The following is a 129,535-nucleotide window of genomic DNA, read 5'->3' as shown; positions in this document are numbered from 1 at the left end:
ATATGTTCCCTGCGACTGGTTGGCACATCCACTATCTCGCCCAAAGATAGCAGGGATAGGGTCCAGCACACTCGTGACCATAGTGAGGATAAACAGTATAGATGATGAATGAAAGAACCACAAATATTGGGTACATTCAACAAATTGGACTACTTTTGGTATAGAAGTAATTATACAACCCAAAACCCGTTGACTGCTGTCAATTCTTTGCTTATGGAATGATGTGAAACTTGGAGTCGAAAGAAAGCAGCAATTGCATATTTTCAACATTACTGTAGCACAGCGAAGATTAAGACAAGGTGTGCTCAAGATCCCCACACACATTCCTGATCATTCTTCACCTCTTGTATTGCCTGGTTTTATCATCACCAACAGTCGTTCAGCGTTTTGAAAGACAAATGTGCAACACACATTCACTCTATAGGAATATAGTTTCCCTTCAGGCACTTGGAAAGTCAAATTTAGGACGAGACAATTATCAGTTAATTTCAAGAAAAACAAAGTTTCCATTTAATTCACAGTAAAGTTCTGCACAACCTGATTAGTGCTTGCGAGTCAAAAGAAATCCGACTGGAACAAGAAGGCAGGCAGCTAAGAATTGCCACTTTGTCCGGGGCATATCTAAAAAAAATTTAATCCATAGCAATCAGGCTCCAATGGAACTCCCAAAACTTGCACGGCTGACATAAAGCTGGACACAGAGGGGGAGACTGACAAGCACTGCGGACATACTGCGACCACCAGTGGAGAAGTCATGAGTGCTGGTATTCTGTGGCTGCTTCTTCAGGGCCTGATGGAGTCCCACGGTCGCGAAAGCCAGGAGCTTGAGCAGCAGTGGGTCTTCAAACTGGCTCCATATGACATTCGGGTCAACCACATCCGGGGAAGGCAAAATTCAGATGGTCCAAGCAGAAACGCATTTTTGACACCTTTACGTGAGCTGCTGCTGTGCGAGCCTTACTCTGAGCTGCTGGACCGGCTCATAGATGAATGTAGGACGGCTTCCACTTCACCTGCCAACTGGCGTCAATTAAGTGTTCCTCCCACTCTGCTGCCATTGAGAAGAATGAAATTGCTACACACAGTAACCTTCAAATCCAGGTCAACTTCCTGGCGCTGGAGGATCTTTGGATGTTGAGGTGTACTCCCATGCTTCTGCCTGCAATTTCTTGCTTGTTCTCTCCTTAGTGTTGATAGCTCGGACCATGACCTTACTGCCTCGTTGATCCGCGAGCAGTCAGTCTTCTACTACTGTGAGAAGCCAACAGGTGGCCAACTTATCTCATGGTTTGGCATATCCACCTCTTTGTTTGTGTTTGTTACCCCCGTTTAGTCGTTTCTTAATGACATTTAGTCATTATTGTTTTACACTCTGATTATTTGCGATTTGTACTTTTCATTTGTGTGCATCTTTGGATAAATAGATCTATTTAGATTGCTCCTAATTTGTGGTGTCTGCTCTATGATCATCCATTTGTCAACAATTACAGAAGTAGCAGAAATAATTAGTTTTATAGATGCTTTATTAATCCCATGAGGGAAATTAAGATGTGCATGTGTATGGATAAAATCTTTGGTTTAGACTTGGACAATGGACTTAATAATGTTAAAGGTTTCCATTTCTTGTGCGTGGTTTTCATCACTTTCGCGCGGCTCCATCATAGGCACACACTGACGCTCTGTACATGTTGTGCTCTAAAAAGGGGGAAAAAATTGTTTAGAAAAATTAGTTTGGGGCCCCATGAAACATAACACTTTTAGCACCCACTTCAAAACCATGAATTGACTATGACAATTAGTATTATTTTCTAGACCCAGTCAGTCAGGGTCAGGCATGGACAGAGAAGGTTAGAGTAGCCAAAAACTGTATTCGTGTGAGAACCCTATTACTTGTACTTTAATATAATATGACTCAAATCAGTAAAAGTAGTTCTTCACACAATATTTTGAATAAGATTAAATAAGTATTCAGCGAAACACTACTTAAGTAATGAGTAGTTGTTGAGTGACGTCTGATTAATAATTTATTTAACCAGAGCATGAATGTCAAACAAGCCACATAATAAAATAGAACTATTCAAATTCAGTATTTGTCGATTATTTTAACTGAAATTATTATACAGCTAATATTTATATGGAATGTATAATAAATCTCTAGGCAGACTAAGCCACAATATATTATTATTACTAAAATCATATCAATGTGCCCAGAGAAAATAAAATACAAGACCAAAAAATATCAACTTTTTTTTCTTTTTTTAAGAACAAAATGTGACATCATTACCTCGCCTTGTGATTGGATGATTGCTGGCTTCTTACCCAAGTCCCACCATAATAAACCGTCGTTAAGATCAGTTCTTTTCATTGGTCCTGCGTGTTGGGAGAAATGTGCTCACTTCCCTAATAACGTGACATATAAATTCAGCATAAAATTTGAACATAGCCTAGCTGAAACAAGCTCCATATTTACATAGGTGGACACTTTGCCAAACCGAGAACCGACACACGAAACATGAGCAAGAAAGGTCAAATGTGTGTGTGAAAAACGATCAGATCCATCCATCCATTTTCTTGGCCACTTATCCTCACAGGGGTTGTGGGGTGTGCTGGATTCTACCTCAGGTGTCAACGGGCATGAGGCGGGGTACACCCTAAACTGGTTGCCAGCCAATCGCAGAGGACATCGAGACAAACAGCCGCACTCACAATCATGCCAAGGGGCAATTTAGAGTGTCCAATTAATGTTGCACGTTTTTGTGATGTGGGAGGAAACCACAGTGCTGGGTGAAAGCCCACGCAGGCACGCGGAGAACATGCAAACTCCACACAGGCAGGTCCGGGATCGAACCCAGAACCTCAGAACTGTGAGGCCAACACTTTCCAGCTGAGTCATCGTGCCGCCTCCAATCACATTACATACTCTATTCATTAATGTGCCCCGAGTGTCTTTATACCGTATGCTTACCTGTAGCATAGCTTATGAAGAGCCCAACTATGACAACTGAGCTTGTTGCGATGGCACCAATATAGAGATAGGAGATAGAGTACAAGTTATGCAGGCCCCTAGATATTGGAAGAGATAAAGACTTCCTTGATGCCTTGGATATTACTGATATTACAAGGTCCATGCACAGAAATTTGACGTGTGTATTTAATATATGTCATTACTGACAAAAATAAATAATTGCGTTTCAGTTATCACTGACCCTGGGTTGTCAGGATGAAGTGCAGTTGAGATGGAGTCTTGATGGTGAGTGCTATTCAGGGTGAGGTTTTGAAGTTCACACTTGGCTGTGTAACTTGGCAATACGCCCATGGTCCTTGAACTGGGTGGGTAAAGAGTGGAACCAACAGCCAGCCACAAAGAGATACAATAGCCCACTGCTGTTCCTGAGAATGCCCCCTGAAACGTCAAAATTCACAATCGAAGCTCTCAAGACAGATTCCCCTGAAGTCTTAAAATTTAGTCCTGATCAAAAACCTGGGGAAATACAGTGTTGTGAAAAAGAGTTGGCCCCCTCCTGATTTCAGGATTTTTTTTTTTGCATATCTATCAAAGGTTTCAAATCATCAAACCAATTTTAATATCGCTCAGAGGCAACCCAAGGAAATACAAAATGCACTTTTCAAATGACAATTTATTAAGGCACAAAAAAACCCCAAACTTTCTGACCCTCTGTGAAAAAGTAATTGAACCCAGTAACACGTTGCGCCACCCATGACACCAATAACTGAAATCAAGCATTTACGACAATTGGTGAGGAGTCTTTCACACCAATGTGGAGGAATTTTGTCCCACTTTTCTTTGCAGAATTATTTCAACTCTGCCATATTGGAGGGTTTTCTAGCATGTACTTTTTCTGGTGCACAGCAGAATTCCTTGTTCCATCAATAACTGCAAGCTGTCCTGGTCCTGAGGCAGCAAAGCAGCCCCAGACCATTACACTGCCACCACCGTGGTTCACTGCTGGCATAATTTTCTTTTTTTTTATCAAATTCTGTGCCATTTTTACGCCAGATCTAGTAGGCTGCATACCATCCCAAAAGTTACATTTTTGACTCTGCAGTTCACAGAATAAAAGTCTTGAGGATCATGATGACATTTTTTGGGAAATGGGAGACAAAGCTTTGTATTCTTTACTGGCAGCAACGTTTTTCACCTAGGAACTCTCCCATGGATGCCATTTTTGGCCAGTGTCGTTCTTATGGTAGAGTCATGAACACTAGTCTTAACTGAGGCCAGTGAAGCCTGCAGATCTTTAGATGTTGTTCCACGTTCTTTTGTGACCTCCTGGAGGAGTCGTTGTCACACTCTTTGAGTAATTTTAGTTGGTCGTTCGCTTCTGGAAAAGTTTGCACTGTTCCCAGTTGTCTCCATTTGTGGATTATGGCTCTGGCAGTTTTTTGCTGGAGCCCCAAAGTCTTGTAAATGGCTTTGTAACCTTTCCAGACTCCCCTTTCGTAAATTTGTGGATAGCCAAGGTGATTTTGTGATTTGTGATTTAACAGGGGGGATAATTACCTTTACAATGCAGCCCTATGGGGGGCACAAACCAGTGCAATCTGTAGGCCGGTCCCAAGCCCGGATAAATGCAGAGGGTTGCGTCAGGAAGGGCATCCGGCGTAAAAACTGTGCCAAACAAATATGAGCGTTCATCTAAAGAATCCCATACCGGATCGGTCGTGGCCCGGGTTAACAACGCCCGCCCCCGGCACTGCTAACCTGCAGGGCGTCGGTGGAAATTCAGCTACTGTGGGTCGAAGACAAAGAAGAGGAGGAAACTGGATCCAGCGTCAGAAGAAAAAGAGGAATGCACAGAGCCTACAACTGAGTGTAGGGACTTTGAATGTTGGGACTATGACAGGAAAAGCTCAGGAGTTGGTTGACATGATGATTAGGAGAAAGGTTGATATTCTGTGCATCCAAGAGAGCAGGTGGAAAGGTAGTAAGGCTAGAAGTTTGGGAGCAGGGTTTAAATTATTCTACCACGGAGTAGATGGGAAGAGAAATGGAGTAGGGGTTATTTTAAAGGAAGAGCTGGCTAAGAATGTCTTGGAGGTGAAAAGAGTATCAGATCGAGTGATGAGACTAAAATTTGAAATGATTTGGTGTTATGTATAATGTGGTTAGTGGCTATGCACCACAGGTAGGATGTGACCTAGAGTTGAAAGAGAAATTCTGGAAGGAACTAGATGAAGTAGTTCTGAGCATCCCAGACAGCGAGAGAGTTGTGATTGGTGCAGATTGTAATGGACATATTGGTAAAGGAAACAGGGGCGATGAAGAAGTGATGGGTAAGTACGGCATCCAGGAAAGGAACTTTGAAGGGCAGATGGTGGTGGACTTTGCAAAAAGGATGGAGATGGCTGTAGTGAACACTTATTTCCAGAAGAGGGAGGAGCATATAGTGACCTACAAGAGCGGAGGTAGAACCACGCAGGTAGATTATATTTTGTGCAGACGATGTAATCTGAAGGAGGTTACTGACTGTAAAGTAGTGGTAGGGGAGAGTGTAGCTCGACAGCATAGGATGGTAGTATGTAGGATAATTCTGGTGGTGGGTAGGAAGATTAAGAAGACAAAGTTAGAGCAGAGAACCGTGTGGTGGAAGCTGAGAAAGGAAGAATGTTGTGCGGCCTTCCGGAAAGAGGTGAGACAGGCTCTCGATGGACAACCGAAGCTCCCGGAAGACTGGACGACGACAGCCAAGGTGATCAGAGAGACAGGCAGGAGAGTACTTGGTGTGTCATCTGGTAGGAAAGGGGAGAAGGAGACTTGGTGGTGGAACCCCAAAATACAGGGAGTCATACAAGGAAAGAGATTAGCGAAGAAGAAGTGGGATACTGAGAGGACTGAGGAGAGGCGAAAGGAGTACATCGAGATGCGACGTAGGGCAAAGGTAGAGGTGGCAAAGGCTAAACAAGAGGCATATGAAGACATGTACACCAGGTTGGACACGAAAGAAGGAGAAAAGGATCTCTACAGGTTGGCCAGACAGAGGGATAGAGATGGGAAGGATGTGCAGCAGGTCAGGGTGATTAAGGATAGAGATGGAAATGTGTTGACTGGTGCCGGTAGTGTACTAAATAGATGGAAAGAATACTTTGAGAAGTTGATGAATGAAAAAAATGAGAGAGAAGGAAGAGTTGAAGAGGCAAGAGTGAAGGACCAGGAAGTGGAAATGATTACTAAGGGGGAAGTCAGAAAGGCATTACAAAGGATGAAAAATGGAAAGGCAGTTGGTCCTGATGACATACCGGTAGAGGTATGGAAGCAATTTGGAGAGATGGCTGTGGAGTTTTTGACCAACTTATTCAACAGAATACTAGCGGGCGAAAAGATGCCTGAAGAATGGAGGAAAAGTGTTCTAGTTCCCATTTTTAAGAACAAAGGGGATGTTCACAGCTGTGGGAACTATAGAGGAATAAAGTTGATGAGCCACACAATGAAGTTATGCGAAAGAGTAGTGGAGGCTAGACTCAGGACAGAAGTAAGTATCTGCGAGCAACAGTATGGTTTCATGCCTAGAAAGAGTACCACAGATGCATTATTTGCCTTGAGGATGCTTGTGGAAAAGTACAGAGAAGGTCAGACGGAGCTACATTGTGTCTTTGTGGATCTAGAGAAAGCCTATGACAGAGTACCAAGAGAGGAACTGTGGTACTGCATGCGTAAGTCTGGTGTGGCAGAGAAGTATGTTAAAATAGTACAGGACATGTATGATGGCAGCAGAACAATGGTGAGGTGTGCCTTAGGTGTGACAGAGGAATTTAAGGTGGAGGTGGGACTGCATCAGGGATCAGCTCTGAGCCCCTTCCTGTTTGCAGTGGTAATGGATAGGCTGACAGATGAGGTTAGACTGGAATCCCCTTGGACCATGATGTTCGCAGATAATATTGTCATATGCAGTGAAAGCAGGGAGCATGCAGAGGAACAATTGGAAAGATGGAGACATGCACTGGAAAGGAGAGGAATGAAGATTAGCAGAAGTAAAACAGAATATATGTGCGTGAATGAGAAAAGTAGAGGGGGAAGAGTGAGGCTACAGGGAGAAGAGATAGCGAGGGTGGACGACTTCAAATACTTGGGGTCAACAATACAGAGCAATGGAGAGTGTGGTCAGGAAGTGAAGAAACGGGTCCAAGCAGGTTGGAACAGCTGGCGAAAGGTGTCTGGTGTGTTATGTGACAGAAGAGTCTCTGCTAGGATGAAGGGCAAAGTTTACAAAACAGTGGTGAGGCCGGCCATGATGTACGGATTAGAGACGGTGGTGCTGAAGAGACAACAGGAAGCTGAACTGGAGGTGGCAGAAATGAAGATGTTGAGGTTCTCGCTCGGAGTGACCAGGTTGGATAGGATTAGAAATGAGCTCATTAGAGGGACAGCCAAAGCTGGATGTTTTGGAGACAAGATTCGAGAGAGCAGACTTCGATGGTTTGGACATGTTCAGAGGCGAGAGAGTGAGTATATTGGTAGAAGGATGCTGAGGATGGAGCTCCCAGGCAAAAGAGCGAGAGGAAGACCAAAGAGAAGGTTTATGGATGTGGTGAGGGAAGACATGAGGGCAGTTGGGGTTAGAGAGGAAGATGCAGGAGATAGGCTAAGATGGCAAAAGATGACACGCTGTGGCGACCCCTAACGGGACAAGCCGAAAGGAAAAGAAGAAGAAGAAGAAGAAGATAATTACCTTTACACATAGTGACAGAAAGGTTTGTATTTTTTTTTGCGCCTTAATAAATTGAATTGTCTTTTGAAAACTGCATTCTGTACTTCCTTGGTATGTCAGTGAGTGATGTTAAAATTTGTGTGATGATTGGAAACCTTCATGTGTGATAGCCATGCAAAAAAAAAAAAAAATCACAAAAAAAAAACAGAAGTCAGGTGGGGGGCAAATACTTTTAACTGCTATTGAGTCTGAAACGTCATCAGACGTCATGTAAGATGGTGGCATATGATATGAGACTTCAGCTCAGGATCATCAAAGATTTAACTTTGAAGCAATCACTTTTTCTTTTTGTGACTTTTTTGGAGTACTTGGTCAAAAAAGAAGGCCCAACCTCATCAAGTGTTAAAAAAAAAAAAAAAGAAAAAGAAAAAAGAAAGCCATTTATCATTTTTTCCCCCACATTTTATTGCTGCTACTGAAACTGAAGCGGCATAGGAAAAACAAAAAAATTGTTTTAGTCGTATGCCTACTCCAGTTTTGAAAGAAGTCGCAAAATGTTGTCAGGTTTGTGCTAATATTTTCTGAAGCTCCTTCACATTTGATAAAAATAAAACCTCACCAGTTTATTTGAGGCTGGAATAAACATCCCTAAGATGAATACACCGAGCAATGGACCACTGACCACAGCCATGACGGTAAAAGACCCCTGAGGAGAGAACACAATGACTCTGGAAAAATAGTTGAACTGAAGATGTGAAACTTGCGGCAAGAGGCATTGGGTTTTAGCTTTACGCCTCTAACAACACACATTTAGAGCTTTCAACATGATAAAAAGAAGAATGAATTTCAGCCTATCCCAGGTATCATCGGGCAGGAGGCAGGGTACACTCCCTGAACTGGTTGACAGCTAATCGCAGGGCACATGGAGACACAATAATCACACTCACAATTACACTTGGTGGCAATTTCGTGTCTCCAATTAATACTTTTTTTTATATAAGGGAGGTGGGAGGAAACCTGAGTGCCTGGAGAAACCCATGCAGGCATGGCGAGAACATGCAAACTCCACACAGGTGGCGCTGGGATTTGAATCCCGGTCCTCAGAACTGTGAAGCCAACGCTCTTCACAGTTGCTCCACCGTGCCCGAGTGGTGTTATTTTATTTAAATCTTATTGTAAAGTGGCAAAATATAAAGGGATAGCATGGTAGACGACTGGTTAGCATGACTGCCTCACAGTCTTGAGGACCTGGTTCAAATCTGGCCTTTCCTGTGTGGTTTTCTCCGGGTACTCTGGTTTTCTCTCACACCCCAAAAGTATGCATGGTAGGTTAAAGCGAAGACTATAAATTACCTGTGGGTGCGAAAGTGAATGTGAATACTGTAGTTGTTTGTTTCTATGTTACCTGTGACTGGCTGGCGATAGTTCTGGGTGTACACTGCCTCTTTGGCTGGCGACAGCTCAGGGTGTACACCACCTCTTGCCTGAAGAAAGCTGGGATAGGCTCGAGCATGCCTGCGATTCTAGTGAGGATGAGCAGTACGAAAGATGAAGAAAATGTAATGGTGACATTAAATATTGCCTGTACATTTGAACAAAGTTTATTATGAAAGTAAAATTATATTTTGAAATTACTGTAGAACAACTTGGAAGGCAACCAGCAACACAGAATAGATTGTTTAACTTTTGAGGTTTCACTTGATAAAGAAGATGCCATGCACAAAATTGGTTACCTAGTTGTTTACCTGAAGAACTCCCCAGTCCAGAAAGGAGGCGAGAACAGCTATGATTATACATGCAACTCCATAGAGGAAGGCTTGAAAGAAAATAGAAACAAAGAGGAGTCAATAGTGTGGCATCATTGTATGTGACAGCAACAGCATGCTGCTGTTCTCCTTTGCATTGAACAACAGCCGCAACCTTGTACATTTTAAATGAATGTGCGACAAAAAAAAATGTACATGAATGAATATGAATCAATCTTACTCAGCCCCTTAGAAATAAGGATCTGTTTCTTTTGACTCATATGGTGCAGATATTGTTGAAAAAGGTCCTCCATTGTTACTGCAGCCATTGCATTAATACTTGTTGAAACTGTGCTGCAAAAAAAAATGCAAGCAAAAGTCTTTCATCATTTCATTCTTTTTGGTCACTGAACAGGATTTATTAGTCGAATTACTCTGAATTGGTGGAGGTGGACTGTATGAACCAGACCAGTAATTTTCAACCCAGGTGCCTTGGCACATAAGTGTGCTGTGAGGGATCATCAGAGGTGCAGTTGAAAATGTTTACATTTTCACTTAATTAATGTGAAATGTATTTATTAATTACAAATATGTATCTTTGAAAAAACAAAGTAAAATAAACTTGTGTAACTGTTGCCATTCATACAAAGGTCAAGTCATGGTTTCCTGCAAGTATATCAACTTCATGTTTTATTAAAAAGGCCCAGATTTCTCACATCACAATTTACTCACAATTTATGAGTATTTTGAGACCAATATTCTCTCCAGTCCCCTCCCTGAGCTATCATTCACTTTGTTGTGGTGGAGGAGTTCGTGTGTCACAATGATCCTAGGAGCTGATCTTGGAGTTAGTCTTGGGCTTTATTCCCCTGGTAAGGGTCATCCATGACAAACAGGTCCTAGGTGAGGGGCCAAAGTCCAGCTCAGATGACCCTCCCTCTGACAAGTATGACTAATGATGATGATTAATTAATTTTCCCTCGCGTAGACTTGGGTCATTGAGGCCCCCCTTTGGAGCCAGACCTGGAGGTGGGGCCCGATGGTGAGCGCCTGGTGACCAGGCCTGCACCTATGAGGCCTGGCCGGACACAACCTGAAGAGGTTCATCCTCCTTCTCATGAGATCACCATCTGTGGGAGGGGCAAGGGGCTCAGGTGAAAAGTTAGCTGATTGACTGCCGAGCGCAGAGACCTTTGGGGTCTGATCCTGAGGCTAAAGAAACTGACTCTAGAAATGTGGAATACCACTTTTCAGGCAAGGATGGAGCCTAATCTGCTGTGTGTCATTGTGATGTTACAGCTAGAGATTGTTGGCCTCGCTTCCACACACAGTTTGGACTCTTTCACTCTGGAGCTTCCCACAGCCAGAGGATTAATGCAAGTGTGGGGATACTTACTTCCACCAGGCTCTATGCTGCCACACTGGGGTTCAAGCCGGTGGATGAGACGCAAGCCTCCCATCGGCTTGGGGTGGGGGCATGGGTCCTGAATGGTGTTTGTGCCTATGCAACAAACAGTAGTTCAGAGTACCCATCCTTTTTTGAGTCCTTGGAGAGGCTTCTGGGGAGAGCTCCCTTCAGAGACTTCAATGCTGTGGCATTGAAGTGGGCAATAACAGTGAGACCTGGATGGGCGTGATTGTGAGGAACCCCAACAAACGGACCTCCCCACCGGATCACAACCAGAGTTGTGCAAACGCCATTCATTTGCAGTTTGAAAGGTATTTTGATGAAAGCAAGTTAGTACAACACCTGGGAAAATTTTTACATTGTGAAAACAATTAATAATACTGTATCGCTCCTTTCATCGATGATTTTCAATAAATAATATGAAATTCTTTAAAATTGAAATACCTCAGAGTGCCACTATATGCGCAGGCCAGGAATAGACCTGGAAAGCCAGGATAGCTCTTGAATATATCAAGCACAAAGTACGGCATATACTGCATCATAAGAAAATGAGGAGAGAAAAAAGTGTTAGAGTTGACTGGCTTTTAGTATATTTTCAAAGTGGTATGTATATTGTATCAGTTTTTTATCAGTGTTATTGTTTGTATTTTTCACAAGCTTCCTAACTTAAGTAACCATTGAAGCGAACCAATTTAAAAATGTGCCACAAAATAATACATGATTGTCTTTCCATCACTCGGGACAAAAGACAGAAAGCATAAGCAATGGGACGAGCAAAGACGCAGCAACGTGCCGCACTCGACTTACAAGATCAGGAGAAGCCACTTTGCCAGACTGGAGAGGATCACACTTGATATAATAAGCAAACATAACGATGCCGCAGGTTCCTGCACTACTGACAATTAGGCACAAACCTAATTGGTTGACAAATAGTGCCCTGCAAGAAAAAAATCATAACCCCAATTTTAAAAGTGAATCGGTTTCAATATGAATACTTTGTATGGGGGAAAGAGAAAAACTTTGATTTCCTCATTGCCTGTAACTAAAGCCGGTGTCACATTAATATCACATACAGTATAGTACTTGGGTTTGCTTTTTGTGCAATGTTGCTTGAGCTAACACAGCCGTCTACCTCCACGAAAAAGTCTGCAAGAGGTAGGGATAGCAATAGGAATCCCTGTTAAAAAACAAAAATAAAAACAGCATAGGCCACAAAGTTGCTCACCAGCACAACCAGGATATGCGGTTTTGATGTGTTTTCGAGCAGGCTGCTGTTGCCCAGTTGTTCACCAATAAGACCAACACACTCACCCGAAAAACATCATAGCCTGTGCTGTTCAGTATGGGGTCCTGTTTGTAAAGCAACTCAGACTGAAAATAACGGCTACATTTTGTCACGTTCAGCTTCGAACAGTGTTTAAAAAAACTCGTGTGAGTTTTCGAGAGTCACTTTTATTCACGTTTAAAGCAGTATTTGCTTTTGTGAAGTTAAATCCAAATATTAAATTTGACACCTAAATCTAAAACCTAAACGCTAAATATATGTTTAAGGGTAAAACTTCAATATAAATGTTAAATATATATGTAACAGATAAACATTAAATTTAAATATAAGTATAACTCAATGTTAAATTTAAATACAAATTTTTTTCAGGTTGAACTAAATATTTAGCTAACATGTAAATCTAGACAGTCAAGAAAAGTAAGTTCCACAATAAAAGCTGTGTTTTCAGAGCAAAGAAGTGTATTTTTAGACCTTTTACAGGGAAATGAACAAAGATAATCACTATCTGAACAAACAAACCATTTTCAGAAACAGAGTTTAGTGTCACTTTTAAGAAAAAATCTCTACAACTCTACAATGGGTTATGGCTGAGTGAAGTTGGAACATGTTGCTTCGCCCTCGGAAATCCTCACAGGGTGTGACCTCAGCCTACTTCCTCAAGCAAGGAAGGCAGATAACATAGTGACCGCCATCTGCCTCATTGCTTCTACCATAGGCCGCTGCTTACTTTCAGCAATGGGCAACTAGAGAAGAAAGCAGCCATTCGTGTGGATGTCGTGGGAGTGCAAGGAGGAAACGGGTGGACACTGCGTGCTGAAATGGCCGGGTTGAGGAAAAAAAAAAAATAGAGCCACAGGAGCATCAGCATTGTTTTTTTCTTCCCTCACTTCCATTGCCACTTGTAAGCATGCTGAGTGGGCAGGCCAGTAAGAGGAAACGGTCTCTGCCTTGTTGTTTTATCTGTCCACTGCTCTCTTTTCCGCCCTCCGTCCCCTCGACTTTCATGTCACACTTCACAAAAGTGACCCTAAACATTAAAAATATTTGTTCGATAAAGTTGACAAAATATTTTTTGAAAGTAAAAGGTAGTCAGAAAAGGGACTAAAATTCATACCATTTTTAAAAAAACAAATTTTGAAGCTAAATGTGACAAAATGTTGCTGTTATTTTTGGTCGGAGCAGTTTTACAAACAGCCCCCTATAGGTGAGCACCTGCTGTGTTGTTGTTTTGATTTCTTTAGTGTGGACCAAGATGACTCACCACTGGGCTTGTCTCTCAGTCTTGCAGGAGATGTATCGTTGGACTTGAGCTTGGTTTACTCCATACATGGACAGCCACAAAAGTGAAGCCCCAACAGTCAAGCTCCAGAATGTGTAACGTTGTCGTGGGTCAAAGTTGAAACTGTACAAAACATCCAGAGATAGCCCCTTGAAGTACAATTATTTCACTTAGTTTGTACAAATGTATAAAATTACCGGTACTCAATTGATCTTAAGCAAAGAACCCCCACGCCCCTTTCGCTCTCCCCCCTCAACTCACCCAGAATCTAGACTAGTGTTGTTACATTCATCAAGGTTTCTTTAATAAAAATGAATCTTTTTTGTGAAGGAAGTGATGCAAATCAGTTTCTGAACTGATTGGTTCTTTTTGCTTGGTCGTTGCCGGGAAGCGAGCGAGTATGAAAGTAAGTATGTGCCACCAGGATTTGAATTAAAAATGCCACTGGATATTTTATGTTGTAAAATTCACATTGTTATTTCTAAGTGATCACATTTCCAATAGCTGTATTTCAGTTTAACTTTTCAATGTGAACAAATTCGCCATATAAAAAAATTCAACCTTTAAAATTGAAACGCAATCTTTACAGTTTCCTGAGATTCATCTGGCTACAATTCGCTGTCTGAAATTCACCGTCTAAATTCATTGTTAAGAAGGCAGAGTTACTTCAAGTCAGAACCCAACACCCAGCCATTCCAGTTTCGCTTTCTTAGTGTCGCATACTAAGAAAGCGTCACTGGATTGGCTGGGTGTTAGACGATGAATTTCAGACAGCGAATTGTAGCCAGTTGAATCTCATCCATCCATCCATCCATCCATCCATACGTTTTCTTTTCCACTTACCCTCACGAGAGTCGCGGGGAGTGCTGGAGCCTATCCCAGCTGTCAACAAGGTGGAGGCAGGGTACACCCTGAACTGGTTGCCAGCCAATCGCAGGGCACATAGAGACAAACAGCCTTACTCACAATCACACCTAGGGGCAATTAAGAGTGTCCAATTAATGTTGCATGTTTTTGGGGTGTGGGAGGAAACCGGAGTGCCCAGAGAAAACCCACGCAGGCACGGGGATAACATGCAAACTCCACACAGGCATGGCCGCCCAGTTGAAACTTAGGAGACTGAAAATATTGCTTTAGAATTTTAAAGGTTGAATTTTTTTATATGGCAAATTTGTTAACATTGAAAAGTTAAACTGAAATACAGCTATTGGAAATGTGATCACTTAGAAATAATGTGAATTTTACAACATAAAATATTCAGTGGCATTTTTAATTCAAATCCTGGTGGTGCATATTTACTTTCATAAGGGAGTCACCTGGGAACGGGAACGGAACTGTTGAACCATTTCTGAATATTTGCCGAATGACCAATGTGCAGCCAGCGTGCAGGCTGGGGTGGGACTGAGTTACGACTCGCCAGCGATGTCACACACTTCAACGAATGACCGATGAGCAGTCGGCGTCAGGCAGAGGAGGGAATTTAGTGAACTGAGTAATTCTTTCAGTGAACTGGTGTACTGAAGAACTGAAGAGTGATTCGGTCAGTGAATTTGTGTACTGGTGTACTGAAGAACAAAAGACTGAGTCATTCATTTGTGATCCGCTAAGGCGCCATTTAATAGTACGATGAACAGTGAGCGTACACTTGAGTGATTTTAACAGCAAGTCCTGACATCTTCAAAGGGGTAGTTTTCACTTGCAGCAGTTTCTTCAAGCTAATGATTAGTTTTGAGTCAGTTAAGCAGTTAAAAACAAGGTGAATTCATAAAAAATGTATATACGTACACATACATGTCATTCCCTCCGTGTCGCTAATGTGATTATCAAAGCTTGTGCGAGTAGCATGAGTTTAATTCCCGTTCAGAGATGGTGTCGATATGTGCCATGCGGCTGACTAGCGACTTAGCTCTGTAGAAAAATGGTAACAGAAGGCTTATACTCATTGCATCAAAATCAACTGGCTCTATTGTCACTGAAAGAATACTTTTGGACTAATGAAATTGTCATCACTTACTCATTAAAATTAATCCGCGATCCATTGGTAGCAATTTCCAGCACTGCTGCAGGACCACCAACCAGAACTGTGCCGTGGATGAAAATGGCCATAAAGCCTGAAAACATGACAACAATCTGGAAAACATCTGTCCAGATCACAGCTTTTATGCCCCCCTGTGACAGACCGATAATACAGGAGACACTTAGAAACAGGTATATCTTGAGATACATGACACGAGTGCACACAGTGCAGTACTTCCCAACCATTATTGAGCCAAGACGCATATTTTACATTGGAAAAAACTCATGGCCCACCACCAAGCCAAAATGTCACAGAGTGAAAACACGTTAATTTACTTGACCTTCTGCGATATAGTGGCAAAGCATTTAATTATTCAGCCTGTCACAATAGGTTGACGTCATAACTCTATTTGTGACAAATAAAACATTTTCTGACCAATTAAATTTCGCCAAACTAGATAATTTCCCCATGACACACCGGTTGGGAATTACTTCATTAGTTGGCATACTTGCAGACGTTACCAGAGTTGTGTACAGGGTGCAGATGATTCCGGAAGAGAAAAGAGACATCCACATATTGAGTCCAGTTGCTGTGAGGGAAAATAAAGAGCAGAAAGAACCTTGGGCGGAAGCCACTGACTGGCAACACACAGTGAAATGGTTAATGTCATTTTAAGTGAAGTTTTTGTGTATTGTTGTTGTTGTTTTGCATTGATGGGGACAAAATCAATTGTATGCCCAGCAACATAATACAAGTATGACATCACAGGCCAAAATTCGACAAAAATGTCTGGAGTCATGTGAGCATCAGGAAATCTCACCCACCTTGGTGGAGGATCAATGCTGGTGCATAAATGACCACCCCAGTGTATAGCAGCTGGTGAAAGAAAATAGAGAAAGAAAGCACGACAGATTGAAGTCATAGCGGTCTTATTTCAACATGCAGTATCCAATTGTATTTGTGTGAGAATGAGCATTTTCTACCCATCTACAATTAAATTTTAACCATTAGTGCTATACTCTCCCATGTGTGTTAGCAAATAAAGCTGCAGGTGCGTTCTTTTTCTGGGTCTGCACACTGTAAAAGGGAAAATTTGTCAACGCATTTTGGGTGGAGCAACCCTGAAATGTGGGCGTTCCCTGTCAAATCTTGCTGTGTGCGAATCCTTCAAAAGACAGAAACGCCTTTATTTTTTTACACACTCCAGAGGCTGTTTTGATCCAGCTAACGCATATGTCAAACTCAGGGCTGTGGGCCATATGTGGGCCCAATTATTTTTGGCCTGCAAGACCGCATCAAATGTGTATTAGAGCTGGTGAGCCAGCATGTGGCGCATCCTCCAGTAATACTACAAATCCTGCACTGATTTGGTAGTGCACTATCACGTCAGTCAAGGCCAGCAAGGGTCGCTTTCTTATAAGTTGCAGACATTAACAACCACTCTAACAGTCTTCTCGGGTAACTTTACACCTCTGTTTCCCAAAAATGGCAAAAATCAAAAATGGAAAACAGGAGCTTTGAAAACAGGTGAGAGGCAAAGTATCTCTTCATGCTTGAGGTGAGAATAGGCATGGATTTTGGATTTCAGATCTAAACATTTTATCCATTTAAATAAGAAGCCAACACCAGTGATATTTTTCATTGCACATTTCCTCATGCTTCATTCATCCATCCATTTTCCAAGCCACTTATCCTCACAAGGATCGTAGGAATGCTGGAGCCTATCCCAGCTAACTTCAGGTGAAAGGCGGACTACACCCTGAACTTGTCACTAGTCAGTCGCAGGGCACATATTGACGTATCACTGGGCAAGAATTGAACCCATGCTGCCCACACCAAAGTCAGGCGTGTGTATTACAAAGCCATCGGTGACTCCATGTGTTTCATGTGTTTATGATCTTCAAGTTTTCATATTCCAGATTCAGTTGTATATTTTCATATAAATAAGGTTTAACATCTGGAGAGAAGGGAAAAACATGCTGAATCACAGTCAATCTTATATAAATGTTGAGTTTGGCCCATGACTGTCACAATTTTCCATTCTGGCCCATTGTGAATTGCAGTTTTACACCCGAGTGAACTGCTCCGACTGCCAGTGATGTTCTGATACAGCTAGCCCATAAAGGCTCACATTTTTCCCAACAGCTGGAATGTGTCACCTATCCCATTACACATATTACTGTACTGAACATCAAATTAGTGAGTCACATTAAATATCGACACAGTTCAGGGAACTCTTTCACATACAAGGACCTTTTCTGCTTCGGCTGTTCAATTTGTTTGAAGGTGCTACTCACAACAAATGCAGTCACCGTAATGTTGAAGTAGGTTTTGAATCATTTTACAGCAGATGAAATAAGTATCTATCCATCCATCAATTTTCTTAGTCACATATCCTCACAAGGGTCACGGGGAGTGGTGGAGCCTATCCCAGCTGTCAAAGGGCAGGAGGCGGGGTACCCCCTGAACTGGTTGCCAGCCAATCTCAGGGCACAAAGAGATAGACAGCAGTCACACTCACAGTCACACTTATGACAAACTTTGAGTCTCCAATGAATGAATTCATGTTTCTGGGATGTGGGAGGAAACCAGAGTACCTGGAGAAAACCCATGCAGGCAAGGGGAAAACATGCTAACTCCACACAAACGGGGCTGGAATTTGAACCTCGGTCCTCAGAACAGTTAAAATTTTCTCTCGTCTGACTAGTCTAGCGGCTCGATTCGGTTCGAGCCGCTACTACTCCGCATTGAGAAGAGCCAGATGAGGTGGCTGGGGCATCTGATTCTGTGCCTTCTGGATGCCTCCCTGGTGAGGTGTTCCAGGCATGTCCCACCTGTAAGAGACCCCAAGGACGACCTAGGACATGCTGTAGATACTATGTCTCTCGGCTGGCTTGGGAACCCCTCGGGATCCCTCCAGAAGAGCTGGAAGAAGTGGGTGGGGAAAGGGAAGTCTGGGTATACCTGCTGAAGCTACTTCCCCCCCGCGACCCAACCTGGAAAAGCGGTAGATAATGGATGGATGAGTGGATGACTAGACTATGGATAGGTTTCCAATTACACTATCTTGTGTGTCATAGAGGTCAGAGAACACACGTGATAGGTGAAGCGTGTTATTGATTTGTTTTAAGTTTTTTTTTCTATTATTAATTTATCCGATTGGTCTACGGGTGGTGGTGACGTAATTGAAAACCAATCCATATTCTCCAGTATTTAACTGGCTTGTCCAAATGTTGTTCAACAAACCTTAAACAGGCTTTGCCATGCTTTTGTTTCAGCAATGGGTTCTGGCGATGAGCATGCATACAGACCATGGCTGTGGAGTGCATTACTTTCTGTTTTCCTTGCGACAAAGGGACCTGCTAATTTCAAGACTTTATGAAGGTCTCTACTGATGGTCTTGGGCTCTTGGACAACTCTTCTAATTATTATTTGCACTTCTTTATGAGAAACCTTGTGAGGAAGACCTGATCAAGGCAAATTTATAGTGGCATGATTGGCTTCCCACTTTCATATTATGGCCCCAACTGTGCACACTGGAACCCTCAGAAGCTTAGACACGAGAATGTGCCTGTAACCAATGCCATCATTATGTTTTCCAACAATTACTTTGCAGTGATCTTGAGACATCTCTCTGCTCTTACCCATCACGAGATGTATCTTGATGCACACCTTGGGCAATGAAACCTTTTTGTTGGCCATCAATTAGGACTCGGCCAGCAGTTACGAGGGGCTGGATTGCTGTTTGATTTTGATAGATTTTAGGTGCTCTCTTCGCTTTCCATGCCTTTTTGCACCTCTCGTCCTTCATGGGTTCCAAAACTTTTCCCTGTATCATTTCACATTCAACGTCATTTCTGAGTTTATTTTTTCTACTTTCTTTGTATCTATGGATCGCTCAGGTGATTCCAAACATCTTGTGAAATTTTCAGATCAATACCACCATTGGAAGTATATTTAGTGAGTAAAAATGGCAATATTTATTTCAGCCGTTTGTATATATCCATCCATTCATCCAGCGCTTATCCTCACGAGGGTCGCAGGTGTGACAGAGCCTAACCCAGCTCTTTTGCGGCAAGAGGTAGAGCACAGCCTGTACTGGTCCTCACCCAATCTTGGGCTCATAAACAACCATTCAAACACACATTCACACCTGCAGGCAATTCAGAGTCCATCCACCCATCTATTTTCTGAGCCGCTTATCCTCAAAACGGTTGCGGGACAACTGAAAGTCTTGAACTCTCATTTGAACTCGAGTACTAAGAATTGTGGTAGATGTGTTCACCAGTCTTCCACTGTGTTGCTGCCAATATAATTAGCCAGACCTAAACCAATATTTTTTGACATCAGTTTACACCCTTAGTTCCTTTTTGAACACGAGTTCCACCCAGTTTAATGTCGGTAATTCAACTACAAAAATATTAGTTACGCAATCATTTGTGCTGTTGAACTAATGAGTCATCATGGCTGTTGGAAATAACCTGATATTGATATTTGTCCAGGAGATGTTATGGAGATTTGAGTTGACTGAACGTTGAGAACACAATTTTTCACCAAAATAGGAATACAGCGAAGAATCGGACAAAGTGTGTGCTTGTCTTACTGTGGCCACAAGAAACTGGACACTCCCCAGCAGCTGCATCCCTCTGCCGAACCTCATCTTTAGATACTGTGACGGGTAGACAGGCCACACTTACAACATGTTTCAAGACCTCCACACACATTCCTGATCATTCGTCACCTTTTATAATCATTAGGTTTGATCATCACCAACATTCTTTCAACTTTTTTGTCAGAGAGAGCGGGGACAAATATTTACACTAGGAATAGTCTCTTTTGAAGCTTTTGGGAGTTTGAAATCTGACACAAGACAACTATAGTACATTGAATATATTTCAAGATAAGACAAAATTTTGTTTAATGATCATCCATATGTGATTTCCAATTTAAATATTTCTTGCACTGTACACTGTTTTCCTCATTTTTCAAACTTTTATTTATTTGTTTTTAAATATTTTAATCATGTAAAGCACATTCTGCATACAATGTTCTATACAGATAAATTCACTTTATGATGATCTATTTCATTCATCCCTTTTCAATATGATTATCCTATAAGAATCCAGATCCATTTCTCCTTGAAGGAAAATTATGTGAGGTGTAATCGACGTGCCTGGCCAATAGGGGCACTGGGGCGCTGCACCACTACTCACAAAGTTTGAAAATATACTCATATCTTTTGATAGATGACCAGGATATATCAACGATGCGAACATATCTTTTGTTCATCTGTGATGTCTAATTTTGTGACCTATTTCTAGTTGGGGTGCAAAGATCTTTTTTTTTACCTTTTTTTGACTTGTCAAAAGTTGTCAATGCGCAGTTGACAGAAGAATTTGGGGCACGGGACTCCTGAGATGAATGCACTCTAAGTATGCAGCACTTGTGTGTTTGCTGTCAGTGGCTCGTCTATCCTTGACTACTGGAATTACTGAATGATGTACCAAGAATCGTGTAGCTAGGCAGGAAAATTAACTGAGGTTGAAAAGGGTTTCACGCTTTATTTCTATTTTTCCATTAATTAAAGGTAAATATACTAACATTGGTTACTAGGTTACACTAATGCTAGTGGCTTACTTCCTGTCTTTTAATATTGGTATAATATAGTTAGGGGAGTTGGGTGCCCAAATTTTCAATCCCCAAGTGTTGGGTTTTCCCTTCCACTTGTGACTCTGTTGGACATCATGTGTTCATCAATGGATTTGTGTCCTTCACGGCATTTCATTAGTTATTGGGACATAGACCTCACATAGTGTTTTATGGCTATGTAAGGTTGATGACAAAACAGGTTTAGTACAGTAGAATCTGAAACAATTTTCACCATAAAATGGGTTACAGCTCATCTTTCTCGGCCAAAGGGAAGCTTTTGGAAATGAACTGCTTCTGTGACCTGTTCCAGTCATGCTGACAAATGTTTGAAAAGTGCTCATCTATATGCAAACTCATATACATCCACATGACTCCCCCAGGATGTACAGTAAATGCAAGTTAGGGACTTTACAAGTTGTAAACCAAACATAAAAATCTAAAGGATTTTTGAAGGCTGTGTTACACCAACGAGATTTATAACCAAACCACTCACTCAAACACTCAGATATGGTTCCTTGCACTTAAAAGGGCTACAGTGCATTTAGTTGTGACAGTCACGTATGACATATTTTTACCTCTGGCAAGGTTGTAAGTATGAGGAACAGACATATTGTTTTGATTATTTCATGATTTGTGTGTTCTGCAAAAACAATTCATTTTACTTTAATCATGAAAGTTTGTGGAGCAGCGGCATATGTGCCTGATCGGTAACAATAGTAATGCTGTGCCAATACAAAAACAGATTTTTAATTTACACCATTACAGTCAGTACAGATTGGAGCCAAGACGGACTACGGACAGACACTACAGACAGGTACGATATTAAAATGACGTGACTTTAAATCATGATTTAAAATCACAAAAACTCAGTAGTAATTTTTTGCCTTTGTTGTACTAAACAACTTTACTGAATTTCTGTTTAATTCAGAGGGAAGTTATTTACAACCTGATTGGTGCTTGTGATGCCAAGCCGAAAGAAAACCGGCAGGAACAAAAAGGCAGTCAGCAGAGAGTTGATGCTTTGTCCGAGGCACATGTAAAGGAATTTGAATCCATAGCGATAAGCCTCTGTCGGAACTCCCAAAACCTGCACGGCTGACATGAAGCTGGCACAGAGGGAGAGTCCCACAGGCACCGCTGACATACTGCGACCGCCAGTAAAGAAGTCATCAGTACTGGCATCCTGTGGCTGCTTCTTCAAGGCCTGATAGAGTCCTATAGCCACGGAGACTAGTAGCATCAAACCAAAGACGATATAGTCGGCCGTGACAAAGTTCTCTGTGGATGGTTGACTGGGTGAGTGTTCATCCATCATTCTATGAGGAAAAAAATAGTAATTGTAGAACTTTTAATTTCATTTGAACATCTTCCTCTTTTCCTGCAACTTTCAACCGTGCATCAGTCATAACAATTGGCAGGAGATCACAAGTGTCCATGTAAAAACAAACACATTCACTGCCATTGACGGTTTTGGAAGTCAAAGCTCACTGTTAACTGGGAAGGGTAGCAGTGAAAGAGTTTTATTTATCAGTGTTTACATAAGGTAATTGATCTAGTTACTGTATGCTTCTTTGGATTTTTTATATAAGGTCTACAATTAGTTGGGCTAAAACCTGAAAGTAAACAGATGAAGGGCCTCGTCAGTATCAGAAATCAGTACCAGTTTTAGCACTTTAAAATCATTTATCTCACAAACATTTAATCACAGAAAACAAAGATATAATTTGATTAAATGTTTGAGAGGTTATTATTGAAAAATCCAGGGAAAAATTAAATGCATCAATTGCAAATCAAATAGCCGTTTTCTTCATTGACACACTTCACAGAAAACAAATACTTTTTCCCATGTCATTGTGTAGTTAGACAGGTTGCCTTAGAACTCATAAGTGGAAGGAACTAAATAAACTGAACCAAATTAAAAAATTCTGATTTTAAAGACTCACCATTTGTGGGTGAAAGTTTATGCAGTCTTTCAGTTGGAATGTGACGATACTCTGAACAGTAGCTCTCTTGAACCATGCACAGTGAAAAAAATGTAAGAGTACTGCAGGTGTGTGCAGACTTGTCTTGACTTTTTACAAGATTTTCTATTCCACCCTCTAGCGATTGAACTTGAATGTTCAGTGCTGTCAACTTTCTGTAATCCAACAAGGAAAAAGCTGCTTAACCACTTATGAAGCCACCCTGGGGATGTTGCAACTTTATTAAATCGAATTGGTAGTATCTGGGAACATCCTGTTCCTGAGTATATCAACAAGTGTAGAAAATACAGAAATGCAATTCCATCCATCCATTTTCTGAGCTGCTTATCCTCACGAGGGTTCCGGGGAGTGCTGGAGCCTATCCCAGCTGTCAATGGGCAGGAGGCAAACTACACCCTGAACTGGTTTCCAGCCAATCAAGGGCACATGGAGAGAGACAACAGTTGCACTCACAATCACACCGACGGGCAATTTAAGGTCTCCAATAAACCCATGTTTTTGGCATGTGGGAGGAAACCGGAGTAGCCGGAGGAAACCCACGCAGGCACGGGTAGAACTTGCAAATTCCACACAGGGGGGATTGAACCTTGTACCACAGAACTGTGAGGCCCACACTTTACAGCTGTTAAACCATGCCACCCTTCTTGTATTAAATTTTTATTTTGGGGCAGAATGCACCACTGCGTATTTTATGGTCAGTAGTAGTATTTGGTGGGTTTTCTTTTTTCCATGCTAGCACAGTAAAATCTTGCTTAGCACAGCCACCTCACAGTTCTGATTCAAATTCAGACTCAAACCTTTGCATGCCTCCATTGCGTCCATGTTCACTCTTTGTCTATATTGGTTTTGTCCATGTAACGCAGTTTCCTCCCAAATCCCTAAAACATATGTTAGCTCTAAATAGTCCGTAGCTGTGAATGTCAGTGGGAATTTTGTTTGTCTATACCAAGGGTCACCAACGCGGTGCCCACGGGCGAATGGTAGCCCGCGAAGACCATATAAGGCGCCCACGAGGTATGTTCCAAAAAATACTAAATGCCACAAATTGCTACTATTATTTGTGCTTTAGATTCTGAATCTGACTTGCTTACGTGAATTCAAATTTTAAAATGAATTAAAAGAAAAGTATTTTGTGTACGTGTAATGAACTGAGTCTGAAATTTGCCGCAAACAGGTCAAGTAGCTCCTCATACGATCAGTGCTCACAAAGTAGCCCTCAGCCTCAAAAAGGTTGCTGAGCCCTGGTCTATACTGTATTTAGCTTGTTTTTCTCCAGGTACTATTCAAGGATGCATCCTTCCTCTCACCCGAATTCAGCAAGGATAGACTCCAGCACACCTGTGACCCTAGTGAAGATTAAGCTCTGTAAAAATAGATGGCCGTTTTATTGCTACTTGATGAACATGTAGTCATTTAACTTAATGTTATGGGTAATTATGAAAATTGTGAGTTTCCCCTACTAAACTTTCAACCGGTGAGGGGAAGAAAGCAAACTTGCACTTGTGGGAAAACAAAAGATACAAGGCGTTGCAGCATAAAAATAGCGGTTTCGAACAAAATGGATGAGAAATACTTGAACAGCTCAGAGGAACATTTATTATGATTTTTTTCTTGTTGTTTTTAAAGCTTGCCATTCACACCACGTGGCTTTTTTTCTGTGACAGGAAACTGCTGAGAACCTCTGCGCTGAACAGGGAAACCACAGCAGTCGGTTGCTTCTCTTTTTCTGTACATCAGCCACAATTATTTGATTTCTACATGAGTGAATTTACCTGAACTAATGCACAAATATAATCAGAATCATAGCTGGATCATAGACACTATTTCAGATGATGATAAAAATGAGCACCTAAAGGTAAGCAATGCTTTTTGTAACGACTGATCACATCACATCTGCTGATCTAAAACAGAAAAACCTGTCAAAGACTTCCTGCGCACACACATACAATAAAGAGAAGATATCCTTGAACAAATTATTAACCTGAGGACTCCTGGCATACAAACTTAAAGGTAAATCGGGCTTTAATCATATTTTTGGCAAAAACTACTCAACGTTTTCATTTTATGAACCCAGGGATGGTGTCTTTATTTCAAGCCTAGCTTTTTTTCAATTTTTTGATGCTTTTGTATTTTGTTGCACAATATTTGAAGTATGTACACACAAGTAGGTATTCTGTAAGTGTATTTATTAGGTTGTTAATAGACTTTAAGTGAAAGAAATACCATGTTTCTACAGTATAATGTATGACAGAATATGAACATGTCTATTTCTATTATTTCTTTTCCTTATAATAATCAGTGGTTGTAATTCGTCCAAATTTATTGAATTTCTTCGGACAAAATAAAACTTCTGAAACAGATCGATGTAGCGCTTCAAATTTATGCTCTCAAGCGATGACTGATTGATATTTTCTTCATCGTCATCTGTACCTCTTAGTCCTTGCCGATCGACATGGTAATGATGGCACTCGTGTTAGATCGGATCAAAGTGTGGCGTGGTTTAATTTTGAAGTGTAATGCCGTCCTTCTGTGTCCACTTCTTCATCCACAAACATCTCACTGCGTGTAGCTCTTCAGTGAGCTCTTACCATCCTTAAAGCATCCATGGATCTCAGCGAAGAGGAGTTTACTCCTCTAATGATCAGAGACCGCAGAGGCAGCCAGAGGTCCAGTTCAAGCATTGCTTCCGGTTTGCAAGTACACTTGTACTTCTTCCCTCCAAGAAAAGATGCAACGACAATACACATATCATCTGGCCAAATGTCAGCAGAAAATGTTTGCATCCAAGCAGCCAAAAGATCCGGTAAGACAAAATGAATTCATGTAAAAGCTGAGCTTGTCATGTCTTTTCATGGCCATGGTAATGCATATGAGGATGCATGTCTTTTGTTTCTCAAGGAATTTTACCAGTTTACCAAAGTCTTTTTGGTCTGGCCTCTGGTGACCTCTCATTCTGGTATCCCCCATCACACATATTCAACACAGAAGAAAACCTACAGGTCCACTTCAGAGTCAGGTTGGGATATTTAACTGTCCAATGATCTTCCCAGTGCATCGGAAATCAACAGCAATAACAAAACGTCATTGGTTGATAGACTCCCCAAAAAATGTATGGTTCATTCACAATTCAATTCACAAGCAGATCTAAGATGGGTTATAACTTACTATATACACAGTAGAATTCAGCAGGGGAAAGGTTCTTGCTGCAAATGTTATCCATCCATGTTCTGTAAGGACTTGTTTGCATCAGGAACCTACCCCAAGAGGCAGGGTGTATTCTGGTCTGGCTGTCTGCCAGATCTAGTGACTTATACTGAGGCGATATAATGATTTATACACGAACAAACAGTCTTCCCATTTAAAAAAAAACAAAACACAATGTAAGTTGTTTTTCTGCTCAATCTGTGAATAGGAATTACATGTGATTAATGTACAGGTTTTTCTTTGGAAACTGGTATGGACAAGGACCAAGAATGTCGTACCGCTACAATCTGACCAGAGACAGAATAAGTCCTGTACTTGACTACTCTGTCATTGACTATCTCTTTGCACAGGTAAAGAAAAACAATATTTACTCCATGTTTACAATGATGCTTACATTTTTTACATTCCTGCCGTTGGTAACTGGCATCATAGGTGTGGGTGGTGTTCTGTGTGAATACACCCTGCCGATGATTTCAAAGTCAAACTAATGCACCCACAATATGAGCCAGTAATCTCTTGCATATGCAAACAATAACAAGACAACCCAGATGACACCAAAAGGGAATGGAAATTCCACATACTGTAGTTTATACAACCCATTTATTTACATTTCATAATGTGAATAATAATCCAAATGACCCATTTTTTTTTTGTACTGCTGTAAGGCAAGAAATGCTGGCAAGATAACAAAAGCTGCAATTGCACGATTATTTCAAGACCCAAACAGATCTAATTTGAAATAAAACAACCCAAGCTATACAATTATTATTTTTCAAGGGAAACAAGATTGAGTATATTGAACGTTTGATCAGCCTAAAATTGTGTTGCATCTCAAGGTTTAATGTCGAAGGTGACTTGCATGTATTTTCATTGTTATGTTGCTGTTTTCTTCGGTTATGTAGGTACGAAGTGACTTTGTCTCGGGCGAAGCCGGAGTGGCTCCACCATTAAGCGTTCAAGAAGAATGCCTTGGCCTGGCAGTTCTGGACCTGTGGCGGTTGGCAAAGGAGCAGCATCAGAGCGTAAGGGACCTCTGCAAGATTGTCAGGTACATATAGGTATATATTTAGACACAGGTGTCATTTGAGGAAGTGGTCTTGCAATTGGATGGTCCAGATGCAATCACTGGTTTCTCCCACATTGTACCGTTGTGCTAAAATGTTTGGACACACAATCATGATTGTGTGACCAAGACAACGTTTTAAAAGTTTACATTTTTTTGACAGCTAAAAATGTATGATATGGATGCATCTCTGTGCAGTGGTCTTTGTATTCTAAATCGTTGACGCAATACACACAAGATCTTCTACCTTAGGGTTAATTTTCTGTGCAGCATTTTTTTACCAAATACCTCTCACTGGTTAAACTTAAAATAAGCAAGAATTGTGTGCACTATTTCCCCTCAGCTACAAATCTTGCCTTCCTGAAACACACCGCCACGACATCCAGAAGCGGAATCGCCTGGATCGCTATCGAATCAGACATACTCTCAAGCGTTTCCTAAAGAAGCTTGGAAACTGTTCTGTGGATGAGTGCTGCCTGAAACTAAAATACTTGGTCGAAATGGCTGGCATTGTTCCTACCTTGGGAAGTGAAGTCTACCACATCAGCGCTGGTTCTTCCAATTCCAATGGAATGTTCACTTATGTGAAGGTCACTGGGGAAACTGGAATTCAAACCAGCGGAAGTTGTCATCCTGATGGTTCCTTGGTGAGTTCAAGATAGATTATTTTTCTTGGGACGTGTACCTCAACCTTGCATCAATAAAGATTAGACTTTGTTGCGGCAGCATTTGTGACAAGGTGCAACCGATATCTGTTGAATAAATTCATCGGAGGCGTTTGAGTGCAAAAGTAAAAGCGCTGTAGAAAATGGTTTGATGGATGACTTGGTGAAAAGTAAAATGTGAAAATTAGCTGATTAAAAAGAGTCGTTATCTTCCCTTGTAGGAGTGGCAGACTTTCTGTGATTTCCAGGACATCATTGCCATCAGTCTGAAGAGGGTATCTCATGAGCAGGAGGACAGCAGGTTGGTGACTGTGTTTCGTCATGACGACAGATACATGGTGAGTTTTAAGTGGGTCGTCCTGAAACATGTTTAATTAAAGAATGATAACATTTTCATGCATTCCTCTTGATTTGCACCAAAGGAAGCCAATTTCAAGAGTCTCAAAAAAGCACTGTCATTTGTGTCACTTCTTGACGGCTACTTCAGACTGACCACTGACTCTACCCACTACTTCTGTCAGGACACTGTGCCTGAAAGTATTCTGGAGGGTATCAGAAACCATTTTCATGGCCCAATTACGTAAGTCCTTTTCACAAATACAGTGATTCACATTCTACAAGAACACCAGTAGAGTTTTTTTGAAATCTCCAATGAGGTCGGAGTTTGCAGTCGACAAGTTGAAAAAATCTGACGTTAAAAGTGGAACATTCCTACTCCGGCAGAGTCCCAAAGATTTTGATAACTTTTACCTCACTGTCTGTATCCAGGTAAATTTCACTTTAATGACGTACCGGACTGACTTACAAACCAACCTACCAACCACAATACTGTGGCCGTGCGGTCACGTTTATGTTCCTTCAGACTCCTCTTGGACTTGATTATAAAGACTGTCTCATCGTGAAGAATGACAACTACCGTCTTCCTGGTGTCCAGAAGTCCTTTTCCAGTTTAAGAGAGCTCACTAGCTTTTACCAACAACACAAACTTCTTTTGGATAATGTTCCTGCCAAGCTCGGCTATTGCTGTCCACCCCAGCCCAAAGGTTGCTTACTTCTCAATGCTGTATGAAGGATATCAAGAATGAAAAATCCATAAACATTAACGTCTCAAGGCTTCAAAACTATTTTCTTATGTGCAGTCCAATATCTAGCTTTTGTATTTGATATTCCTTATGTAGAGCTCACAAATCTCATCGTCATACGTAACGGCATCCCTGTTGAGGCTCAAGGGTCCCCAACACCTGAGAGGAAAAGGTTCTGTCATATTCAGTTCCACATGATCAAATATGAAGACCTAAGATGGGTATGTTCTTGAAAGTTGAGCTTTACAAAAACTGTCCTCCGATTGCATTTTCTACTTAAAATTACCTCTAGGAAAGTAGCATGAGATGCTGTCCCTGTTGTGAGTATTTTTTTAAGACTTGTTCTTCTTTTTATTTCGGCTTGTCCCATTAGGGGTCGCCACAGGGTGTCATCTTTTTCCATCTAAGCCTATCTCGTGCATCCTACTCTCTAACACCCACTGTCCTCATGTCCTCCCTCACAACATCCATCAACCTTTTCTTTGGTCTTTCTCTCACTCTTTTGCCTGACAGCTCCATCCTCACCACTCTTCTACCAATATACTCACTCTCCCGCCTCTGAACATGTCCAAACCATGGAAGTCTGCTCAATATTCTGAAAAATCTTGAATGAGCTCTAAATTTCATTACTGTGAAGCTCGGGGTTTTTAGGTTCTGTATTTCTGTACTCCAACGACTTGACTCTTCTTTTCTTTTTGACTTGTCTTGTTAGGGGCTGGGACAGCGTGTCGTCCATGTTAGCCAATTTGCTGGATCGTCCTCTCGAACGCCAACTGCCCTCATGCCTTCCCTCACTATCAACCTTTTCTTTGGTCTTCCTCTCGCTCTTTTACCTGGCAGCTCCATCTCCATCACAATTCTATTAACATACTCACACTCTCTCTCACTGGATGTGTCCAAACCATTGAAGTCTGCTCTCTCTAACTTTGTCTCCAAAACATCTAACCTCAGCCAGCCCTCTAATGATCTTATTTCTAACCTTAACCCAACCTGGTCAAGCCGAGGGCGAACTACAGCTTCTTCATTTCTGCCACCTCCAGTTCAGTTTACTATTGTCTCTTTGTACATCATGCCTGGACGTTGCCCCTCATCCTAGCATGGACTCTTCTATCACATAATGCACCTGACACTTTCCTCCACCCGTTCCAACCTGCTTTGACCTGTTTCTTTACTTCCTTACCACACTCACCATTCCTCCATCGACCCAAAGTAATTAAAGCCTCCACCTGTGCTCTCTTCCCACTGTAGCCTCACTCTTCCACATCAACCACTCTCATTCATGCATGTACATAATCTCTGTCTTCGGCTAATCTTCATTGTTCCAAACTGGGCTTGGTACCGGCCTACATTTTCCACTGCCTTCATTACGCCAGTGGCTTGACTTTAATTTTAGTCATCTTCTACTTTCTTCTTTCCTGCAACTTCCAGGGGGAGAGCCTTGGACAGGGATCTTTTACTCGAGTTTTTAAAGGCTACAAAACTGACATTCGTGATGGGGAGAAACATGTGACGGACGTTCTCCTCAAAGAACTTGATAGTGCTCACAAAAACTGCTGGGAAGTGAGTTCCCTGACGAAAATACACAATTGATTTGTTACATACATCTGGATCCAGATGCATCATTATTAAACATGTGCCATTGGCTTTGTATTTTCTGCCACTCAGTCATTTTTTGAAGCTGCCAGCATAATGAGTCAAATCTCACACAAACACCTCCTCTTGGTTTATGGCATCAGTGTCCATGGAACAAAAAGTAAGTTGAAGCCCAAATGCAACTTTTCGACCTTCGCAAGATTTTCCTCCATGTTATCCCAAATGTGACTTGTATGAGAAAGGATTGTCCAGATGTCTTCAAAAAAATGATTTTATGGGTTAACCTTGCTATTCTTTTTCTTTTACATCTTCAAAAATACAAACATGTGCTGGTGAGTCTTGTTCTCCAGGCTTCCCATTACTGCAGGCCAGTCCTGTTCCTTTGGATGAGCATTTCTGACTCCTCGCAGCTGTTCAAGCAACCTTGCCTACTCTTTCCAGACATAATGGTCCAAGAGTTTGTAAAGTATGGAGCCCTCGACCTTTATCTGAAAAGGGGGAGATCCATGTCAGTGAGCTGGAAACTTGACGTCGTCAAACAGCTTGCTTGCGCCCTCAACTTTCTGGTGAGAACACATTTTCGACATGGGCCATTAAAAACCTGACAGCTTTCATGAAAAGCGATGGTCTTGCAGGAAGAAAAGAACATTGTTCACGGAAACATTCGTGCAAAAAATCTTTTACTGGCCAGAGAAGGTGACGTGTCTCAGGCCAGCTCTCCTTTTATCAAGCTAAGCGACCCCGGCGTCAGCGTTGCAATGATAGGCAGAGATGGTAAGAAGTTGCTGGTCTCCCGCTTTTCTAAAAGTTGCAATGACAAATGACATATTTGTTGGAATACAATATATATTTTATCGAGTCCCAGAGAGGAAATTCCAAAAGTAATACATTTGTATTTCACAATACACTTGGCAACATATTGTAAATTTGTATTGATGCATACTATACGTGGCCATTTCAGTTATCTTGGACAGGATTCCGTGGGTGGCCCCTGAGGTGCTGGAGGCACCAGACAAGCTAACCTTGGCGTCTGATAAATGGAGCTTTGGAGCCACTGTGTGGGAGATCTTCAACAGTGGCAAAGCCCCACTGCATGACTGGGACCTTCAACAGGTACAGCACGTACTCTTCACATCAAAGACTTGGAAAAAAAAAAAGAAAGATTTTTATTAATAGAAATAATACATTATAATAATACCACTACTACTCATAATGATATAGCATTGTAACAATAACAATACTATGACAACGACAGCTCCCACTACTACTACTACTACTACTACGAATAATAATAATAATAATAATAACATCCTCCTAATCATAACACTAATAGAAAAAAGGTCTCATCTGTTATAAATGCATCAGTATAGTCTTATTGAAGAATATTCCTCCTGGTGGCTGTCACGACCCATCAATACGGAGGTAGGAGCCAAATGCAGGCGTTGGGAGACGCAGAGGTAATTCGGGAAAAACTTTTATTGTTCCACAGTCGGGGATCGGGCAGGCAGTCAGGTGCAGCAACGGTAGTCAGGACGTCGGGCGTAGAGAGCAGGTCCGCGAGCAGGCAAGAGTCGGTACACACGGGTTGTTGATCAGAAGATACGGGAGTGCAGGAACGGGGCATGAGTTGCAACGATTTGGCGCCAGACCAGTCGTCCCCATGGTCCTATATACACCAGGGCCAATCAGCCAGCATGAGGTGCAGGTGTGTGCCTCCCAATCAGCGCGGCTGCGCGAGAACCCGCACAAAGGGCTGGACCGGCAGGACCATGACAGTGGCACTACAGACTTGCATCCGACATTAGCTTTGTGACTTGGCCTTCAGAATATAACAGAACACACAGTACTCTACTATAAACTTACAGTTGCAATAAGTTCACATTCAAGTTGTATTTTGTTTTTATTTTGTATTGCATGCCTGTACTTATGTGTTGCATTATTATCTTTTCTCCTCATTTTGAACCGTTTTACATCTTATCTTATGTTGGTGTCCATATGGTAGGCAAAGGAAGAACTTTATTGCACATACTGCTCACACGACAATCAGCACTTAGAATCTTAAATCCTCCTGTAATGTATTATAAAACGAAGATGTGCAACTTGTATAAAGCTTTAAAATCGTCTTGCTATTTGTAGAAGCAGCAGTTTTATGAGAGTTTCCTCCAGCTGGCGCCCTCTCAATGGACGGAGCTGGCCGAGCTGATCAGCCAATGTATGAACTACAAAGCGGCCTTTCGACCTTCATGTCGCAGCCTCATCCGTGAGCTCAACAGTCTCATCACATCAGGTGCCCGTGCAATACTTCATATTATCCTACGGTTGTGGGTCTCTGCACACATCCTGACAACGTGGCTTAAATAAAGCTCTTATCAACACAAAGTATCATAAATGCTATATTGCTGCTTTCCTGACAGACTATGTGATACTTCATGCCACTGAGCCTGTAACCCTCAACCCAATGTGTCACGCATCCAGTCCCGCCCTTCAGGATCAGACACTATTTGAGTACAGACACCTACGTTACATCTCCCTACTGGGAAAGGTATACAGGACATGAACACAGACGAAATATAAGACTGCGTATAAGACTTGGTGCAGTAGACTTGCTCCTTTAACCAACAACCCCCTAAAAAAAGTCACACCATTATAATCAGGACTCTGGCTGGTACTCATTCCTACATAATGACCACCACGACGACACATCCATCTGCCGGGAAAGCGGGCACTCGGCCGTTTACAAACAGCAGTAGTAAAATCTAGAGGCGGCATTTTGCATGAAAATCAAATCTTCAACATTCTTCCAAGCAATGATAACTGTCCAAAGTTCCTCTTACCTTTTGGCATTCATGCTATCGTGAAGAATTAATGGAGCCACAATCTTGTCCGTAGTCGTCCCACACCACCCTAAACGCTCACATATGAAGGAAATGAAAAACTGAGAACAAAAATAAAGATTAAATCGTCATACATTAAAAAACAACCACAAACATTAACCCCAAAACATAAGTCGGCATTTTTTAAAACAGAGAACTCATTATTAATCACTCTGTATAGGACGGTTACTATCTGTCCTTTTTTAAAATTCATATTTCCCTTTCAATAGCAGTTTTACAAACCCTGTGAGCATAAATATTTGGTTTAAAACAAAACAAAAACAACTCCAACATAACGTAAAAATTGCTTTTTATGATCTGGCCGCTTGTCTAATAATGATCCTTCGGAATAACTTTAGGGACAACATATGTTTAATACTTTTATTTTGGGTTTTGAATGGGACCTTAAAAAAAAATCCAGAGTGTAGAGAACATCGTATCGCTTTTATACAAACACAAATGATGGCGTAAGTGTCAGTATGAGAAACCTCAGCGACTTCACAGCTGCTTCTTCCTGTCACAGATCAAGACTTTAAAATCATGCAGTGGGAGGAAGCGGGGATTTTTTCTTCTTTATAAAATTGTGCACTCCCCCCAACAATTCACCCCACTTGCTACTTCCCCTCATCTTTTATTTTTCTCAATATAGAGAGAGATTCAATTAATGTTCTACATTTCTGCTTTATTAGAATTCTCAAAATTATGCCAAAATTTAGCAGGATGCTATAGAATAGTGCAAAATATTTCTTCTCGAAATTGTCACGGTTCGGAATACTTTTCAAAATGGAAAAGATCTCCTGTATTGAATTTTTTTTAGTTCTTGAGCACAACTGCTTGCAGACTTTTGCCAATTTTTTGTTTCATTTGGAGCAAAAATACATTGTACGTATTTAACCAAACTTAAAATGCATTTCAAAAAAAATTTGAAGGTATAAATAATTCAGTTAATTAATCTTTTTTTATTAACTTTTAAAGTTACATGCATTGTAGACATAATGACAGACTATTGATAACGTTAATCAGTATTCCCCACTTCCCCCAGGGAAACTTTGGAAGTGTCGAACTGTGTCGTTACGACCCACTGGGAGACAACACAGGTGAGATGGTTGCTGTGAAGAAGTTACAGCCCAGTAAGCAATCAAGCCTGGAGGACTTCCGTAAGGAGATCAAAACCCTCAGCATGATGTCTTGCGACTACATCGTCAAGTACAAAGGGGTCTGCTATAGCATGGGTAATACAAAGGAAAAGAACATTTTATATTTGCAGGATTTGCTTCTGGACCTTATTGCCATTTAGACGATAATCTCGAATCGTGGTTTCAGGGCGGCTCAACATGAGTTTGGTGATGGAATATTTACCACATGGAAGTCTTATCGTATACACAGAAAACAACAGACACAACATCAACACCCGGCGCTTGCTGCTATTTGCGTCGCAGATCTGTAAGGTACGACATTAAGTTTACAACCAATTTTCATCAAAAGCTTTGGGATGGATGTAAAGTTGAAAATGACTGAAGTGATTGAATGAATGCTAAATCCTCACTTTGTGGGCAGTTACATTGATAAACAATATTATTTTCCGAGTCTTTTCCCAACTATTTGATGGGAAAATAGCTGTCTCAGTGCTTGAACTTCAGTCCTCGCCAGTGTTGTAGAATAATGCTTCTCCGAAGATCTTCCTCAATTTCCCGTAACGAATATTCTATCTTCTCCTTTAGATCCTACAGCTACAGTAGTTGAAACAAAGATAACGGCACATCTGCTGTTTGCAGCCAGGGAGTGGAGCCCATTTTGACTCCTTTGCTTCAGAACTTGATTCATCAAAATTCGGTTCTACTACAGAATACCTAGTGATCAATTAATCACCTATTATACCCATACATAAAACAGATGGGACAATTGCGTCTCACCGGGATGGATTAACAGAACTGAAATGTCATTTCAAATAGTTTGGGTCTGTTAAACCTCATCTTGTTTGTATTTCCGACGCAGGAAGTGTAGGCAGGATAGCGATAGGCGAGTCAGCTGTGTAAATAGTTTGACAGTGACAGTGCGACAGATGTCCTACAGATGAATTGAACAAAGAGGAGGAACCGAACCATTTCTGTAGTTAGATGCTAACAAGTGATATGAATTCCGTGGAAGTGAGTTTTACTACATCGCCAGGTAGTAAAGTAAGCACGTAGTGTGACTTAAAGGGAATTGACTGAAAGGCTGTCATTGTATGATGGACCAGGTAAAAGGTGAGTCTCGCATTCAGTCAAAACTGCAAAAACACACAATTTGACAAGTTCATAAACACTCTGACCAGAAGAAATAAAACACAGAGCACCGACTCGTGGTCTGGATGATGAAGATTACATGTCCTGTCTTCTTCCAGGGCATGGCGTACCTGCAGACGTTACGTTATGTGCACAGAGACCTAGCAGCCAGAAATATCCTCGTGGCTAGCGAATCATTGGTGAAAATTGCTGATTTTGGACTGACCAAGATTGTTCCTTTGGACAAAGAGTACTACAGAGTCAAACAGCCAGGAGAAAGCCCCATCTTCTGGTGGGACATTCTTTTTTTTTTAACAGGACATTAGGCCAATTGCTTCATTTTTGGTGAAGACTAAAAATATTTGGGATTCTCATCAAAACGTGAGATGATCTCAACATTTTAAGTTTTATTTCCAAATACTTACAGTTTCATTTGCTACATTACGTAGACGAAAGAAAGCCCATTGCTTTTTTTGTTTTTTTTTTAATCCACCCATTGTTCATGTGATCAAGAGTACTGGAATAAGTCACAGCTCCATGTGCTTCATCACGTTACATTAATTATTTAAACAATATGCAGTGCTTCAATTTCAGATTTGTAACTTGACTTGTGAAGACGACATTTATACAAGTTGTCAGCGTAACCAACGTTCAAATCAAAGAGCTGTCTATGGGTAGAAAAAAAAGATTGTGAATCTGAGAGAATGGAAAGTGGAAAATCAGCCGGTGCCACTGCACACATGTTGTCCAGAACGGACAGTACAATCGTTTGGAATGTCCTGAGAAAGAAACAATACGCTAATGTACATAATAGCGGATGTTGAATTGGTAGATTAATGATGGTTGTGACAGAAACTTTTGAGAACTGTAAAGAAGAAACTAAAACAAATGTTAGTGACATCAGGAAGAAAAAAATAACTCCAGATAGCAGAAGTGAAAGTTTTATAAGCTATTATTTGTAAATGACTTCACAAACAAAAGTACGGAGCCTAAACCGTGGAAGGATACTAACTACTTATTAGCACTTTAGAATTTGCACCAAAAAGTACATAGAGAGAGGTAACGCCTCTTGAATGTTCCGAGATTTTGTAAAACATCATAGCACCAGATAGATAAAATCAGAAGTCTACAGAAACTGTCTTTTTGTATTTAAAGGAAAACATGTTTGGCTTACGTGGTTCACCATGGAGCAAATATGATGACCTAAACACACTCGCAAAACAGCTAAGTGGAAAGTTTTAGACTGGCCACGTCATTGCACAGACACAGATTCTGTAGCGTATGCATTGTACCTGTCAACGTTGTTGTTTGGTGTTTAGATTATGTCAAACATTTTTTCAGGATACATCAAAAATGTAAAGAATCTGCAAATCTATTTCAATACCTTTGAGGAAACTGTGGTTAATTCTCCATTTGTGGTTCTGCAGGTATGCCCCAGAATCCATCAATGATTTCAGATTCTCCCAAAAGTCAGATGTGTGGAGTTTTGGAGTTGTTCTTCATGAGCTCTTTTCCTACTGCGATACGGACGCCAACCCCAAAAAAGTGAGCATTCTCGTGTGACTTTCACAATGTTTTGTACTTGATCGTGGCACACTTTTTTGCTCATTCATGCACGTTTCAGCTGTGTATTCAGAGGATCGGGACCAACGTGCATGGATTATCCATTTCAATCCATCTGCTCAATATCCTCAAGGACAATTGGAGGTTGCCCCCCCCTCCGAACTGCCCGCCCAAGGTAAGTCGTGCAATGCGTTCACATCATCCCATGAAATTCGCTGCGTCATATTAACAACCTCACATCACCATTAGCACTCGTGCTATTTGTAGCATATTTTCTACAATAACTGCCACCCCAAAAAAATACAGTGTTCAATTACATAAATTGGAATGGGTTTAATTTGGTCTGAGAACAAAGCTCGTAACTTCATTTACTTGGATGTTAAAGTCGTTTTCGCCGTTGAAACTAATTAATCTGTGCCAACCTCCAAAACACTACATTTTTAGTTTCGTGTACCATTATTTCATCAACAAAAATACCAAGGCAGTTTATAAAAACCTAGAAGTATATATAAGGAATTAACTGGTTGCATAATGTGTAACTGTTACTGTATATGTACTGTAGTATTCGTGAGAAGCATTAGCTAGCTTTGGGGTTAAAAACAAAAGACAACCAAATCCATCGCTCCAAAAACATCCTAAATTAGGGCCCTTGTCATAAAGTATGGCGCCAGTGTATTTGGTATGGGTATTTCGCAGAGTGGGCTCTATTTTCATGACCAGCGCTCTACCAGTGCCAGTGCTGTACTTGGTGTCTGCGAGGGGATGGGCTAGACCCAGTTTTGGTCATTTCGTGGACCGGCAGAGATCAGTGCATTTCAAATTGGGACGTCTCTGTTGGTGTGAGTGCGTTCACAGTAGATTTCTATCTTGTCCAATCAAAGCAGCTCCTCGACTCCATTTTAATAAGCAGTACACTCGAATAGGATACATGGAAACATATTGATACTCAGAAGAGGACTCAGCAATGTGTGTGTGATTGGAGTAATGAACATTAGCGGAGAATCTATTAAACAGACCAAGCTGGCAAAAACCGCGGGCGAATTAAATAAGTCTGTGGACCTCACGTACGGTATATACGACCCCCTCCAATGAACATTTGTTTCCAGCCCCTAACCTCTCCAACCTCCCTAGCTGAATTCTGACCAGTAAGTGGGTTGAATTAAAAAAACAAAAACATAATGATGATGATGATAATACATTCAATGATTGGAGTGCTCCGGTGATTCAAAGCGTTCCGGCACTCATGTCTGTCTGGTGTAGGTTTAGACAGACTTTCTGAGACCAAAATCACGCTGCACACCCTCGCTAGGCCAACCCGCCAATCTTGGTTCAGATGGCTCGGCCAAATTGGCAGACGTGCAATACATAAATAAAGATGCGCTCGTTTTTAATGCTGAAGCTCAGCTGTCCCTTCTAGGAAAATAAAGCCTGGTCTTTGATCAACCAAAGGAAACATTTATATTCAATCAAATGTTTGTATTTAAAAAGTTCTAATGAGAGGGAATCATCTCTGAATGTTCTGAACTCCATTTTCAATAACGCAGTTGTATTGCGTGGAATCATGCTGCCTTTGTGGAGAAATTGTGGGTGGAAAGGCAGCTCAGCTTTCCACCGATGATCTCGCGTTCTTTTTTCTGAGATCACACACTGGTCATGACTGTATCCAAAAACACTTGCAGTGTGTGTTTCTTTCGGCTTGTCCCTTTCGGGGTCGCCACAGCGTGTCATCTCAGATGAACGCATATATATGTTTGGCACAATTTTTACGCCGGATGCCCTTCCTGACGCAATTGGCCTCAATATTGGATGTATGAAAAACAATCAATTCCACGCAATCAACCCAACACTGATGAAGTCATTATGATGCCAATTTCTATGAAATGGATCCAAGTCACTGAAAAGGTTCTGCTCATTCAGGTCTACGGTTTGATGAGGCAGTGCTGGGTTTACAACTTTGAGGAGAGGCCCTGTTTCTCCAGTCTGGAGGATCAAATAGAAGTCATCATGCGCGAAGAGAGAGAGAACCTGAGAGGCTGAATGGAAGCGGCTCTTGCGGTGCTGCCAAAAATGGCAAAACGCCATGTTTGCAAGCTGCACCGAGCGAGCGTGAAGATTATCTCTCTATGCAGTTGCAGCTGGATCCAAACGTTTTGGGGGGCTAAACAACCAGGAAAATGTTTCAACTGCATAATGCTGCATTTTTTTTCCTGTTTTTTTTTTTTATTTCTCAGAATACAGGACTGTTTAGCAGTTTTTACATTTTGTCAGAGGCTTTAGTTACTGTTTCACTTTTAAGTCATTTAATAAAGAATAAACATCTCCATATGTGAATTCTCTTTAAATGTTTGCAGAACCCTTTAATAATAGTTTTAAAAGTTCAGTTTTAATCACTTGTAAGCCTTCAATGTCTTAACATGTTAATTGCGAGAAAGCAGCAGTCGGGCAGACTGATAGATGAAGCGATAAGACAGACTTCAGCATTTCTTTCAACCCTGTCAGCCCAAAAATATAATACTTAAACATTAAAAGACTGCCTCTGTCTTCAGTGGCTTAAAAGTATTTGGACATCATGACTTAAACAATCACACTTTTTTTCCACTCATAAGTTTTTTTCCCCCCAGTTTAATGAACTCACCGATGTCCTCTTTTGAACTAATTTACACATTTTTCCGAAATGTTCTGAACAGTCCTTCACGTCAGATTCCTTTTTTTTAACTCTACTGTAGATTGTGGAAATGTGAAATACACAATATAATATAAAAGCCATATATATATATATATATATAAGGCATTTAGATATTGGTTTTTAATAATGAACAGACTTAAGCACATTTACAGAGCAAAAGTAATGCCAGATGAACAGTGCAACAGTGACTTCTCCCTGCAGAATCCTAATGAAAGGCAACAGAAAATGGGAGGGGAAAAAAAGTCGACACTAATTTCACAAAAGTACAACATTGTTTCCATTGAGAATCTCAGTCAAGAACGTTATGAACCTCATCAGCATAAATCAGTAAAATCATCATATAAGCTTAGAAACCCTGAGACAACATCCAACATATTACAAAACCATTCATTACAGTTAACTTAAAATTATAAACATCAGTACCAATACATAAATATACACAGAAGTGACTTCAAATATGTTGATATATCAAAACAACTCGAGAGCTATGATGATAGATGTTCAGCGCGTGGACATTCAGTTTAGAACAATGATACACAAAGAAAACCTTGCATTGTCAGCAAAAAAATAAAATATAAAAAAAGGAACCCAAGCACTCTACCATGCTGTGCAATGAATAATAATTTGCTCTAACAATATAAAACCTTTCTAGTCCAGAGCATATTCCAAATAAAAGATTAACCCTTCTCGCAATTCCTCATATTTGCACCACACCCAATGGTAACATTTACCCTAGTTGAATATTTCTTGTATTAATGATAAACCAAAACATTTCACGAATTTTACCACTGTAATTTCAGGCAACTTTTAGTGTCGTGGTGACAATAATAATAAATGTGGAATTGGGAAATACTGATGTTGCTTTTGCATCCACTTTGATTGAACTGCAGATAAGTTAATGGTTGATTAGACAATTCAATTATAAACATGCTCACTCTGAACCTCAGCCCCCGGTGTCGGATAAAGTGCTGATGATAAGAACTGCAAACTGAAGACAAACATATTTGTTCTTCAATGAGTAGCCAATAACGACCGCCAGTCTAAAGTTTCGTGGAACAAATAAATGATGGCCCCCCACCCCAATGAGCTATTGATTATAAGATCGCACTTTCGCAATTTCTTTCTTGTGTGTGGAAGATGTTTCAGATGGAGGAGCTGAAAGAAAACTGGCTTGTCTTTTGGAGTGCAAAAAAATGTCAAAACCAGTATGGCTGAGAATGATTGGGAGCCATTAAAACGGGTGGTGGCCTGCTTCTCTCTCATCTGGGATTTTGTCCAGCTCAAGATGCCCTAATGAGGACAAGCGTCCGAGTAAATGGATGGCAGGCCGGATGGATGATGTAGAATGTAGAATGTCACCCTTATACAGCATGTTAACATTTTTTTCGTATATATTACAAAAAAAAAAATCCACAATGATGGCGGGGGTGCACATTTGTGACAAAATACAACATTTCAAGTGCATTACTTTTTTTTTTGTTTATATATGAACTTTGACTTGTACGACCTTGAGAAGAGGGGAGCAAATTATGGCCAGTGGCCCAAAACTTGCTCTATGTTTTAATCTTGGCCACCGAGCATTTATATCAGCCATGTAATATTTTTTTCACCTAATAATGGGTGGTTAAAATATATTTACTGATTTATTGAATGATTTAGTCATTATTATAAATAAGTTATTTTTTTCCAATTTAAATAAACAATTTGACATTTCACATACACATATTGTCTTTCTTGGTTTTTGACCTAAGGCTTTTCATTGAGCAGCAATTCACACTTACGCTGTTGGACAAAAACTGAATTTAAACAAGTGTTCAACTTTTCTCTTAAGAACAAGTTGACCTGATTCCTTCTCGTGAAACGACAGCTGCTCGTCCACGTAAGCCCAGGGAAGTGGCGGCGGCTGACTCCCCTGGCCATGTTGTTGACAGTCATCCTCACCAGCTGAGTGCAAAGCTCTGCCCAAACCGTCCACGTGAAGGCATGCAGGACCACACAGGCTCCCCATGTCAACGAGAGTAGCAAGTCACATCTTTTCATCAGAAATTCATTTGTGAATTACTGCAGGTGTTTTTTCCCCAGATGGACCACATTTGTGAGCATGGTCATGTATTCTGTGCCACATGAGGTACATCTGGGCCGGAAGGAATCGGTGGACCAGCAGCATTTCCTTATAGTAGCAAGGGTCGTATCCGTCGAGATTGCTGGCAGGGATGTACAGTCCCGCTGTCTTCACTCCCATATGGGAACTTGGGCCGATCCCTGCCTTAGCAAGGCACATTCCCATGTAAACATCATCTATGGGAAGAATGGTAATGGATCGGGACATCTTGTATATGACTGAAGCTGTGTAGCCTGACAGCAGGAAGCCCCCGCCCCCACAATACGGTGGATAGGAGTCCGACTCCTGCACTTGAACCGGAATGTAATACTTGCTCTCGGGTAACCTAATGGGCCCTACATTCTGGATCAGGTGACCAGTGAAGAGATGTTTGCTCCCGTCGTTGTCTTGAAGGCTCTGGAGGAATTCCACCATATTGTCAGTGTTGGCAAAAACGTCATCGTCACCATTTAACAAGAAGCGAGCGTTCGGACAGTTTCTTTCCATCCACTCCAGGAAAAGCACTTGTTTCAAGGTGAGGTTGTAGAAGGAGTCAGCGAAGTCCCACTGGAGGATGTCTTTGTACTCGTGCTGCTCTATTTGAAGGAGCTTGTTGAGCCTCATCTTCTCAAAACCGTGATTCGTCGTACCCGAAAGAAAAACTCGTCTGATCCAGACCCCGTTATGTAATCGCTCCTCAGCCCACGTCTTGCGCAGCACCTCCCGGCGATCGTAGTTTGCGGGAGAGCTTTTAATGACCAGTAGTAGGAAAACATCGCTTGATTGATCGGCTCCGCCACATTTTTGAGGAAGGTCCAGCAGCATAGGGAATTGCCGGCAGTGGCGATAGTACAGAAAGTCTTTAATACCACCAGGGAGAGCAGCAAAGCCTGAGATGTTGGCGACAGACATGTTTTGGTGACAAGCTTCCCTTGGCCAGGTGAAGGATAAGGTTTTGTTGGCGGTCTCCACTACTGTATTGTGATGCTCTCCCATGACTGCTTGGAAGTGAATGTTCTTACGGTCAATCAAATCTATAAGCAGATGGATGATAAGCACACTTAGACTTCCAAACAGCAACCATGTACGGGGTCTCAAGTGTATCATCCTTGAAACTCTGCTGAGAGAAAGATCAAGAGATGATTTAGATGATTGTGTTATACACAAATGAAATATAATACTGAGTACAATTGCACAATATTCTACATTTTAGGGGGAAATGGGGTAAAGTAAGAAATCCTCTGGATCTAGCCAATGGCAGAAACCATCGTATTTTTAAGCCCCTCCTATTTCAATTGAACCACAAAGAAAATCAAGACAGAATGAAAAAAAAAAGAGAGATCAACATAAGATTGTTAATGGCAGTCCACTGGTGTGTGTTTTAGTTAGGTTTGTAAACTATTGTTTCTTTAGGGGGGTATTTTTGTAAGTTCAACTGGTACACATCATAAAATGACCACCGATGTTCACATGTGACTTGGATTTCACTCTTAATCTCTTCATCTGAAGTACAGTCGTACCAGTGACAAAAGTATTATGAACAACTCTCCCGATGATGCAGTGAAGTTCTCCACCACAACGCAACACAATAAACATATACAGCAGTCAAATTAACCTCTCTCACTGGTTCAATCAAATTAAAACATTATCATCAAAATATTTTGTACAGAATTTGGATGGAATATAATTATTTTGTGGCATATTGTTGTGGTTTGTCTGTTGTATGGTATCAAATATCATTCCACTACCTAATCATAAACATGGGAATGTAAACGTTACTACAGGCCTCACTGAACTTCTCGCATGCACGGGTTTTTGGTTCAGCGAATAACAAAGCTGCATTCCACTTGGACAGCTGGTACCTATCAGCTGTTAAAAAGGCCCCATATAGGACCTTCATCAACTTGACGGCATCCCTCGCTATTGGTCTCCACCAATGGGTTCTAGGATTACCATCATGACAGGCGCTGACCAATTTACGGCCACAGCTCTGGTTTTCGACCTTGGCAATGAAGGCACAGAACATCGTCCCCTCGGACTCGATGACCACCGCCTCCTTTGGAACATGAACAAAGTTCTGTCAGAGGTTGCAGTTAAAACTACTTCTGATAGGGAATTCTGCCAGAGATTCCGGGCAGACCCTCACAATACGTTTGGGCGTGTCATGTCAGACCCGCATATTCCCATATTATTGGAGCCAACTCAGCACCAGGAGATCAGTTGAAAAACTCCGCCCCTCTCTTCACCCGAGTGTACAAGACATGCGGCTGTAAGTCAGCTGTCAACCACAAAGTCGATCATCGGACTGCAACCTAGGGTGTCTTGGTGGCAAGTGCATGCCTCGACACACTTGTGCTTGAACATGCTCGTTATAGAGAATCTATGGTGAGCACAGAAGTCCAACAAAAGTAAAAGGTTCAAGTTCTGATCGGGGGCCATGGAGGCAGTTCCACCTGATCATACCCTTCCAGCTCTCACTGTCATTGCGCACGTGAGCACTGAAGTCTCCCGGCAAAATGATGGAGTCCGCAGCAGGAGCACTCCCCAGCACCCTCTGTAAGCGCTCCAAAAATGGTTGGTACTCTGAGCTGCTATATCGTGGATAAGCATGAATAACAGCAAGGATCTCCCCCCGACCACCCAAAGGCGGAGGAAGGTTACTCTCTCATCATCTAAGGTGAACCCCAATGTAAGGGTGCCGAGGCAGGGGACAATAAGTATACCCAAACCTGCTCGGTCCCTCTCGTTGTGGGCAACTTCAGAGTAGATGAGAGTCCAACTGCTCTTAAAAAGACTGGTACCAGAGCCCAACCAATGTGTGGAGGAGAGTGTGACTATATCTAGTCGGAACTTCTCGACCTCACACACCAGCTCGTGCCAGAGATGTGACCCAGCTCACACTGCACCTGACCCCTAAGGCAATTCACATAGGTGGTGAGCCCATGGGAAGGTGGACCCACATTACACTTTCAAGTTGTGTCCAGCCAGGGCACCATGGGTCAAGGTCCGGGCACCTCAGCTTGAATACATAAATGCAATATTGAAGCTCACCTTGAACCCACACCTCGAAGCCCAGCTCCAGAGAGGGGCCCTTTTGACCCCCATTTGGGCAAGGGAAACATTGATCCATTTATATTTTTCATCATATCTTATAACTCTGCAATGTCTTGTCCCTCACCTCTGACCTGTTTCTCATGGGTGACCCTACTAGCGCCATAAAGCCCCCGAAAACTTAGCTCATAGGATCACTGGGACACACAAAAGCTCCACCACGATGAGGTGATGACTTCCAGGAAGGGAAGCCATCGGGATGTCAAATCTCAGATTCAGGAGGAGAAGGGGGACTGAAGCGTGTGTTCCAACTACAGAAGAATCACACTCCTCAGCCTCCTTAGTAAGGTCTACTTGGGGGGAGTAAAGAGAAGGGTCCATCAGGAAGTGTAATCTCAGATGGTAGTATGTGGTTTTTGTCCAGGTCCTTGAACAATGGACCAACTCTACACCCTCAGCAGGATTCTCAAGAGCACATGGGTGTTCACCCAACCAGTCTATATGTGTTTTGTGGACTTGGAGAAGGCATTCGACCATGGCCCTTAGGGAGTCTTGTCGGGGGTGCTTTGGGAGTATGAGGTAACGAACCCCCTGTTCAGTTGCTGTAAGACTAGTGTTAGAGCTTGGTCTACATTACTGGCAGTAAGTTTACTCTTGTTTCCAGTGAGAGTTGGACTACGCTAAGGCTGCCCTTTGTCACCAATTCTGTTCACAACTTTTATGGACAGAATATCTAGGCACAGCCGAGGCATAGAGGGGTCCAGTTTGTTGGCCTCAGTATTTCATCCCTGGTTTTTGCAGGATGACGACGTTCTGTTGGCTTCATCAAGCCGTGATCGCCAACTCTTACTAGAGCGGTTCACAGCTGAATGTGAAACGGCTGGGATGAGAATCAGCACCTCCAAATGACCATGGACCTCAGTCAGAAAAAATTGGCATGCCCTCTGCATGTCGGGGATGAGATCTTGCCCCAAAGAGGAGAAGTTCAAGTATCTTCTTGTCTTGTTCACGAGTGAGGGAAGAATGGAATAAGAGATCGAAAGGCAGATCAGTGCAGTATCTGCAGTGATTCAGACTTTGTATCGGTCTGTTGTGGTAAAGAAGGAGCTAAGCCGAAACGCAAAGCTCTCAATTTACAGGTCGATCTGTGTTCCTATACTCACCTCTGGTCACAAGCTATGACCAAAAGAACAATATCCCGGTTACAAGCAGACGAAATGAGTTTCCTCCGCAGGGTATCCGGGCTCTCCTATGGAAATACAGTGAGAAGCTCGGTCATCCAGGAGGGGCTCGGAGTAGAGTTGCTGCACATCTGTATTGAGAGGAGTCAGATGAAGTGGCTGGGACATCTAATACTGACGCCTCCACGGTGAGATGTTCTGGGCAAGTCTCACAGGGAGGAGACCCCGGGGATGACTCAGGACACGCTGGAGGGATTTCGTCTCTTGGATGGCCTGGAAACGCCTCGGGGTCCCCCCGGAAGAACTGGATGAAGTGGCTCGGGAGAGAGAAGTCTGAGCATCCCTGCTAAAGCTACTGCCTTCTTGACCCGACTTCAGATAAGCAGTAGTAAATGGATGGATGGACGTTACTACAGTAAATCTAGAAATTTTATGACTTCTAAAGTCAGTACCCCTTAACATAGGAAGTATGATTACATGAACGCATGCAACACGGCTCATTTAGACAGTTAAATGTATAGCAAAGAAATTCACATTGTATGCAAGTGAATGAGGTTTGTTGCCTCATTACAAGTACATTTAAACTAAGTTACCAGCTGAGAGGTTATTGTCTTACTTTAGTATCCTCAATGTTTGCAGAAAAATCTAACAATTTTTTTACCTTAACATTGACACTGGTGCTGCAAAAGAAAAACTTAAAGGGAGTTTTGCAATTTTCTGCTAATTACTTTTTGTCATATTTGTCGCAAAAAAATACATTTTCGAACCAATAACATTTAGGGCTCTATTTTCATTGATGCCGCGTCTTCAGTGGGGAGCCAACGTTGGCCTATCCTGCTTTTTATACAAGCACGAGGGTCAGAGGTTGTGTTTGCCATAAAGTACTGTTTATTTAAGTCCTCAGCGATTATCAGGAGCACATTCCGTATTTTATTAGGGTACCCACTTACAGTGTCACACCGGCAGAGTGCTCCCCTCTTGCATGCCTCGCAGGAGTTGCGCATCGTTCTCTTCCACATAGAGATCCTTCCATCGAGACTGCCATTTTACCACATTTAAAGGGAATGAGAGGAGTTGCTTTGATTGGCAGAGAATGAAGTTGGCTGTAAACAGTCAATTTTTGTTGTTATCATGTTGGTGTGTGCCGTTTACAACAAATCTGTCTGAGCAAAGGTACGTGTGTAACGCGGGAATGATGTTCACATGTATGGTGTGGCTCTTTGCAGTAACAGTAAAAAACGTGGCTCTTGATCTCTGATTGGTTGACCACCGCCGGTTTATATCATGGGCTACTATCAGGTCACAATGACAAAAAGTTATTTGGGAAAATTTTAAATTATATCTAATTACCCAGTGTCCTGTCTATAATAGAGATGGTTCTAATATTATGACCGATGAACATGTATTTTGAACAAACAGTATTTACTAGGATGGGGATTACAGAGTGACCAACTCACTCCTCTTTACTATTTCACAAGTTTTTTTTTTGTTTTTTTTTAAACCTGTAAGTGGACTTGAACTTGTTTTTCCGCTCTTCCTGGAGTAAAATACTGAGATTTCCACCGTACTCTTTTGTATCAACTCAACATACACCAGTTTGAGCCCACAAGAGGACTAGACTATTGCGGCTGCCTCCTCTCAGCCATACTTGTAACATTTGAGGCGCTGACGTTGGCTAAAGAGCAGACGTGAGGTGACCTAGCGAGAATGCTGGCGTGCTCCGCTGCTGTGATGGGTGTGGGGTGGAAAGTAATTACAAAAATTCATGTCACCTTCACGTGGATGGAATATGTTGCATATGTGGTAGAATGTATTTTGTCATTAGAATAAACCTGCCAACGCCACTTCCAATGACATTTGGGACATTGTGTACAACATTAATAAAAACCGAACAACCTATGGGCCATAGGCCTAAATCCACAACAAAGATAAGACGAAATATTTGATGTCCAAACTGGTAAACTGCTTGTTTGTTTGCTGAATTTGGCCCCCAGCCCAAGTCTTTAATCAACCCAAGATACATGTTTTAGGACTGCGAGAGGAAATGTGAGAGGAAGCCAGAAGGCCACACAGGGAGGCTGAAAGACAGAAGAACAAAAAAAAAAAAAAAAAAAAAACACCCAACAACAGATATTATCAACGTGAACATTAACTTGTACAGTGATGTGAATCATTGTTTTAAATTTTTGCTAATTCATGGTTTTACACAATTTCCCAACTTCATTCAACTTTGGGTTTTCAGTACTCATCCTACAAAACGGAGGCTTGAGAAACGTCTGGAAAATAACATGCCTCGGCATGATATTGACCCCACCCTGTTCCTCAACATAACCAAATCCTGTGCTCCACTGGCAACAACCAATAAAAACACATATGAGCAAATGTACATCTTGAAGGATGACACACTCCTTCTCTACATCACAATTACACATAAGAAGCGATTACACCTACAGCAGTACACAGAAACGCCTATAATTATGCTTTAGTTAAAAAAAAAAGTACCGTGTCCGTGTGTGTGTGTGTGCGCACGTGTGAAATAAGTAAAGATGTATTTAGTGCACTGGATGTGTAAAGCAAAGAGTTTTATCATACAGTACATAATGCCCTAAATATGCGAGGAAGTAATGAAACAATAAATAATGTGGAGGCGGCAGCTACAGTAGCGTGAGTCCAGAGGAAGTTTTTGCCCGCTCAAAATTGAAGGGGGCAGTTTAATGCCCACCCTGACTTGGATGTCCTGCGTCACTGCTTCCTTGTGGCAAATGCAACCACCCTGGGACTTTTTTTGCACTGAAGGTGTGCTCATATTAATAAGGGAACTTTGTGGCTAGTGCAATTCAAAAGTTAGAGCGGAAAGTTGCGTCCGTGTCCACTAGTGTTGAAGCAGACACAAAAGTAGGATGGCACAAAACTGCAAGAAACATTCTCACAGGTAAAACCTGTTAGATACATCTTTCTTCGCAGATCAAATCTTTGGAAACATTGAGGAAAAACAGCTTGAGCTGTCGCCACCACACTATTTTTATTTTTCATCACATTCAACCGTCTACAAATTTTTCAAAGGAGTAAAAGAATCACAACCTTAATATCCCATAGTGAATTCTGTCCAAAAAGCCTGATTAGACTCGTTTATATTCAGTTTTAATGCCTCATACTGTTTCATGGTTTCACAAAACAAACTGACCCCCAATTCTTGGTTGTGCAAATGTTTCATGCACATGATAATTTCCTTCTCTATTCTATTTTTAAGGTAGATGTAGATTGTACTCTTTGATATGTTACACTGTTAACAAATCCGTAATAAGCATAGCATTCAATAAATGCCTCTTTGAAATGTGTCAATTTAAACTGTACATTTGTTTAAAAAAAAGTCTTTTGAAATGACTTCATTTGAAAATGTACAAAAATTGCACGTGACTCAAATGTGTCAAAATGGCACGCACGCAAGCAGCCAGACCAGTTTCTGAATAGCGATGCGTCAAAAAAAATGGACGATGTGGAAATATAATTGTAGTCATCAAGTATTGTACAGTACTGTATTGTCTCGTGAAATTGAATTGTTGCATCTTCATAAAAGAGCGTCTTTAGGACAAAACAGAGACAAGGAGAGACTTTTCAAAGGACAAAATTCAGACGATAATTAAGTTGTAAAACCGTTGAAGTCGTTCAACTTTAGTTTTTGCTAACATAAAAAAAAGCTTGATGAGATAAAGCGTGAGCCTAATTGTAGACAACCTTTTGACTGGACAAATCTTGGGGAAACGCTCAGATGCTCATGCAAATACTTTCAAAGTGATTACAGGAATTATTAAACGGGTTTGTAAAACTGCACTGCATCATACTGACTTACTCACGTAACTTATAATTAATTGAAACGTAAAAAGTGAATTATCAGCGTGTTCTGGGAGGTAATGCACCTTGAAGGACTCCATACGTAAAATTATCCCTCATAATGACCAATAATTATCTTACTGAAAGTTGCTGGGGAAAAAAACGGTCTTGCGAAGATTCAAAAAAAAAAAAGTAATTATAATAATGACAAAGTGTGAATCCAAGCGAGGGCAATTGGTTGCATAACCACCGTTAATAACAGACATGGAACGCTTGTTTTACCTGTTACTCAAGCTACGTCAATATTTTTATGTCATTTTTATATTTTGAACAAGTTTCTTTGAAAGCGACGCAACTTGCATTTTGTTATTGCCATCTACGTGGTAGCAAAGTCAACGCGTCGGGGATCAGAAGCTGCCGTTATTCGACAATATTGAACGGGGGGGGGGGGGGAAGATATCCATACTCCGTGGAAATATTAAATATTCGAGAGAATTGTATGCGTGTACTTACTTTGTCCGGACGCTTGTCGTCCAGCCTGCAGGGTTCGATAGTGCTTGTGCGTCGATGGACGCCCGGCCGGCTGAAGCTGTCACCCACCCGACGGGCGGGGCCACCCCAACCACCCAGCCACTCATCTAGTCAGCCACTTTCTTTCGATTTTGCTGATACAAAAGTAAACTTTTCAGTATACATGTTTGCTATGCCAACAAGTCACTATTGGCAAAATTACAAAATGGGGAAGCACTGCGTGTATTTTTAGTGTCGTCGACATGATGACAGATATAACCTAACAGGCTCGATATTTAAAAAATTCCGCCTTTTCTGGGGAAAATGGGAAAAGAACACATTCACATGACATTTTCTGAATCTTTCATCTTCAAAATACGAAGGGGGAGGGGGGGGGTGTTGAGTCCAGGCAGAAATTTGGAAGCTTCAGGGATGCATCATGGAATATTTCTGTGACTTCCTTATATTGGACACTTCTGAGATTTTGCGGGTGTAAAATGGTGAAATGTTTGCCTTGCATTGAGAGCCAACATACAACGTCAACATGACTGACTCCATTGTTAATGAGGCCACGCCCCTTAAAGACACACGCAACACACACATTACAGTATGTACTGTGATGATCCTTTTATTTCTTTACATTCTCTTTCAATGTCTGTATATAATACAGTGCTATTTTTCTTTGTGAGTGATGAATAAATGCAGTTTGAAATTATTTGTGGTCGCGTTTTGAGCTCGGTCACAGAACGGCTAAAACTCACGAGCTACCAATTTTACAAATGATGACTCGAGCCAGGAAAAGGAAAGGCGGGCACATCTGCACACAACTCTGGAAAACAAAAACTGTACAACTTTAGTTTCTGTACTGAAGAACCGAAAATGATTTCTGCAGACAGCAGACAAAATGCCGTGTTTGAGTTAAGGTCACATGAAGTAAAAGCTTGAGTCACTGTGGGGAAACTGCAACGGGGAAGTGACACAAAAAAGAAGTAAACAGCCTGACTCCATTTCTCAGTTGACCTGACCACTTCCTATGATTGTGCTCCGGCCCGCCGGGCCACAATATTGATACAGAAGAGATTTTACGCCGTGTGTTGAACAGCGATCGTGACGTTTTTGGGTTGCTTTGCTTTTTAGATGCCATCGGGCAATAATTGCGTGGGAGGGGGTTAAAGTCATTGAAATTAAATATACAGTGCAGTTTCTCGCTGCAGGTTGACAAACTGTTTAAAAAAAAAAAAAAAAAAAAAAAATCAACACTTGTGTGACAGGTGACAAAATAAATAATCTCTTTCCAACTCCCAAAAAAAGTCCATATTCAGAACAGAACATCCATCCTTTTTCTTTATAACTTGTCCTCACAAGGGTCATGGGCAAACAACCAAGCATTCTCACCTACAAGCAATTTAGAGGCTTCAATTAACTTACCGTGCATCTTTTTGGAGGAAACGGAGAAAACCCGTGCATGCACTGGAAGAACATGCAAACTCCACACAGGCGAGGCCGGGATTTGAACCCCGGTCCTCGGAACTGTAAAGCAGACGCTCTAATCAATTTCATCACTGTACCGCATGAACAAAACAGGTCCACCCAAAAATATATATGCATTAAAAAGACGAACACCTGCGTCCCAAGTAACTTCGGAGTCATTCTTAATTGCATATTTGTACATGAAATTGACAACATTACAATTATGGTTTGCAAAATTTCTTATTGCATACATTGATTCCCCCCCAGCCACCAGTCCCAACACTTTTGGTCCTTCAGTACTTCCATTAAAATATAATCACGAGTTTTGGAATCTTCATGTGAATTAACAAAAACTTGGCTTCCAGGGAAAGGTTCGAATTTAAACTACTATAAGAATTTTGATCTTAACAGTTTTACTCTTCTGTGTATACTGTGAATGTCGCACAAAGGGAAATTTGATATACACTCCTAGGAACGATCAGATGTGTATTATTTTAATAATTATTTTGTCAGTCTATTCTGAACACAAAGATTTATCGCTCCCTGAAAAGTACTTTATTCCCTTTCATGCAGTATTTTCAGGCACTGATTTATCAAAACAGATTTGAACTTTACTTCTCAACCACTAGGTTAGTCGAGGAATGTCATTGATTGCCAGGGAACCACTGTCCACTTCCTGTGCGGGATGAAAACACGCGCCCATCCTGTGACGAAGGCGCCTCCTGAGCTGCAAGCGGCGTTGGACTGAGATTATGTTGTACTCTTGGGCCTTTAGCTTGCCGTAGTAGTCTGAGAACTTGTTAAAAAGGAAGGAGATGGGCATTCCGTTCATGATGATTCCGAAGGAGATGCAGCCAAAGGCCACGATGCGACCCAGGATCGTCACAGGGACCACATCACCGTAGCCCACAGTGGAGATGCTGACCTAAAAAAAAAAAAAAAAAAAAAAAAAAAAAAAAACACAAAATTAAAAAAAAAAAAAAAAAAAGGCAACAGGCGGGTTATGATTCCCTTCTCTGCTCAAGAATCCATCCATCCAACCATTTTCCTTACCGTTTGTCATCACGTGCGTTGTGGGCGTGCTGGAGCCCATCCCAGCTGACTTTGGGCAAGACGCGGAAATCGACACAGACACCCTGAACTGGTCGCCAGCCAGTCACAGGGAAGATAGGAACAAACAACCTTATGTATTCACATTAACACTTATGGGTAATTTAAAGTCTTCAAAAGACCTACCTTGCATGTTTTGAGGATGTGGGAGGAAACCGGAGTGCCCAGAGAAAACCCACGCAGGCATGGGGAGAACATGCAAACTCCACACAGGCGGGGCCGGGATCGAACCCGGGTCCGCAGAACTGTGAGGCAGCAGTGCCCACAGGTTGACACCTCCTGAAGAATCTATCCATCCTTTTTTTTTTTTTTTTTTTTTTAAATAGCACTTTCACTTATTTGGGTTGTGGCTGAGCTGGAGGCCGTCTCAGCTGACTTTGTGAGGGAAGGTTAACAGTATGGACAACTTGGTCTTTAATCAAGCTAACTTTCAGATTCAAATTCAGAAAACTTTATCCCCATGAGCTATTTTGGGAGCGTATATGCAGGAGTACCTGAAGAAAAAAAAATAAAATGAGCACAGGGAGATGTGCCAACCAGTAGGTCACCATCTATCTTGCACGCCACTTAAGCTAGAACCACAGTGGGCAGGATCCTTTCAATCCTCTACATCGTGGCCACCGGCTCTTCCATGTCCTTCCGTCGGGTAAGCGCTACCCATCAATCCAAATCAAAACTAGCAGGCATTCAAACCCCCCCCCCCCCCACCCCACAAATCAACGAACCTACTATTTTCTGCCTTGTGCTGTTATTGGGACACAACCTCACATCCTGCTGGTCCAATCAGTATTATTATAGTGAAGAAAATAAGTATTTCAACACCCTGCTATATTGCAAGTTCTCACACTTAGAAATCATGAAGGGGTGTGAAATTTTCAGCGTAGGTGCATGTCCACTGTGGGAAAGATAATCTAAAAAGAAAAATCCAGAAATCACAACGTATGATTTTTTTAACGATTTATTTTTGTGATACAGCTGGAAAAAAGTGTTTGAACACTAGAGAAAAATAATGTTAATATTTGGTACAGTAGCCTTTTTTTGCAATTTTAGAGGTCAAATGTTTCCTGCAGTTGTTCACCAGGTTTGCACATACTACAGGAGGGATTTTGGCCCACTCCTCACACACATCTTCTCTAGATCAGACGGGTTTCTGGGCTCTGACTGAGAAACATTTCTATTTGTATTGGGTTTAGGTCTGGGGACTGGACATGCCACATCAGAACCTTGATATGCTTCTTACGGAGCCACTGCTTGATTTTCGTGGCTGTGTGCTTCGGGTCATCGTCATGTTGAAAGACCCAGCCACGACCCATTTTCAATGCTCTGACAGAGGGAAAGAGGTTGTTCCCCAAAATCTCACAATACATGGCCGCGGTCATCCTCTCCTTAATACAGTGCAGTCGTCCTGTCCCATGAGCAGAAAAACACACCCGAAGCATGATGCTACCACCCCCATGGTTCACAGTAGGGATGGTGTTCTTGGGATGGAACTCATCATTCTTCTTCCTCCAAACACAGTTAGTGTAATTGTGACTAAAAAGTTTCAATTTGGTTTCATCTGACCACAAAACATTCTTCCAGGACTCCTCTGTATCATCCAAATGGTCATTGGCAAACTTAAAACGGGCCTTGACCATGTGCTGGTATAAGCATGGGAAACTTCCATGCCCTGCATGATTTCAAACCATGACGTCTTAGTGTATTACAAAGAGTCACCTTGGAAACGGTGGTCCCAGCTCTTTTCAGGTCATTGGCCAAGTCCTATTGTGTAGTCCTGGGCTGATTCCTCACCTTTCTAAGGATCATTGAGACCCCAAGAGGTGATATCCTGCATGGGGCTCCACTCCGATTGAGATTGACCGTCATTTTTAGCTTCTTCCATTTTCTAATGATTGGTCCAACAGCGGACCTTTTTTCACCAAGCTGCTTGGCAATTTCTCCGTAGCCCTTTCCAGCCGTGTGGAGTTGTGCAATTTTGTCTCTGGTGTCTTTGGATAGGTCTTTTGTCTTGGCCATGTTACAAGTTTGAGTCTTACTGGTTGTATGGGGTGGACAGGTGTCTTTATGCAGCTCATGACCTCACACAGGTACATCTGATTTGGGATATTACATGGAGTGGAGGTGGACTAACAGGTCTTTGAGGGTGAAAATTGTAGCTGATAGACAGGTGTTCAAATACTTATTTGCAGCTGTATCACACAAATCTTTTTAGATTATCTCTCTCACAGTGGACATGCACCTATGATGAAAATTTCAGACCCCTCCATGATTTCTAAGTGGGACAACTTGCAATATAGCAGCGTGTTCAAACACTCGTTTTCTTCACTGTATATACCATAGACTATTTTGCACGATTTGTCACTTTAAACTGCTCCCTTTGCACAAATGTCATTGCACTGGTCTATAATTGTGAAGCGTGAACGTGTAAGGGCACTCCACGTAAGGCTGACATAATGTGGGGGGGGGCACTCTTAACTGTCCTAAATGAAGAAGACTTTGTATCTTACACTACGTTGACTGTTAGAAGGAATAGTTCTTATTAAGTGAATATCTATTGTTCTTTGCTCCTATTAGTTTTGTTGTTCTTCTTTGTACTCAACATAAATGTAGTCGCAGAGCGGGACAACTGCCAGAAAAAAATTCCTCGTGCATTGTTACAGTTGTAAATTGGGACTTCCTCATTGTCACACATCGGCAGTCATTGTGGAATTGGCCCCAGTGTTAAAATAGGAGGATGGGGAAGTAACAGCAATCCAAAAAAAAGTCTCATTTTGACAGTGTCTTGTTCACGTCTTTGGATGCAGCAGAGTTCGTCACTGTGTTACTGTTATGGTGTCGCACAAGTTACAGAACACAATCTGCAATCTGAACCAGTGTGTCTACAATGTACTGTATCGATACTCACCGCAGCCCACCACCAGGCATATGGAATACTGCTGATGGGAGAAGCCTCAGTTTCCCTCTCTGCTGAATGCAAGAGCGTAGAAAAAGTAAATATACCCATGGCGATGAAGAGCAATATGCAAGAGGCCTGCTGGTAACACTGGCGCAGGGTGAACCCAAAGGCCCTCATGCCGGTTGAATGGCGGGCCAGCTTCAAAATGCGAAATATCCTCAGCAATTTGACCACTTTTAGGACGTGACCCAACTTGCTGAATCTCGACAGGGTCCGAAGGTCTTCGGGTGTGTTCCCGTCCTCTGAGCCCAAAGCGGCTTCCAAGACGATCTGGGCGAAATAAGGCATGACCGCTACCATGTCAACAAAGTTGAGCCCACTCTTCAAAAAGAGTTTGATGTCCGGCGTGGTGGCAAGGCGAGTCAAATACTCCAAAGCAAAGAACACAATGGTGATAATCTCGACCCACTCCATGTGGGTTCTGCCCCCAAATTGATAGTTCTGAAGTTCGTCCACTGTGTTGAGGGACATTGCCACGATGGAAAAGAGCACAAAGAGGTTGGAGACCACACTGAAGACTTTCGCCCAAACTGAAGAGTAGGGATTCTCCACCATGTTCCACAGGCATTTCCGAACCTTTCCAAACAGCATGTCCTCGAATAACTCGTCGTCATACTTGACCTCGATCTCAGCCATGAGCTCCCTTTCCACCTTCAGGTTGTCTTTCATTTCATCCACCTTCTCCTCAAACATCATACAGCAGCAGTGTGTGGTGTCCTTTAAGCTCAAACCCCAGTACGCCATTTCCTCCTCAAAGTTGATCGGGCACATTTGCCTGATGACCCACAGCTCTCCGTTGGCATAAAAATGGCAGATGTGGTGGAAAAAAGTAGGGTCGTGATCAAAGAAGAACTCATTGTTTTTAACGGAGTAGTCATCGCAGAGGGCGATGAGTTGGGATCGGTCTGTGCTTGCTGCGAGAGAGCCGATGCGGGTGTGAGGATATTTCATGGCACACTTTTTGGGGATGTGGAAAACTTTACCGCCAACGTTAAGCTTGATGTTAGGTTCCTGTTTGGGTTTCTCTTCACCTCCCTGGCACTCGGGAGTGTCCAGGTTCTCCAGAGAGCTCCAGGCTTTAACTGCATTCTTCTGGGAAACCGCAAAGGTCTTCTTGTCACTCACATTCTTTGACAGGCAGTTGATCGTGCTGCGGCGACTTTGCAAACGTTTCTGCAGCTGAGAGTAGTCTACAGCCATTGCACCTGTAGCTAAAAGCAGGAAGTCAGCGCTGGTAACGCAGAATAAAAAAAGCATCACAGGACCCCAACAGGAAGGTGAATGTCTTGGCACATGCTAACTTGATGACTTTTCAAAAACAATCCATGTGGTCCCGGTTGCACTGGTAAGTCCAGTTAAAAGCAGTTTTTCCTGTTTCCTGATGAAAATCCTCCTGCGCAGTCACCTCGCTGAGGACACAAAGGTGTTTGATGTGTTAGTAGAACACTCACACAGAGTAAACGTTAGAGCCACTTAATCTTATTGGTGTGTCTCCAAGTTTCCTTAAGAAGTATCTAGAGTGAGGGTGGCGGGGATTAGCAAACAAATTCGATTTAAAGATTTTGAGGAGATAAAACAAAGGGCCAGCTGAGGACCGGTGCATTTGGGTGTTCCCCTTTGAGTACAGATGCTCCCATTTTTGTCCAAATCAATAATAAAATATTTACATTTGTTGGAAAAAAAAAAAAACTCAAGAGCACACTCATCCCATTTATGTAAATATTTTACAATGGCTGTCTATATTTTATATTTCTCTATTCTTCGGTGTTACCCAATGTGAGATATTTATAAAAATCTAAGGAGTGTTCACTCTTGTCAGGTATTGCAATATCACATGGTAAACATCCAGTTAAACACTATTCCAAACAATAACTAGGATCATAAGCACAATTGTGTAATCATTCCACATTCTGAAGGGAAAATCACACCAGAATATAGTAACGTGGCCGGTGTGGAAAAACGATCTTTGTCCTATGGGACCTGTCCTCGTTAGAGTTGAAGGTGAGCTGGAGCCTATCCCAGCTGACTTTGGGTGAGAAGCAAGGGTAATATTTGACTGGTCGCAGCAAATGTTTGTCTTTTATCTTAATGTAACCCCCCCACCCCCCCAAAAAAAAATGAACATGGTTCAGACAGAGATAGTCAGTGGGATAACCATGATTCCAAAATACTCCCCCCCCATTTATTGGGAAATACACAAAGAACCAGGAACAGAATAATACAGGTGGTCCCAAAAGTGAATCCTGAGGTACCCTACAAGATAAGGTGGCTGACCAAGGACATCTACAATCCAACAAACAACAGGAAACGTGCTCTAAAATGCCTCGAGATAGAGTGGGTTGGGTTAAATAACCGTTAAGATTACGACTAGAAACAGAACGTTTTTTTCCCCCCACACAGTGAACAGGACATGCATGCCAGGATGTATTCGTTTACAAGGAAGTGAAGAGACAGAAATACCCAAGAAAAAGACACAACTAGATTTATTTATTTTTACAGCCAATTTCACTTCTGGTGCAAATAACAAAAGTGCAAGAGAACTTATGCAAATGTAAGCCTCTCTTTAAATAAATGACTAAACAGCAGTTTGTGTCAAAATTTTGGTTATACTTTTAAGTTTCTTTGTACAGATCAGATTTTTGTTCTTGGTAACTTAGACAAAAAAAAAAAAAAAAAGAAAAGAAAAGACTACCCGGGCCTTTACACATGCAAAGTGATATTTCACTGGGCACGAGCATAAGACCACAGAAACTGAAAACTACAAAATGCTCGTCAAAACATCTCATCTATACCTACAAATCTGAGGCAGACAGCAAATCCTGTTTAGGGAATGAAAATAATGTAACATTCATTGGCTATCTGTTTTTTTTGGGGGGGGATAAAAGGCACCACCAAGTAATTAAGGAAAACAAAAAATAACCATAATGGAGGAGCTGTCTCCAAAAAAAAGGTGATAACAGTCAATCCTCAGATTTGAGAATTTCAACACCTGGGGGGGCCGTTTTCAAGTATTGAACAAACAAGCTTATTTCAGATCTTAATGAGAAAAGCTTTGCCTGCTTCTTATCTACAGCTGAAACACTGCTGGTACATCAGAACCAATAAACTTGATAATAAAGGAAAACGAAGGTCTTGAGGTAATTTCTACTGCTATTCTAAGTATAGTCCGTAGCGCTTTCAGGAGTGACCAAGCTCAATAAATCAACATGGAGTCACAAGAGGTGAAAGTAATGGAGGCCGATGCGTAAATGACCTCATGAAACCTCTGATTGTCAGTTCTTTCGGAAGCCACAAGGAGAAATGGGCCACAGCAGAGTCACCAGCTGGTAGTCACAGCAGCTCACGGAGGAAGGGAGGGGGTGGTGCGACGATATTGGGTGCAGGCATCCGGCCATGTGTGTCACAGCGTATTCATTCACTGTCCAAGTCCAGCTTTAGAGTTTCCTAGCCGAGGAGAGTGCATGACTTAGTTGCACATGGTGAAGCGCATTAAGCCATTAAGGCTGCCACCAAAGAGTCAAGGTGCGTTTAAGGGACACTTTTTGGGAGGAAACACCGTACTCACTTTAGGGATAAAGGCAATACAGTGGAACCTTAAATTGACATTAGATTTGGGATATGCCAGTTGACATCAGATTTGTTAACATTTTCCCATCCCAAATTAAAAAAAAAAAAAGGGAATTATTTAATCCATTCCAGGGATGTTTGACATTCTTAACTCTCGTACAAGTGTAAGAAGAAACTAAATACTGTTTAATATCTTGTGTAGTGACCCTTTGAGACATGACGGTAGAGAAGCATATGAAAATGAAGAATTATATTTTTACTATGAACATTTTATGCATAAAATGTAACATTTTCAACTGCTACAATTGTGTAAAATTAAAATCAAGATTATATTTTCAAACTAAAATAAGCATAACTAATGTACTGAAGTTGTGTACATTTTGTTTACCTTTTTTTTCCCCCCATTGTTTGTGTTCCTAAATAATAATAATAAAGATCACAAGATTATTCCTTTTTATCCTCAAACTTTGCTGTACCATCATAAACACAATTGCCTACATCAAATTCCACTAAAAAGCTGAATGATAAAGTTTATCCTTTTGATGTCCATAGTGTTGACCTGGCTAGAGGAGCATATTCCAACTTTTTGGAGCCAAGGTGCATAGGGGAAATTTACAATTAAATTAAAAAAAAAAAAAAACTACACCCTTGGGTTTCTTAAGGGTGCATGGTAGTTCATCCAACCGGTGCTTTGTGGACATGTACAAGGCGTTCAAGCAGTTCCCTCTAGGAGCCCTGTGAAGCGTGCTCCAGGAGTATAGGTACTGGATCCCTTATTATGGACCATTCCAGTATTTCCTGCACGATGTCAGATTTGTTTCCATTGACGAAGTTCCCTTCACTACGTTATGTAAAGAACTTGTAGGTGTAGCTGAGGCACTGAAGGAGTCTGCTTTGGGTGATGTTAGTATTATGTCTATGCTTTTTGAAGATGATGTAATGTGATTGCTTTAACTCTCACTGAAGTGGTGCCCAGCAGAGGGTGAAGCAGCTGAGATGAAAATCAGCACTTGAACGCTGAAGATGGTCCTTAGTTTGAAAAGGGTGGAGTCTCCTCTCTGGGAGAATGAACCAGAACATGATGGAGAGACCGTCTCCCGGATGCCAGGGAATTCATCGAGATACACCCGGATGAACTGGACTAAGTGGCTGAGGAGAGCGAAGCTTGGTGTTTCCTGCTAGGGATGCTGCCCCCACAACCAGACTCCAGATAAGTGGAAGAAAATTGATAGATGGGTGAGATTCAAATATGTCACTAAAGACACCAATGTACTTGAAACAAAATAAAAATAAAACACTTGAGAGGAACCCGGAGAAGATACTCACAATTAGGTTACCATGTGTTAAATGGCCAACCCAAACTGGAGTCAAAGCTCCTGAAGTCACTCGTTTGGCTGCGGTCCCCATTTGTGCAGATTTAATTTCATGATTTATTGTTTGGATATTTCCATTTTGCAACACAGTGGTATTTTTCTTCATCAAAACAGTTACAAAAATTCTGGTATTTTTATTTTTTTTTAGTCTGGAATGGATTAATGGCATTTTAATAGGGAATTTGATATCCGACTTAATTCAGTAACAAGCTTGGTCATAGAATGAATTAAACTTGTAAGTCAAGTACCACTAAAGTCAAAAGGCGTCAAACACTTCAGTGATGTACTTACAAATATCTAGTGAGGTTACATGAAATAGAATGGTCTCTCCCTCCTGCCATAACGTGTGTGTGTGTGTGTGTGTGTGTGTGTGTTTTGTCTTGCCTTGCCGAGACATGCACGGGGACCCTGGATGAGCAAGTCGTGGGACTCTTTGAGGGAGAAACTTTGCGCAGTCGAATTCCTGGCGGGCCGGAACTCCTCCCTCCACCACCACAGAACTGTTCCCACCAGCAGCACACTCAGAAAAACTAGTAGAAACACAAGTGATACAATGGTCATGAATAGGTTTAAGTGACACACTTGACATATACCCCACATCAAACACTTTCTCCTTTAAGTGGCCAAACATTCCGACAGCTTTCAAGGGAAAGTAAAAATGAAAACGCTGTCGAGTGATAGTGGAAAGTGTCAAAAGCACCACAGAGGCAGTACGGCCTCTTGCTATCCCTTCTATAATTAGCCTCTAGTGTTCTGTTTAATCAGTCGCAGGACAGCTGCATGAATGCATCATTACATTTTCTGCATTGTGAATATTTTGGGCTCAGCTTTGCTGCCATGGCAGCAGTTTGGTTACAGCTCAATTCTCAGAGATCAATAAGAGACAGCAGCAGGTTGAGCTTTAAAAGTTCAGCAACTATTTGAGGGATGTTTGGGAAACGGGAAACAAGTGACAATAGGTGATAATCTCACCTTAAAACAATTTAGTACTTTAAAATTGTACACCATCTTCCAATAAGGACAAAAGTATCTATGAAGTTAACATGGTGACACGGGATCAAGGTTCATTGTCGTATGATATCAGAGGGCCATGGTTTACAAATGAGTTTGGTTCATACTTGGCGGTGACATAACCCAAATTTGTCAAGTCGGAATTCTTCATTGTTTTATCACTAATCTCAGCTAACTATATTAATTGCAAGCAAACAGTTCTGGGCCCTAAATCTAAAATGAATAAAAAAGAAGCAGGTACATTTGTGTCCTTTGCCACCCACCCTTTGTAACTCCAAAATCGGGTATACCGGGACCAATGTTCCCACTAATTTTTGACGTGTCTGAGCAAACACACTAAGGGCGTGAGCGCTTCTTTTGACCACTGTGCGCAACAGACGTATGGACTGTGGTCAGATCGGTGTCATCCATTGAAGCCGCATGGATCATTAAAAGGTTCAGATTACATTACCATTCAGAACATTCTGAAGAACAATTTTGTGTTTTTGCAAACGTACGCTGAAAATGTCAACAAGCAAAAAAATACATTGCTAACCAAACCAACTATAAACTATAGATTTGAAATGTTGCATCCAGCTTTGTTTTATTTTTTTTTAACCCACAATGATATCGCCATCTGTTTTTCTTGCTGTAAAACTGAATCATTTCTTGGTCTAAAATTTAATTATTGCTTGCAGAATATCTTTCGCAATGCATGTTGAAAGCTGAATTATGTTCCTAAACAGTTTTAGCGTTGATGTTACGTTGCCTCTTATATTTAAAATACAGAATTAGCTTTTTGTGCACTGTATTGTCTGTGCTTTAATCCTCAATCAGGCTGTGTAAAGGTGGAATTTTAACATTACACACCATCTCATCCTGCACTGTCTACTTTGGCTTCAAACCAGACATTTATTACCCCCAATAAAATGAGAAAATCTCATCCAGTTTCACCATTGTTTCTTCTATTATACACATACTCCGGAGTTTGGAATTATGAGTGTACCCTTTTAAAATGAAGGGGGGGGCGGTGTCAGGTAAACTAAGAACTAGAGTGTGTGGCCCTGTGTGGCCGAGCATGTGAGAGGCAGTGTGGTGCAGTTTAAAAAAAAAAAAAAAAAAAAAAAAAAAAAAAAATTGCGCAGTTTAGAGGGAACATTGATAGGGACCATCCTAAACTCCCTGTTCACGTCTGTCTGCCTTTTGACCCTTTCCAACAGTAGGGGAGCATCATTACGTCTTTCCTGTCATTAAATTGTATTATCCTCTGAATCTCTTTGCCCCAACATGAGGACAAATTAAGTTTCAGAAAAATAAACCACGCTTACCAATTAGAGTGAGGATTCCAGCGAATTCAGGATCAGATAAACGCGATGCAGGAATTCCAGTGCAGCGGAAGCTGGGAGTCTCCGAAAGGAGATCAACGACACACTCGTGTGTGCACAACCTCCCGGGGCCACCACATGCAACATTGCCTGCAGACCAGCGGAACACACTGTTAGCTTAAAAGTAGCGCCAGCTGTTGGGCCTCAGTAGACGGAAGCATAATGAGATTTTATTAAATATGCTCATACGGTGAGGTTGAAGAGCAGGCTGAAGGATGGCAATGCCGCTTGGTGAGGTGACATTGGTCAGCAATAACTGGAAGTCACTGCCACTGTGCTTGTTGGCTCTGCAGATGGAGTGTGTGTCTCGGTCACTCCAGTATACGAAAGCCTAAAGCAGGAGACACGAGGTACAACAAATTGTTTATCAGCCCACTTATATTACACAAAACACACACAACCCTCTCCCCACCCCTCTTCCCCCCTCAAAAATAGCATTATTTAGTATTTACACAAACATTTTCCCAACACTCACTATGTTCTCTATTAGTAGAGAAACAGAAAGCAGACAGAGGAATTGAGGTTTAGTGTGCTGTCTTGTTATTTAGGTTTTGGAAATAATAATGTAAAAAAATAATCCTCACTTTTTTTTTTTCCCCTTCAAGCCTTTTTATGTAAGATTCCAGTATTATCTGTTTACCTCAAACACAGCCAGACCAAAAGGCTGATCCAGATAGCCGTTTGACTCAATCACCGTTTTGCGGTGACTCCCATCTAGAGTGACTCTGGAAATGCTTCTCATGCCCCTATCAAGCCAGTACAGCAAACGGCGAGGCATATCTAGGGAAGAGAACTATGAGGAAGTTCAAAAGCAAAGTCCAGTTGGATATCACTACAAACTATGTCAAGGATAAACATTAAAATTCACAAAATAAATTAATAATTGAGCACTTTTTAATATAATGCATTTCATCGGATTATGATTAAATGGTGTGCAAAGTCTTCTTTCAGAACATGCCTCTGGGAGACACTTTAAAAAGAATAAGGATCCCATTGCATTGTACAATCTGTTACTTTTAATTTCTCCACTCTGAACGAACAAAGTATCAACCGACCTTAAAACTTACCCAGAGTAAGAGCGATCGGGTGACTTAATAGAGAAGAGACTATCGTCATTGTGTCCTGGCCGTCCAAGTTTGCCCTTTCGATTTTTGGTGAGCTGCCACACTGGGCCCAGAAGAGTAAGCTGTTTTTAAAAAAAAAAAAAAAAAAAAAAAAAAAAAACGGGTTCAGTTTTATGCTTTTGGGCAGAATTAATTATGATGCAAGCTACTTATACAAAGTTGGGCTTTTATGTATGCAGCTTCTGGGTGAAATTACAGAATCAACCTAAATTGCATTATCACCTTTACTGAATTGGAACTTTTCTAAACTTTTGAATGCATGTCCACCTATAACTGATGATTTAGTGCTTTTTGCACAACTTGCTTTTCTCAAACGAGGAGCATAAGCTCATGGGCCACGTCTTTCTGAGACCATCCTGTTTGAAACCTTGCAGTGAAGTACTTCTAGTCAACTGGTTTCACGATGTCAAAGTGGGAACTGCATGATGAACACAGAATACCATTTTTTAAATTGAAGCAGACAATGTATTAGCCATTCACAGATCAAACACCTGATGTGAATTTTGCCTTTTCACTCCTTGTTTAAGAGCACAATGTCGCGCTAAAACGAATGAAACAAATGGACATGTGCTTTAAAAAGGCAAAGGTCAAATGAAGTTTACCTGTAAAGGTAACAGGGCAGGGGTCGGCAAACCAAAATGTTGAAAGAGCCATATTGGACCAAAAAGAAAAAAAATAAAAAAAAAATAAAAAAAAAGTCTGAAGTCAAAAAGATTAAAAGCCTGATATAAGCCTTATAATGAAGGAAACGCATGCTGTAAGTATCTATATTAGTTATATTAGCCTACTATCAAAACGACTAAGTTGGCTATAAATAATGAGCATTCATGATTGTTTATTTTCCCTGCAGTGCATTCTGTAGAGAACGACGCACCACGTGACTGCTCTGATGTATGATGCCCCCTCAAGTTTAACTTAGTTACAATATTGACGAATTAAGTTTCATTGCTTTGATGAAATGAAAAAAATGCCATGAAGAAAATCCGATTTTTGATGTCATTTTAATTTTGAGGATTCAAAAAAAAAAAAAAAAACTAACAAAATGGAACATGGATAAAGTGCCCCTTATCTGGGCACTAAACAGTGCAATAAATCAGCCTGCATTTAAAAAAAAAATAGCAACCTTTTGAAAAGGTAAAGTATATAAAATCAAATTAATACAGTTTGATTTCCGTGCAAATGCCAAGTAAGTGAGTAAAACGCTGTGGAGCCAGGCCTGGAGGAGAGCGCCTGGTGGCTGGGCCTGCACCCGCGGGGCTCAGCCAGGCACAGCTCGAAAGGGTAACATGGGTTCCGCCTTCCCATGGGCGCACCACCTGCGAGAGGGGCCAAGGCTGCTCTTTGTCACCGATTTTGGACTTTTATGGACAGAATCTATAGGCGTTGTCGAGGCATAGTGTGTGTCTGGTTTGGTGACCTCAGCATCGCATCGGATCGCTGCTCTTTGCAGATGATGTGGTTCTGTTGGCTTCATCAAGCTGCACAACGGTCACTGGGAGAGGTTCACAGCAGAGTGTGAAGCAGCACCTCCAAATTTGAGACCATGGTCCTCAGTTGGAAAAGGGTGGCGTGCCCTCTCCGGGTCGGGGATGAGATCCTGCCTGAAGTGGAGGAGTTCAAGTATCTCGGGGTCTTGTTCACAGGTGAGGGAAGAATGGAGCGGGAGATCGACAGATAAATTGGTGCAGCGTCTGCTGTGATGCGGACTTTGTATCGGTCCGTTGTGGTGAAGTGGGAGCTAAGTTGAAAGGCGAAGCTCTCAATTTACCAGTCGATCTGCATTCCCACCCTCACCTATCAGCGCGAGCTCTGGGTCATGACTGAAAGAACAAGATACCGGATACAAGCGGGCAAAATGAGTTTCCTCCGCAGGGTGTCCAGGCTCTCCCTCAGAAATGGGGTGAGAAACTCGGTCATCCAGGAGGGGTTCAGTGTGGAGTTGCTGCTCTTCCGTATTAAAAGGACCCAGATGAGGTGGCTCGGGCATCTGATTCGGATGACTCTCAGACACCTCCTAGGGGAGGTGTTCCGGGCATGTCCCACTGGAAAGAGACTCTGGTTACGACCCAGGACACGCTGGAGAGAATACTGTATGTCTCTCAGTTGGCCTCGGAACGACTTGGGATCCCTCCGGAAGTGCTGGAAGAAGTGGTTGGGGAAACTGAAGTCTGCGTATTCCGGCTGAAGCTACTGCCCTCGCAACCCGACCTGGAGAAGCAGTAGAAACTGGATGGATGGAACTCTGCTCCCAAATGCAGTTTGCGTATCAACAATCGCGCCTTGCAAATAATCACCATTGAGTGTGTGATCATGATGGGCTTCTTTCAATTCTCTCAGGGAATGAAAGTGGGAGAGCGAGCCTCGCTGTACATCTCTGGCAAAGACAGTCAGCTTGTGCTCGAATGACAAAACTGCTTCAAGCATTTGCAGTGCATGGTTTCCCCACCCCTGGAGACTTTCATTCAGCTTGTTTAGGTGATTTGTCATATCTACCAAAAAGTACAATTTTTCCAGCGACTTGGTATATTCCAGTTGCAGGTCATTCAGATCTTTGCTTTTCGGGAATGTTTTCACGTGTTCTAAACAAGCGACGCAAAACCTCATCCCTGGACAGCCATCGGACTTTGTTGTGTAGCAGGAAATCGGATTATTTGCTTTCAACTTCAAGCAGTGCACACAACTGACAGTGGTGCAATGCTTTCCCAATGATCTTGTTTACCATCTCGATGACAAGGTTCATTACTGCCATACACTCCGATGGGAATGTTTGCGCACACAGTGCCACTTGATGCAAGATACAATGGAATGCAAGCAGATTTCGATGTGATGCTTTCTGTAGCAAAGTCACAAACCCCCATTTTGATCCTCTTATGCTGGGTGCCCCATCTGTAGCCACTGAAATCAGGTGTTTATGGTTTATTCCATTGTCATTTAAATACTTCAGGACAGTCACATATGCCCCCCCCGCATTTGGCCTTTCAGTGGTATTAATTGGAACGTTTCTTCGTGTGGCCCTTTGGATAAATTAAATTTAAAAAAAATTTTTTTTGCATAAAAGCGGTCTGTTCAATATCGACCTCACACGACTCATCGGAGGCAATTGAGTATGCTGGCGCTGAATTAATGTCCTTGATTTGCTGATCGGTGGTGTTCTCAGCCATTTTAATGGCCTTTTCCTTCAATGTTATTGCGGCAAGAGGCATGTCTTTGATTTTCTGGATTATCTCTGTTTTGTTTGCAGTCGGCAAATAGGTGTTCCAATATGTTGAAGAATGACTCCTTCATGTAGTCACCATCTGTGAACGGTTTTCAACACTTTATTATCTCCCGGGTTGCAGCAAAACTTGTAGCAGTAGTGGAGTTTTGACATGCAACCCACTTCTTAAATTTATTTTTGCGCTCCTGTAAAGTCTCCAAATGTGATGCAATCACACTTTTTCTCTTTCCCAATTGGGTACTCTGCTATAAATGTAGCCTGCTTTCCCTGGAAATGTCTTTTCATATTACTCTTTGGTTATTTGACAATTTCTCGCAACAAAGCAAACATTCAGGCAATCCTTCCACATTGGCAAAGAATGCAAATAATTTGGTCCAAGAAACATTGAATCCTTTGTTCTCCTCAGTTATTTTTGTCTTTTTCCCCATGGGATCCACGGCCCATCACAGAGCCGCCAGTTTGTTTACAACAGTCACCTTCCTAGCATCCCACTCTGCTGATAGAAACGTGTGTCGCAGGCTATGACGCAAATCTTCGATGACAAAAATGTAGAAATTTAATAAATTTATTCTACACATTCTTTCAGCATTGGAAAACTTTAAGAATGTTTATGTTTGTCCTCCTACAGAAACCATATTATAACAAAAAATATATTTGTCTTCCCTATCTTTTTCCATTTTCAAACATTTTTTAAAAAGCTCTAGGGAGCCACTAGGGCAGCGCTAAAAAGCCGGATGCTGCTCAAGAGCCGCGGGTTGAGTTGAATTTTTTTTTTTTTTTTTTTTTTTTTTTTTTTTTAAATTGGGGAGATTTTTCTATGGGAGAGTAAAAACTAAGATCCAGTTTTTCCACAAGTGTACAAACCTGCTTATAACTGGGGCATGGGTGTTAATTAACCAAGAAAATTCATCCATCGATTCATATTCAATTTAAATAAAATCAAAAATCTAATCAAAATGGTATTTGGAACTCTTTATAATTCCCTTCACATCGACAAAGACTAGCTCAAGATCAACAAACAAAAGCCCGAAAGTATGATGCTTGATGTTGAGGAGTGCCATATGTATGCCAAAAATACCTGTTTGGATTATGACCGAAAAGTTCAACCTCAGTTTCATTGCATCGTATCATTTTCCAACATGGGTTAGAAAAGTTTCCAAAGTACTTTTTTTTTTTTTTTTTTAAAGGGTTTCGACATATGATTAAGATAAGAGATCGTTGTCACGTCATAAACGGCCCGCACATGCTAGAAATTCCAGCAACTACTGTCATGTTGCTGTCAAACTTTGACAGCCTCCTTCACTAGTTTCCTTCTCATCAGTTTTGGAGGGATTTCCAGTTCTTGATAAACTCACAGTTCTACATTTTCTTCGCTTGATGACAACAGTCTTCACTGGATTCCATTGCACACTTAATGACCTCAAGTCCAGTGTTCCCTTGTGATGACTGATACCTTTGAACATTGGAACTCCCATGATGCTGAGAAAATATACATTTTATTTAGAGTGATTCGGAGCCAGTTTAAATGGCTGCAGGTTTGTACTGACTCCCATTTAACATGACTGAATGTAAATTCTCACCCAGAGCCTAAGTTACGTGAGGTATTCACACTTGTGCAACTACATCCTGCTGTAAAAGCCTCATTTTTTTCAAAAATTGATTTATAAGTCACTTTACTGGTGGAAAAAGAACAATTTCTTCAATTTTGAACAATTTTTTTTATTAAAAAAAAAATTGGCTTTTGAAAAGGAAGTGTGTAGCATCCCCTGTGGGATGGGGTAACCGTCTTGGCAGCCCCTTGCAAACGGAGGGGGTTAGATCCACTCTTCCTTCATTAATTTTGGTATTGTTTGATCTCAGTGCGGCTTTTGATACGGTAGGTCATAATATACTGTTGAATAGGATGGAAACGTGGGTAGACCTCAATGGACCGGTCATTCAATGGTTTAGGTCCTACCTAGATAAAAGGAGCTACTTTGTAACTATTGGAAGTGCTCAATCTCAACAAATGGCAATGACCTACGGAGTTCCTAAAGGGTCTGTTCTTGGATCCCTCCTATTCAGCCTGTATATGCTACCCTTGGGTCAAATTCTTCAAAACTTTAATTTTGCCCATCATAGCTATGCGGATGAGACAGTTATATTTTGCAGTGTCTCCAGATGGCTACAGTTCAATTGAGGTGTTGTGCCACTGTCTAAAGCAGATAACTGGATGAGCCAAAATTATCTTCTACTAAACCACAACAAAACTGAGATGATTGTTTTTGGCAATAAAGAAAAGAGATATTTAAAAACCAAAGACTTAGTCCGAAACCGTGGTGTTTTGATAGATTCCGACCTGACTTTCAATTGTCATCTTTAGAATAAATTTTAAAGTTCTGCTACTGGTCTATAAATCACGACATGGTTTTGGTCCTGAATACATGAAAGAAATGCTTACGGAATACAAACCCAGCAGAGCTCGGAGATCGATTGACTCAGGTTAAATAGTGGAGCGGAGAGTCCAAAGCAAACGTGGTGAAGCAGCATTTAGCTATTATGCTGCACACAAATGGAATAAGTTGCCAACAGAGGTGACGTCAGCCTCAAGTGTGAATATTTTTAAATCCATGTTGAAAAGTTATTTTTTTTCCATGCTTTTTAGAGTATTTCCAATTTTAATATTCCTTATGCTGTTTTGAATTGTACTTTTCTTTAATATATACATTGTCAATTTAATTTGCTCCCCCCCCTCCCCCATTTTAAGACAATATGCATGCTATATGGATTTCTTTCACAAATAAATTCAATTGACATAGGTTTTCCTTAAACTGCTTGTCCCGGGTCAACTAAGAATAACAGGCAATATTATGGGGTCAAGTCACGGGTTCTTACAGGTGCGGAGACACTATGAAAGCATCCCACATCACCACTAACAACATCCAAAGGATTGGTCCATTAGTAAAAACAATAAAAATAAAAAAAAATTCCCCAAATCAGAGCTAGTATTCCTACCCATTTAGCGGGTCCACTGTGATTGCACAAGGCGTGTCCAGTCCCGTGATGAGTGGGCGCTGTGTGGACCCATCAAGTAGGCTGACATTAATGGAATCACTCTTCAAACTGGTCCAGTAGAGAAGATGATGGATCCAGTCTACAGTAAGGCCTGAGATAGGACTGGGAACCTTCAATACCAATGTGGCATCCTGGGCTTCTCCATTTATGTGGACCCTGAAATTGGAAGTACATGGACGTAGGAACAGTAAATAAAGTACAACTACTTTTGTGACGTTTTTTGTTCATTGGTGAGATTTTCACATTTTAAACAGTTGTCTTTGCTCCATAAAGTTTGGAAATCTCTGCTGTAGATGCCTGCTTTTCACCCAACATTTTATAAAAAGGGCCAAAGACGCCGAGGCTTGTACGGTGTATTTGCTTTGTAGTGCAGCCAGTATCGGATGTATAGCGGAAAAAAGATTAAGAGAACTCCCAGTGTGTTTACAATTGGATCTGACTTGTTTTCCTTGTGCAGGCGTTTCCTTCAACCACCAAAACACACTGTTAGACAACTTTTAGGTGTTCAATGCAGGCTGAATCTCTACTCTGGTACCTGTAAACGGACACCTGTCCTTGCTGGGCCAGGTACAGTGAGTTGTTGAACTCCAAGGCGACCACAGGCCCAGGTCGTGGTCCATGTACTGCCAACATCCTGGATATTGCACCGCCAAGGCCCATCTCAACAATTCCTTGAGATGTGGACACAACCAGCCGGGGATCACCCCCTGGAGGGACACATAGTACATTAAGGAGAATGAATACATAAAAAACAAATAATCTTGCCATCTGTTTCAGTGTTGACATTAGTATGGATGATTGATGCATGTGAGTGTGGATGGTTAGTTATACATGTGTGCCCTGGGATTGGCTGGGGACCATTTCAGGGTGCACCCCATCTCTCTCATCCAGAGACAGATGGGATAGAATACAGCATGCCTGTGACCCGAGTGCGGATACGCAGTATGGAAAATGGATGGGTTGAACATTTTTCTTTAACCAACATAGGTCAACGAATTGAGTTGGACCGTTCAAACTCCACTGCATTTATTTATTATTTAAAAAAATAAATAAAATCATACACAAACAAGCCATAAGTCCAGATAAAAGACCTGGACGACTACAATAATTAGTATATACTGTAGACCAATCATTCGATAAATAAAATGGACATCACTAATTTTACGGACTTGATAGATTTTCACTGATGTGCTGAGCCGACAGCTGTATCATTAGCAGCGAGTGAGTTTGTGGAACACCATGGGACCTGTGTTGGTTTTGACCAATATTCCACACCCTTGCGCCATGTTGCACACAACAGAGACACTTAAGAGAATGTTACTTATTATGTTCGCTAGCCCACGAGTTAATGAGCTAGCGAGCTAAGGAGCTAAACAGCTCGCTCCATCGTGGCCACGCTAGTTAAGTCAGCACCTCACTCTGCGTTGTTGTGCGAGTACCCGCACGCGCACACACGTGTATTATTAACGGTTTATTAAGCATCATCTTAGCAACACACGTTATTCAGCCAGTAGTTGGCTATAGCGAAAGTATTAAATGCTCGTCTGTGGAACCTTCAGGAGACCAACCCCACAGTCCTGCAAATCAAGAGCGTGCCTGATTTTTCATGATTCCAAAGCCATAAAAAAATTAAATTAAAAAAAGATTGTTTGTTGTGATAGTTTTTAGAAAATGTACCATCCCCAAAACAAACAAAAAAAACCAAACATTGTTGCCTTCCTATATGGCGTGTGCATGTTCTCCGGGTGCTGTGGTTTCCTCCCACATTCCAAAAGCACGCATGCCAGGTTCAATAGAGGTTCTAAATTTGCTCTTAGGTGTGAATGAGAGTTTGAATGTTCTTTTGTGTAGATATGCTTTGCAATTGATTGGCGAACAATCCAGGAGGTGCCCAACCTTTCACTTAAAGTCAGCTGGAAGAGGGCACGACCCTAATGTGGACAAGCATTACAGACAATAACTCGATGGACAAAACAGTTCTCTTACAAAATTGAGCACAGTACCATTATGAAATAAGAACAAAAAGGGATCACTAGTTGTTTCTCAAGAGAATGACTTCACTGATGGTTAATGTCTTGTTAATATTTGCGCAGGTCACCTTTACAAGCATCTAAAGGTGGAGCCACCTTTTTCCACAATTCAAGTGTATCTGAGCAAACCTACTACATGTAAATGAGTGACTATAAGTGCCGTGCAAACAAGATCCCAATGGGGAAATCTTGTTCAAACACCATTACGCATGTGTTTCTGGTTACGACACACTCCACTTCAATTACCCAACATGTTACACCCCAGTAAATCGAGTGCGGGCATTGTCCATATCAACGTGGCCAAATGACTTAATGAATGACTTACTTATCTTCAAATAGGGAGAGCCCTCTCCTTTTATTACCGTTCATCCTGTCCATGGTTGTGGGTGTATTGGACTCAATCCCTACCGATTTTGGGCGAGAGACAGGCTACACGCTGAACTGTTTGCCAGTCAATCACAGGGCACATGCATTGTACACACAAACAAGCAAGGGCACGCCAAGATTCGAACCCAGAAACTGCGAGAATATCTGTGAAAGGGATGCAACGCCAGACCGGCATTTCCTTTGTTTATGCTTCATATCAACAGGTACAAAAAAAAAAAAAAAAAGTTATGCATTCAACATGTTTCACAAGGTCAGCATCCATCTCAGTGGTTTTGTTGCAATCCAAAATTTCAAACAGTATACGGTAATTTCCGCCCTATAAACTGCAACTTTTTTCCCCACATGCTTTCATCCCTCCCGTTTATGCGGTTAAATTGTGCATTTTTTCTAACGGCCGCAAAGGGGCACTCGAGCTGGAAAGGTAAGAGTGAGACCGGTGGAATATATGTGCAGTGGAAGGGACTTTTACCGCTCCAGCCCTGTTAGTGCTGCGCTAGCGTGTTACTGTTGTGTCTCAGTGATTTTTACCGGTATGATATATATATATATATATATTTTATTTTATTTTATTCAAACTGGCCCTGTTAACGCGGTGCTAGCGTTAAACTCTGGTGGTAAGCTCTCTGCGTATCGTCTCTTTGTAAATATCTCATGTTTCAATGTGGCCACTTGCGGCTTTTACACAGCTGCGACATATGCATGTACCAAATGGTATTTCCTTTACAGATATACTGAGTGAGGCTTATAACCAGGTGCGCTCTGTAGGCCGGGAATTATGGTAATTTTGAATTTTAATTCTTCAGGTTTTTTTTTTTTAAGATCCCGAGAGTTCTTTCCCATGAGTTATTTTATTGAACTTCCGGTGATTTGAAACATTTCTACTTAGGGGTGTGTGCACTATTGTTGCTAGCACTTTAGACAGAAATGGCAGAGCAGTGCATAATTTCGAGGGGACACTAAATGTACATTATTACGCAAATGGCAAGATGACTAATTTACATTGTACTAACAAGTAATTAAGTGTTGTCTGATTAAAAGAATACATTTACAAAAAATTGAGAATACTTATTTTGTGTGATATTGTACCTTTGACTTAACATTTCAGGAGTTTGACAGGAACATGCGGTAATATATTTACTGCTCACCTTTGGCCTTGCAGTCTGTGCTCACAGGAGTCATGTGATAGCCGTCGAGGCAGTCACAGGCGAGAGTCCCATTATTATAAATGCACAGCTGATCGCAAACGTCACTCTCCAGGCACATGTCCACCTCTGTGTGATAAAACTGAAGGGTGTAAAGATGAATGTATGGTTGACCACCTCCCACTACAGTACCTTTAAACAAAAACTGCTTAGGAGGCTTACTGTAAGACAGAAAGATTTAGAAAATTAATTATAATAATGATAATACAGAGAACCCCCTGCTACGTTGTCATTGAATGTTCATGACTCCATTATAGTGATGAGTCTTAAGCAATTGTTTTTTATGGGGTTTTAGAGTCAGGCAAGTCTAAATTTCAAGTTGTGTTCCTCCAAAAGTGGTAGCAAGTTGAATGAAATGTGACGCACAGCACCGACGTCTACTGAGAGATATGTATCATAATTAAGTGGAGGACGCGCCTTCAGTGTAATACTGAACACCAAATTCAGATTCTAATCCAGCACCAGCAGATTCAACTATTTAGAGATATAATAAACACGTGAAGACAGGAGTTGACATACACTATGCAAAAACACATGTTTCACTTATCATCTCACTGAAGTCAAATAAGACTGAACCACTCCTGTTTCAAGTCAATCAGTATTTGTTAAATGAATTTCTTAGAGAATGTTATATTATTTCCTTCAAAGTAAAAAGTTTATATACACAAATGGTACTAAGTCTTTAAAGAATCTGGTGAAGCCCAGATGATGAGGACGTGGCTTTGGAAGCTTCTAAGAGGCTAACTGACAACAGGAGAGTTAATTGACGGCACATCTGGGAATGTATTTAAGGCCACACCTCAAACACTATATTTTGTTTGAAATCATAGGAAAATCATCAGAAATCGGACAAGAAATTGGAGAAAAAAAGTCTGGCTCATTCTTTGATATATTTTCCAGATGCTTGAAGGTGCCACGTTCATCTGTTCAAACAATCATACACAAGTGGAGTGGTACCATCTCATCATTCATATTTTCATATTTCTCGAATTCTTGTTTTGTTTTGACAGACAAAACAAGTCTCGTCTTCTTTTCACTGAAACTGGCCATCAATTTCTTGAGGCCCATGGTGAAAAAAGATGAATAAATTCCCTAGAAAGTAGTACTGTACGAGCATGCACTAGCATACGACTATGGATTCAGTGACGAAGATACAGGAAGTTCATTATGGGTAATGATTGATGTCCCTCCTACCCAATGTGACACCAAGAAGATGCTACAGCGATAGCCAATGGGAGAGCAGGTCTATTGTGCCACTTACAAATTAAGATACAGTACAGGATGTTTACATTGAATGGAATCCAGCGCCATTTATTGTCTTTTGTAACCTGAATTTTTCGTTAGTAGAGATGTTCGTAAGCAGAGGTAGCACAGTACGCGACATTGAGGAGTTTATAATGACACCAGCCAATACTCACACAAGAAGTGACCAAGGAAGAAAATAGGTCCATGTATAGTTTATAGTGACTGACTCACCTTCACAGTGAGTATTGCCGACAAGTTTCATGTGGTGAGGACATTCACAGTGGAAGCCCATCCGTGTGTCCACGCAGCGATGGGAACACCCACCATTATTGACGAGGCACTCGTTCTGCTCTGAAAGGACAAACGTGACATCATCAGCACTTTCAGGAAGTACTGCAAATGGAAGAATGAAGGCTGAAGTGATTTGAAAAGATACAGAAAAAAAAAAATTATCATCATGTAATATTTTATTACTATGATAAAAATGAAAAAAATGAAATTAAATTTGAAAAAAATATGACCACACCCTTGTTTTTTCATTATTCTAATCATTTTTAATGTCTGGTAAAACGAGAGCCAGATTGATTTGGACAAATACAATGACTAAAATAGCTCAATTTAATTTAAGGGCTGACACATAACCATTTACTTGATAGTAACCAAAATCGCTGGGAAAGCAAAGATTTCAAATAGGACAGATGGACTCAGTTTTATTTTGTTGTCTTCAGATAACATATTTTTCCTCATACCAGGAATTAAAATGAACAAGAAATTAAGAAAAAATGGTGTAGTATTATTTCTGCGAGGGTAAGTAATATTTGATTGAGTACACAAATTCAAAAAATTCATTTCTTTCTAAAAATCTCGCAAAAAATAAAAAGTGGTATGGTGATGTCATAAGTAATCTAACACATTACTTTTTAAAATTACAGTAGTCAGTTTACAGTTACTGTGAATCATCTGCCAATAGTTATTTGGACTCACGAGAATAAAATAAATATATATATATATATACACACACACATCATTTTAGATAACATCCACATATAGTTATGCATTATTAATCAGGTACAATCCCTGGGAACATGATGGAAGACACTTACTTATGAAAGGGCCATCAGTGTAGACCAATTGACCCCTCCATGGATATTGCGAAATCCGTGTCACTGACCAATCAGAGGCCAGAGATTTGCATAAACCAAAGCCCGTTTTTGGTCCCGCCATTTTCTCAGACAATATTGCATAGTCCGGTATAGGTTTTGTTAGCGTTTTATCGCGCATTTGGGTTATTAAAAAATATGGTTAAGAGGTATAGTCACGGACTTTGTAATAGTGACGACAGGTATCCTGAAAGGCTAGTTGGTGGAGTTCGATTCGTACCCTTTCCAAAACCGAAGACCCAGTACGAAAAATGCCTTCGATGGATCAAACTTTGTGGAAGACCGCATCATCAACTAAATCCCTCTAATATCAACCGGAACACATATGTTTGCACGAAGGTATGCCCTATATTTGATTTTCAATACATGTCTCGTATAAATGAATTCGAAGTTCTTCACTAGCATAACATTGTTACGCGTGAACGCTTGACACGCTTATTCTTTGTTCAGCGATATTTAGCGATGATCGGACTGCACAAACGTCTCGCTTTCTTGCTGGCTCGCGACCGAAGCTTAACCAGACAGTGTTTGCACGAAGATATGCCCTAAATTTGATTTTTAATACACGTCTCGTAGAAATGAATGAGACGTTCTTCGCTAGCATAAAACCTCTACGTGTAATCGATTGACACACTTATTCTTTGTTGAGCGATATTTACCGATGATCGGACTGCACAAACGTGTCGCTTTCTTGCTGGCTCGCGGCTGAAGCTTAACCAGACAGCTCACTGGTGTAAGGACAACTGAGCCCTACAGATGATATATTTATGGCTATTACTGTGCTTTAAAGATCAAGTGTCATGAAATGGATGATTTTTAGTATGTTATTAATGAAAAATCAGCAGCCAGTATGGACCCATCTGTTTTTTTTCCCCCACCACAAAACATGATTTTGACGTATACGGGTTTTTGTAACTCCCGCCATGAAAATCCTCTAGAGGGATTTGTTTTCAACAAGAAGCTGGAAGTTACGTACGGTGCAGGAGCGCCCCTCCAGCGGACTCGTTTGTTTCTGTTAGTTTTACCCGCGGGAAGGTAGCTCGTTGTTCCTTCGTGTTAGCCAAAATGCCAGCTCGTTGCATTACTGGATATTGCTCGAACACTCGGGAGGATGGATTTACCCTTCATAAGTTTCCAAGAGACCCGGTTCGTTGTGAAACATGGATTGTACAGGTGCAAAGGACGAGAGTTTCGTTCGTGGGTTTTAAATGACAGGTAGGTGTGTGTACAGCTAATAAAAAAAAAAAAAGAAAAAAAAGTTTGGGGGAGACCACGTAATCCGTCTCTCATAACGTAATAAAGATCTGCGTACGTGTGACAGGGGTGCTAAATGTGTCGAGGTGCACGTCTGACAGCTGCCACATCAAGCTCGCCAGTGAAGGCTGCCGCGTCGTGCCTTGCAGACGAGCACAGCTTCAGTCGGCTCAAACATACTGTCTGGAAATCTGTTGTTAGATAGAAGTGATCCGCATATCAACTAAATATGGCTCGAAACAAAAGGGTAATATTCCCCAGACACCTCACTCAATTGTGAGATGTTCGAAAAGCGCTTTAGTGTCTGAAGGGGTGTGTCTCATAGTAGGAGCCACAGCATGTTTTCAATGGCGAATGTCCGGGGTGACATCACGGGCAGTAGATGCAGCCAATATGGCGACCATTTGGATGTCGCATGACACTTCCACAACTTTGCACATGGATGACACACTCTACGCTCACATTTATTTTTGCATATGGACATTGAAGTGAATAATGTTATATGTATTTTTCATTTCAATATCTATTTTAGAATGTTTATAGGGATGACACTCGACCTTTAATGAACAAAACAGAGGGAACTAACAAGGAAATTATTTGTAGGATGCAGTACTGCCGCTTTTCCCAATGAGTAAAAGAAGAGCATGACACAATACCAACCGTTTACATGGTTTTGTTTACCTAATTATTTAGCACAATGTGAGCAGAAATTTTAGAAACAGCTCTCAATATTTTGTTCATTTATATGATTACATCTCCAGCGACTATCAAAAATGGAGCCCAGAGTTGGACTGTGTCGCCCCCTGGACGCTCCCTTGAAATGCACTCTTAAAATGGCCAAAGACTTTTAAGTCTTCCCGTAATTCTGCTTTGGAGGCCAACCAATATGGGATTTTTGGGGGTGATGCAGATACCAGTATTGTGTTTTGTTTTGTTTTTTTTTGGGGGGGGGGACGACAAAACTATATTTGGCATATTGGCCACAAAGCAATAAATTGGCTAATATGTGAAATAAGAACAGTGACATATACACACAGCATTTAGAATTTACAATGAACACAAATTCCCTAAATACAATTCAAGACAAAGAAGCGGAACACTATTATTCAAAAAGAAAAAAAAACCTTAGCAATATCAATTCTTCCTTTTCACTAGCTATATAAAACATCCATAACGTAACTAAACTTAAACCAAGTGACTGAACTATTTTAGTAACTGAGGCTGCTTTCAACATAAGTAACATCAAAATTACAACTAAAATGAGTTTGTACTTATTCAAAATGATTTTATTGAAGACTAACCTGTACATTTATGACCCCCATGAAATGCTGCCTCAGAATATGACGTGAGATGCTGTATGGTAGACTTACAGTATATTAAAGGTGAACATGGGAGTTATATGACAGAGCTTTCGGGACTATTTGTAGTCATACTGTCCATAAAAGGAAGCGTTATTGAACTTGTCTCAGGTGCAGCATTTGGGGAAAACACTTTTGATTCTAGTTGGCAACAAGAGTTGATGGCTTTGACTATACAGCTACTGACTTTATTTGCCAAAATGCAATTGATGTATGGCAGGGGTGCCCAGACTTTTTTACCCCAAGATCTACTTTCCAAGCACCTAGCCTCTTGCGATCGACTGGGTGGCAGGTGAGGTGGGTGGGGCTGACATTTTTTTTTGTTTTGTTTTAGAATGAGCAATGATGAAATAAAATGACCAAGTCACAAAGCTCTACCCACTACAAAAATGCAAAACACATTTATTTTAAAAGTATGTTTGTGTGTCTTGCATAACCGCATGAGCCAATATTACAACACAATTAATTTTAAACATTTTTGTAACCATCTGAGTTCACGATGATGATCACTAAACACTACACAAATGAAAATGCACGCATGGACTGCGTCACTCACGTTGATAGATTCGTCCAACTGTTGTGAGACACACTCACAATCTCAGATGTCCTTCCACACTTGATGGGTTAAGTTCTAAGCTGTAGCGTCACAGCGCCATCTAATTGTACTCCTTGACAGCTGCAGAGCTTTTATTGAAGAGAATATTTCTGGCTTATTTTTAAAAGATTGGAAGAATGAGTCAGCTACACCTCTTTTACCATCTCTCCATCTTGGAAGGACTTGTTATTATTAATGATGATGTGACAGCCTAGAACGATGCTTCGGTGGCGGCTTTCGCTGTTGAACTCTGATGTCTGAAAAGTGACTGGTGTGCAGCCAATTGGGATTTTAGATCGTTCACTTTTCTCATTCTCAGCTTGCTTGTCAGTGGAATGTTAGTGTCGTATTTTCCATGAACACTTCGACAATGCCGCTACATTGGCAGACGAGCCAAACGCACTTCGAAAATGACATCATGAAAAAAAAAAAAAAAGTCTGCCTCTCATTCCGAATGAAAGTGATAAGTTTTTGTCTTCTTCTTTGCTCCAGCATCCATAATCATGTTTGATAAGATTTCTTTACTTTTAAGAAAAAGCAATGGCTTAAAATAGGGGGGGAACTTCCTGACTAGCGTTAATACGACTGACATCTTTTTTTTTTCCGCACGCTTTCGCGATTGACCAGAAGTGCCTCGCGATCAACGCATTGAGCACTACTGATGTATGGGGGGGGGTTAAAAAAAAAAAAAAAAAAAAGAGAGAGAGAGAGAGAGAGAATCTAGTCCAGATAGTCTTCTCTTACCACAGTTGTCTTCGTCGCTGGCATCTGAGCAGTCAGCGTGATTGTCACACCTCCAAGTCTGGAGGATGCACTGGCCGTCGCCGCAGTCAAACTCGGACGCCTGACAGGAGGGAGCGCTCTGCGTGCGGGCTCGCTTCAGACCGCATAACTCCTGGCTCTCATCCCGCCCATCTTTGCAGTCCATGCGCCCGTCACACAGCCTGAGCGAGCTCAGGCAGCCGTCGGACCACCCACAGGAGAAGAGGCCGGTGGCACAGCTCGGACATGAGTCCTCGTCGCTACCATCGCTGCAGTCCTTCACGCCGTTACACGACAAGTGTGTGGGGAGGCACTGTCTGCTACTAAGGCAGGAGAACTCGTCCTTTTTACACCTCAGCTGACCTGAAAGAAATTTCAGAGAATGCAGCTCAAATCAATAACCTTACATCCTTGAATCAAAACTTTAAAAAGCATCATGTTACCATTAAATTGTGAAACTAACCATTTTAACATATTAGAAAAAAACATAGTGGGGGTCAGGAAAAATATGTAACATACTGCCTACTGTCCTTTATTAATTCAATAACTGCTATTCTAACAGCAATGTCAATTAAAAAAAAAAAAAAAAAGTCACGTGACATTGTTCATCCATTTGAAACTGGCTGCAACTGGCTGCCAACCAGTAAAGGGTGGACTTCACCTCCCACCCAAAACCAGCTAGGACAGGGTACAGCTCTCTCCTACCCCTTACGATGATCAATTCTATAGAAAAAAGACGATCTTCATCACGGTTAACACGTCAACCTCGTTTCCACAACAGGAACCTTTTCAGGAACTCCCCTATCTACCGTTATAGTTTTTAAGAGTTCCTCTGGAATTTTAACTGCAAAAAAGTACTAAACGCTGATTGGTTGACACAGATGTCTGCATCAAATCTTTTACTGTTCAGGTTCACAAAGCTGCCATGACTGCATGTATGCAGTGCGGCGAGACTTGAAAATCGACGGATCTGCTTCGCAATTGTCCAGTCAAAATTCGCATTTTGCGCTTCATTAAAACAGAAAAGTAAAACTGTGGATCACACGTTTTTAACTTTTTCCACTGAGCCCCATGTATTAAAGATATTTTCAACTTGGATTATGATAATAAAATAATACATTAAAGATAACTCTGCGAGCTTTGGTTTCTGTTGACCTCCACTCATGCTCGGGTCTTCATCTGGGTCAGAATTTGAAAATGGCTTCGCTAGCAACAATGCCACAATAACCACTACCTGACGCATCACCAATCGAAAATATTAGCTACCTGTTGCCTCCCACAGATATAGATTCAAACTACAGTGCATAGTTGTTGAAAATTAAGTTAAAATTTACTCTTTAAAAGCATTTGTTCCGGTCGATATTGTTCTGAGTGTGTGGAATTGTTATTCGGCAGGCTAAGGGTGGTACACTATTTGTGAAATTATTTTGAGAAAACACAATCTGACTTGTGTTTTAAACCTATATGTGAGAGATGTTTCTCAAAAGTATTTGAAAGGCGGCACAGTGGATCAGATGTTAAAGCGTTGACCTCAGAGTTCTGAGGTCGCGGGTTCGATCCCGGACCCACCTGTGTGGAGTTTGCATGTTCTCCCCCGTGCCAGTGTGGAAACTCTAAATTGCCCCTCGGTGTGATTGTGAGTAGCTGATTGTCTCCATGTGCCCTGCGATTGGTTGGCAACCAGTTTAGAGTGTACCCCGCCTCCTGGTGACAGCTGGGATATGCTCCAGCACTCCCTGCGCCCCTCGTGAGGATAAGCAGTGAAGTAAATGGATGGATATTTGAAATTTATTTTTAAATCTATAAATATATCAGTCATTCACGTATTCCAGATCCGTTATTTACACGCGTTTTTCAGATTTGCAAATATATCTGCTATTTACACATTCTTGTAAATTATTGAAGGTGGGTTTGTGGATCACCAGAAGTGCGCATTAATTTTTGGGAAGAATTTAACACAGATTCAAGTTGGGGAAAATAAATAAATCACAAATGTGGTAAGTTCCTCTTCTATCCAGTAGGCGGTAGTGTCTCGCTCTAGCTCTCAAATTTTCTGATACCATAACAAGTACTCACACTTGAATACTCAACAATAAGGATCGCTCCTACCCCTAGTAATCTTGATAAATAAAATTCTAATTAACACAACGATGGACAAATGTCAACAAAGACCTTTGTTCGTGGAGAACATTATGATTCACTGATGTGTCAAACATCCGAAGTGTAAGCGCCAACTACTGGCAAGGAGCACTTACCTGACGTCACATTTTCTTTGGCATAAAGTAGCTGCAGTTTTCACGAGTACACAATATTTTGAAATTAGGACAGTATCAGCCCAATACGATAGCTGGTATTGGTACTCGCCCATCCATACTCCTCACTGTGAGGCATAATTGGTGCCAGTAGATTTAAGATTATGGGTTGGACCAGTGCCTCTGGAATTCATTTAAGAGGATTTTCTCACACAGACACATCCCATTCGGTCGGGGCGGGGCGGGGGGGGGGGGGGGGGGGGGGGGGTGGGGGTTGAGATTTAGTACTCTAAACCAGTGATTTCCAATCTCTCAAGAGACCTAGGCACATATTTTACAATTGAAAAATCCCACGGCACACCAACAAAAGTAAAGGTCACCAAAAATGGATCGATTAATTACTGTATGTACTTCTTGCCATCTAATAGAAGAGGATTTTTTTTTGTTCTGTCTGACATTGTGCCTCACTGGCATAAATAGATGAATAAAGATACATTATTTCTTGAATTTTTTTTTTCAGAAATTACATAAAACTGGATAACTTCCCACGGCACACGGTTTGAGAATCACTGCTCTAAACTCAAAGTTTGTGTGTCTCTGATCTAGCTGGCGTTTTCACACTCACCACAGTGCTGTTCATCTGATCCATCAGCACAGTCGCGGTGTCTGTCACAAAGTTTGTTGCTTGTGATACACGAGCCATCTCTACACCTGAAGTCCAATGGCTCACGGCAGGCAGGGACTCTGTAACCTGCAGTATTATAAAGTCATAGTACCGCTTTAAGTTTCACGTCCATGTTATCATAACACGAGCGTGTTATGATAACCATTAATTCAGTTTCACGTCCATGTTATCATAACATGAGCGTGGTATGATAACTATTACTTAACAGTCCTGCGTGTTTTTTTTTTCCATTATTTCTTGTCATTTACAAATGTTCGATGTGTAACGTGCAAAACTTCCCACGATGGTGAGTGACGTCAATATGGCGCTTCGTATACAATTTTCACATGCACATTTATAAACGCGACATTAAAAGCAAAATAGACATTAATGCGTGAGAATGTCCTGATGGTTAACAAAAAAAAAAAAAACGAGGGAAATAATAAAATCCAAACCACGCTTGCATAAGTTGAAATGACAAATTCTTTCAAACTGATGGTCTCGTGTCAGGTTTCAGTCCTTCAAAACCTAACAAAGACGATCGAACAGAGCGCACGGATAAATTACTGCTCGGTGTGCATCAATAGCCAAAGAATTTACCTAAAACGTGATGCTGGGTGATGCAAGATATAAAGATAAATAACCGTCCAAGGTGTCCCATGCTCCTTCATGTCCTCCAGTCTCGGCAGCCGGCGCGAAAATATGACGCAAGAGGCGCTTCGCGGATCTTTTTATAGGAAAAAGTTTGACAACTTAGATGAAGATGCCCATGCACCCCACAATTATGTTTAAAATACTCGTTTTTTTCTCTAACTTGAAACAAAGAAAATGTGATTGTAGGTTAATGAATGTATACAGAAAAAAAAGTTGCAGTATCTTGTGGTCCTCGACTTCAATTGCTTCTCTTATCAACTCGTCTTTGAAAACCTAAAATAAAAAAAGACAATGCACGTAGTGGTTGCATTAACACGTCCTACATACATATGTCTCCTGCTTATTACATTTAAAAGATTTCCCTGCTACTTGTACTTACGTAGAAGCCAATTTAGGCTGTGGCGCCGTCCGAACTATTTGCACTGCATAATTTAGTCCTGGTTAGTGGACACAAACTACCTGTAGAGTCACACTGAACCCCAATGTTGTTGAATCTGCGCCGTACAATGATAGATCCGATTTCTGTCATCTACAGTTGCATCATTTATTTGCAATAAATCTTCGGTGCTCTGACAGCATTCTTTAACTGTATGACTCCTAAAAATTAACAAACGAAAATACGAGGATTGACAACCATGACTTCTGTTTTGATTAATCTGTTCACTACTATGATTTCCTTTGGGTGGCACAGCTGGAAGGCATTGGCCTCACAGTTCTGAGGTCCCGGGTTCAATCCCGGACCCGCCTGTGTGGAGTTTGCATGTTCTCCCCGTGGCTGCGTGGGTTTCCTCGGGGCACTCCGGTTTCCTCCCACATCCCAAAAACATGCAACATTAATTGGACACTAAATTGCCCCTAGGTTTGATTCTGAGTGCGGCTGTTTGTCTCAATGTGCCCTGTGATTGGCTAGTAACCAGTTCAGGGTGTGACCTGCCTACTGCCTGTTGACAGCTGGGACAGGCTCCCCGTGACCCTTGTGAGGAAAAGCGGCAAAGAAAATGGATGGATGGATTTCCTTTGCAAGATATTCCCCCTGTACTCAGTTGGGCTGTTTTCCTCCCATTTATCTTTAATGGAATTTATCATAGGTGTAATGAATGTGCACCATTCAGAAAACAGCAACAACAACAACAAAGTGTCACAGAGGGCACAATTGAATGTTCCCATGTTTTTGAATCCATACAAAAACTATTTAATTAAGTCACCATCAGGGTAAACCAGTGCTGTCAAACAAGGAAAGTTGGAAAATTTGGTGAAAAAAAAAGTTTCAATGAAAATTTGCACAAAAGTAATGTAACATTTTTTTGTAATGTTTTTCATAAAACTCAAAAGAACTTTTAGAGACATAAAACTAATTAAAATGGGGCAGCAATGGCAATGTGCAGAAGAAACAGCGAGACACCCACAGATGCAATGAAATAATTCATAACCAACTGGAAAAAATAAATATTGAATGAGTTTTATTTATTGCCTTTCTAATGTACAACCGTAAGACCGATCAGATTCCTGGAGGTCATTCTGGGGATGGATGCGTTTTTGGTTCAAGCTCAGAGGTACGGCTGGTCTGTGGAGAGCTCTGGTTGCTTGTACACTTCACCAGGAGTCACTGGAGGCTTTGCTGGTGCAACTGCTTGACTGAAAGACAAATACGGGAAAAAAAGACAAATGACCAGTCTAGCTTCCTCTAAAAAAGTCCTGGGTGTTATATAGATGCACACGGTCTCTGACAAAACATAAAATACGTGCATTTTTTTTTTTTTTAACGCGTCTTTAGTCCCTCACCATGGGGAGTAAAGAGAGGGTTGTTTTGTGTTTGTATGGGCGAGTCTATTCGAACATCTAAACTTTATTGGAGTTAATCAGAGGCACTTAAATGGTGAGAGGTGTGTGTTGACTCCCGTTTTACGTGAGTTTGAATGTAATCGATTAATCTGGAACATGGGACACGTCCCCAGATATAAAGGGGTGTGCACACTTCACCTAAATTACGGTATTACCGTAATTTCCAGCCTATAAAGCGTGACTTTTTTCACACGCTTTCAACTCTGCGGCTTATACGGTGATGCGACCTATTTGTGCATTTTTTCCTAATGGCCACACGGGGGCACTCGAGCGGAAAAGGTAAGAGTGAGCATGTTGGTGCTGTGTTACTGCCTGTCCCAGTGATTTAGGCATGTGTTTTTTTAAGTGGCCCTGTTAGCTACCGTGTTGCTACTATGTAACTGCTGCGGCAGTATATATATATATATATATATATATATATATATATATATATATATATATATATTTTTTTTTTTTTTTTAACCGTTATGTTTTGTTTTTTTGTTTTTTACCAGCCCTGTTTGTGCTACCGTGTTGTTGCTATGTTAAGCTAAGATAAGGTATTAAAACTGAAAATTCTTTGTGTTTCAATGTGGGCACTGCGGCTTTTACACGGCTGCGGCTTATGTATGTACCAAAATGATATTTCTTTTACAAATCTACTGAGTGAGGCTTATAATCGGGTGCGCTCTGTAAGACAGAAATGACAGTACATTCCAGTATTTCAGTTCTGTGTTGTTTCTTTTAATTACCACACACAAGCCTGATTACGCTCCAGAGGTGGGTAGTGTAGCCAAACATTGTCCTCAAGTAAATGTACTGTTACTTGACAATAATTAAACTCAACTCGAGCAGCTGCCATCAGTGACAAATGCATCCATTTTGCGCCGTTCAGCAGAGGGATTTTTCCCCAAATGAAAAATCACTACCCTAAGATCCGGATCGAACTGTAATAATGTCTCAAAATCATAAGAACATTTGCATTGATGTCAGACAGCACGTCATTTCCAAATTCTTCTGAGGCAATTTGTTTGAATGGATCCTGGAGTGTTAAAGAAGGGCTCACCTTTCTCAACTTATTACTCATGATGTATTTGCCGTTTAAAATAAGCGAGAAAGCAAACGCCACGCCGTCCACCATGATAGCATGAGGCAGACGGCGAAAAAAATCACTTCCTGATTGGTTAATATTTGAGACAGGACCCAGGTTACTTCCCTTGTCCAGACTTAAGTCCTGTTCGTGTAAAAATAAAAAATAGAAAATGCAGACGTCGGCAATTGTACATGCTTTTCAATATTTACGGTCGGTCAGGTTACAGGAAATCTAAATATTTTTATGGATGGCCTTATGTGGTTCTCTGTGTGTTATAAAACATGTACAGTAGACTGGAGTGACAGATGAATTTCCCCCCGTCAGGATAACAAACTCATAAAATGGATTAGAATTAGTAAAATAATTAAATAAAGAGTTTAAGATGGAAACTGTTTTACTCTGGAATGATTATTTCAATTTCCATTTTTTTTTTTTCTACACAGGAAAAAAGGGTTTCGAAATAAGACGTCAATCAGCGGCCCAGAAGTGACTGACATTAGAGAGCTGAGTCATTCACCTGCCAGGCATCAGCGCCTTCTGTGAGGACATGACAACTGTCGGGGGCAAGGATTCCCTGCGTCCATCTCTGGTGAAATAGTAGTTGTCAGCAAACTTGTGGCTTGGCCCCACAGCCAGTTTAGGTGGTGGTTGCGTCCTACGAGAGATGGGCAATCATTATACCATAAAGTCGGCAATGCCCTTAACTACTACTGATGAAGAAGAAAAATCATATAGTTGGTATTTCTATGGGGGCAAAAATTCTAGGCCTTAAATATAAAATAACGGGGTGGAGGTGGGTGGTTGTATGTTGGTAACTGTGTATATCTTCCCGTCACGTGAGAAATTTTTGAACCCCACAACTTGCAAATGTTATAATTACAGTAAATACTTGTATGAACAACATTTCAAAGCTACTGATTTGAAGCCAATATTAACCAGTAAATTTGGATATAACTGTGCGTGGTGGTGACGGATTCTTAAGCAACCACACACGCTAGCACATTGTGTGGTGACTGAAATGTACTATTTTGGAGATTGATTACCATGGTGCTTGTCGGCATCCATATTTTAATGCTTCATTGCCCCGTAATGTCAACAGATGTACATACTCACCTCTTTGATATCTCTCCATAACGCAGCTGAAGTTTACTCTGTAGGTCACGCTGAAATAATACAAAACAGCATCCCATTTAAAAGAGCCTTTTTAGCTTACATTTTATGTAATTTTAGCTCTGACTAGGTCGCTGACACCGAACCCTTTATTTGCAGACTAATCACACCAGTCCAGCAACACGTATCGTTACATTTCAAAGCTTTGTGTTCCTCTGCAGTCCCGATTTCTTACCCCGGATAGAAAATTTCGAAGGCTTTGAATAATTTTTGTGGCAGTCGCCATGTTTGATGTTATGAAGGACACACGACTTCTTCTGTCTCGTAACGGCGTTTCGGAACGCACTACCGCTGCCTGCCGGCCCGGATGATAAACAGCTGCATTTCCCTTGCGTAGTGTGATTACAGACGTGAACTTTCGTCATTTCCCTCTCAATTTGGTCTGTAATTCTTATTTCCGTAAATAAATAAATAATGCGAACATTTTCTTTTGCCGCTTATCCTCACGAGGGTAGCGCGAGTGCTGGAGCTTATCCCAGATGTCGAAAACCCACGCAGGCTCGGGGGAGAACATGCAAACTCCACACAGGCGGGCCCGGGATCGAACCCTTGACCTCAAAACTGTGAGGCCAGCACTTTACAGCTGATCCACAGTGCCGCTCATATATGAATAAATGAATAATCTATGAAAATAGATTAGCAGCGCAATATTGTTACAACTGTCCAACTGTTCGTATTTCCACATAGAACCTACTGTACTACTGCAGTACTTTTTTTCTACGTATTTGGACAGTATAGACGTGTACTGCTAATCTATGTTGTATGTAATGTCCTGAATTTTCAATACTCCCCATAGGAACCTGTGTGCTTTTTGTACTCACAATAGCTGTTATATTGTTTTGCACTTCCAGGCCACCGTACTAGTAGGGCCCAGGAGGTTATTAGTGGTGACTGCAGCATAGTTGGGCCTAGTGAGTTTACTCGTGGAGCATCGTCGTTAAGGTTTAATTCTGTACTATAGACCAAAAGTGGTAGAAAAATGTTACTAATCGGAAAACTATTCGACCAGTTTATATCATTATAGTGAAGACAAAAAGCATATTTGTGATGTTGCATGGAGCTTAAATGGGACATCCAAGATATTGAATAAAAAAACTGCTTGTGGCTTTAACTGGTGTTGGTGACGATTTATTTCGTTTTATTTGCCGCTAGTGTGTTTTTTTTCCATTTCAAATTTTGGTTCTTGCGTCCCACTTACGTTACTGTATGTAAAATGGAAAAAAAAAAAAAACCAAAACAATAGGTACGACACAAGGTTTGGAGGAAGAAAAATACAAACTTTATTTTTCACAAGAATACACAGTACTGGGCGACAGCGCCAATATACCATGCAATCAAGTGTTACAGATGTGTGCTTGTTTCATGCAGCATGCACTGAACAGAAGAGTCCACAGGAGAAAACGTGCACATTTACATCAGTGTGCCACTTTGCTTCAGAAAATAATCACCTGCATCTCACCTACTCTGACATCACAGTTTGGTTGGGTTCACTGGTGTCATCACTGTTTGTTTGGACCCCCCCCCCCCCCCAACTACAAGACACACCTGAAGCGCATGTCTTTGAGAGACCACATTTTTTTTATCATGTGGGATGGGAAATGAAAAATACAAACCCTGATTTTCATATTAAAAAGGACTTGGAAGTTGTTAAGTGAAAGCTGTTCCAGAATGATTGTGCCCTTGAGCATAAGAGCAGGTCCAGCAGGGCATGATTAGGCGAGTATGGTGTTCAAAAACTAAAGCTCAACCCCACACATAAACAGTGTCCCAATACCTTTGTCCAAAATAATTATTGTAGTTGCATTAGTACATGTAAAGTCGCCTCTTTTGAACTAGCTAATGGAATTTTTTTGTCAACATTTTATACAGCGACTGGTTTTTTTTTTCCCAAGTGGGCTGTGTGTGTGGTTTAAAGGCCAATTACTGAGTCCTCTAAGTATTAAAGGTTGTGTCTTTACAGCTGCATTGTCAATTGCCCATCCCAAACCTAAAAGAACAAGTCCCGAAATGCACTTGTCATCACAAAAAAATAAAATAAAAAAATACATTGACCCTGTTTCAATTAGCTTGATTTTGCATTCAGCTTCCTGGATTTGAAAAGAACTTCAAAAACAATTACTGTACAAAACATCCACTACAGTACTTTCATTTATGGTATGAAACAATTCCATTACACACTGACACTAATCAAAAGGTTTGTGTTTGGGTGGGGAAGACTGTTGACAAATTAAAAAAAAAAAAAAGGGGGGGGGGTGTTACCACCTAAGCTTTGGTGCTTAGAAAGGGGAGAACTGGAACCTATTCAAACTACAGTTTACGACTGTACTTGGTGGAAGGGGGTTGAAGTACAGAGCAGATTATGAATTACTGCACTGAATATCAACATATTACAGAGCCCATTTACAGACAACATCCCTTGTGGCGGATTTTGTAAACTCTTGTACAACGGATTATTGTCCTTCTACATCTCAAATCCTTTAAATATTTAAAACCTTATGAAACTATACAACATTTATACATACAATAGAGATATAAAAAAATGTTTAAACAAGCCCTGGTTTTGGATTCAACAGCATTTCTATTCATCGTCCACATTCAGTTGGAAGTACAAAATGAATGTTTAAATACATGAGTGCACTCCCCACATGCTTTGTAAACTTTAGTGCATTAATGACGTAGGAAGTGGGAAAGTGGCTGACACGTGCTTGTGTGACTAAATATACAAAAACCAACACTTGTAGCATCATTTGTTATAAGTAAGATGAAAACCAAAAGCCCCTCGGAACTCGTGGTTGCAAAGACGAGACTTCAATTTGGCTCTCGAACATAATTTATGTCAAACACGACGTTTTGCTTTTAAAATTTAAAAATCAGGACATCTCGACCTGTTTTGAAAGCATACAGCAAACACAATCTAATTCAAAAGATATGGCTTTAAGAACAACTCCTTATCATAGATTTTGCTTGAAGAGTGAGACACTGGTTTCACACATTTAAAAAAAAAAAAAAAAAGACCATAAATTCAGATTGCAGAGAACAACAACAATATTGGTAGAATTTCCGTTAGCGGGACAAAACAAAGATGCAAAAGTCTGACTAAGAACTCATTCGTTCACGGATGACTTCGCAAACAATCATCCTCAAGAACATTCTATTCATAGATCTTTAAAAATTTGAACATTGGGTGCATTTTTCCAGTTGTTTTTTTGGATTGTGCAGTCCAGTGAGTGCCTGATGTGCCGTTGTGTTGTGCTTTGAGAGGCCAAAACAAAGCAGCAAATGTGACTGGTTTGTGACACAGGAAAAACCACACAAACAGAAAAAAAAAAAAAAAAAAATTATATATATATATATATATATATATATATATATATATATATATATATATATATACACACACACCACACACACACACCACACACACACACACACGCAATACTCACAGTGTGGACACAAGGCCAAAGGTCCCGGGTGTTAGGACAAATGTTACTAATGGAAGCTGTATGTTGGGTGGATTGGGGGGGGGGGGTTTAAAGACATGGGATTTGAGTTGAAGGATGACCGATATAACATTCCAAAACAATTCCCAGTATATTTTGGTCAAAAACAATACCCGACATTATCAAACTACTTGGTACCACAGCGATTTATTTAAAAATAGACATAAAAAACGATAATAAAACAGCTAACATCCAGTCATAAAGGCAAAAAGCACATTTCAGGAATACAAAAAGTTGAGCCTTGGCGATTCAACCATTGAGGGCTTCTCTTGCCTCCGCTTAATACCGCAGCGTGCTTTACAACCGTAATAAATACCACTTGCAGGTCCATAAAGAAAATATGCACAGTACAAAATTCAAGTAAAATCTGCCACTATTTCACCTCCTTTAGTGCAGGGTGAGCTGTGTCTGTGCTTTTTCTGGCGTCTCCTGTGTGCACTCAGGCTGATCTTCTGATGGTCCTACTTGCGTGGAAGTGGACATGTCTTTTTCCGGACTACAGCTTATTTTATCACAAAGGAGGTCCACCTGCTGCTGCGGCTGAGATGAAGTCACCACAAGCTCCTGTTGGGCCTCCTCCCCGTCTGAACACGGCTCCCACTCATCCTGTTCCTCGCTCTCCGTCGACCCCTGAACGGCAATCTGGGGCACGAGGGTGAACCTCCTAACCGTAGGCACCTGCAGCTCCACCTCTTCGCTGTTTTGCGATCGAGCCTCGGCCAGCCAAGTTGTCCTTTGGTCCGACTGTTTCTGGGCTTGTGTTTGTTGAGCGGCCGGGGGGGCTGTGGTGCTCATCTTTTCCTCAGGCTCGTCAAAGCTCACTTCCTGCACTGCTTCCTGTTTTTTAAAGGAGTCCCGACGCTCCGAGAGGTTGAGCTTTCGCATCACGACTAGCTGCTCCGATCGCTCCATCCCGGATTCCCACATCCTCTGGCCGCCCAAGTAGGTGCAGAGTCTGGAGTGGTCGACACCCAGGTGACAGGCCGCGAAGCCCCCCTCTGCTTCACAGTCAACAAGCAGCTCCCCCTCACCGTAAAAGGGCACTTCCAGCGTGTGCCTGTGGGGGTTGTACGACTTCTTATCAGCGTGATACATTCCCGATAATTTCTCAGCTGACTGGACCCTCTTGAGGAGGGGCGATCGAGGCGGTTCTGCACTGCGGGGGCGTACAATGTGTCTAACAATGGTCGGGGGTGACAGGGTTTTGCCACGAAAGGGGTGAAGTGTTTTGGCGAAGCCTGGCAGCGGCGAGGGAGAGCGCTGTGGAGAAAGGGGCTGTGCAGAGGTCGAGGAGCATGCCAGAGGCGAAGGCGGGATGTTGCTAGTTGACTTCCGGCGGCCCACCTTGGTGTAACGCTGAGTGCTGAGCTTAGAACCCAAACCATGGAGAGAGCTGGGTCGGATGTGCGCGGCGGGGGAACTAGGAGAACTGGAGCAAGGAGACGTGCTCTGAGGAGAGTTATCTGGAAAGCGGGCAGACGACAACAGAAATCCATGTTAAATTTAAGAAGAATACATTTAAAACCAACCCAAAATTGAGTTTCAACTCTTTTAAAGCAGCAACTATTACACATTTTAAAATTTCAAATGACCACTTAACACAACGTTAATATCCATTTAATTTTATATACCACTTGTGCTCATTTGCACTACTCCATGCCGATATCCTGAAACAGCCCAATAAACCAACATCCTGAACCAACTGAAAGATCACTTGTAACATCTTTGTTTTGCAATGTATTCAAGATTATACAGTAAATATGTATGCAAGGCACAGCAGATTCACCAAAGGCCTGATGGTCAGGCGCAGGGCTGCGGCAGGGTGTGGAGGGGCCTGGAGAGAGGCTGTGAGTCGGGGAACCTGGAAGACTCTCACTAGAAGAAACGGAGTGGTGGAGACCTGACGAGAAGCTGCGACTGCTGTGCATCACGGTGCTCTGCTTTGATAACTTCTTCAAGATGCTGCGTCTCCTGCAACACAGTGCCACGAGGCCGTCAGGGGAAGCCTTTTGCTTTCATTCTGACACTTTTTTTTAAGCTAAATCACTGATTCTAAAAATATATTTTCCAGTCAAATGAGACAATAATACACTTTTTCGTAACAGCAAAGATATCTACAATTAGCAAACTGTGAAAGAAAAGCCTGCAACTTGCCATTTAAAAAAAAGTCAACTGGGTTAAGCATTGTATGTTGAAATGATCAATTAAAAAAACAAAAGCAAACTGGTGTGACTCTTCCGTTGTAATCTCCTGTTTGAATTACTTTGAGTTTGCGTACATAGGAATCTCTCACATAAAAATGAACTAAATCACTGAGGAAGAGTATTTCAAACTCCCCTCTTACACAAAAACTGTTCTAGCATAGAAGGCATGCATATCTACCATTCTGAATGACCATGCAGCGAAATAGGACAGGTTACAAAGAAAAAGGAAAAAAAAAAAACACTTAGAGTGAACACCACTGAGAAAATTTTAATTTGAACCATAATTTGGAGGAAAAATAACCTCTAAAGTTGAACAAAATATGGGAGTTTGAAATGATTGAATGATTTTCTAATGATCACAGGTGACAACGGTGTATCGCAATTTCAGTCTTCGGTGAGGGTTTTGTTTTTTCTGACATTTATCTAAGAAAGAACCTGCCCAAGAAAAACATCTGCCTAAAAAAAAAAACAAGTGCCATACAAAACAAGACTTTAGTGTCACCTTTACAGCTGTCTATTTTTATGAAAGTTGTGCAGTTATTTTTCACTTATTCTTACTTACTTACTTATTCTTGTAGTATGTTGTGTTGTGTTGTAGTTAATAAAGGCACATTTGGATGGCACGGTTGTACATACCATACAGGTGTGTGTAAGCTTGAAGGAGCTCAAACCTCACCTATCATAGTTATCTCTTCTCCTGCTCCTCTTGCTGCGACGGGCCATTTTTCCTTTGTGTTTGGTCTTTCGAGCTGGGCCAACTTTGATGGATGTGTTTTCAAGTGCTATGGTTTGGAGCGCCACCTTGCTGCCACTCTGTAAATTTTAGTTCATGACAGACAAAAGAGTGCACCTCAATACATAATGGAAAATATAAAGGCAGCATTTTAGTTTTTGCTGCCATTTAACCGTAACTTGAACTGTAAAAAATGTTTGATATTCATAAGTAATAAAGTATATTAATACAGTAGTAATCCATCCACATGCAGAGACAGGTTGAAATGCTAATAAAATAACATGAGCCTGGGACACACTAAACGGTGTGGCCCAACCTGACTAAACTGTCAGATAGGGTGCAGGTTTCAGGAACTATTTTCATAAATGACCAATTAGTCAGTCACTAGATTTGAGACGATAAATTCACATAAGTGTGAATTACGCTGCTGCCCAGGCATGGAGAACAAATGAAAAAAATCTATTGAGTGTATATATTTTGCATTTTACAACAATATTTAATTTACAATTTCACATTTACCTTTGCATGAAATACTAAAGTTTGTAGCTCAAATGTACAACAAGTATGTCCAGAAAGCAGAAACACTCAATTGAAAGGGACCGAGCAGAGCCTTTTGTTTTATACCCATTCCCCCCCCCCCCCCCCCCCCCCCCCCCCCCACAACCCACATCCTCTCTGTAGCATGCTACGTTCTTTTTATTGTTTAAAAAATCCGGAAAAACTCAACTGCAACATGCTGCTAATTTTATGCCTTGAGTTTGTTGTCACATTCAACTGGGCCAATTAGTACTATGTATCATAGATTATTTGTGCACTCATTGTGACAGTCTGACCTCTCTGGACCATCTGGACATCTGCTGTTGACCAATACCAGCCTCTAATACCTGACTCCCATCTGCGCCACTTGCAAAATCGACTGAGGAGTATCTGCAACATTTGCACAATCGACATGGCCCCAGACTATCGCATACACTCCTTGAAGTCTCAACACCCTTTGGAAAATGGCCATTGGACTGGATTATCGCTATAATGGGCATTCTAACTGCTCTAAATGCTGTAAGACTGCATCCTTTGCACAACTGTGAGTTTAAAAAATTTTCTCTGTCAATTGACCGTCCGCCTTCTGTCATACCCAACACCTATGTCGTTCTAGAGCGACTCCAACTACCGGAGACACATTTCTAGTGTGTTGTTTACATACTTTGGCAATAAAGCTAATTCTGATTCTGATAAAGTACAATAAACTACATGAGGGGCCCCAGAGTCTATAGAGGCTTACCATTCAGGGCATCCATATACCAAATCACTTAATGTCTGGGTGTGAGTCATTTATTCTACAATGGTTCTTTCCAATCGTGTTCGACCGTATTGTGCGATGTGCAGCAGATTTAAGTGTGCCTTGGACTGAAAATGTATCTTACAAAACATCTCATCAGCTAATGTGTATTATACCTTCAACAGTAGTTCTATCATCTCGGTGTGAACCAGGCCTTGGACAAACTCTCCGTTCACATGAGTAATGAGGTCTCCGGTACGTAGCCCTGCCTGGTATGCTGGACTGCCCTCATCCACACTCTGTTACAAAAGCATGGCAGATGTATGAAAAAAGGAGGATGATTAGATAAATATGACCCCCCCCCCCACCCCTATCTCTTCTCAGGAGTCAGCGATAAATTGTGAGTCTTGAGAGTACACCCACCGACACCATGTGATGCACCGTGTAGACATCAGTGTCGCCCATGTAGACGCGGATGGCCTGCATTGTGAAGCCATACTTCTTGCCTGAAGTGTGAATGATGATGGGCGGCTTCAGGCTACCGGGACTGAATGACAGATCCCGGCTGGGAGAGGAATCACGAGAGGAGGGGTTGGAGGACAACGACCGCGGGGAGACGGGACTGGGCTGGAGTCCGCTTGGGGAGTCATCTGTAATAAAAATCAGATCACACATTTTTGACAATAATTGTGACTAAATTCGTGTCCGTTTTTTTCACCTTCCAGAAGGAAGGAGATTTTTTTTTTTTTTTTTTTGTACCTGGTGTGATGATGAGAGACAGAGCTGAGACAGAGGCAGACTTGGGAACTTTGCCTCCATAGGGAAGCCTCTGTCTGTCTGGTGTCTCTAGTTGGTTACCAAAACATCGTGGGCCAGCCGGATCTTTGGGAGACGAGTGTTTGGCCCCTGTGCTGTTGCTCCGGATCCTGATCCTCCGAAGTTTGGAAACCACTACCTCAGCTACAAGTATGAGAACAAGTTATGTGGACAGACCTTAAAAAGCGCAGCACTACTATTAATCAAGACGCTAGTTACCCTCGTCATCTGTGGAGACAGCAAAGCGGGGTGTCATCTCTAGACTGTGGGTGCTGCTCATCACCAGAGGACTGTTGCTCCTCTCAGACTGGGAGGAACTGGGTGATGCACGGGGACAAAGGCTACAAAAACACAAAGATCAATTGGGTATGTTAACAGAAGGATAACATAAAACTACTGAAATCAACCCTTGAGGGTTTTTGTTTTTTGTTTTTGATACAATATTATGGGTACGGATGGGCATAATTATTCAACTTTTCCCTGTTTGTTTAAGATTTTTGATGACTGGGTTCTGTGTGGTCAGTCTAACATTCATATTAACAAGGTTATGTTGTTTCTTTCGGTTTGAAGAAAGGCAATACATTTCACAACCTGGCAGAAGACAGCCATTGTAAATATGGGAATACTTTTTTCACTAACAGTGTAAAAAGAGAATCGAGAGAACTTTATTTTTGTCTTCAGCAACAACTTTGGTTTTTCTTCGGCTGCTGCACTGACCAAGGCTGCACTAGTTTACATTTTTTAACATGAAACATTAAGGTGCACTGACTGTTTCTACTGATTGTTGCTTTGTTTCTTAAATGTGATTTTGTATCAATTCCTTTTAAAACAATTGATTTGAAGTTTACTTTTTGAACAAATAATTAAGTCATCTTGTATTAAAAAAACATTTAAAACTGAATAAAATAAAAACACGACATTATATGTCTAAGATGCGTGTGCACCTGGCCATGCGTCCTGGGAGTCTGGGCTCCAGAACGCCCTCTGCTGGGCCTGTAGAGGGACTAAGACCTCCTACGTCTATGCGGTCTTCCTTGTCCTCACTATGACTGCGGTCAGATGAGAAGCTCAAATTGGATGGTGTAGGCAAATATTCTGTGCTGCTATAAACCTGGAAAAAAAATGGCCCCACATATAATATATTTGTTTGTTGGCTTAGCCCATAGAAGTAAAACAAAATAATTTGGGGAATTCATCAGGACTATTTCCATGGCTCCAATACTCTTGCTTCAGCTTCATTACCTTGCTGAAACGGTGTGACCAGGAGGAAAACTGCCTGATTTCCAGGGAAGACTCTTCATCATTGGTTTCCTCATCCTCATCAGAAGCCATATGATGATAACGCTCGGATCGAGCTGAAAACAAATGCAAAATAATATCCTGAGATTCTGGTGTTTGATATGCTACTGAGAGGATTATTTTTAGCTGAAACAAAAAGGTTTCATATTATCTCAAATGGTTTTTTTTACTGTCAAAGTAGCTTGTATCATCTTCTGCATCTAGCTGAGGGATGAACTCAGCTTTTTGTCGTAGTAGTCCATTCCAGTCCAAGCCCACGAAGAAGGTGTGCTGCTTGACCTCTGAGGCCCCACCTACAGTCACAGAATGATAAATATTTCTGTGGTTCAGGAAAAAAAAATTCAAGTTCAGTGTTATGTAATGATGAGCAGTAATTTCAGCAGTACCAGTTCCCAGTCTTTCGAGGGGGCTTTGCCTCAGGAGAAGGGTAATCATGTCCTGAGCATCCATCGGTAAAGCATCGTCTCCTTCGGGCCAAATGATATCATCTGCAATTTACAGTAACAACAACAACAACAACAATTATTCAGTTCACTCATCATTCATATTTCTCAAAAGTAAAATTTGAATTGAACTGCCACAAGAGGCAGCTAATTTAGTAGAAGAGGCGCCAGTCTGTCTTATATTTCTTTGACACACCCAACTTTAATCACAGATAAAACAACCATGCCCACACCACACCTACAGGCATATAGAATCAATCGGTTTCAATGGTGAGCGTTCCCATTGGTCGTGAATGTCAAAATAAAGATACATTATAAGCCAAATATTTTCAGACCAATTTAATGAAACAATTTGCTGCGGTGCACCCTGTGTTTTTGGCACATTAGCGGATGGGAGGAAATGTGATGGTAAATTTAAGCTTCTCACCGCTGACAACTTGCCCAAAAAGCTCCTCTGGAGTGTCGCCAAAAAATGGAACACAGCCAACCAGGAACTCGTAGAGGATAATTCCCATCGCCCACCAGTCTACTGGCTTCCCGTAACCCTGCCTGAGTATCACCTCTGGTGCGATGTACTCTGGAGTACCGCACACCTGCACAAGCAGAGCCCCACCAAAAGATTTAGAATATACAGTCCCGTTAAAAATGATCAACCCCTTCTTGAATTCTTGTTTAATGTTCAAGATTGTTTAAAAAAAAAAAAAAAAGATAAATATAACCAAAGGGAACTTAAAATTGTGTTTTAAATGCTACATTAATAGAAAAAAAGATTCAGTTATGTGTCCTTGTGTGAAAAAGACATTACCACTCTTGTTAAATCATGAATTAACTGTGGCTCATCACAACTTTTGGTTAAGTTTCAGTGATCACACCCACGCCTGATTACCTCAGTCAGTCAATAAAGAAATCACTTAATGAGAATTGACAAAATTAAGACAGACAAAAGACTGATTGACTGAATGATACGATGCAAAAATTCACAAACACTAAAAAAATAATCATCAGTCTGAAAAGGGTTACAAATCCATTTCTAAAGCCATTGGATTCCAGCGAAGCAGAGCGAGCCATTAAACTTAAATAGAGAAATCATGAACCGGTTGAACCTACCCAGGAGTGGCCAGCCTCAAAATATTACTCCTGAACAGCAATGACTCATCTACAAGGTCATGTAGGACTCAGGACAACTTCTAAAGAACTGCGGGAGTCCCTTGCCGCAGTTAGTTAGTGTTCATGACACATCAATAAGGAACAGACTGAGTTCCAAGGCGAAAAACCAATGCTGACCAAAAAAGAACATAAAGGGTCATCTCACGTTTGCCCCCACCCATAAAAAAAAAAAAAAAAATTAAATACTTTTGGAGGAATAGTAAATGGAGTGATGACAGTTGAGCTCTTTGGAATGTGTGTGTCTTGTGACAGATATAAATGTAGCAATCTTACAGACAGTCAAACATTGTGATGGTAGTGTGACGGTCTTGAGCCGTTTTCTCCTCCAGAACATGGATAACTTGCTGTGATTGATGTATTCTGCTCTTTAAATGAAAATCCTGAAGGAGAATGTTCAGCCATTATTGACTTCAAGCTGAAGTGTACTTCGACTCTATGGTAGAATAATGATCCAAAACACAAAAAGAAAGCAAGTCCACTTCTGAATGGCTTAAAAAATAAAAAAATAAAATGGTTGTGGAGTGGCCCGATCAAAGTCCGAAATGTAGTGGAATGATATGAAAAAGCCCATCCCTACTCATAAACACACTATATTTGCTGAATTACAACAATTCTGCAAGGTACAGTGGGCCAAAATATCTTCAAGGACATGGGGAAGACCCATTGTTAATTATAGAAAACCACTGATGGCGGCTGAAGCAGTTATTAGGTTAAGACATTGCTTTTTACACAGCCAGGTAACTACTAGTTTTCTCCCCTTGATAAATGAAATCACCGTTTAAAAACAGCATTTTAAGTTCCCTTGGTTTGTATTTGTCTGACATTTACTTTTGTTTGAGTATCTTAAAGTGGCAAAATTGTGAAAAAAAAAAAAAAACCAAAGGATTTAAGAAGGGGGTTAATACATTTCTATTGTACTGTTTATTCATTGTAAAGTTGTCTCAAATCTGATAAAGTCTCACCTGTTTATCAACAAACTCTCTTGTGTCTTTCTCCATGTGACCTTCATAAAGATTGGTGGTCATGTTCATCAGGCCAATCTTGGACAGGCCAAAGTCTGTCAGCTTAATGTGGCCCATGGATGTGATAAGCAAACTGCGAGGAGGAGAATACAATAATCATCTCACTTACTGTTGCAAAGAATGTCATGTAATATTTATATTGGCTGTTGTGTTAGTGACATATTGGACATCATATTGCGCGTACTCTAAATGGGCTTATATTATTATAACACTACAGTCAGTCTGGTTCAAAAGACTTTCTGGGAAGCATGACACCTGGTCCAGAAGGCATAACCTCATATTGCATTAATAATTTGCAAAAGCTCCAATACTTTGACTTGAATATTTGATATCAAATTATTGTTCAAAAGTGAATTACATTATAAGAAAAACATGTAAACATTGGATATCATGAGAACTTATAACCATTAGCACTAAGTGCTAACACGTAACGTTATTGACCACTGAAGTAGGTCATTTGGTTACCATAGGGATGAGGATGACACTGTTCAACTCATTACAGGCCAGTGTAGCATCAAAATGATGTTATCGCTATTATTTTCCGGTAAAATTACAATTTGGTTTTGCTTGAAATGGCCTATATCTGAAGGCATATGTAACATATGTAATGTTTTGACTCAGTCAAACAGTTATTGATGTCTTGGCTGGGTCACATTCAGCATGTGAGTTTACAGAGAATAACTCAGCACACGGTGTTCCAGTTTTGTTTTTGCTACTCACTTGTCAGGTTTGAGGTCTCGGTGCACAATGCCATAATTGTGAAGGTACTCCAGGGCCAGGACGGTTTCGGCAAAATACATCCGTGTCATTTCTACCGGTAATGGACCCATGTTCTTCAGCAAGTTGGCACAATCACCGCCTTCAGAAAATGGGAGACATAAAGATGAATACTAAACTGTAATTGACTTGATTTAATGACACCAAATGAAATATTTTCTTTCTTAGTGCCCTGTGCTATCATTTTTTTCTCCTTTCCTCTTACCCTCCACGTACTCCATAACCATGCAGAGGTGGCGTTTGGTCTCAAAAGAACAGAACATGGACACCACAAAGGGGTTCTCCGCAAAGGTCAAGATGTCTCTCTCCACAAATGCCTGCTGAATCTGGTTCCGCAAGACGAGGTTCTGACGATTTATCTTTTTCATCGCAAACCTCTGGCGAGTCTCCTTGTGCCGGACCAAATACACAGCCCTGTCAAACACCACATGCTCCACGTTAGGCTTTCCCCAGCAATTACCATTTCACTTGTTTGATTTCACACGGAAGTAAGTCAATTTATGAGGAGATTGAGACGACCTCTTCATTATTTAAGTATTCAAAATTTTGAGACAGTTCTTTTGGAGGTGCGCTATGAGATTTTTCCCAGTATAAAATGGGTGCCTTCACTCAAACACCTTTAGACATTTGAATACATGGGTGCTCTCTAATGCCAGTTAACAAGGACAAAAATCTTTCATGTCCACAGGGCAAATAGAGATGGAACAGATTTTTAGAAGAGTGCAGAATAAGCAGGGGGGAAAAAAATGATTTCCTCTTACCCATAAGCCCCATTACTGATGAGTTTAATGGTCTCAAAATCGCTCTCGAGGGGTTTCCGTCGTGTTGGGGTCACCGCCTGAGGGGTTTTATTCTGCGGTGAAAGCAGAAAAATGAGCTTGTGAAGTGTATTGAAACACTGAGGGAGGAGTTCCGACTCAGTTTTACCAGTGACATACAAACAGTAATGCAAAACTAACCTACGGTATGAAACAAACTTGTCACTAACAGAGACATTGTTGCTACATAATTTAAATTTATGTCATGATTTCAACAGCAACTGTATTTCCTTTCTGCACATTGGCAGAACTTAACACTTAAAAGAAAAACATTTTCTTAATTTTCAATCTTTAATCACAATTACTGACAGGGAGACATTTATAGAAAGACTGACATTACCTCCACATCTGGTTCGATAGACACAGAGGGACTGCAATCGTACTGTTGAAGCTGTACCATGTCTATAAGTAAATGAAAGAAATTGGAAAATTAAGGCAAATAGCACTCGGGCCCTGTGGGGTATGTGACATACTTCTGATGTCTTTCAGCCACATGTACCAATTAGTTTTGAAAATGACCCTCATGATTTTACTATTGCCATAGCAAAATAGACTTTTTTTTTTCCTTCACATGCATTAAAGTTACCGCTGGAGAAGATACCTAGAAACCTAAGAATGAAAGTGCAATTCTAAGAGAAACCAGGGGCTGATTCTTTACCCTCTAAAGGATCTCGTGTCAAACCCAATTGGCTGATGATGTATCGAGGGATGTCTGATTTGATTCCCTGGCCGACTTTGGCGTGACCTTCAGCTGCCTCAAGCAGGTGGTAGAACTCTTCCGGATTGAACTCCTGCAAAAAGAATTAACATATCATTCATTGATGGGAAGAATAAGTATGTGCTTTATGTACATGTGAATGTGCAAAACTAGTGTTTCTGGAAGCAAAATGTCAATCACATCGTGACCAATCATCTTCAGAGATTAAAAAATCAGCACATTTCAACGTTAAAATGATGATCTTTCCATTGGGGTGAAATAATTTTTACACAATCAAGGAGGGAAACAGAATTTGGTACTCTTGTGAGCTCACTTCAGCCTATTTCAGTCAAAGCCACATAATTTTCAATGAGACATTTTTGGCTTCTTCTTACCAGACACTCAAGGAGGCGGGCCGGCCGAGAGATTATGATCAGGATTTTCCTCACCAAGCGGATGATGACAGTCACCTCCTCACTTTCCGAGCGCTCATAGGCCTGGAAAAAGAGCAAAGTCGAAGGAACAGAAAAAAATTTAAGTTTATTTATACAGTGTACCTTATGACCAAACAAAACAAAAAACATTGCATACAAATACTATAATGTAAAGGAACAAACTGGAGAAATAAGCCCTGATTACTTTATAATATAATCACATTTTATTTAACTCATTATTCTAAAAAAAGATATGGATTACAGTACAGGTGTTGCAGTCAAACGGATATTGCATTAAAAGAAATGTGAAGGCAGATGCTGTTTCAAATGTGACGTGATTTTAAACAGAAAGCAAATGTTTGGATGGGCGTCGTCTGAGATAGTCAGCAATGGAATTTCTTCCAGATCTCTGCAGCCACAATCCAAACTACTTGTATAAAATATTTCTTTAATCTCAGTTAAACTAACATCCCCATCTTAAAAAGCCTATGGCTTATCCAAAACCCAAAGCTAAAAAGCTTGTGGTTATGGTAAAAATGTATGAAAAATAATAAAGTAATAGGTCTTCTGCGTTCGATATCTGTATATGCATACAGCAATTCAGAAAATAAAGCAGTGTAATTGTATTTCAGTGTCCCTCAGACCAAAAAAAAAAAAAAATCTAAATCCAAGGACGCATCATTATTACAAATTTGAGGTTTTAAGGCATGTTACCCTTCTTGAAAGATTTCTTTGAATCTACGTTGAAGATGAGCATTTTTCAATGCATGCTGAGGTTAGATCATAAATCAACCACTACACCATCAGTGAAGCCAATAAATTTTATTTGCAAACTAAATTGGGCAAATTGTAAAAAAAAATTTTAAACTGGGGAACTTCTTAGTTATGGAAATTTTACGACAACAATATCAAAATTCAAAAAATGCAATAAATGAATAGATCAATATAAGTTAAATCATTTTTAAGGTCCTGCGACCCTTATGAGGATAAATTGTATGGAAAATGGATGAATGGCAAATTTTAAGGGTTTCAATCAATTGAGAATCTTTTTATCAATTCCTCTTTTGAAACTGAAATCTGTTCTTGACAAAATAATGACAAAGGCTTTTGATTTGATACTACTTGTAACATGAATCAGTGGAATCCCGAATTATGGTTTTTACTTTTTTGGACTTTCCATATTTGAAAATATTTCCTTTGTTCAAATCTTAAAAGCTGGCCAGAATAATAACTCCAATTCTTTCAAGAGTTATAGTGTAGTAAAGGCAGTTCCAAGCCATCATTGACAATATTAACAAGCCGATGTGGTGTCACTGAGCAATGGGCCAGACCGCATCCTGCTCAGTCAGGCACCATCGATGCCCTTTCCTAATATCTTTACGGCTAAGTGGCTAAGAGCTCATTAAATTGTGGATTTATTCTACTTGATTGTCCAGATTTGCTTAAACGTTAAAATTTCTACATTTTGCATTACCCGATCTGCTCAGACTACCCACTGCATCCTCACCTCATGAAGCAGCTTTTCCAACTTTTCCTGCAGTTCAGCAAAGTAGCGAGATGTAACTAGACCTTTCTGGGACTTCTCCAAACAGTCACGAACCAACTCAACCAACTGGTGCTGGATGAAACCCAACACCCCGTCGGCCAGTGGGAGGGAGCTGTCTGGAGAACAGTGGGTAACAATTTCCAACAATCGCTCCTCCATCTGGGCTGTGGCCTGCAGGCGAGAGAATACACGTAAATTCCATTAACAGTAGCAGTAATTAAGGTGTGTCACTTATTGCAACACTGAAATGTTTTGGTAAGCTTCATATGGTTGAGATCACCTAATGTCTGACACATTTTGGACCGGCAATACAGTGAACTGCCGCATTTCTCGGGTTGGCATTCGCAAATTTGCATATTAGCATATTTCTTAACATTTCCCCTGTTATTTGCTGGAAATGTCTTCCAGCTGGTGTTTTGTGGTCAGGCCAAAGTAAAAAATTACTTTCCAGCATTTGGTGGAATTTTGGTGCTGTTATTATGTTGGAATATTTTTTTATTAATTATTAGTATTACAGTGCATTATTATTCTTTTGTCATCTGCATTGCCCTGTTTTGTTGACAGTTATTGAATGCACCTCAGGCACCATCAAGAGAAAGTGAAAGTACAGGTTTGTTTCTGCTTCTCTCCTGATGCAGTGACTCACAAATCCCAAAAACATGCAATCATTGGAGACTCTAAATTGCCCGTAGGTGTGATTATCAGAGTGACTGTTTCTATGTGCCCTACGATTGGCTGGCAACCGGTTCATGGTGTACCCTGCCTCATGCCCGAAGATAGCTGGTTTGTTTGTGTTGAATAATTATTGAATATTCTTTTATTATGTTAATATGGGTTCATGATTGTGCCCAGACTTGCATGGCAAGGGTGCTCTATGACACTCGCCATTTAAGGCGCTTTAATGCAATCTTTTGGCATCTATACACAAATACAAATAGGGAAGGATGAAAATTATTATTTCGCTACTAGCAGCAGGGGTTGATCCGGGTGCCCTGTAGCAGGAGTTCCCCGTTAATCATTATCACTGAGACATCTCAGTTGGTTGACTGTTAACATTTTGGGTGGAAATTGCTGCTCAAATATAAACATATTTTTAAAGCTCACCTTTGGAAATCGTTCCCTGTAAACATGGTTCATCATGACTATCTCGTTGTCGAAGGAGACGTTTGATCGTCCGGGGCTGCAACATCAACAACAACCAAAAAGTAGATTGTTAGATTTAAAAAGCTCACTTGATGTGTTGACATTTAGCAACAATAACAAAGTTGCTTTGAACTGTAACACTTGTGATGTCAACAAGAACAAAGTCGACGGACGAAGTCGACCAACGAAGTTTATGTCGTTACATACAGTCAATTTATTCAATTCAAGATGTGAAGGACAGAATATCGGGACTCACCAAAATGTCAGCATAAAAGTTAATTGTTTTATCACACTATGTCATGTGTTCGAGTGGTTTTCACAGTTCTTTCCTTTCAGCCCACATAAATTCAAAACCAAGCAAAGTGGTACTAGTAGTAATGCTTGCTAAATTATGTTATCACAAGCAAAAATATACAATATTCACCATTTGAGTCTGTTGGCTAATTGTATAGAGTTAAAACAAAAAAAAAAACAAAAAAGACAAGGGGATGCTTTGTTCCCAAAAGGTTAAAAAAAGAATCTTAACTGAATTCTGGAGCTAGATTTGACTTCAATTTTTTTTGTCATGGATAATTCAAGCAGCACGGTGGACACATCTGCCTCACAGTTATGAGGCCCCAGGTTCAAACCTCCCTCGCCTATGTGGAGTTTGGATATTCTTTCAGGTCCCTGCATGGGTTTTCTCTGGGTTCCTCCCACATTCCAAAAACATCCACGTTGAGTTAACTCAAGACTCTAAATTACCCTTAGGTGTAAATGCAAGTGTGGCTGTTTGTTTATATGCGCCTGCAATTGGGTGGCGACCAGTCCATGGTGTACCCCAGCTCTGGCCCACCCAAAGTCAACAAAGATAGACTCCAGGATGTCCGCAAACCAAGTGAGGATAAGTGGTGTGGAAAATCTGTGGATGGATGAATAATTTAACAGTACACTTTAATAACCATGACAAGACAGCAAATTTCAATTTCGAATCACACTCAATAGAGGGGAGAATTTCCTATTTTTGCACCTGTGTCATACTTAAATGTTTCCCATCATCAAACAAATTTAAATATTACCCAAACACAAAAATCTGATTTTTAATGTTGTTTTTTTTTTTTTATTCATGGAGAAAGAAGTTCCAAACCAACCGACTGCACAACTTAAAAGAAATTCAGAACTAACTAAATAAAGAAATAGAATGAATCTATTTTGAAATCGATAATTTTACAGATGGACATTGCGTGATATTATTGTGTTTTACAGCTTATGTTGTTGTTTTTTTTCAGTTCCTTGTTGATAAGGATTGTTGATTGTTTACTTGGTTATGTGTCTATTTTCTTTTTTGGTGAAAAGCCTAAATGGAAACCATTTATTTTTTTCTTTGAAATCAAGATTGTGATTTGGCTCAAGGCATTAATAAGCTTTCTGGTTCAGATCTAAGCAATATAGAAATATTGTTTTAGATCTGCTAATTTGGCGGGACGAAGGAGCAGCTGGTAAAGCGTTGGACTCACAGTTCTGAGGTCCTGGGTTCAATCCCGGGCCCGCCTGTGTGGAGTTTGCATGTTCTCCCGTGCCTGTGTGGGTTTTCTCCGGGCACTCCGGTTTCCTCCCACATTCCAAAAACATGCAACATTAATTAGACACTCTAAATTGCCCTTAGGTGTGATTGTGAGTGTGGCTGTTTCTCTCTATGTGCCCTGCGATTGGCTGGCAACCAGTTCAGGGTGGACCCTGCCTCCTGCCCGTTGACAGCTGGGACAGGCTCCCCGTGACCCTTGTGAGGAAAAGCGGCAAAGAAAATGGATGGATCTGCTAATTTTGTGTATGACCATAACACTGACTGAAATAAAATTCAATTTGGTTCAAAACAATACTTCTGGACTTCAGGATTTTGCACTTATTTTTTTCTCCTTTCTTTTACCAATAATTTGGAAAGTGAATTTGGGAATGAGAAGGCTAGATAAATACAAAAGACATGACATTTTAGTATTTTAAGGTTAAAGTTTAGCTATCTTCAATAGTACAGTTTTTTTTAAACTAGCATTCAAGTTAATGTGTGTTTTGACACCTTAGCTGCAAATTAAAAGTAGTTTGATGACACAATGGGACATTGTCCTGACTTCCTACTGACTACATTACTGCAGGGATTATGTAATACTAAATTTCCGTGTCAACCTCCATTAGTCTGGCCTGTAGTCTATTCACTTCGATCAAACTAAACATTATAATCTAATGCCATATTGTGACACGTAATTTTAGGTCGGAGTGTAGTGAATTATTAACCGCCAAAAGCGGTTTTCAGCTGCACATGATGCTGCGTAAGCTGTTATCAGAATTTCACAGTTAGATTTGGATGAGTCTGTTGTACACGTGTTTACTGTACATATAAAGCCGAGGTTTTCCTCGAGCCAAACAGTGAATCACTGTCAGCTCTAACTCTATTCATCTAGAGCCATATCACAGTGGATTTAGGAAGCAGCTACAGCATTTTTATATAAATAAATAAATTTTAAAAACCTGACTGGCTGAAGCTCAAAGTAGAACAGATGTGAAGAAAACCTATCACATGCAAACATGCTCCCCAAGCCTTTTTGTTGTCATAAAAGCCACCTTAGACAGTATAGCGGGTGCCCACCACACACTGCCGCAGCTCAATGTGCCGCTGGAGCCCTCCCCCAATACTGAACCACCCCCGCCCTCGACTACAGTTCAACAGCGAGATCCCTGCGGCACTCTTTAAGCCAGCTCGCCTACGCATGGCACACCATGGTGCCAGAACACAGAGCAGTCAGGCATCATATAAACACAAGTGGAGCCAACACACAAAAGTTGTCCCAAAAAAATAAATTTTAAAAAAATAAAATAAAATCATACAGCGAAGTTGATGGATCTCCACCTGCCCGTCAGCCTGCCAGTGTGTACAATCAATGAGAAGCAGACACCGGACACTGTTGAATTAGTCTTAGTCAAGAAACATTTTTTCATCCAAAAAAACATTCGCTCTTTCCTGGCATAAACTGTTTGTGTCACCAGGGCCCTCACACACACAAAATTATTTGCCCTAATTTTTAATACAACAATGAAATTTGTTGCAATGATTCCGGGTAAAAAAAAAAAAAAAAAAGTTTCGTTTGTGGACAATTTAATGGGAGTTGAGTTCCTGAAGTCAAATATACTAAGGACCAATTTTGGACTATCATTATACTACAAGAAAAGTCTTTTCAATCAAGTCTACTCTGTGAGCAGTATATCTATATTTTGTGATGTGATCTTGCAAAAAGCTCGAGTTAAAGCACAAAGATTTATAATCTCAAAATCGATCGATATATAGATATAGATAGAGAAGCCATAATAATTCTGTGACGTGCAGGTCAAGTATGATATTAGCCAAAGAGAGAAAGTGACTGTATACTTCCAAACAAATGGTTTTAATAAAGTTTTTTTTTTTTTTCATTTTCATTAGAAGGGCAAAAGTGTCCTGCTACCACATCAAACTTTTTCTTCTTGAGAAGCAAACATTCTGGCTCATCTGGTTATACCAAGCCCTTGCATTCAGACTCTTGTCAGTAATTTAGATGAGCTACCTAAGGCTCCGTGAGCGTGGTCGCATGATGGTTGTGGGCCGGCCATCCTCGTCAGTGATACTGTCTGTGCTGCGGAAGTGTTTGAAAAGGAAGTGCAGCTCATCTTGGGTTGGCTGGTAGGGAAGCTGATGAAGGCGCTCCTGGGAGGATGATGAGGACTGCAGACAATATAGGGCACTATCAGTAAAGAAATCAATTTCATAGTAATGAGGACAATGAAACTGGACTCAAGGCATTATTGCCCATAATCCACCAACCATTTACAGTACTTACTTTTTATATATGATAACCATTGTCGTTAATTCAGTTTATTTTTCACAGGTTAAATGAAATAATAATGTGCATGTTTTGGAAAAGACTCTTAATAGTATTAAAAACATTATAGGCATCTCTCTGAGCTAACAGCAAATGTGGCACGGCTGCTGAAAACCACAAGCATGTGTTCAGACAAGTTCGGCCCACATCAAGTTAAAACAATAATGCGGGGAAATCCAAGCAAGTACACAAGCAACAGATACAGAAGAGTGTAGAATCATCATGGAAAATGACAAATACACAACCCACGCACATCCTAAAAGTGCCATTACAGGCTATGATGAGCAACGGCATAAAGTGACACTTTAATGAGACATTGTGTAAATTATACACTGCACAGCAATTGGTGTTGACTCCAGGCAGTGTTTAATTCTACATGGTACGTGTCCTTGACAGACAGGGGAGTGGCATCTGGGAAGTCTCTTTTTAAAACCGAGGGTTGAGAGGCACACTGATAAACTCCATGAGGAGCTTTACCACCACAGGAACCTTTGCAGTAACTTCCCTAGATACCCTGGTTGGTCGAGTTCCCCGTGTTCCCAAAGAAAAAAACTGCCAGGGTACAGAAGGTTCCCACTGGATTATTTCATTCCTCCTGGCAGACAGGGTCTCCCAAGAGCTACCAGGGACTCTGAGGCAGCGGGCTGAGCTGAAGAACACCGATTGGTCGATAGAGCTGTGTAGGAGTTTTTTTTTTTGTTCACAGATCCACCGGGCTGGCATTACACAAGGCTCAAAACGAGTATGAAAAGACATTGAAAAGCAAAACTTCGAATGGCTGATAAAGCATGGCAGTGGCGGACCTTTCCACGAGCTCGCGATGAGATCTGCACCACTCCAGTGGCAAGTAAGGTCTAGCGCTGGCCGACACGTTTGTGCTAAGGAGCGCAAGTCCGTGCCCAAATGGCCATGTGCGTTTTCCTTGGCTGTGGCTGAGGGCCATGAGGCTTCGAAATACCGATCTTTAAATTTTCCCAGAGAGCTTGTATTTTCTTTAATTTCTTATTTTTACCTTGTCCAGGTAAGGTATTTGCTAAGGCAATGCTAACCTGGCTGCAAACAGCAGAGTAAAACAAAGCAAAATAGAAGCAAGATCCTTTAATAAGAAACAGCAAGGGGACATTTACACAAAATTGAATCTCTTCAGAAACATTCACGCATGCAGACTGTACGGGGCCACACAGATTGTGCCCATTACCGCTAACGCTGCATTCACCAGACTGGCTCAATGACTCATTCAAGCAGATGATACTAGAAGACGATTAGCTGTTTGTCAACTCAGGCCTGGCATTTGGTGTCCCAAGCGGCATAACCTAATGCGCTATTGGGTTTGAACGAGGCGTTGGAAATTATCAAGAAAAAAGGACGGTGCCACTTTTGTGGGAGAGTTACTTACTGAAACAGTGGAGCTCGGAGGGTTGGTTCCATAGCCCGATGAGGGGAGGGATGCCAGGGACCATCTCCGGCCCTCAGCTCTGTAGGATCACATTAAGCACTGGTTAGCATTTTATATATAAAACACTTTACATAACATACCATGTTCTGTTGCTACAGGAACATGTTTTTGTCTTGTTTTTTTTCCATAATATGTTTACAGAGTGACTTAGTGTTTACATGTGTTATGCCGTGAGGTGTTTTTTTTTTTTTTCTGCCATCACCTACCTGAAATAAGGTAGGCAAAACCCGTGACCATGATGCAGTGCACAACTTCAGTACAAGAAAATATGCAGAGTCCTCAATGTTTTTAATATGGCTTTTGGATTCAAATTTGTAATTTCTCGTGTATAATATGGACACCCCCACAAAAAAAAGTGTTATACATAGGTACTGTATGAGGAAAATGAACATATCTAATTTAATAGACAAACCTACCTACCGAGTGGTTGTGAAAAGTGTACTTCATAATATACATAATGTAATGCATGCATAATGTACAAAATGTATGAATATTATGGAATGTCCAAATGTATACATTTATAAATATCGTACATTTTTTACTGATCACCAAGGGCTGGGTGCGTTCAGGGCAACAGATGGACAGACAGGCTGAGCAAGCATATCAACTGTTGCCTTTGGTACATTTTGCTCAGTTGTTTCTGCCATCGGCTTCGCCCCGGAGTCATTGTGTTTAATTCTTTCTCAATCAAGCCAAAGTTTAACAGGTAACTGAAGACGCTACAGTGCTATTTAAGTGTTATATTCACCAAATCATTCATTAATGATTTGAATCGATCAGTCTCAGTATGAGAACCCAAGTAGAAATGCATAATGAGGTAGCCACAGGAACGTCAGTGCATGCACACAGAGCAGAATATTTCTTCGAAAAACCTAATAAAATACAGACAATACCAGGATACCACCAAATCACTTTTGTGCATTCTGCATCGATAGCAGGGAATTCCTGAATTTGGAGGTTGCGCCTTACCGTCAAAAGCATATTATACATGAGAAATAACTGTAGATTGTATGAGTGTGATGGCCAGGGAATATAATTCTTTAATTTTGCCTAAAGAATGAATACAATATCTGTATATACATTTAGTAGTACTTTGTATGTTGCAATTTTCTATCCCACAATAAAAATAAGATACCTGTCCGCACGAGCCAAGTGACTGAGATGGAAGCAGAGGAGAGAAGAGAAAGAAAAAAAAAAAGTTACAGTGAGAGTGCGGATCAGTGCAAGTGATCCACTGACCTCTGAGATTCATTTGAGGAATTCATCTTGACAATGTTGCCATCCTTGCCACTTTGCATTTGTCCACATACTAAAATTCTTCTCAGGAAGCATTTTATGTAACAGAAATGGGGGGTAACTCTTGCTACACTTGGCATGTATTCAACACACAATTCAACTTAAAACAACAAAACATTCCAGGTAAACACACAGTTAGACAAAATCAACCAGCAAGCTCGAAGAGAAATATACAATCCAAGGCTGGTTCATAATGAGTGGCATTCTTTGACAAATTATTAGTATTAGTGAGGCCAAGATGAATTTTTTTTCATTCATCAAACGCTAACTTCGAGACGTGAGTAGAACAACCATTGTGAGCCATTTAAATAGCTATAAAGGCTGACTGTAGTATCGAAGTTCATACAGAGTAGATCACAAAATGCTTATGATTATCCATGTATTTCAGTCATGGTATTGTGGCTTCAGCTTCACAAGGTTTGGCAAATCCTGGGAGTTTTAATCCAACCCAAAGGAAACAATTGGCTTCAAAAGAATCAATATCACTTTCTATTCAATAAAAGTTCCTACAGCGCATACACATATACAATACCTGCAACTCCAATATGAATATTGATACCCAGCACCTGTTTAAACTGACCAACAAAAAAAAAAGACAGCCTTTTTCATAGCCTGGATATTTTCCTTACATAGATGTACTTTATTGATAATTTTGTTGTTGTTCAACAGAATGAATGATCTGAACTCCTCCTGAGTTTTTTGTTAGCTTGTTGCTAAGTAGCTTCAAGGTGCCATCCCACTTTTAGCTTCACTTGGCGGCTACAAGCAAGGAAAGCAAGTTGCCATAGGAACTGGGTTGAATGCTGTGTGAGTGGGCTTCAGGGTACCATCTAACAAATGGCAGCACACTCCATACTCATCCTCGCCTGGAAGATCTGGCAGACGGAAAGGTATGCATACTCCAGGGTCCGTGGCCTCAACCACCTCGCAGACAAAGTCTCACAAGGGGACCATCAAAGTGTGACAGCACTTATTATCTTTTTCATTATCAACCATGAATTAATCATGTGAAATGAATGACTTAAGTTCAAACTGTTAAATGAAAACTCTCCAAGGATTATAACAAAACTACAGACTTAAAATAGGCAGTTTCTGTTGTCATGTTTTTTCTAAAATAATGCCACAAAGGCTAAACTCACAAGACATTTAACAAGAAGCAGCCTAATTGAGAATAAAGCCCTGCTGTTGAGCAGCTTTTGGCAGGCAAAGGATGTAATTTGCTGCTGTAATTTGCAAAGTATCTTGAAGTACTTCAGTGCATGGGAGGAGGACAGATATACCTTCGTGCAAAGGGAAAGTTGAGGCAGGCACTAGTCGACACATTCCGAGGGCTGTCCAATGGGCTGCTTGCAGCTGAAAGAGGAAGGACTTCAAGTTACTATTTGTTGTATTCACACCTTTATTAATAACTGACACAGGGGAATTAAAATAAGTCTAAAGATACTGCAAATTACTATCTGGCAGTATTTATGAGGTGACTTCATTGTTTTACACACAACCCCAATTGCTACAGCAACAAGCACCTCCGAATGGTACGACACATCATTTTGGTTTTACTTCTCCAAACATTCCAGAAGCCCCTATTTATGTCCAGCCATAACTGGAGAGTCGGGGTCTATCAGACCAAAGGGGTTGAGCACCATTTTGAATCTGAGAAATGAAGGCAATTAGAGAGTGATTGCACTCTATCATGACATAATCCTCGACAGATTGCACATCTACACACTACTGGCATGAGCGGCCTCGAGTCCCTAGAATTTCCAGTGAGTGCAGCCGCTTGAAGCATTTAGCGGAATGTCAATATTGTTGATTCAGAAAGCAGCCGCCCCAAATTATAGGTTGAGACTAAATTCATTGAGCCGTCAATGTGATCCCCAGACATAGTTTGTTGTACCATGATGGGGAACACACTACAGGCTGAGTAATTTAATCACCATCGCTTCCAAAACAGGAAGGCAGAAATCACAAACTTGGGCATCAGTAAAGTTGCACATTCTGGAACTGAACCCCCATAAAGGCCACAACACTTTCGAGGTCCAACTGCCCTTGTAGATGACATCATGCCGAACATCAACTGACATTTGTTTCAAAAAGGATCGCTACATCGTATCCCAAACTTTTGATGACATCACTCCAAGTGGAGACGGGGGTGGCAGTGACGTCAACTGCGACTGTTAACGTCTAACGTTAGCCACAGGTTGGTAGGTCGGTTGCTATAAATGTCGCAGCGTGTTATGCACTAGAAATAGTGATTTGTTTCATATCATAATATATAGCGATAGACCAAAACATTATTTGTAGTTTCATGACTTTGGACAGCAGAGTAACAAAGTGGTTAGAACGTCTGCTAGATAACATAACAGCCAGTGTCCACGCTGATTAATATATTTGACATGCTGTGGCAATAGCTTTCAAAACGACAAGACGACAGAAAGTGATCCATCCGGCACACCTTTTGGCATTCGAGTACACACAGGTGCCATTCCACCGCTGTCACAGCTAGGGTACAATGTACAAAGGCAGAAAATTGCCCCCCCCCCAAATTACAGGTCTGTGCTGTTTCTACAGAATAGTGAGATCGGGGGAGGGGGGACTTTCATAAGGCTTTTTAATTCTAATTTACAGGGGACTTTATAGCTAAAGGTTCCTTGCTTTGATTTTAGCCTTCCCAAAGTGCAGCCATGTTTAATTGGCTGTGTACAGAAGCCAAAAGGACAGGTTCTTACAGGAAGGTGTCTTACAGAAATGCTACATTTAACTTAAATTATCTTGTACTTAAGTGGCGTGCCAGTTGCAAAAGTCTGCCACCAGAGATCTCCTTGTGTGGTCCCAAAACTTTCAGCTACCTTCTGAGGTAATCCGGGCAGCAGACATACCAAATTCTAAAGGCTCAGCAGGTGGGTGCTTGCAAATAAAGATGAGGGAGAATTTTTTTTTGTTCCTCATCTGGTTTTGTGTTACCACAGATAAGGAGCTTGTTTCGGAGTAATTTGAACCATCAAATGTGTCAGGTGATTAGTCAATGTCTTCTTCTTCTCCTTTCGGCTTGTCCCGTTAGGGGTCGCCACAGCGTGTCATCTTAAATGAACACATATTTGTTTGGCACAGTTTTACGCCGGATGCCATCCTGAGTAATTTGTACCTTGCAAAAAACAGCAAAAACCTAAGGTCTGACACGGTCTAAAATCTTATTAATGGGCCCAATAATTTACCAACTGTAACCTTGGGAGTTCATACTCCGGTTTCTTAAAATCGTTGATACGTTTCTTTATAATCCCCTGACACTTAAGAGTTGCTATTTATATATTGTATATATGATCTGCGGAAATGTGAATTCTGAGGAGGGTTGGAGCTGAAGCTCATATTTTGACTCCCGGTTTGTTTGTCTGGAAAGTCCAAAGAGGACGTGACATGAAAGTTGTTGTGAAGCCAAAAGGGGATCCAAAGCAACAAGACAGGACAAGACCATACTCACCCTTAAGAGAAGAAACAAGATCTTAGCGGCGTGAAATGAGAGCCAGTGCTCATTTCTAGTGTGTATCACAATGTTCTTAAATAGTTTGGCCACAAACGCGCTGAGACACAGAGATCAACCAATTATGGAGAGCTCGAATTACGAGAAATGGGATTGGACTGGTTCAACTGTAAAAGAATTGGAACAAGAGACTTGTGTGTGTGTGTGTGCGTCGTTGCCGGATCTCACAGATAACGTGTATTAAGAACCAGATAGCCAACACACTCAATTAGGTGTTACAGGAGAGTAAAACTATTCTCTCGAAGGTTATTGTCATCACATCAACAGTTGCGCTACTTTTGGCTTGGAGATAAAGTAGCTGCATTGTTTTTTTTAAGGAGAATAGCATTTTGCCTAGGTCATCTTAGAATTAGATTAGATTTACCGTATTCGATCATTGTTTTGATCTAGCGGTTGTTTGAGTTCAATTCCATTTACATTTTTCAAAAATCTTCTTTTGAGCCACTGGCTGTAGTAATACCCTCAATTTACTCCTTTTCTTTGATTGCTCAACAGGGAATTTTTAGAACTGTGTTAAGAAACTAATAACATCATTGAAAAAGAAGGTGGATTCAGACAGAGAAATGAATTCACAGAGCTACTGTGACGACTTAAAGGTAATTAGTCCGTGTTGCATTCATTTCCCACATTTAATCTGTTACTTACTTACGCTCTATCTGGCATGATGATGATGATGCCATTGCACCTTCCAAACGGACAAAAAAATTACAACGCTGCTCACAATTTACTGACCAACACTGTACCATGATGCACGGAACTGAACAGCTTAATGAATAACCTCTTGGGAATTACTATTCAGAATTGTGTGTAATAAACCTAGATATTTATGATATTTCTATAAAAATGAAGGGTTTTGTTTTGGTTTCACACTCAAGCTTGCAACATCTTAAAAGCAGATATTATGCAACTATAGCGTAGAGTTTACATATAAACAACACCCCAGCCCTCACAGAAGTGTTTTTTAAGACAACAAATTTAAATCAACAGCAACAAAGACCTGAAATGCAAATTTTGTATTGGAGCTACTGTTGAAAATCAGAGCATGGCTCTTACCTGTGTGGACTGAGAGTGGAGAGAGAGGTCGGGACAAAGTGGGTGATGGCGTGCCGACACAGAGGGTCTTCCTGTTGTTGCTGCGACAGCTGGAGCACAAACAGAATAGGAGTCCAATCAACAGCTTCTCTCAACACAACAACAATCAATGTTGATCACACAGAAGACTTCCAAAGAAACCTGCTCCCAGGTAAAGCGGGTAATGTTGGGAAAGGTGTTTTGTCTTTTGGTTTCTATGTAAACAATGTCATTCAATTGAAAAATGGTTGTTGCAAATACAGAGCGTCCACAAAAATGCTCCCTGATTTCATGATGTTGTGATACTAAACTAATTCAAATATATATTCAGAAAGATGGAATTCCATAGTTCCGACATAGATTCTTCTTTTTTGAGGGGTAACTACTGGAGATTTGGATGCTAGATGGTTCCCCACCACACGGGCATCTCGCTGACGGAGGATTTTTCAATGAGCATCTGCGAAAAAGATTGATGGACCGTGCTGGATACGACGATTTGGTGTTCTGCAAGTGGCCTGCAACGGCACTGGCCCTAACCACTTGTGCCTTCCGTCTTTATAAATCGAGGATCGTGAGTGTCCCCCCACTTCCTACAACAAGATGAACTGAAAAATTGTACCATTGCAGTAGTACACATGATCACTCTGGATATACTGCAGAGACTGGACAGAGCAAGGCTACCGCATTGATGTTTGGAGAGTAACCAGGCAGTAATCCTCCCCTATAACACATGAAACTACATGAAATCATGAATCTATAGCTACAAACTGTGAAAGAGTATTATAATGTTACATCTTGTATCTGTTTAGAATCGCTGAGTGTTTTTGTGGACATCCTGTATAACATCTGTCACAATATTAACAGAACACACACTGATCTGCTCCGAACAGTTAAGCAGATTGTTAAAACGCTCCATGTCAAAACCACCTTGTGTATTTCTAAAAGTTTTATATAATCATCATGGCCTTCACTATCCAGTATAAATTCTATTCTTATGCAACACTTGTATTGACTTGTGTATTATACAGCTGTATTACGTAGCCGAATGAGAGCATTGACACCGCACGGATTAATGGGATGTGACCTCGGAAGTACGCGCAATCCACTAAGCTCCGGCCTTTGGCAGTACAGCAAGAAAGTCATAATAACATCAGATAACATTTTAACCAGATGTGGAATGGTGGACAAGGAGGAGGAGGAGGAGGAGGAGAAGGATAGCGGTGGTCCAGTTTTATCATCAAGGTTGTGTCCACTTTTAAAGGGAAACATTTTTATGTTTTTTGCAATTGATGGCTTTAAGTTAGGAATGACACAAAGCGATCATATCACAGGTATATGTGGAGCACCGTGTTTTAGTCTCAACTTCACAAGACCAAATACCACTTCCATTCCTTCCAGTTACCAAAATAAAGCCCTAACAAACACCCTGAAAAGAGTTTGATGGACTTTTTTGTGCCGTCCACTGGGATTTAAACCAACCTTTTGACATTATTTCCACCCTACGAGCAGATCTGCCTGGAAGAATGTTTATGTAACTACAAAACTCTACACACGACAATGGCCTTAGAGTGTAGGAGGGACAACTAATGAGAGTCAAAATACAAAGAAGGAACCTCATGTCAACAGACTCGAGGGTAATGGGAGTGGGTGCAATGACATCAACGGCGGACCCAGTTTGAGCTGCAGATGTCCGAGGCTGAATTGTGTATGTGTGTGGCGGGGGGGGGGACACACACACACACACATCATACACATCAACTTTTGCAGATGTTTCACCAGAATGAACACTGCGAATGTGCTGCGGGAGTACTTTAAGCAGATATTAAGCAAACCCCCTCAAAATAAGGAAGAACATTAACGTTTAGGTGTCTTCAACACTAGCAACAACAAAAAAAATCTTTTCTAGACCATTTTTACATGAGTACAATAACGAGATTGCGTTCGTAAGGGTTGACATTTGACTTTAACACATTGGGAATTTACTTAACCCTGGAAAACATGGCTACATCAAGTCCAAAAATGAAACCTTTGAGAAAGATAAACTGAAGTATAATAGACATTTATTTGAGGGCACATTTATCAAAACGACAGGAATGGTAACATATGGCCCTCCAGTCTGGAGCGTTTCTCTCTGTTTTCAGGGTAGACAAAGTGATATACTGAAAAAACATAAACAATGGTTCGGCCCCATTCGTTGAGCTCGTTATCACGGCCTGGAGGGGTTTTGTTATATGAGGGTATTAACAATAAACATTCAACACCGCTACTACAAACTATATTAGTCTGTCAACCACTGATGTCAAACCGTCGGGTCAAGCGTCTTCATTATTTGGATGTCGACGTCCACACATGTACTGCAGCCTCCATGTACAGTAGTTGGCCCGAATTAGTTAGGGTGATGTATTGGTGAGTTGCTGTAATGTTAAACCTCATCCCACCAGAGCTTACCTGAAACCTAAGAGTCTGCTAACTAGTCAGTACACAACGAGCACTACCCCACACAAAAGCATCAACGATTCCCTCCCAGAGTCTGGGATTAACGCTGGAGCATGTAGCTCTACAGCTACAATGTTTCACGTCAAGGCGCGGGTGATAAACAAAACAAAACAAAAAAACTAAATGTAACGGGTCTTCCTATGTTGATCACAAGCCATAAAAGTCATTGGAAAAGAATACCAAACAATCGCAGCAAACAGCACGAGAGTGTAAAACTATCGTCAGTTAAAACGTCAAATCTCAAGTCCGCCAACGAACCTTTTCGAGCGCTTCAGCAAGGCTCCGGGAAATAAATGGGACTTGCTCTGGCTCGGTTGACTTGGGTCCGACATGCTTGATGAATTTCTTTCCCGAGCTTCAAAGTGTTTCGAGCTCTTCAGGACACTGGAGCTCCACTTCTGCTCTCCCCGACCATCGTCTTGTTTTCGGCGACTGCTTTTTTGTGTTCAACGCCGACTTCCCCTGCCGCGTGCAGAACGACTCAAAAGACGTTTCGACGCTCCTCACTTGCTCCGGTTCGCCGTAGGGCTGTGGCGGTGTCCCCGAAACATCAACCCCATGGCGGCGTTATTTGCTGGGTCCAAGACGTGCAAACGCTGCTTGCTTGCGTGAGTGTTTCTGCAACTGTGAGGAACCTGAAGTCTCATGCTGCGTTCAAGTGCTGCTCGGTTACTCCGGCTCCCGCTGCTGCCTCAGTTTAAAAGCGACAGCCAGCGATTGATAATTTCTTAAATGCCTCAAGTGACCTTCAAATCCGTTGTACTTTGAGAAAGAAACTTCACTGTGAAAATGCTAAAGCACATTTTAACGTTTGCATACACTGTATAAAGTGTAGCTACACGGATAGCTCGTTTGTTGTCGTAAATCGTCTTCGTCTCAAGCGGGGGAGGTTGTGAAAATGTAACATGGTCCTCAGAGGATATCAAGAGGTATTAAGATCAAACACCTCCGCAAAAAAGAGGGTTTAAACAATAAATATACTACAAACTTTGATCCAAAAACACTATAATATCATTAGCGATTGTGTATTTCTCTGAATTACTCTTAAAAATACACCTGTAATACTTTGAAATGTGTTTTCATATGTTACATTATTAAAGCGGGGGGGGGGTAAAAGAATTTGAGAAATGGATTTATGTGGTCTCTCTGTAGCGCAATTTTTCACCTGTTGCAGGTGGGGCTGGAACTTATTCTTGTTGATAAACTGCATAATAAAACTGAAATGGCTCCCCTGCTCTAAAGAAGTCATTTCAATACTCCCGCAATTGTTCATTTCTAATACTACTGGGCAAGTGATTACAGCATTTATATGACATGGCATTGTTTTAAAGCAAAAATGCTGTTCCTCAGTTTAGATGTTGTTGCTGTTATGTGGAGCAGGCCAGAACAATGTGGTGCTATTATTCAACAGTCTGTCAAAGTGAAACGGAATTGAAAACCACAGAACACTTATTTTCATGTGCTGGGAGAAGAACTATGCACAGTTAAAAAAAAATTTAAAAAAAGATCCTCTTCCACCAGAATCCATTTCTTCAGAATCCATTTCTTCTACTGTTTTGTGGATAACATGAGCCGAAACAAGTCCGTGACAAAGTTTAAGTTGGACATCTATGCAGTTGTCAAGTAATGCAAGTCAATAAACGGCATAAAAGGTGGATTTGAAATCGCTGATGTTGTGATGTAGTTTTGTCAATTAATATTCAAGTATCCATACACTTAGTGGTTAGGAACCAGCCACTCAACTCCGCTGATCGGTAACATGGCATTTTCAGGTTTTAGCAAGCGGGTGTCAACTGTCGATTAAGTATACAGATCGTATGTCGTGTTTTACAAGAACAATTAACCATCCGTCCATCCATTTTCTTAGCCGCTTATCCTCACGAGGGTCGCAGGAAGTGCTGGAGCCTATCCCAGCTGTCAACAGGCAGGAGGCAGGGTGCACCCTGAACTGGTCGCCAGTCAATCGCAGGGGACATCAAGACAGACAACAGTCACACTCACAATCAGACCTAGGGGCAGTTTAGAGTGTCCAATTAATGTTGCATGTTTTTGGGATGGGGGAGAAAACCGGAGTGCCCGGAGAAAACCCACGCAGGGACAGGGAGAACATGCAAACTCCACACATGCGGGTCCAGGATTGAAGCCGGGACCTCAGAACTGCGAGGCCAATGCTTTCCAGCTGATCCAATTTGCTGCCCATAATTAACTATATTAATTATAATTTATGATGTAACAGTGGATAAAATGGCGACGCTTGGTCATTTTCACAATTGACGATCATCGGTGCGGGTTCAACTCCATTTAAAGGGAGCTGACAATGAGCAAAATATCCACCTCTTTTAATTTTCACCAGAGGTGTGTTGAGTAGCCAAGTACAGTACAAGTAAAAGTAGTAAGTTTAGAATATGACTCAAGTGAAAGAAAAAAATTGTCGTCTAAATATTTATTTGAGTAAGAAAATATTCAGGGGCGGCACGGTTGAGAAGCTGTAGAGTGTTGGGCTCAGAGTTCTGAGACCCGGGGTTCAAATCCTAACCCCACCTCTGTGGAGTTTGCATGTTCTTCCCGTGCCTGTTTGGGTTTTCTCCGAGCACTCCGGTTTCCTCCCGCACACAAAAAAAAACACATGCATAAATTGAAGACTCTAAATTGCCCCTTGGTGTGATTGTTAATGCGACTGTTGTCTGTCTCCATGTGCCCTCCGATTGGGAGGAAACCAATTCAGGGTGTACCCACCTCCTGCCGGATGACAACCGGCATAAGCTCAAGCACACCCGCAACCCTTGTGAGGATCAGCGCCTCAGAAAATGGATGGAAAATATTCAGTGAAAAAATGTATTTTTTTTAACGCCAGGTGGAAAATAATTAGAATAGCTTGATAAAAGGACATTTCATGCATTTAAAACAAAAATTATCATTCAAAACTGATAAAAGGTTATTAAAGATTATGAAAATGATGTTAAAAAACTGAAAGAACCTGAAAAGGGAAACTGCTCAAAATAGTGTTAGGAAGCATGTGTCATAAATGAATGGAGTGATTAATGTTGTGCTTCTTCTTGCATCGTGTGAGCCTAATGGTAACAATCCTTGGCTCCATGCGAGGTAAGCTACTATACATTTGCTGATGTTGTTGTTTTGCTCCTTATTAGACTGACAAATGCTGATACTGTGACACAATCAAAATTGATAAAAAAAAATGATCAAAAGAAATGTGCAACAAATTGGCCGACTAAACAACGAATCATTTAAATGACAATGTAAAGTACCACTTAAAAAAAATGCCTGACTCAGAATTTGTTACAGAAGAAGACGTCTTCAATGAGGAGCTGTGATCCGCCTCCACTTTCCGCTCCTAACTCAAAGTTCATGAGCCCTGATCATGTTTATACATCCATCTGTTTTCCATACTGCCTATCCTCATGAGTGTCACAGGCAAGATGGTGCCTCTGGGTGAAAAGCGGGGTACACCCTGAACTGGTCGCAAGCCAATCGCAAGACACATTTCAACAAACAACCACCCGCACTTACATTCATACATACGGGCAGTTTAGAATCTTCAAGTAACCCACCATGCATGCTTTTGGAATGTGGAAGGAAACCAGAGTACCCGGAGAAAACCCATGCAGCCGCAGGGAGAACATGCAAATACTACACAGCCAACGCCGGATCTGAACCCAAGTCCTCAGAACTGTGATGCATGATGTGCTCACCCAAACAAGTCCCCCACCATTACGTTCTCAACCCGAGGTTCCACTTTGTGTCCACTAAATAATCAACAGGTTACTTAAATACATAAAGTATATTTCTCCATCTTGTGATCAGATGGGTGTTCGTTTTTTTTTTTAAGTTGCTAATTGTTGATTGGCCTCGGAAATTTAAATTGTATAAAGCTTACTATGTACAATACAAACAGCCATACACACTCATATGAAACTGGGCGAGGAGACTTCTCAAGAGTGAGGCAGATGTGCAAACCATGGGAATGTGACACAAAATTAATCTAAGTAGGGGTTTTCCCACACTCAGATTAAAATTCTGACATTAGACAATGAGATGCAAAGCGCAGCAAGTCGGATGAGATATGCTTTGAAGGATGTCAACACATGAGCAATCAGACGTGCGGTTGCTGTGTCATGAGATTATGTAAAACTGGCTTTGGCCAAATTCTTTTACATGAAAATTTTTTTTTTTAAATCTTCTCCTGTGGCGTGATAGCCAAGCACTGCTCACACACCCAGAATCCTGTTGGATGCAAACGTCTCTGTTTGTAGTGTTGCCTTCCTGCAGCCCACCCATCGTTGTTGCCAAGCAACCCACAGACTTCCACAGAACTAATAACTGATGGAGCTCAACTGGTAAAGCTTCTTAAAATACAAAGACAACCGCAATGTTGGTGTTGTATCGTGTTTTCAGAAGTTGAAGAATGACCTCATCTTAATTACTTACAGTATGCCGTGTTCATAACTGTATATGAGAAAGGCTTTCTTCCGATGAGCCAAAACTACTTTCATTTAAATCGACAACGGTGATATTACACTCTATTAGGTTTTGCAGCCACAGCACATCAACATATCTAATGTGAAGTTGATTTTTCTCTGGTTCGTCCACAAATGCTCATGCTTGCTAATAAAAAGACTACTTTAGTCAGAAAACAAATCAGTAGGCAGAAACCACCTACTCTGACGGTAGAGAAATGATTGCAAGATTTCTGGATTTCAAACTGAAGGGTACTCAATTTGTTGAGGGCAAAAAAAAAAAATGTTCAGTTGAGAAGCTTCTTCTTTCGGGAGAGGTTGTGACAGAAATAACTTTTTGCGAACCGATGGGAAGGGGAAGAAACTTTTAGACAAAGCAACTCGTCATGAGTCGTAGTTGATGCTCACAGCAGTATGTGACCTGGTCATCTTACCTCCAGGGGTGAAGGGTTTGCAAGGGGCTGCAAGGACTGCAGGGGCTGCACGGACTCAGGAGAGTGGGGCTCTGACACGTTGGTGATAAACTGAAAGGGACATGAGGGAAACACGGTTGCATGGGTTAGTACACTGGCCTGAGAAGGTTGGCACCTGGGATTAGTAAACGGAAAAAACATCAGACAAAGGTGTAAGGAAGCCACTCAGCCGTACGATGCACAGTATGATTCTATTGTTTAGTATGCAATTTCTTGACGTATCTTCACTAAAAGATGTTCATATAAACAACAGTAAACCATATAAAACCTTTAGAAGTGTGCACAAAAACATTCAATTTTGGTTCCACCAGACTATAAAACACATTCCCCCACAATCTTGTGATACCGGTGACCTGCAGCAGAGGTGTCAAGTAACAAAGTATTTGTACTTTGTTACTTGACACCGCTATACTGAAGGTATCTGTACTTTACTTGAGTATTTATTTTTCTGGGGAGTTTTGCATTTTTAATACAAATACCTACACTTTCTACCTTTATATTTTTAAAATTGCCCTTGTTACTTTTAAAACCTAAGGTCAGCCACGACACAAAAGAAGGGGTGGTAAAAGAGCCCATTTGTACCAGCAGTTTTTTAAAAAATACACTTTAAATGGACAAAAAGATTTTGACCTTTGCACCAGTCCACCAGATGGTCTACCACCTCTTTAAATGCTCTTCTCTTTTTTTTAACTCCTTTTTAGACATCTTAACTAGGATAAAGTGAAGTCATCATTCCTAAAGCTCAGAAAGAGAAAATTTTAACTCAAGAACGAACACCATCTTTAAATCCATCAACACAAATGAAAGCCTGGGTTGAACAAAAATTGGGGTCACTAGTACCTAATGACGCATGACTGAAAAATTTCACCCGCTCACTGGCGAAAGCTCATTTTTGAGGCAGGATGTTATGATGAAGAAAGGGGGAGAAAAAAAGCAGGACAAGCGCTTGACAGGAAACGGGTGTTAGCCACAAGTCGATAGCAAAAGCTAATGATGCTAATGCCGGCAGCGGAACCACGAAATAAAACAAATCCGGCGACAAAAAGTCGTTTCATCACCAGGTGACCTTGTCCAATAGTGCGCGGGCAACAACTGTGTGCTAACAAGAGCTTTATTCATCATAAAAGTTATAAAACATGCATCAACACTTAACCCCACTGTGTCATTGTGGTTTATGTCATAACACTTGTTTAATATGTACTGTAAATGTCCGTAAATTCCGGCCTATAAGGCGCGACTTTTTTCACACGCTTTCAACCCTGCGGCTTATGCGGTGATGCGACTATTTTAGTGCATTTTTTTCTAACGGCTGCAAGGGGGGACTCAATTGGAAAAGGTAAGAGTGTGCAATATATGTGCAGAGAAAGTGACTTTTACCGGTTTGGGCAGCGTATGTATGTACCAAATGGTATTTCCTTTACAAATGTACTGGGTGAGGGTTATAACCAGGTGCGCTCTGTAGGGGGGGAATTATGGTAATCATGTTTTGAAGCAGTTAAGGGACACTTTATGCTTTTTTTCTCCAAGTGTTTTAATAGTTTGTTTGTGACCTGTTAACCCCACTTAACCCATGGAGGTGGTTAGTTGAGCTAAATACTGTACTCAAGTAAGAGTATGTACCAGTATGTATGTACCAAATGGTATTTCCTTTACAAATGTACTGGGTGAGGCTTATAACCAGGTGCGCTCTGTGGGCCAGGAATTACAGTATATTGTAAGGTCTTTATTTAGCTGAATGCTCTATTCACATGAAAAAGGTCAATGGCGTTAAAATGTTTTGGAACCACTGCCATAAGATTAAAAAAAAAAAGCATTATTTGTTTATCTATTCATTTATTAGAAGGATACCTCCTTTTATTTCCACTTGTAACATATTTCTTTTTTATTTTAATTTATGTGTACAGTTTGCAGGTCACATTATTTTCTGACCTTTCTTTGATCAGGGGTGTCATTATTCATCTGCATGGTGACAACACTCAGCAGTAAGTGCCATTGACCAACACTTAAGCGAGCATCAAGTGCAGCCTTTGACGGTGCAAGACATGTTTTGACATTCAATTGACATCACATCACACTGCCATCTTGTTTCTCACCCAACATTTCCTGTCAGAGTGCATCGTTTTTGCCTTGAAACGTGCCAGCTCAGCCACTCATAGGTATGCGGCACCCAGATTCTGACCCTGCACTGTTTTTTCTAACAATGTGCAGTGCAGTTATTGTTTCATAGCGGGCGGAGGCATCTAGGTGCTAAACCAGCTACCAAAACACTAATGAACAGGTTGTCATAGTAATGAGGAAGACGATGTTGGGACTCGCAAAAACACAAACACGGCTCATCATGCTGCGTTATGTTTTGTCGACACACAATTCCTCATTCAGCTCACACAACCAAAGACCCTAATAGTGCCTAGCTGATGAATGACATTTTCATTTTAGCTGCACTTCTGTGCTTGTGTAAAGTAAGTAGAAAATCCTCTCATCGACTCATGGGTGGCATTCCATCAGAATGGCTCAAATTTTTGAAAGCACTGATGGCAGTAAAAGGCAAAAACAGAGCAGTCATATTCACCAACTCAACTCAACATTAACCCATGTTTACTTTTGCACAACGCAAGAATTATTATGGCCATTATCTCAAGGAACTAAGGATGTAAGTTTTTATTTGTATAGCACATTCACAAAAAATGCAAATCACCTCACAGACGCGCATGAAAATATGAGACAGATCATTGTTTGGGCTCGAGAAATATGTGCCAGAAAATGTGGATTCACAGCATGATCCAAATATCTGCAAAGATATAAACCAGATGAAAAATGCCTGTTTTGTTGTGATCATCCAGTCGCTCCCTCTCAGCTCGATGAGTGAGAACTTCCCTGCATTTAAGTGCCTTGAAAAAAAAAATGAAAAAAAAAACCGAAGAAAAACAAATGGCCCACGCTCAACTAAGATCATCCACTGGGGAATCAGATTGATTCCTACGCTCCTACACCTTATGGATCAGCATCTAGTAGGCAGCAGGTACCCACCCAGCATAAATTTATGTTGGAGTACTGCAACAAAATTTGAGTCAGTCAAAAGTAAGACTTTTTGAAAAGAGATGTCCATCGACCCATTATTCTGTATAATGTATCATATTTTTTAAACTCCACCATCCTAGCTGTCAGGAATCACCTTAAAATTTTTATATTAAAAAAAGATAAACACATTATCTTAAAGGGTATTCAGAACCTCAACGCTTTTGTTTCACTTCACTTCATGACGTCATGTGTACTTCCTGAACTGTAGTTGTAGGTCCACCTTATACGACTTTCCCAAACAGTTACAAAACAAGATATTTGTCACTGTGTTCACCTTTTGGAAGACAGGGGGTTAAAAGAAAGATATTTAACGGTTACTTACTCCAGAGTCAAGGATGGAATCTTGAGTTTATCCCGTCTGGACTTCATGTTTGCCACAAGAGGCGGCTCCTCTCTCAGCACAGTGCGGCACGATTCGCGCTCCTTGCCGGCTTCAAGTTCCCAACACTCATCGCTACAAGTTCCGCGGGTCCAAGTGGGATCACTTGGGCAACAGCGCGGCGTTCGGCAGCCGCTTCCCACCTAATGTGGTTAAAAGCTGAAACGTAATTTCTGTCGCGTGTGAGCAGACAACCCCCACCCCACCCCACAACACAACACAACACAACACAACCCCCACCGAGAGCGAGCGAGAGGAAGACCGGGCACCGTTCACCGCCATGTGACTGCTGAGAGGGGGGGCGGATGGGTGGGGAGGGGGGAGCCTCGCAGTCTATTGGCCGATGCCAAATCAATTCGGGCGGTGGGTGTCAGTCAGAAGTGGTAACCGAGCGTTGGACGCAATGATGTAATTGTGCTTTCCATTCCTGCAGTACTGACAGTCAGATCACATGGGCGACAAGGAAAGAAATGTCAACTTGTGCACAACAGAGCGCACGTTAACCTTTTAAGTCTCTTTCTGCTTCATGCAGAACGTTTTTGAGCACCTTGCAATGGTTTTGTCCGGTTTAACGCGTGCAGTAACCAGAGGCGGTTCTACGGTGTACAAGTGGCCTTCAAACGTCGATGGCACAGCAGCTAAGTTATCGCAATCCAATAAAAAAAAAAAAACAGGGCAGTGCTACGTTTGACCACCTGAAATGCTTCCAATTGCAAAGGGGAAAAAGCAGCTAACTCCTACCTAAGTCGACATAAACACTGATCAACGATTAAATGCAGCAATGATAAAAGTCCCTTGGTATCCTGGCTGAAGTTTATAATTAACATTTACACAATGTTCTTTTTTTTCGGCTTGTCCCGTTAGGGGTCGCCACAGCGTGTCATCTTTTTCCATCTAAGCCTATCTCGTGCGACTAACACCCACT

The 129,535-nt window shown here is 41.1% G+C and overlaps 7 protein-coding genes across 17 annotated transcripts; 1 reads left to right on the top strand and 6 right to left on the bottom strand.

Moving 5' to 3' along the window:
• Positions 1-1,566: 1,566 nt before the first annotated feature.
• slc5a5 (solute carrier family 5 member 5) lies at positions 1,567-22,361 on the bottom strand. The gene is made up of 15 exons (XM_061825345.1): positions 21,997-22,361; positions 20,005-20,070; positions 16,226-16,277; positions 15,923-15,990; positions 15,399-15,553; positions 13,367-13,507; positions 11,628-11,757; positions 11,265-11,353; positions 9,654-9,766; positions 9,413-9,483; positions 8,287-8,373; positions 3,255-3,403; positions 2,966-3,099; positions 2,285-2,370; positions 1,567-1,695 (listed from the first exon to the last, which is right to left on the bottom strand). Exons 1-15 carry the CDS (start codon positions 22,288-22,290, stop codon positions 1,579-1,581), a joined length of 1,752 nt encoding a protein of 583 aa, XP_061681329.1. The 5' UTR covers positions 22,291-22,361; the 3' UTR covers positions 1,567-1,578.
• A 2,370-nt stretch (positions 22,362-24,731) lies between these two features.
• Positions 24,732-39,618, top strand: jak3 (Janus kinase 3 (a protein tyrosine kinase, leukocyte)). 3 transcript variants are annotated; one of them, XM_061824920.1, is made up of 24 exons: positions 24,732-24,887; positions 25,602-25,835; positions 25,931-26,048; positions 26,469-26,586; positions 27,139-27,284; positions 27,643-27,946; positions 28,186-28,302; positions 28,387-28,544; positions 28,621-28,732; positions 28,827-29,007; positions 29,143-29,267; positions 30,475-30,606; positions 30,712-30,799; positions 31,081-31,205; positions 31,275-31,413; positions 31,601-31,752; positions 32,776-32,926; positions 33,054-33,181; positions 34,555-34,744; positions 34,836-34,960; positions 35,896-36,068; positions 37,204-37,321; positions 37,401-37,514; positions 39,257-39,618. In XM_061824920.1, the coding sequence occupies exons 2-24, from the start codon at positions 25,637-25,639 to the stop codon at positions 39,374-39,376; spliced, it is 3,333 nt and encodes a 1,110-aa protein (XP_061680904.1). In that variant the 5' UTR covers positions 24,732-24,887; positions 25,602-25,636; the 3' UTR covers positions 39,377-39,618. The 3 variants fall into 3 exon arrangements, with proteins under 3 accessions (XP_061680904.1, XP_061680903.1, XP_061680905.1); XM_061824919.1 differs by having other exon boundaries at positions 24,732-25,042; XM_061824921.1 differs by lacking the exons at positions 28,387-28,544; positions 28,621-28,732; positions 28,827-29,007; positions 29,143-29,267 and having other exon boundaries at positions 24,737-25,042; positions 39,257-39,611.
• Positions 39,619-39,695: 77 nt separating this feature from the next.
• Positions 39,696-50,821, bottom strand: LOC133503367 (N-acetyllactosaminide beta-1,3-N-acetylglucosaminyltransferase 3-like). Of its 4 annotated transcripts, XM_061824922.1 has the most exons (3): positions 50,703-50,779; positions 47,309-48,436; positions 39,699-43,243 (listed from the first exon to the last, which is right to left on the bottom strand). In XM_061824922.1, the coding sequence occupies exons 2-3, from the start codon at positions 47,401-47,403 to the stop codon at positions 42,073-42,075; spliced, it is 1,266 nt and encodes a 421-aa protein (XP_061680906.1). In that variant the 5' UTR covers positions 47,404-48,436; positions 50,703-50,779; the 3' UTR covers positions 39,699-42,072. The 4 variants fall into 4 exon arrangements, with proteins under 4 accessions (XP_061680908.1, XP_061680906.1, XP_061680907.1 ...); XM_061824924.1 differs by lacking the exon at positions 47,309-48,436 and having other exon boundaries at positions 39,696-43,243; positions 50,703-50,821; XM_061824923.1 differs by lacking the exon at positions 47,309-48,436 and having other exon boundaries at positions 39,703-43,246; positions 50,703-50,772.
• A 606-nt stretch (positions 50,822-51,427) lies between these two features.
• Positions 51,428-57,608, bottom strand: LOC133503784 (potassium voltage-gated channel subfamily V member 2-like). Of its 2 annotated transcripts, XR_009795838.1 has the most exons (4): positions 56,185-57,608; positions 53,406-53,773; positions 53,223-53,310; positions 52,959-53,094 (listed from the first exon to the last, which is right to left on the bottom strand). XR_009795838.1 is itself a non-coding variant. In XM_061825718.1 (2 exons), the coding sequence occupies exons 1-2, from the start codon at positions 57,490-57,492 to the stop codon at positions 52,795-52,797; spliced, it is 1,608 nt and encodes a 535-aa protein (XP_061681702.1). In that variant the 5' UTR covers positions 57,493-57,608; the 3' UTR covers positions 51,428-52,794. The 2 variants fall into 2 exon arrangements, 1 of the variants encoding a protein (XP_061681702.1); XM_061825718.1 differs by lacking the exons at positions 53,223-53,310; positions 53,406-53,773 and having other exon boundaries at positions 51,428-53,094.
• A 1,086-nt stretch (positions 57,609-58,694) lies between these two features.
• Positions 58,695-84,598, bottom strand: LOC133503782 (low-density lipoprotein receptor-related protein 8-like). Its single transcript, XM_061825717.1, has 13 exons — positions 84,455-84,598; positions 83,816-83,941; positions 80,921-81,301; positions 76,041-76,160; positions 74,508-74,633; positions 71,481-71,652; positions 70,886-71,101; positions 64,618-64,736; positions 64,191-64,330; positions 63,740-63,881; positions 63,494-63,640; positions 61,560-61,705; positions 58,695-59,679 (listed from the first exon to the last, which is right to left on the bottom strand). Exons 1-13 carry the CDS (start codon positions 84,513-84,515, stop codon positions 59,647-59,649), a joined length of 1,929 nt encoding a protein of 642 aa, XP_061681701.1. The 5' UTR covers positions 84,516-84,598; the 3' UTR covers positions 58,695-59,646.
• A 1,353-nt stretch (positions 84,599-85,951) lies between these two features.
• On the bottom strand, positions 85,952-88,890 carry ndufa7 (NADH:ubiquinone oxidoreductase subunit A7). The gene is made up of 4 exons (XM_061825164.1): positions 88,768-88,890; positions 88,536-88,585; positions 87,940-88,077; positions 85,952-86,143 (listed from the first exon to the last, which is right to left on the bottom strand). Exons 1-4 carry the CDS (start codon positions 88,816-88,818, stop codon positions 86,056-86,058), a joined length of 327 nt encoding a protein of 108 aa, XP_061681148.1. The 5' UTR covers positions 88,819-88,890; the 3' UTR covers positions 85,952-86,055.
• Positions 88,891-92,051: 3,161 nt separating this feature from the next.
• On the bottom strand, positions 92,052-128,832 carry mast3b (microtubule associated serine/threonine kinase 3b). Of its 5 annotated transcripts, XM_061825081.1 has the most exons (29): positions 128,554-128,832; positions 125,115-125,204; positions 117,692-117,780; positions 114,384-114,456; positions 112,943-112,963; positions 111,748-111,826; positions 110,037-110,194; positions 106,429-106,504; positions 105,286-105,495; positions 103,740-103,841; positions 103,306-103,438; positions 102,988-103,049; positions 102,591-102,682; positions 102,035-102,243; positions 101,773-101,911; positions 100,993-101,125; positions 99,291-99,456; positions 98,807-98,908; positions 98,591-98,713; positions 98,364-98,476; positions 98,066-98,232; positions 97,341-97,462; positions 97,065-97,265; positions 96,729-96,955; positions 96,482-96,604; positions 94,973-95,109; positions 93,879-94,063; positions 93,437-93,555; positions 92,052-93,352 (listed from the first exon to the last, which is right to left on the bottom strand). In XM_061825081.1, exons 1-29 carry the CDS (start codon positions 128,598-128,600, stop codon positions 92,480-92,482), a joined length of 4,371 nt encoding a protein of 1,456 aa, XP_061681065.1. In that variant the 5' UTR covers positions 128,601-128,832; the 3' UTR covers positions 92,052-92,479. The 5 variants fall into 5 exon arrangements, with proteins under 5 accessions (XP_061681065.1, XP_061681061.1, XP_061681062.1 ...); XM_061825077.1 differs by having other exon boundaries at positions 92,053-93,555; positions 128,554-128,831; XM_061825078.1 differs by lacking the exon at positions 112,943-112,963 and having other exon boundaries at positions 92,054-93,555; positions 128,554-128,830.
• Positions 128,833-129,535: the final 703 nt, after the last annotated feature.

Source organism: Syngnathoides biaculeatus, chromosome 7, assembly GCF_019802595.1.
Source record: "Syngnathoides biaculeatus isolate LvHL_M chromosome 7, ASM1980259v1, whole genome shotgun sequence".
Classification (NCBI taxonomy): Eukaryota; Metazoa; Chordata; class Actinopteri; order Syngnathiformes; family Syngnathidae; genus Syngnathoides; species Syngnathoides biaculeatus.
Note: the sequence above shows the minus strand (reverse complement) of the source record. Positions and strands in the feature narration are given on the sequence as shown.

What these genes read in the sequence shown, in the direction of transcription:
- slc5a5 (XM_061825345.1), bottom strand. Translation starts at nt 22,290, where the DNA reads ATGCTACTAGTCTCCGTGGCTATAGGACTCTATCAGGCCTTGAAGAAG. An exon ending in TCCAGTTTCTTGTGGCCACA is followed by an intron (nt 16,278 to 20,004) that starts GTAAGACAAGCA and finishes TTCTTTCACCAG; the next exon opens with CTGCTATACACTGGGGTGGT. An exon ending in AAGTGGCTTCTCCTGATCTT is followed by an intron (nt 11,354 to 11,627) that starts GTAAGTCGAGTG and finishes CTTATGATGCAG; the next exon opens with TATATGCCGTACTTTGTGCT.
- jak3 (XM_061824920.1), top strand. Translation starts at nt 25,637, where the DNA reads ATGGATCTCAGCGAAGAGGAGTTTACTCCTCTAATGATCAGAGACCGC. An exon ending in CAGGTCCACTTCAGAGTCAG is followed by an intron (nt 26,049 to 26,468) that starts GTTGGGATATTT and finishes ATTAATGTACAG; the next exon opens with GTTTTTCTTTGGAAACTGGT. An exon ending in CAACAGTCTCATCACATCAG is followed by an intron (nt 32,927 to 33,053) that starts GTGCCCGTGCAA and finishes CTTTCCTGACAG; the next exon opens with ACTATGTGATACTTCATGCC.
- LOC133503367 (XM_061824922.1), bottom strand. Translation starts at nt 47,403, where the DNA reads ATGGCAGTCTCGATGGAAGGATCTCTATGTGGAAGAGAACGATGCGCA. An exon ending in CACTCTGCCGGTGTGACACT is followed by an intron (nt 43,244 to 47,308) that starts GTAAGTGGGTAC and finishes TTCTCTCAGCAG; the next exon opens with AGTTTCAAGGATGATACACT.
- LOC133503784 (XM_061825718.1), bottom strand. Translation starts at nt 57,492, where the DNA reads ATGCTTTTTTTATTCTGCGTTACCAGCGCTGACTTCCTGCTTTTAGCT. An exon ending in ATGCCTGGTGGTGGGCTGCG is followed by an intron (nt 53,095 to 56,184) that starts GTGAGTATCGAT and finishes TTTTTTTTTTAG; the next exon opens with GTCAGCATCTCCACTGTGGG.
- LOC133503782 (XM_061825717.1), bottom strand. Translation starts at nt 84,515, where the DNA reads ATGGGACACCTTGGACGGTTATTTATCTTTATATCTTGCATCACCCAG. An exon ending in GGACAGGTGTCCGTTTACAG is followed by an intron (nt 71,102 to 71,480) that starts GTACCAGAGTAG and finishes TTCCAATTTCAG; the next exon opens with GGTCCACATAAATGGAGAAG. An exon ending in TGGAATCCTCACTCTAATTG is followed by an intron (nt 61,706 to 63,493) that starts GTAAGCGTGGTT and finishes TGTTTCTACTAG; the next exon opens with TTTTTCTGAGTGTGCTGCTG.
- ndufa7 (XM_061825164.1), bottom strand. Translation starts at nt 88,818, where the DNA reads ATGGCGACTGCCACAAAAATTATTCAAAGCCTTCGAAATTTTCTATCC. An exon ending in TTCGAAATTTTCTATCCGGG is followed by an intron (nt 88,586 to 88,767) that starts GTAAGAAATCGG and finishes GTATTATTTCAG; the next exon opens with CGTGACCTACAGAGTAAACT. An exon ending in TATGGAGAGATATCAAAGAG is followed by an intron (nt 88,078 to 88,535) that starts GTGAGTATGTAC and finishes CATCTCTCGTAG; the next exon opens with GACGCAACCACCACCTAAAC.
- mast3b (XM_061825077.1), bottom strand. Translation starts at nt 128,600, where the DNA reads ATGAAGTCCAGACGGGATAAACTCAAGATTCCATCCTTGACTCTGGA. An exon ending in CAAACCCTTCACCCCTGGAG is followed by an intron (nt 117,781 to 125,114) that starts GTAAGATGACCA and finishes TTTGTGCTCCAG; the next exon opens with CTGTCGCAGCAACAACAGGA. An exon ending in TTTTGGGCAAGTTGTCAGCG is followed by an intron (nt 98,909 to 99,290) that starts GTGAGAAGCTTA and finishes TGTAAATTGCAG; the next exon opens with ATGATATCATTTGGCCCGAA.